The sequence below is a fragment of the Xiphophorus maculatus genome, chromosome 5 (genome assembly GCF_002775205.1).
Source record: "Xiphophorus maculatus strain JP 163 A chromosome 5, X_maculatus-5.0-male, whole genome shotgun sequence".
Lineage (NCBI taxonomy): Eukaryota > Metazoa > Chordata > Actinopteri > Cyprinodontiformes > Poeciliidae > Xiphophorus > Xiphophorus maculatus.
In genome coordinates this window covers 13,730,792-13,857,877 of record NC_036447.1, presented here as the reverse complement: position 1 = coordinate 13,857,877, position 127,086 = coordinate 13,730,792, and the positions used below count along the sequence as shown (strand labels likewise).

Here is a 127,086-nt window from a genome sequence, read left to right as displayed (position 1 = left end):
ACACCACACACTGGCCGTGTCAATTCAACATGCTGAATATCCCCAATTTGAAGTCGGAGAGGCCCTGACATCCTTCTGAGCAGACGAGATCCCTCTTGGCACACTATACCCAGCAGGAATATCTCCTCATATTATCTTTAGAGCCATCATCATAATCCAGTCGTCTTTAAGATTGTCGGAAGGGGAAGATTGGGTCAAAAATCTGTATAAAAATATTACCATGTGAGCCAGGGATTAGCTGACAGGAGTGGCACACACACAGTATATCCTTGTGCTGCTGTAGTTTATCTGCTCCACATGTTGTGCTTTCAGTGATGGCATTCCTCATGCTTTGATTCTAGCAAGTGGCTATTTTAATTACCGTTGCATTTGCAGTATTGCAAACAAGTTTGACCATCCAACTCTGACCTCATTACTGGATGGTGCAAAGTCAGCGATAAATTTACTACTTTTGCTAACAAGTACCTTAAATAGTTTGAAGTTTATACCAGTCTTCACTATTTTGAATCAAGGTATAAATTAAGATTGTGTAATTTTCTCCTTAGTGTTTTAAATCCCTTTCTGATTGCTCCGTCTCACGGTTTTACTGCTAAAACCAACTGAATTGCTCGATAGGTGTTAATGCCAATGATCCCTTAGAGCCATTTTCCCTCCTACAAGGCAGACACGTCCGGGTTGAGTGGGCATGTGTGATCACAAATGCCTCCACCATTTGCTCCAGACTTCCTACAGATATGAACCATCCAGCTCAGTAGCATGGAGTCAGATAGATCAGCGGGTGCAGTCATCTGTGAATGCAGCAGTAGATTTTGCAGAGTGGGTGTGTGTGTACTGATAAGAGTTGTTGTTTGACACTCTTTTCTGCTGATCTGCATGTTGCTTTCCAATCTGTGCATTGCTGATATATACTAATACATATGTGCTGCTGATAACAATTCAAAACGTTCACTGGGAAGGCTCATTTGTCATTTCCAATAAGTTGAAAAAAAGAAATGTGGTGTTTTCTGTGGTCTTCAAGACACGAGGGAGGAATAAAGTTTCCAACTCACGTCTCCGGCAATTCCCATCACCTGTTGTGAAGTGCAGCAAAACATCCAGACCTAATTATCCACAACATCATCTTTTAAGATGGTTTTGGGCACAGCATATTTCTTTAGTGGTTAGCGGATGGATTGGCTGTAGGCAGGGATGCAATTTAAAGGAACCAGCTGCCAAGTGTTAATTATGTCATTGGCCCAAGGTTATATGGGACCCTGGATGGTGTTTAATTTGGGAGCCACTTCTAGATAAGCTCACTGACAACCCCAATGTATTTTATATACTGTGCATGCTGATTCTTTTTTAAATTTTGCATTTACAGTAGCTTTTTTTCAGATAACTCATGAGTCAACAATAAAATAATTGCTTTAAAGGAACAGTTCAGATTTGTTTCAGCAGGGTTTGACAGAGAGAGAGACTGGACAGAAGGGCACGCCGGATAATTAAGCCTCAGATTTAGAGGAAACAGTGTGGTTTTCGTCCTTGCCATGAAACACTGGACAGTTTCTACACTCTCAGCAGGATCCTGGAGAATGCATGGGCGTTCCCACAAACAGCTTACGTGGTTTATGGACTTGGAGAAAGCTCCTCCAGGAGTCTTGCAGGGGGTACTTTAGGAGAATGGGGTACCAGGCCTGTTGAGACAGGTCATTAGGTCTCTGTTTGACTGGTGTATATATGTATATATGATATATAATAATAGCTCAAACACTGAGCTGTTACACTTGAAGCCAAAGGAATGTAAAAGACATTTTATTGCTTGCAAGATGTCATGACACCACTACCACAGGGTTACTTACAGTGCACGCAATTGCCGGTAAGCATCATAGTGTCGAATGTTTACATACAGCATGGCCTTACGGTGGGACTGGATAAAATGTAAAACTTCAGCAGAGTTTCAGCAGTATTGGTCAGACTTATAAAGTGTTGATATCTGTGAATGAATAAGCATCTATAATATGCATTATAATGCATTAGCATGCATTAAACATGTCTAGGCAGCTAGAGTTACATTATACCCCAGACTCATTTAAGGGAAAGCTCATAGGTAACAAAAGTGAATACAGCCCAATACTAATCCTAACTGAACATTGCTGCTTTTAAATACAGAGGGTCATGCCCACACCTCAAGCCTAGGCAATCTTAATTATACAATTATAATCTCAGCATAGCCACAAGTCATGCTTCAAGTCAATTTTGTTGGAAAAACAACTCCTAAGATATGCATTTCCACTCTAATTTCTGATCAGCTTTACTAATATTTCAAGTCTCAGTATTTTTTTTCTCCCAGTGAGAGGAGAAGTCATATTTCACAGGAAAAGCAAAACAAAACATTGCTGTTTGTATGTGAGCAAAACCAAATGGCCTGAGGAACAAAGGCTGTTAGAGGCGTCTTGTGGTTAATGATTTGTTAACTTCTTGGTGACTGATGATGTCACATAGGTAACTAATTGCCTGCACTGCTGCCTCATTAAGCACAGCAAGAAGTCCTGCCGAGGGGCATTGGCATCACACCTCGGAACAATCACTGGTTTCTCTACATGTCCACCACTTTAATCGTTCTCTGATTTGATGTTGTACAATGTTTTCTTTCTTCTTTGGACATGCTTATGAAGTCCTGGAATGAGATCTGAAGAGGAATTGTTCTTTGCTTTGCTGCAGAAACTGTGCCAATGTTCATCAGTCTTGTTCTTCCCCTAGCTACATTTTTCAGATTATGCTTCTTCCTATTTCTTTCCCAATCAATCTTACTGCTATACTCCTTTAGATCACATTCTCTGTTCATCTGTTTATTACTCTTTTCTTTCTTGTCATCTCCATCTTTTTTATTCTAAAGTCACCTTCACACTCCTGATCTGGAGCAGTTGGCTCATTGCTCCCCCTTCGCTCTGTATTCAGTCCTGCCTCTGGGTCATACTTCTCTCCACCACCTCCCTCTCCCCACCTTTTTTATTTATGGGACTCTGCTGATGGGGCAAACCCAGGTAGGAATAGATTTTTTTTTGTTCTTTTGTTGTAGTTTTGCGTAAAGGAGTGGAATGGCAAGAAAGTGAATGCACAATTAATCACTAACTTGTCAATTGCAGGAGAAATCAAAACTGTTTGCCAAAAGGAGAGAGAGAGAGAAAAAAAAGGAAACAAATAAACAGGCTCCAGAGGATCTTCACATCACCTAATTGGGTCAGTAGCAAAGAATATTTTTGTGTTGCCGAGGCTGTACTTCAGAGTTGAAACAGCCGGCTGGTTTGAGATCAGCATCAGCAGGAGAGTAATTCAATCTCACGAGAGACAAAGCAAGAAATGAGGTAACCTGGAGCCTCCTGAGCTGTGTGTCTAGCGCAGCTCTGCGCTGTAACATTGAATTGAGATCAAGATATCACACTAAAGGAAAAGATAAACCACCACAGGGACCCTGGTGCACATTGGCACTAAAAAGAGCAAGCGGGAAAACATAGAATAAACCAAAAATAAAATAACACATTTAACCTGAGGAAATATCATTGTGTCAGTGTATCATTGCTTTTGACAGGGGTCATTCCTTTATTCCCTGCGCTGCCTGGGCCTGTCACACAATGTTAGAAAAATGACAACGTCCTTAAGATCCCACCTTTCTGAAATATAAAGACACACCTTTTTTGCATGACAAAAAAGGTTTTTGCTACTTTTTGGACTTCAGGGCAAGTAGTCAGACAATGTTCCTTATACCCCTTCAGTTTTTACAACGTGTCACACTGCAACAAACTTTAATCAAAATTATTAATTCATATGGCATATCAAAACAATTTAGTAGGCTACATATAAAACACTATCTGAAGTGGAAAACTAATACTGCAACATCACCCTGATGGTTGAGGCTGCATCATGCTAAAGGCATGCTTTTTATTTTAGAAGACACCAAAAAGCTGGTGAGAGCTGATTGTTGCCAGCGAACTACTGTTGCTTTAAAAATGCACAAGTTGCAGCGTGAGTCGTTTCCCAGAGAAGAACAGTCTGAAATTTTATAAAAAATGAAAAGACTCAAGAGGGGTGACTTGGCCTTTTGCAAAGCACTGCACAGGCGTGAAATATTAACAAAAGACCACTGATAATATGAGAAAGGTGAAGCTGTAAAATGCTCTACGTAGGTGACTGCAGCTTTGAAAAGGGAGAGTCCAGAGCAAATGACAGACACAAAGGGTGCAGCTTTTTGTTTTTTTGTTTTACTTTCTGAGAGCAGGAGCCTCTCAGGACCGAAGATGGGGGATGTATCTCACAGCGAAAAGAATAATGCACTTGACAGAACAGCGCTCCCTGCCAACATGAGCCAGTGATCACTCCCCCCCCAACCCCCACGCCCCTTTCCAAGTAGAGTGATGTGGAATTCAAGCTGCACCTGTGACACCAACTGCCACTCCAGGGGAACATCAACAAGCCACCTGTTCAAAAAAATGCACTCTCACTGCCTCTCACTTTCATCCGGTTTCCTGTGACTGACGTTGACTTCGGATGCGATGACTGCCTCCTCTTATAAACTCATGAGGAGAATGTAAAGGCCGCGCAAACAATTGATCAGATAGTCAAAGAAAATAAGCACACGTTTACATCCTGGCCATCTGCAGCAGCTGCTGTGGAACAAAAGGCACACATGTTACTTAGTCTATTCAAAATCTGGAAGCCCTTTTAGAGGAGAAAAAGCACCGTCTGTCTTATATTCATCATTAAAAAAAATAACAACTCACAATGTACTTTAGCTCAGTCTTATTGTATTTTAAAACAGTATTAATACTCATTGAAGTTTTTCCAAGTTTGTCAGAAACGTAAATTAATTTCGATAGGATTTTATGTGACAGGCCAACAAGGCTGTTTGCAGCTTTGGACAAACCACAAGGCTCACATCAAACAAGTGGAACAAGATACTTCTGATCAGATCAGATCAAAACTTAAAACTTTTTGGCCTGAATGCAAAAAGCAACATGTGGTGGAAAACCAACACTGCACTTCACCTTGATCACAGTGCTGTGGGAAGGGTGTTTTTCTAAGCAGGGACCAGGATGCTGGTTGATGGGAAGATGGACGGAGCTGACCATCGGCCAGACCTGGAAGAAAACCAAATAGAGGCTTTAAAAGACTTGAGACTGGGCTTGAGTTTCACCTTTAAGCAGGACAATGACCCTAAACATACAGAGCTAAGATAGAATGGCTTAGATCAAAGTGAATTTATGTGCAAATGACCTAATTAAAGTCCAGAATTAAATCCCATAGATAATCTGACCTACTCCAAATGACCTTCAGTTGCAAACTTAGCAAACTGTGTTTCTTTAAAGTACTGGGTGCACTGTGGAGAATTGTATTTATAAAACATGTTTTAAATATCACATAAAATTCAAGCAAAATGCATCAAGTTTTGTGTTTGTAATGTGATAAAAAGTGAAACGAGGCATAAAGTCCTTTCACGCCCACCGTTGCTAAGCTAGACGAAATGGCCCGGCTCCAGAAAAGCTGGAGAACTTTTTCACTTTCATGGCCAGCGGATCAAACACCTGCCATGTTTAGTGCCTGACACATGTGCCATGACTGCTTCCATCTGCAAAATGGACAAACACAAGCCATGAGTCAATTTCGACTTCCTGCCTCGCACCTCTGCACTCCATTGGCACACAGCAGCCGTGGGATTACAGATGGCAACGAAAAGGCAGAGAAAAGTATGGCAATACAGAACGCTGTGCTTTTCATGGATTGATTCTTTGGTGACTTTTTTTGGCAGTGCCATTGCACTCAACATCTTTTGTGCTTATTGTGTGGGCAAAAACAGAACTACGACAACTTTTTTGACACCATGCTGACATCCAAGTTTTGTTACAGTTCTGTTAAAACAACTTTTTTGACACCATGCCGACATCCAAGTTTTGTTACAGTTCTGTTATGTCTAAAAAGTAACAGCAAAAAACTGGAGTTTGTTGACTTTATGCCTTAAAAACACAGAAACAACATGGTGCATTTTAGTTTTTTATAATACAATTGCAACTTGTTATGATGCTGCAAGCTCCACATTATGTTAATAAGTAAAGGCTATATAGGAGTGGTATTTTTTTCCCCAGAAACATTTCCAACAAATTAAATGAGTTTCCACAGAACCCACTGTTTTGAAAACACAAACAGGAGAAATAAAAGTCAGGCAGTTGTACATTCTTTGGTTAATGATGTTGAGGTAGAAAATTTGAACAAAGGCTGGCTTACATGTAAGTAAAATCTAATTACGGAATATAAAAAAGTAAATAATAATAAAAGTCAGATACAGGAGATCTAAAAGCATACATTCTTTGTGGTAGGTTTTAAATTTATGAATTCAGTCAACCAACATTGTTGTGGCAGGAACAAGAAAAATCTTCTTTTGGATTCCTTGCTGTTATTCAACAGATAGACTCGACCACTAAGAGAACTTATAAGAAGAGTCTGGCAGATAGATGATCAGCTGACTTGCATTTTACTTTCTTAAAATGAATGTGAAAAGTTTTTATAACTTGATAACAACATGAGTAAGGGCAAAGAAGTGAAGGTGAGCTGGCTGAAGTGGCTTTTGACATACAGGCAGTCTTAAAAACTCAAGTTGCATTTTAAGTGTGAGGAGTTCAACTTGTTTGAGTGAGAGTTTGTTTTTAATGACTCTCCACCCACGATGGATGCTGTCGATGGTGAAGCAGAACCAATGCAAAGTTACATGCAGTCATGAAGTCGTGCTTATTTACCCCATGTGGACAACATTTCTCTGACTGCTGAGTGATGAGATTCTTTCCGTGGTTGTTGAGAGTAATGGCAGTAACGGGGAGAATTGCAGCTCACACGTTGAAGTGTAAATCCTACTGACTTCTGAATCGTGAATCGACCAAATATTATGTTTTGAAACCCAGCCAAGTTAACTTTTTGGTTGGCGTAGGACTCATAGAGGTTAAGCGTCATGAATTCTAATCAAAAATGGATTTTAATTCTGCTCTCAGATAGAGGTTGCTGCACCAACTCGCACAGCACTGCAATCTAAAAAAGGAGCTGATAAATAACTCAAGAACCAAAGAAATGTCGGCAATCATTTCCAAGGGCAGTTGTGGGAAACTGTGAGCAACTCCTTTGATATTTTTTGCAGATAGATGATCTGCGAAAAATATCTTTGTATAGATGATTATACATAGATATGTATAATTTCTTTGTCCTGGTCGGTCCTACGTGTCAAAATAATTGAGCATAAACCTGTTCTACGTTATGTAAATAGAGGTTTACCTAATCTCCAAGTTAATAGCTGGCTGAGAGGCAGGAGAGGTAGAAGCTGTACACTTAATGGAAAACCTCCAATGCTTTGTGTTCCAGTAATGGGAGGAGATTATCTTGCCATGCAGGGACTGGATGAATTCTCCTCCACACATTTCTTACAGGCTCGCCATCCTTCTCACACCTCTCTTCCTCGCTCACTGTGGATGTTTATTATTTATGTTACGCCCATAAATTATGTGGCGTCTCGAATTACAATGGCATTAAGGCTGAGGGATGAATATAAAATATTTACTTTACGTATCGGAATTTTAGCTGAATGCCATTTCTTTTTCTGACTTTTCTGACAATTACATTTACCGTTCACTTTTGGCAGCTTAAAGACAATCTCCCACTGTTAAGACATCCATTTGAGAGGCTTCCTAATGTTTGCTCCAGAGAAAGATCGATGCCGCAGTGCCAGTGCCCAGACTTCATTCTTCAAACCCAGTTGATTAGGTTTCTTCCTGAGAACAGGACTGGACACAGCAACCCAGACAAATCCATGACACTGTGGAGAGAGAACAATGTGACTCAGCTTGTTGAATGAGAAGTATTACCTGCACCCGCTCCATTGTGGATCTGTGGATACGACAGCGCTCCCACTCATTCGCACGCCGAGTGCCGGCGCAGAGCTTTCTGGGAGGGAAAAGTTTGAACTTCACTGTTTTTGAATGCTGGAGGGATTTAGTAAAATGAATGGGTATATTTCATAATCAGGCACAGGTATTAAGATATCCATTTAGATCATTTTATCTGAACTATTTTACTTGCAAAAGGCAAGTTGTCTCCAATTCTTAGCAGTCTTATCTTACAGCTAGCAGTTTGCTGTTGAGAGTAAGATTTTGATACTAGTTAAACAGGTTAAAAAGGAAAAATATGTGACTATAAAACAGAAGGAGTAAAAAACTCTGGATAGTGAGAAAAAGACAGGCCAACTAGAAACACAGCAAAATACAGTCTCTACTAAAAAAAAAAAATAAAATAAAATAAATAAGCAATGAGCACTACAGACAGGCTATTCCAAATATTTCTTTGAAGATTGACTGGGAGTGATTAAAAGGATTTTAATGCTGTGGTCTGGACACATGACGAGTGTGTGAGTCACAAAAAGTGAGCTGACCGAACAGCTGAATGAGTGGCCAAACAAACTGATTTTCTGTGGTATCTTCATGGTTGGAAACGTCTTATTTTATTTGACCATTTTCAGAGTCACATGGAGCAACCGCGAAATCTACTCCTAAAATTAGTCTTTTAGGACTACAGATCTAACAGGAATGAGCTGAGAATTATTATTCTTTATAATAATAATAACACTGAGTTAAGCAACTATAAACAGATGTACTGAATAAGATCATTTCGGAGCACAGCACAGATTTTTCTACAGAAGCATCTCTTGCTCTCTTCCTACAGGATGGTTTTCGGGGATGCTTGTAGCATGCTTGTCTGCTTACCATAAATTTGTGGGGCATCACTGAGCTACAACCAGAGTCAACGCTGGAAGCAAAATTGGTGCAGCTTCAGCATCAGGAGATGTGACGAATACTGACCAGTTTGGATATGCTCAAGTTATTCTTTAATGTTCCCACAAAAATGAGCAGCCCAGTGAATTGATTTATTTAAAACAGAACAAAAATGCACGCAGAACATGTTTTTTTGTTTGTTTTGTAGATGCAAAATCTAAATGTGATTAATGTCATTTACTGTATCTAAAGTTGCTGTTCTGTATTGATCCTGCTCATTTATTTTTATTACATAGAGAAAAAGATTGCTGAGATTAGGCCTTTAAAAATAAAACAGAATATGGTAATGTCAGGATCAAACTATGTCGATTTCCAGCAAAATAAGTACAAAAATGTAAACTTATTTGAACAGTTTACATTTGAAATAAATCCCACCCTTAAAAAAAGCTGTTTCTTCCATGTTTCCAACATGAAAAGCATGAATCGTGTACAAAACTTTTTGACAGTTACAATTTGTTGCCCTGTCAACCGGACATGACGCGAGAGGTTTGCTCAAACTTCCGACAAATAAACAGTGCAGAGGTAATAAACCCAATGCCTTACCCATACCTTTTTTGAGTAATTTTTGCCTTACCAGCCAACACTGAGGCAAAGACAACAGGTACAACTAAATTCTCCTACGAGTCCTACATCCGGTCTGTAAGGTTACTTGCGGGAAACAACAGAGAAATTAACCAAAGTCTTTTGCAGCCAGAGGAAGAATGAGAGGCACAAACTCTAGTTGGACTTGAGTGTGAAAGCCGTCGGAAGCATTTTACACGTGCAAAAATGGGTGAGTAATGACTTAAATAATACAGCTTGTGAAAACCTGCCTTCAGGAAGATGCTTAAACATACCCATTAGCATAAAAATGTACTTAAATGTAAATACTGCAATTACTGAAGTACAGTTGTAGCTATGCTGCCACAGAGCAGCTACCTATGGAATTTACACACATAAAGTCGAGTTCACTTATTGAGCTTTGATTTGACTATGATACAGTGTCCTTGCGACAAAAAATGAGATGCTTACAACCTGTTACCTTCATACAAACACGATGGGCTGCAGGCCTTGGTCCATCTCTTGCATTATTCCAGACTCCGTTTGGGTTTGGGACCTGCAGTAAATTGCATTCCGTCCTCTACGTGGTCTGGGCAACGACTATCGGTACTGCATGTTCCCCTGACAATGTCGGACCTTGACTTCCTATTGTTTTTGTCAAAATCTCTTTGACCGTAGCGCGTCAGCAAAGACGAACCCCTGACCAGTTACTCCAGGTAAGGGGCGTGTACGTCGGGACAAATTGCGACCGTCGATTGGTCAGTTCCAACCCACTGGAATAATTGACAGGTGGCATCATGTCGAGATGCAGGGATTTTTCTGTGGGTTTTTGCTGCAACCTCAAGATGTTTGATGTTTTGACAAAAAATAACTTTCATCATCTCAATAGTTTAAAAAATGTTGGATTTTTAGATTTTGCAAATATCTCTTCTCTACAAACTTAATCAAGCAGTTAGGAGAATTGATGCCTAAATGAATTGAAAAATGAAATTCTTTTTCTCTTGTTTACACAACTTAAGTGCAGTATAACTATCTTGCACAGATGGTAACTAGATCTCATTTAAAAATTACTTTTTATTCTGTATGTGTGATCTCAAGTCCACAAAACAATTACAAATAGAAACCCCTGCCTGTTGTTATGAATACATAAGCTGACTATGTTTCTGTCTCGATATCAGCATGGATATTTGATTTGTTTTCTTCTAATTTAATGAGCCCCTTCACAGTACATAAGAAACTTGTAATTTAAAAGAAAATAATAATGCTGAAAACATTATCTCTTAGTATCTCTTAGGTGTTCACCTCCATACATTTTCTTTTTTTAATCATTGATTTGCAGCTGTCTAAGAGCTGCTGGTGTTAGCTGAGCTAACTTCAGCACATATGAAATGAAACATATGGAATGATCCCCTGATCTGACTCTGATTTCACTCATATGAGCAGAAATAAGGTGTGCTCTGCAACTACTTCTGCCTGCATTTCCAATCACTCAGTGTCTGTTCTTCAAGTCTAAAGCACCTTCTTCTAGATGGATGGTTGGAGGTTGGTAGACTGAGAGTTCATCTATCTCTTTTCAAGCCATTTAAGCTCTTGCATTCGCTTTGCAACTGAATGTAATTGTGTAATGGTCTGTTAACACAGTATTGATGAGGTTATGAAGTGGTAATGAGAAGCTCAAAGTAAATGTATGTGTTTACGCAATGGAGCAACAGAGCCCCCCCAAACTGTCTCACCACACCACCATCTCTACTGGAAAGCTATTAATATAATTGACTGGGCTTGCTGTTATTAACTGTAACACACTCATTTGCTCCTCTGATTACAGCTCTGATTGGTGTTTCTTAAATAGTTTTCTGGTGAATCCACCAACCTACTTTTGGGTCAGGAACATGACAGAACGTTGATTAGGGCAGGGATTTTCCAACTTTTCTACACCAGTGCTTCAATAAATAAATTAAATACACCTATTAAGATGACCAGAATCTTCTGCAAGCTTCTCAATTTACCAGCCTTTGATTGGTACACCAATGTGAAAACTTACTAAACCTCATTCCTTACCTTAAAAGCCCTGCCAAAATGAGCTACAAGCTGTAATAATTGGAGTGTTTTTCCTCTTTGACACTTTCTAAATCATCTAATTCCAACATCTCCGATTCATTTCATCAGTGTGGCAGGTGGCACTTGCTACGATGAAAGCTGCTACAGTTGGACACAAGTGCACACAAACAGACAAATATACTCATCTGATATTGGCCGTAGTAACAGCCAACACAAAGCAGCCTGCGTAATTTAATAGCTGGCAGTGTTTCTTTTTTTCTTTTTCTTTTTTTCCAGCTCAGTCAACATGACGAATTTAATTTCCCCTTTCTGTCCTTCACTTTGTGTTTTTCATGTTTCGTTTTATCCTGGAGCAATATTTCCTTTTGTGTGTGCTCAGTGTTCTCCTATCCACTCTCCTCCCCTGGTATGGCACACGTCTGTCTGTCTCTGTGTTTTTTGTCTCAGGCTGGTGTCGCTCTGGATTTTTGTCTGCAAAATTGTTGCTTTTCCTCCTCATCTCTTTTGGGTACACCTGCCTCACACACACTTCATCCACACAAACCCACAGCCCCTCACCCCACCGGACCACCCCTGCTCACCTTCCCGTCCACCCACTTACATGTCCCAGCCTTTTCAACTCCCCACTGCCATCCAGCCCACCCTCCCCATCTCTTGCTCTTACGAATGTCTTTACTGCTGAGAAAGTGAGTGGCCAAGTCGTATGCACAGCCTGAAAGCCACTGATGAGGATTTCAACCAGATACGTCAAAACCACAGGGGAAGGAAAAGAGGGAGGAGAGAAAACGATGAACAGAGACGGGGAGGGAGAAAAGAAAGAGAGAGAGGGAGCGCGTACGGAAGGGTATATTGACTCAGAGCTGGTCTGCATGCTCCACAGAGTGTGAGAGACAGAGGATGTGAAAGCAGGCAAGATGGAGCACTGGCACAGATGAAGACTGTCCCTGGGTAGGTGGACGGCTGTCTCCTTGAGTGGGTGCGTGCGTGTCTGGAAGTGTGAGTACACATGTCTGCATGTCTCTAAATGGAAAGAATGGATCTGAAGAAGTTTGCTAAACAGCATGCAGACGTACAGATGTACCAAGTGGCGGGTCCACTGTTACATAACAGTGAATGAATGAATGGTGAAGATGTGAGCAGACACTTTGGGGTTCTTGTCTTTGATGAGTCTTCACACGTGTGCTCGTGCAACAGAAGTGTTGCTCAGCGTAGTCAAAAAGGTGGGGCATGCTGGTAGACTTTTCACTTGCATCTGTATGGTGGTGTGTATCTAGAGATGATCTCAGTTTGTAGAAACACATGCAGGGGAGATTTTTAACAAACTGAGGGAAGAGTGAAGGAACATGAAGGAGAAAAATGTTGTTGCACTTTCAGTGGTTGTCTGTTTAGTTCTGCTGATTTTTAATGCTTTAAAATGTGATGTGATAACTACAAAAGAAGACACAAATAATATGAGATAGCTGAAACACAGGTGAACAGGTGAAATGAAAAACAAGGTAAACATATCTTTTTCAGTCAAAAAATGGCATTATTCTCAATTCAATTTCGAAATTTATTGTTGTACATAGAAATGGTTTTACCAACAAAATATTGTAGATGTGAGTCCATATCTTTTCATCTGAACTTATGGAATTACACTTTAGTAGTATGGAAAATACATGCTGATCCCACAGATATAAGAATTTACATGGCAGACCACTTAAATTTGTAATAATATAATAATAATAATAATAATAATTGCATTTTTTCAGGGTAAAAGTACATCAAAGTATATCATTAGTGAGTCTTTGAATTGGCAGTTTTTTTGCTAAGAAGGCATGGTTTAGGAAAATACCATGCATTCATATGTGTCATCAGCACTTCTTCAGCCAAAGAACTGGAAGAAGTTTTTAACATGCTGTGTGTTTTCATTGCCAAGATACAGTTCTAATAATGAGACATATCCACTAATCACTATAAGACAAAAAGATGGCATTACTTTCCATCCAAATAGCATGCAAATGTGGATTAAAAGTGAAAAGATGCCCACATAAAGATGTATAAGTTATGAGCAACACAAATATTTTTCACAAATCAGAGATTTTCTGTTGTCTTTACACCTCCTACATGCCAACTGAGTTTTTGGTGACAAAAGCTAAGGTCTTAAAAATGCTTCCCAAAGTGGAAATAAAAAAAATCTCTCTATATATATATTTATGGGATATCAGTGTGGACTGAATCTCATCCATTTGCCAGTTAGTACCTCAGTAGCTTTGGCCATTCCTGCAGCCATTTCATGAGTCGAGTCAATCACGGGTCAAATCCTTCCTACCAAGAGAAAGTTTTTATCTGCTTCGGCAGCAAATGATTTCAGGAAATGTTCTCTGATCTACTCAAAGGCTACTGTAAGAAAATGTGGTTATGTTTCTCCAATAAATGGTATCTGTTAGCAGTTGGTTGTTTAGATTTCTGTTATTTTGATCAGGAGTCCATATTTATTATGTTTCATGGAATCAAATATCAAATGGCCCAAACGAGGACCAGATACAGTGGAAAGTGAATAGAAAGATGCTTACACCTTTTTTCCCTCACTGTCTGAAGTTGAATCAGACCAAACATCTCTTGTTTTAGGTCAGAATTACCTAACTTTTTTCTATTTGCTAAATGAGACATAATGAAAGAAAGAATATGTCAGAGATTAATTCCTTGATGTCTTCACTATCAGAAGTTTCTATTTGTTGACTGTTTTGGCAAAGTCAAATGAAATCAAACAAGATGTGGGTAGGGAATTGTGGAGCTGCATAAGTCTGGTTCATTCTTTGGGAAAAATTTCCAGATACTGAAAGGCACCATGTTTGGTGCTCATGTGAGAATGAGGCGGCAAACAAACCTGACGCAGTCACACCAGTTCTGTCAGGAGGGATGAGCCAGAACTCCAGCAAACTAGTGAGAAGTTTGTGGGAGGAAACCCGAAATGTTTGAGTTGTACTGTACAGTTAAAAAAATAATGCTGCCAAATAAAGAGGAAGGGTACGCAAATTTCTGAAGACATAAATAAATAAATCCCTGATACGTTCTCTCTCTCTCTTATTAGTGTGACGTCTAACCCTCGGCATCAGAGAATCAGAAGGTTGTGAGTTAAATTCAGCTTACCCAGCCACATTTTGAAGTGCCTTGATCAAGAGACTGATCTTTGATTTGATAGAAATGTGTAAATGCAGAGAAGTGATTAAAACCCTTAGAAACACCTTGAGATAAAATGTTTCAATATGTTCAATAAATCAAACTCTTTGAGATGAATAAGTTCAACCATTTATCTCAATAATTCATGAAAATGCTTAACTACAGAGAATAATATACGCAAAAGCTTCAATTTATTGTAACAACAATGGAAGGAATAGATTTAAAAAAAACAATGTTATGGGGCAGTATGAACCCAGTGCCATCTAGATCTTTTAGGACATAGAGGCCTGCTCTATGAATGCCCGCAACAGCTTTCTGTGCTGGAGTCCTTAGCAACAGTGGACCAATTTTCTTTCACATCTGTGCCAGTTTGACCAGAATCTGTTTCCCTTAAACTTCCAATATATGCTCAAGATGACATTTGTCTAAAAGGAAAGTGAAAGGAAATGTCCTGCTTGGTGTGCCTTGTTAACCTAGCCCTTGAGTATCCAGCTGGCTTCATCGTTCAAAGTTCCCATCACTGGCAGGGTCAGATTTACATAAGCAAGGCTGCTATGCGCCGGTGCCACCGACCACCATCAGCAGCCAAGACGACTGAGACAGGCAGTGTTTGAACTGACAGCCCATCAGACACAGACCAGAAGGAGCAGGCAGGAGGACCCATTGAGAACCCTAGCATATGCTCAGGGAGAACATGCAGAAAGACCCATGGTCAGGATTTGAACTCAAAACGTTCTTGCTGCAAGCTTGTAGTGCTACCTGGTGTCTCACCATACAGACCCTTATTGGTTTAATTTAGAGAAGAAACACAGCAGCTAATTCATATAATGGTGTTAGGTCTGTCAAATATTGATTTTAGCTATGGACTTAAAGCAGGGGTTTAAAAACTTTTCAGTGCTGTAAAAAAAAGCATGGCCAACACGTAAAAGACATAATAATGACATCCAAGGACATCTGATGTTTGCAGGAATTACTTAGACAGCATTTTTTCCCACTCTTTCAATTCATATTAAATAAGTTTTTACCAAAATAGCTTCTTGTGTAAGATAAAGAATAAAGTTTCAAATAAGGCCTTTTATTTGAGTGTAAAAAACCCCATAAAAACATCCAGATTAATAAATAAAAAATGTGTAACAAATCCAAGATGAACTCCAAAAGCGCTAAGCACCATCGGTCCCGCGCTGCCACTAATGAACAGTGACGTGATGGACACATGCACCATATTGAAGGAATGACAGACTGCCCACCTCTTAGAGCTGTTGACGTAGTCACTGTTACAGTAAATGACTCTGGTGGTTCATAAAGTGCCTGTTGAATCATTGCGAGGAAAACAGCATTTGGTGTAATGACAGTATAGTCTTGTTAATGTTCTGGTGTTCCATTTAGTGGTAAATCTATAAAAGACTGGTCTTAAATTGTATTATGTAAATACTGCTCTGGGTAGTTTTTTATTTGCAGATGAGAAGGAGATGAGTAAAAGAGAGCGATGGGAGAGGGATTAAAGTGAAGTGCAGAGGCACATGTGACATCATTCGTTCGTACTTCACAGCAATACATTTGAATATTCACTCAGCGCCCAGACGTGGTGTGCTGACACCATGTGTGAGTCACACTTGAAGTGCCAAAGGTTCTGGCGAATTCTATTTTGGCTTTTGAGATTGAATCTGAGAATGAAAACAGATGCATATTTAGAGTTTTTTTTCCCTTTTTTTCCTCTCCAAGATGCTTGATATGAGTGTGAATTTCAGCATATTGCTTTACAGATGAGTTGCTGCAGCTGTAAAAACCAACAGAAAGCTGTGAATTCACAGGAACGTTTTGATCTGGCTACGTTGTCATTCTTTGTTTTGTTTTTATTTTTTTCACATCGTTCATTTCCTCTCCTCCTGATCTTCATTTCTAGTCCCGCTTGACAGTCCAGATGAGTCTCTCAAAGCCCCCGCCACCACCCTCCACCTCCCACCTGGCTATCCCCCCCGCCTCCACGCCCAGCCCTTCCTCGTCTGCCACCTCCCCCTCGTCTACGCCCCACTCGGCAGCTCCTCCTCCGCCCTCGCCCGTCAAGATCTCTATGCAGGAGCATTTTGCCATCAATGTGTGCCCGGGGCCCATCCTCCCCATCCCACAGATCTCAGACTTCTTTCCCCGTTTTCACGACTACCCCTGCACTCCGCCGCCGCCCAGGGAGAAGAAGATCCTAAAGGAGGAGACGTTCAACGGGGAGACGGGTGGAGGGTTCAAGGACGGAGAGAGGAGAGGGGAGAACGACGGAGACAGGGAGGAGGTGATCGACTCGGATGACGATGACAGTGAGTTGTAGAGAGTAATCAGTCTCAAAATCAGTCTGATTCATCCACTGAATCCACAAGAATTCAATGGATGAATTCTTGAGTTTTCCTATAGAAAACAGGAAGGTTTCTGTAAATTTCACAATTACGATTCACTTAGCATCAGTCAAACATAATTAGATTTCAGCTAAACATGATAAAATTAGATCTAGAGATCTAGTACTAGAACCAAGAAGTAAAGTTATTATTGATCTACTATGATATTCTCTTAGCAAAACAAATTTAACAGTACAAAACATATCAAATTATACCCTACAACAACAGAATAAAGAGAATAAATGCTCAAAGAGTTATTGTGCAGCTGTCTGAAGATCTAACTTATCAAGCATTTATCGGTCCATCAGGAGCCTAACCCACTCTGGATTTAGAACCAACTGGATGAAAGGAAGGTTGAAAAATGTGGGGTTTTTTTTAGAAAAGTGGTGCATAAGTGCAATTTTGTAATCCCCATAATCTTGTGAGAACTTTACAATAAAACATTCAACAAAGTATATAATAAAAAACAAAAACATTCATTAGAAACTAATCTCATGATGGATCTGGTACCTTTTAGAAATGCTCCTCTCTCAGCAGTGTGTACTTTTTGGGGAGGAATTGTCATGAGGAGTTGATTAGCCAATCACAAAGGGATATGTGGCAAACATACAACCAAAACAAAACAGTTCTTAAAAATGAAGGATCAAATCAGGAATTACAACAATATTACAGGTTCTGAGGATAAAACTTGTGCTGAATGTTTAAAATTCTTTCATCTGAAAGTTTAAACAAGGCAAATTTTTCAGCAGTGGACTGAATGTCCTGTTCACTCTACTTCAATTTGTGCATTTTTCTTTTGAACGTAAACATGGAGTTTTTTGTGGAGTGAGGCATTTCTTCTGCACTCTTTGTCACTCCCACTTTATGTGACAATGATTTATTACACAAGGTTGCAGTGGAGGGACTCTAGTTTCTGCTCACTCACAAACAGTAATCAAACAAGACAGATCAATTCATATAAGGTAGTGTTATGTTTTTAAGAAGCCATCTGCTGCAAACATGACTCAGAGCTTTTCGAGTTTGTTTCTGTGTGACTGACCGTGTCTGCGCTTCCCACTGACAGTAATTGGAGTGTTTTTGCTGTGTTTTTCAGCATACCTGGGAACGCTGGAGTTCAGCCTGCTCTTTGATCAAGAGAACAACTGCCTTCACTGCACCATTCACAAGGCAAAGGTACACTCGGTGTTCAATACACTCTTTATATAAACAGATTGTCGGAGTGTGTGCGTAATCAACCTTGAAAGCCCGTAGAAAAACAGCTCTTTTGCATTTGAGCGAGACGTCACGCCGCTATCTCACAGCCTTTATGGGGAAACGTTTTCACCACACGCGGCGTCAGCTCGACACAACAGGGAAAGGTTGGGTAATGTGGCTAGGTTGCTCATGCAGAGACACAAGGACACAAGCCGTCCACAAGCTACATGCTTCATACTGTCACATGATGTTAATTATGTAAATCTTGACTGGGGAGTTCCTTTAAGGCGAGTGGAAAACACAAGAGGAGGAAGAAAGAGCCTGGAGGCAAAAGGAGAAACGAGACCACTCGAAGTGGTCGGCCAAATTTGCTGACTTATTCTGACCCTGTCACTTGTGGGAAGAGGTTTTAGGGGCACAGTGATGTCACCTTTGATCTTACATGTGCATGTGTCTTTGTGTGCCTGTGTCCACAGGGTCTGAAAGCAATGGACTCCAACGGGCTGGCAGATCCATACGTCAAGCTCCATCTTCTCCCAGGAGCCAGCAAGGTCACTGCTCCAACCTTACCTCAACAGCAATTAATGTAGCATGATTCCAAACTGGGCCATCCAGTACATCCATTCTCAGAATCACATCTGATGCAAACTGTTCATTGATAAATGAATCATTTGCAATCAACAGTCCATTTGTAAATTAGTTTTTTGTTATTGTTTTAGTATAAGCCCATGCATAATTAAGGACAGTAAATAGAGGGGCTGGTGTAATAAAAAACCCTGAGCTCTTTCAGTCAGTTATTAGAGTCATGTTAAATAATCACACTTCTGTTTGTTTTGCTCACCTGGTTTTCATTTCACAAATGCAAATGCAGTTATCTAATTAACAGATAATCATTGCAGACTGACTTGTCCTTTAAATGTCAGCAATAAACAGTAAATGATAATGAGGATTGGTCAAATGTAGAAATAAAATATGCAAATTACAAAACTTGTTCACTGATCACGTTTGTGCCTTAAAGAATAACGTTAAGTTTTGAAAGTGAGGTTTTGTAAAGTGAGCTTATTGGAAAAGAAATTAAATTATCAAAGAGGGCTTACTAGCAATAGTTTTACAGATATTCACTTCAAAATGTCAGAACAAGTCTTGTATCCTTCCACAAGAGTGGGATGATTAAAGAATACAACACCTTCACTGGGCTGTAACTTCAAGCAGAAGCTAAGAGAGTGGTGGTCATTTCATCTCGTTTTAGTTGTTTTTTACCTGACATTATTAGGTATGAAATGGAATTGGAATTTAATTGGATAAATCATCAACCATGCATCAATGCAGATTAGCCAGTGAGACATTTCATACTATACCAAATTTGAAAACCTATACAGTTTTCTATAACCTTTTTATGGTTTTGTGTCAACAATAAATAATTGTTTAATCTTATTTTGGTTTGATAAGAGTTCATAATCAGTCCTCATGTATGAGCTTTAACTGCCCAAAATGTAAATCAGAACCAAAATTAATGTAAATAAGGCCTAATAGGTGTTCTCAGAAAATAATAGATTATTACATTAAAATAAATTATAGGTTATATTTTACCATTTTAATGAACAGCTCCATAACTTATAACACAAATTTGATACAGTTTAACTTAATTACACTGGTTAAAATAATAATAATAATAATTGGTTTCCTTAATGGCACAAAAAGGAAGCGGTACAAGACAAAGTGGCCAGGCCTCATTTAAAACAGGAATGAATTTGAAAACTGACCTGGAGCCAAAGGAAAACATTGAAGAATTGCAGAAATGCAAACAAAAATGTTCAGTTGTGTCTCCGGAACGCAGTACTTCCAAACCCATTGCTGTGAATGTGTTAGCCTCAAAACTGGTGGGAAAAAGTTTAATATTTTTGTAATGGTGTCATCACTTGCCTGCTGGTTTTGAATATGCTAAATTTGCTCTCAATCCCCTTTTAAAACTCTGCCTTCCCAGGTGTTTACCTGCCATGAAAGGGTTTTCACAAGGGTGTCAAGCATTCACGAAAACATGACACTGAGTTAAATTCAGCCTTTTACTTGCATGCCACTTGGCATGAGTTCACCCAGTCCTCCGCTTTATCGAGCCTAAACACGTTATGGTCGGCTGCCCTGCTCTTGTCTCATTTTCAGCTCAAGCAGCGAGAAAGATAAAGCTTGCCACAACATTGGCAGCAGCAGCAGCAGCACCCCTATTCCCCCCGGTTGCGGCAGGGTACAACCTGTTGTCAGCCATTTCAGCTCTAGGCTGACTCGGACCGGCGGGGGTTATGGTAGGTGCGAGGGACGCCGAGTCACGTTAAGGTAAAGCAAAGAGCATGACTGAACTCTGAGGTGTGAAAAGCAAGAAAGAAACAAACTAAACCTGTAGGTTTGTGACACGCCACGCTTCCTGGTGCGCTGCTATCGGCCCTCTCTCTTTCCAACAAGATATCTCTGCTTCTAAAGTGCCATCTGTTTTTGCCCCTCTCTGACCTTGAAATACCAACAGTGTGCAGAGGAGAAGGGGAGTAGGGGGGCAACTGAGTGGGAGGGGAGGGAGGGGGGGCAGAAGGGGGACAGAGACAGACGAGGGGAGGACAGCAGCAGGTGGTTGTCATGGAAACAGGGAGGATTGTTACACGGCTCACGTCAACAGGCGAGTGTTGATGGAGGAGGGGGTGGTGGTCGGGGTGGAGGGAAAGGTGGTGTTGCTGGTTGGAGGGGCATGAATGAGTCGGCGAAGTGACAACGAACCAGTGTTTGCAAAAAAAAAAAAAATCAGCAGACCAGACTGATGGAGCGCGTCACTTGAGGTGAGCGTGACGGACACTCGCATCCACCTCCCGTCCACTCTGTGTGCGCACTTTGCGATGACTAATGCAAATCCAGCATCCATAAAAAATAAAAATAAAAAAAAAAGCTCAAGAAATTTTTTTGCATCTCCTGTGACCACCCACCGCCTTTCCCCTTCTTCCCATTCGTCTCCCATTTGCGGGCTCCTTCATCAGGGAACGGTCAAGCATGTTGTCTTGTGATGTACGACACTCAGTGCAACACATGCGCTGTGTGACCTTACGTGTGTGCGTGCAAACACATGCTAAGGATTTAGTCACAGCCAAGCAGAGAAGCAAACCCCTCCTTCCTCCATTCTTCTCTACCACCGCCTCTCTCCTTTCTTGCATAAACACTGGCACAGTGATAGTTGGTGCCACCACAGTCTCTGGTATTTTTCATGCTCCCATCCCAGGCGAAAGATGCGCTCTCACAAATTTTGCTCATCACAGCGCTGGGGTGGAAGGACTGAGTAAGGAAGTCTGTGAGATAAATAAGTAAAAAATAAATAAATAAATAAAAAAATCAAGCAGACAGATGGAGAAAAGGGAAGAATTTGTTATGGACAGATGGAAGGTTAGCGATGAAACATTTAGGAACAGATGCAAATCACCAGAACAGAGGGAGAATAGAGGCTGAACAGGACAGGGAACTGGTGTTTCTGGAAGATATTTGTGAAGAAAACCTCAATCAAATGAAGAAGATTTCTGGAGAACGAGCAGATCCTCGTGCTGCTTTCATTAATCACTGAGACAAATAATATGAATGAAAAATGCTTTTCTCCCCAGCGAGGGGCTGGTTTTAACTGATAAGCAAAGAGGTTTTCTGTGGAGAAGAAAAAAAAAAGACTAACAATAAAGAGAGGCACGTTATGTGGAAAGGAGAGAGAAAGGAGGAAAAGGCAGCATTGACAGAACAATGGGATGCAAGAGGACAAAAACAGCAAAAAGATGTCAGGCAGGGTTCAGCATCTGGCCCTGAGGCACTGGAGCAGGAGGCTGACGGTGGCAGAGAGGGAAAAGGAGAAAAGGGGCTGGGGCATTTGTTTTTAGAGATTCTGACATCAGCAGGAGCCACATAAAAAAAGAATGGGTGGCGTCTCTTACGTTATTTGGCACATAAATCTTTTATTTGACCCAATATCTCTGATAAATTGTGTTATGTGAATAAATGCAGACTGTAGACTGTTTAAACCTGTCACCTTGACCATACATGGACATTGTATTTACACTGTCCTGCATGTTTTAGATGCTTCCCTACTCCAGAACAACGGATTGAATTGATTTCATTATCTCTTTAACTTGCCTCCAATTGATGCACAAGCCTGTTAATCACCCATTCATTTAAGCCTTGTGTACAACAGCAGAGAAGCACCTAAAACATACGGGAAAGAGGGTCCACCCATTGCAATGCATTATCTGTACTGGTTTGCAATGAAGAAATTGAATTACTTGCAAGTAGTCAAGTAATTGTATTATTCTATCAACTTTACAGGATACGCAGTTCCACCACCCCATAGAAAGATGTTGCCACCACTGTGCTTGACTGGCGGTACGATAGTCTTTGACTTTAAAGCCTTACTTTGACCCTCACAGATGTATTTCTTCAATTGGAAGAGCTACATTTCAGATCAAGTGGATCTTGTCAGTTTTGGAGCTTCTTTTAGGGTCGGTGTTCTGGGTGATGTAAAGATTGCTTTATTGCGAGAATCACTTTCAACTTGAACCTTGTGATTTCTGGCAATCTTATTCAATTAGGGTTGGGTTTTTTTTTCGGAGGGTGACAATTACGGTCTAATGGTTAAATGTAAGTAGACAAATGGGCTTTCCCGTGGAATAATGATCAATATTTGGAAAAGATAAAACAAGGAATGGCCTTCCCTAAGCTCTGACCTCAATCAACCATATTGAAAATCTTTAGGCTATGCTTAAAAGCCTAGTCATATCCAAAGTGTCAGAATTACCAAAGAAGCTGGAAACTCCAAAAAGTGCGTGACCCCATTGCAATTTTCTAAGGAACACTGTTGGTGGAGATGTATTTACATTTTTATTATTAACTTTGTTTGAAATCCGTGTTTGGATTAATGAAAATACCCAATAAAATCATACCTGTGCACCCAGTTCATGTTTTTTAAATTAACTAGAGTCGTATGTTATATTGTAGTTCCACCCTAAAAAATAACGGTTCAAATGCGTTCATCTTAAGAGTCAAAAATCAATATGATTTTCATGGCCTTTGATGTACATGTAAACCTTTCAGTTTCTTTGCTGTTCTCTTTTTGGATCTCTATTTTCATAACAAAATGCAGCAAATGTTAATTATAGAGAATTTGGAAATTAAGGAAGTTGGTTGTTGCATGAATATGTGAACCCACAGACCCAGTGTTAGATCTTATTTTTTATTTCAGGCTGTGTCACTGAAAATTCATTTAGTAGTCAAAAATTAAATGCTATATCCTAGAAGACAATTTCACAATATCCTCTGGATTTTTTCATGTTTTATTACTGAAACAAGATTTTGTAATCATAGTGTAAAGGTGACCATTTGACCCCAGAGCTTTGAGGCAATTAAATTATGTGAATCAATAAAAGTGCAAATAATAATTCAAATGAAATCAGTGTTGGAAATTGGACGAGAGAGCACAAGCTTTATCAATTGATGAACCCACTTGGTCATGTGAAAAACTTTCATAGTGATTGTGCTGCACTTTTTAATTAGCTGCCACGTTTAGTTTTATTTGAAACAGCGTTTTTGGAGCTTTTAGCTAGAGCTCACTTTTATATCTCATGATAGAAAGGAGACATGAGGGACGCCTTGCATCGTCTCCTTCAGTTTCAGCAGATGTTAGCAATTTCCTCAGGGAATGAGATAAATTATATCCCATTCACTCTTTTTTAACCATTCTTCTTCTTTATTTTTTAAATGTTTTCACACTGTTTGGATGAATATTTACTTCCTTTCCTCTACTGTAATCTGATAAGTCTGATCCATTGACATCAACTACTACTCCTTGCTCTTCTTCTCTTTTTTCCCAAATCTGTCAAATTCTCTGACTCACTCTCTCTCCCTTTTGTTTTTCCTCTGCAGGCAAACAAGCTGCGCACAAAAACTCTGAAAAACACCCTCAACCCAGTGTGGAATGAAACGTTGGTGTATCATGGGATCACAGGAGCTGACATGACCACCAAAACGCTCAGGTGGGTTCTTGACTCTGAATTTCATTCTGGTTAGTGAAGTTCTCCAGAAAGCCGGCAAACCAAACTTCTCATCCTCCAATGAGATTTAAATAGCTCTCCATCCTTCCCACTTGGTAGTGCATGTAATTGTTAGTCAAGCAGAACAAAGGAACTGTTCCACTTCTTATATATTACCTTGCAAAGGTCTTCTCATTCAGTATTTTAATTTCCACATTATGCCACATTATCAGTACAAACTTCAATGTTTCTTAGTTTGTTTTGCTATTGTGAGTGATAAACTAATGCTGAATGTGTCAATGATCCTAGAAGCTAAGTTGACAAGGGTTTCTTTTCCCCATGTAGGGTCAATGAGACTCTCTAAAATAATAGAATCTAGTTGTATTTCATTTAATCTCAGTGTAAAAACAGCAAATCTGCACCTATCTCAAACAATTGGTAAGAGAACATGAGAGAATAACATTGTCATGGATAACAAGAAACACAGTGAACAGGTCTGGCATAAGCTCATGGATAAGGATGGGGGTTTGACTAAACAACAACATAATACATTTCATTGACCAATAATCAATGGAAAACATTGACTATTGTCAATGCAAGATTATGGCAAAATTTAAAATATGCCAAAACATTAGTATCAATTTTATCAGTGTCCCCATAGCAACATTTTCATTGGGGGAGAAACAAATTGAAAACACAGACACGATCACTGTACAATATTGGCTAAACAAAAATAAAATAAAAAGCATGGCTGTCCACCTAAACTGAACAGCTCAGGTGGGAGTCTCTTCTGACAGAAACATTACGAGTTTCACACTCGAGGATCTGTCGGTTTTGGAAGAGTGGCAGGAAGACAAGCCATGCAGGACAAAACAACAACCAAGTAGAAAAGGTACTCCGGTCATTTGAGACTGACTGGCCTGTACGCCAAACTGTGTGTGTGTGCTGAAATTGAATTATTTTGCAAAAAAGAATAGACATAATGTCACGTTAGATGTACAAAGCTGGTGGAGACATTCCCCAAAGGACTTGCAGTTGTCTTTGAAACAAAAGAATGCTCTAAAGAATGTTGACTAATGCATTCTCAATAATTTTTAAAAGTTTGTTGTAGTATTGTTTTAAATAGTTTAAGGTTAATGAATACATTTTTACAGTGCTGAGGTGTTGGCCGCACCACGAGTTTCCGCTGCCTCCTCCCTTCACACAGCACTCTCCATGTGGAGCGATTCAGGTCAAACGTAGCCATCTTGGCCCAAAAAATGTTGCGCCGCTCCGCTCATCATGCATTGGTACGTTGACTCAGAGGCATAGTCACGCATGCATTTTGTTTGTACTGAATGCAATCAGTGTCAGTTTACTAAGCCCATTTATAACAGGGCTGGATGTTTGTCCTGAGGAAAGACGACGCCGACGCTCATGGACACCCACACACACGGACAGATCCCATCCAAATACAAATGTAGGCAGTCAGGTGTGTGACAAGCCTCTTGTGTGCGCGTCAAGGGCAATCACTGGAAGGAAAGAACATACGTGGCCCCTCCTCTTTACGTCCTGAAAGCCCACACGCAAACCACACGTGTCCTTGAGGTGTACACATTAGCAAAATACATTTTCTCTCATCCTCACTCACAGCAAGATATTCCCTTCAGACGAGAGAAACCCACCTAACCCCTGCTCAAGGACACAGCCTGCAGCCACAAACCAGCCTGAGAGGGCTCTGCGTTGCCAAAATGAGCAATAGGAGGAGCAAAAGATGAAGAGACACAGAAATGGTTGGTCAAGATCAACAACAATTCAGAAGATAAAGTGGGATTTGAGTTGACTTACACATAAGACACAACAGAAAAGTAAAGTAGGTACAACAAGAGGAAGGAAGATGACAAAACCACGGGATGATTCAATACACAGGAGTCAGAGGAATAAAGAAGAGAGATGATTCACTGTTCTGGGTTAAAAGAGATGATGTTGAAGTGGAGTTTACTCCAAAAAGACATCAAAAAGCTTAATGAATGAGAACAATGAGAAAGAGCTTGAGCCGGAGTGAATTACGAGCTCGCTGACAGCAGAGAGAAAAAGAGAGAAGAAGCAGCAGACACAGAAAATGATGGAGAAGGAAGCGTGGTCTGCCACAATAGTTTGGCCTGTGAATGGAGGGTGAGCTCACCAAATCATAGGAAACGACCAGGGAAATGAGATACTAATAGGGGTCCCCAGAGTGATGTTTACTCTCTGGGTTTTTGCCCCGGAGGATAAAACTGTGTTGGTCCCAGCAGAGCAGCAGAGGAGAGAGATGCTCTTTGATCTCTGTGTGCACAGCTGAGCAGCAGGACTCGACCCAGTCGCTTTGTAGGCCCACCTGACAGATTTTACAAGCTTAATTTGCTTGTGGTTCTTGGAGCGAATTCTAGTTTAACACAGTGGAATCAGGATTTGGTCAAAGCAAGGTTCTAATAGGTGTATTAGTATTCTGTCGTTACAAAGTTTATGACCTCTTGAAATTCATACATGGTTTGACACAACAAATTGTATCGGCTTAAGTAGCTTCAGCTGCAGCTCTTCACCAAACAGCTGGAAGCCCTGCTAGTCTACTATCTGGTGCTGAACACACTGTACGGCTGGTTATCAGTGTTTTTTATGCAAACATGTCTTCCAATTGCTGCAAGAATTTAGTGAAATATGTAACGAGAGGAAACGAGTGAAGTTGTGTTGCGGTCAGCCTGATGGTGAGCTAAAGCCTGCTCCATTTTGGGAATTAGGAACAGATTTTGATAATGATTACGTGTTTATCATGATGAGCAAGCTAGTATACTGTACGAGCAGGTTTGGGGGCAATTACTTCTTCACATAGAGTCAGGTTGCTTTGTAAAGTTTTATTTTGAAACAAAATCCTCATTTAAAAAAAAACATATCCATATTTGTTTTATGATCTGTAACGTCAAGTATGTAAAATAAAAATGGAGAAAAGAATGACAAAGCAAATCCTTTTTCATACGTGTTTTGAAGGTGTCCTAAATGCATTGTTTTCCTTTATCAGAGACAATGCAGTTAATCACATTGGACATTGAGCCTTTCTTATGTTCTGATCTCTAAACATGTTTGGTCTGTTTCAGCAATAAAGGATCCATATTACTATACCTTTACCATTTGAAAAAAAAAAAGCATTTTTAAATTAGTGTATTTTGAATGTCCCTCAGACACCAAAACCACATATGAAAAGTGAATTAATGGCTCATTAACCACACTACCAGACTGTTAACCAGCAGAGGATTGGTTACTGAAGGTTCATTGAGTTCCTCACTCTGCCTCTAAGATCGAGTCTTGTCAACCTATAGTGGAAGGTAAAATTAATTTCTTGTATTATTGTTCAGTTATGAAGCAGATGCCAGCAGGCTAGCAAATAGAGAGATTCATTCTATTGTTATTCATGATCAAGCAACCTGAACTCTTCAATTAGACTTAATTTCTGTCCCCTGACCTGAAAGAAAATAATCCACTTTTTTTTTCCAAAGGGGAAATTTGACTTTAAATTTAGAGGAGTTGACTCTCACCTTAGGTGCTTTAAACTTTCCTGTAAGCTACTGAAGCAGATACTGAAGGTCATAGCCTGAAGATGCCAACAGAACCAAACAATTTGCTAGAAGTGACCTTGTTATTCCCAAACTCACACACACACATGATCCTTTCGATGTCTGTGCCCTGAGATCCTGTCTGCAAACACTACAAAGTGAAATCCAGGATTTTTCTTTTTTTATCGAAATCTGATGATAGTTTTTTTCTGTTGTTTTGAATCCCAACATGTAGGAAATAGAGATTGACTATCAGCTCGCAGAGGGTCCAAACCCAGATGGACAAAACAAGTTGAAGTTCTAATGGAGACCGAAGTACACGAGGGACTCTGCCTTTTTCTACATTAAATGCATAAAATTTTCAGAGTAATATGTTATATTTGGAAGGCAAAGGTGCTTGAGATTCTCCTACTTTGTATGTCTCAGTGCTGTGAAAACTGCTGAAGAAAAACTTGCAGGAACTGATTGATGCTCCAGACGGTTTTTGCCTCTCCTAAGCAGATTTAACTGTGAAACTCCAACACGGAGAACACACATCAGACCACACTTGTTTGACCACAACAACCACTTTGCAGTAACTGTGTGCATCAGAGTGTGGAAAGTCATTAATGTGGTAACCCATTTGGGTCTGGATTGTGTCAGTCCAAAGGGGATTCTTGCAGCCTGTGTACAACACAGTATCAGCATAAAATATTAATGAGATTAGAATGAAAACATCTTAAATGAATGAAGGTGAAAAGAAGCCATCTTTCACATGACTTTCCTATACTCCTTTTCCATCCTGCTCACTCTCACAGTAAAACAAATCCTCATCCAGTCTTTTTTGTCACAATCTCAGTTTTTTTTTAAACTATATCTTTAATCAGGGGCTGATGCAGAAAGGTATTTGCAGCTGCTAAATGTGTGCATTAAAAGCATGCTTGGAACTAATGCCTGGGCATCTACTGTATGCTCCTGAGTGCTGCATTGAACAAATAGCGTCTCTTTTGCATAGTGTCTGCATTTAGGGGAAGCCCAGCCATCCTTATGTAAATTTATGTAAATCACAGCCAGTGTGGATTCCTTGGCCTTCTTGAAGACCAAAACGATTTGTGAGGGGAAAAATTGCATTGCAGAAAATCTAAAACAAAAAGAGGAAAAATAGACGTGATGGAGAACGAACACATTGCCAGAGCTGTTTTAAATTTATTGTTGAGACGTATTCGTGCACAGGTATTTCTGTATCTTAGTCAGAATTATGCAGGTGATAACATTTGTAGTTTTATTTATACAACTTGCTTGCACAGACTTCTTAATAAACACAATAAATGTAAATACGGGCAATAAGAGTTGGTAGATTTTTTTCCTAGAAGATATGGCATATTGTCTTGTCTTTCTCATTTTGAAGAGTGCCCAAAAGAAACTGTCCACATCATGATTATTGCCATAAAAAAAGTAGGACAAATATTAAACAGTTGTTTTTTTGTTTTTTTTAACAGAATGGTGCCTAATTGTTTTATTTTTATTTATGGAAAAGACAAATCTTAGTTTGCAAGTCATATATGGTTACTCATAAAACAACAGATATAAATAAAAATATTTAAGATGTCTAAGAGGCAGTGTTACCCCCTTATGCTGCAACAACTTCAGCGAGAAGCTTCTTATAACCATCGTCCAGTCGGCTCAGTTTGAAGCTCAGTGAGTCATCGTCACCACATCTACATGTCCAATCAGCTATTGAGCTACGTGGGCAAGAATACGTTTTTATGACAATTACTATACAACTATATTAACATCCTGATGCACAGCTCGTTGTAGTAATTAAAAAAATGTGTGTAAAGCAGAGTGAGAGAGGGAGCTTGAACATTTGTTAATTTATTTTTTTATTAGAATGGAGACTGATTATATAAAGCCATCGTGCCAAGGCACAATACAAAGAGGAAGAGGCTAATAGCAGACAGTCATGAAAAGGTCTGGAGTAGAAGGGGGAAAAAATCAAAGGTCTTACAGAACTCTTTTTTTTATTATCTACACTTAAAGACTTTGGGCCTCTGAGTTTACTTTATCTCTAAGAGCCACTGGAAGTCCATTTTGTTATTAAGAATGAAGCAGCTGAGTAAACCAATAACTAATGTCTTCTATCGCTTATTCACGCTTGGCTTCATAGCGGCTAATCCTTTAATTGGCGCAGCAACGCTGCCTGAGGTGTTCTAGTCTTGAGTGAAAAGTCCTATGAAGTGGAATGCAGTGCATCAACTTGATGAATTATTCATACGGGTAGTCTGCTTTCAAATCATAATTGTTTAAACGCATCTGAGGTAACTCAAAAATCATGTAGACCTCTTGCAAAAGTTGACTTATTTCAACTGATTTTAAAGTTACAGAAAGAATGAGAAGTTCCAAGGTGGATATTTCCTACCTTGCACTTTACAACAAGACGGTTTATTACGGTCAATCCCACAAATCTCTCTCGACTGAGAGAGATTTGTTGTATAGCTCTTTATCAGTTCCTCAGCTTACTGTACTGACTCTGCCTTTTGGCAAACTTGTCATCATTTTAAAATGACTTACACTGATAATCCAAACCTTTCTTTCAGTTTAACGAGCCCACTCTTTTATTCCTAACCTTTTGCACAGAAAAATTGTCGAGTCGAGCATTAATGCATACCTTGGAGAGCAGCCGTGGGGACAAACTCATCTTTAAGAGCTCTTGTGACTCACAGTGTGTCAGCAAAACTATCATCAAGCGGCAAAATAACACCAAACTGTGGAGGTAGTGTGATGCCAAGAGAGCTAAGGTGTCTAACTGTGTGTGGGTTAAGGGAGTACAAATATGATGCCAGTGTGTGACTTCTCAATTTTCCCTGTTCATATCTGTGTCCAATTTTCTCCAGCTACATAATAAATATCACTGTCCATGGCTGTGGGGAGTCAGGAACACATCTAGGAATTGATTTAGTTTGAGATTAAATGGGAGGCTTACAGCATGAGTCAAAGCAAACTTTTTTCACATTTTCCCCATTTACAACCACAAACTATCATAAATATTACCAACATGAAGTAGAGTATAATTGTGCAGTGGAAGGTATTATATTTAGTTCCCCCTTACGATAATACTGTGAAATTAAATCCAGAGCAACAATTGGTTTCAGAATTAGTAATAGAGTCCCCCAGTGCATTATGTGCTCTCAGTGTTAAACCAGTTATTCTGTGAAGGCCTCAGAGAACCCCAGTGAATAAGCAACATCATAAAGATAAAAATGTGGCGGGGATAAAGTTCTGGAGACGTTTAGAGAAGAGTTGGTTAGGTTGTAAAACAATATTCTAAGCTTTTTAAAGTATACATTGCTCTGTTCCATCCATCCTTCAACAACACAATCTGCAAATCTACCAAGACTTGACCGTCCACTTAAATCGAGGTTTGGGGAGGAGAGCATTAATCAGAGAAGCAGTCAGGGGGCAACTCTGAAGGAGCGGCACAGATCTAGCCTGGCCAATTCCTTGCACTCGTTTCTCATCTCTCTTCAGAGCTCCGCCTGGGATTTGTTCAACGGAGCTCGATATCTTGGGATCCGTTTAATCTTTGTCCATCAGTGAACAGATGGAGGAGTTGTGAATAATGACAGAAGTTTCTGGACTGTTTTTGAACAGAGCCATTCAGTCCATGTTGGTCCACGCTTCCAGATAATCAGCAATTAAAGTTGGAGCAAGAGGAATAGGACATGTTATTGTTGGAAAACCTAATAAAGACATACATTATATCCTAACAGAGTTGTAGCTGTTATATCAACAAAAGGTGGCTCTATTGTATTGCTAAATACAAATGGGCTCCACACTTTTCAGATTTTGTTTTTACATATAAAGATTATGGTTTCCTTCCTTTCTTCCTCAACCAAAAGGACACTGAAATATTTGTATTTCATTTGAAAAAGTAGACTCATCTTAGTAAATGTGAGGACTGATTGAATCCCATTATCCTGCTTCCTTACTCCCACTGCTAGTAAAAGCAGCAAAAGTAAGAGAATTGTTAACAAACAAAAAAGAAGAAATGAAAAGAGATCTTATTTTAGACTTATTAGTCCAAAGGTGGTGGTATTAAATTCTAGTTATCATGCCCTTGTGCTTTGATGAAAGTGGAGAACAGATGGCTTACACCCGTGTGAGTCCCTTTGGGAGGCGTGACGGATGATCCTGTGGAGGTGTTGTGCTGCTGTTGGTAAATTCAATCATTCAGGATTTAGAGTTTCCCCTGGCCATTATGTCTCCCACAATACTCTGACACATCCAGCTGCTGTCCAGGGGTAGAAAGAGGTTCAGGAAATGTACAAAACTGATCTCTGGGTGGCATGAGGACTGGACTATGTGACCAAATAAACAGCAATGGAGTTCTTTAGTAATGAACAGAAGAAGGACCGGCCAACTAGGCTCAGCAAATGTAAAAATGTAGTGGGTATCGATATTGTCAGGTAGAGTTTGGAACATGAAAATGTGCTCATGAATGCAAAATTGTTGTTTTCAAGAGTCTGAGGATCACATTTTTTCAAGCAAGCATTGTAATTAGACCACAACTTTTTCTATATTTCTACTTGAAAATGATCTTTCTCTGTCAAGGTACTTGGAGTTTGTGGTGGGGCATGAATTGGCAATGAAGCATCTTTTATTGCCTCATTGAAATGCTTGGATTATGCTAGTCTATATGAAAGAGCTTTGAACTTAATTTACTTTAAGAAGCGTTGGGGGAGGAAATACAAACATTTAACAAGACACAACAGATAGCCATATGACTTTGTGTTATGCTTTTAAAGAGAGACTAGGATGCATAAAAAAATCAACATTACATATCTCTATCCAAAGATGACAAACTCTGCTATCTTTAAGCTACATTTACAGTTACATCTGCAGTAACAAAGCTAGTAGTTTAGTTTTTTTTTCTTTTTTACATTAGCAATTGGGTTTTTTCCCCCTGGGACAGATAAAACTGAAAATGATTTTATTTGTGTTGTATTTTTTTATTTGATGCACCATAAATTTAATTAAAACAACAGTTGGATCAGCTGTTCTACCTTTGTGAAATGAACTGACCGCATCCTCTGCCATCCCTCCTTCTCTCTCCTCCTATCCCAGGCAAACATTTGGACATTTGATTTGCTGGTTCCAGGCTTTTAGTCATAACTGATGAGTTTCTCTAACAAGAGCTGGGGAATGGCTTTGACTCATGACCAGGGCTGTTTATTTATTTCCCTTTACGCTGTCATACATGCAGGGTGTCTGTGATGGGATCAAGGTTGATGTGATATAAGACACAATTTCTCCCAAAAGTTTGGATTTCTTTTCTAAAAAAAAAAAAAAAAGCCTCCTTCTGTTTCCCTGGCAAGCATTTCCTGTTTTGTTTTATTTTCCTGATTAGATTTTGCATAAATACCAAACAGATGCTCCATTCTCAAAGTTAAGCCATTGCCTAAGTTCTCTACATCAATGGCATTTCTATTATAGTAGAATCTGAGAAAAATGTGAATCTGTGCTTCTGTACATCTGCACACAGCAGGTATGCAGTTAAATGACAGCCATGGATCTGAGAGCACTCACAAGTTCATAGATCCATAATAATACTTTTAGGGCTACCATGTTAACTGTTAAGAGTCTGTCTCATAGACGGAGAGAAATGCTGCTTTTTTATATTTTTACAAAGTGTGGATATGCTGATATGTTACAACCAATAATTCATTAAACTTTTATGGTTTCAAGCAAAAAGACAGAAACATCAACCGAATAGCAAATGAGAACCAAAATGAAGAACAAACAACATCTTAAAAGGCAAACTAGACACCAGTATGAAACCAGTTTAATCTCCATACACCATTTTACTTTTCTGCCTTTGGAATCTGACTTTTATAGTTTACACCATTGGGATTTTGTAAAATAATATTCATGAACAAAGAGGTGATTAAAGCTGTTTTGGTTTAGTCAAGAAAAAAATAATATTTCAAAAATAGTCAAATGGCCCAATAGGGGATCAGATCCAGGCAGCTCAGACCAACAGAACATCAGACTGCTTATTATGAGTGATATATTACTACAGTAAAAATGTAAAATAAACCTTTTAATACAGATGACTTTCAGGCTGCAGTAGTGCCAGGCCTAACCTTGCACATTGGTCATTATTCAGTTTTTATTTTACTCTTTAATTTTAAAGACATAAACATTTTCTTCTTATGTGCTTAACTTGGATTAATTCCCCATATTTTGTAATTTTTGACAGCTTTAAAAACACAGTAGCACACATTCTGTGTGCTCAATGTTTTTCAATGACAGTATGGAAAATCCAGTTTTTAACATTTCTTTTTTCATCATGAGTTGTTTTTTGTTTTGTTTCTTGCGAATGTTGCATTTATTCTTTATTTCAATCTTTTTTTTCTTTCTTCACATTGATGCATGAAGCCTTCGCTTTGACTTCCAGGAAAATGTTCCTGGTGGAATAAAATAAAGTGTATATTATAAAAATGTGTTGTTTAGGTGAGCAAAGTGAAAGTGGGTGAGGATAAAATGGCAGAAAGTGGGTGTGATTTTGCTATGCTTTGTTTTTTTTAGCAACACAAACACCAGCCAAGTTTCCTAACCATCGACTTTAAACATTATTTTGTTCTGTGTTATCAGCCTCTTCCACAGCTCGCTTTACTGCAGAAACTAAAAGTCTGATTGCATGATTTAATTTTTTTTTGTCCTTTAATATCCTTCAGTTTTAGTGAGGAAATCATAGATTTTTGGGTTGTTTTTGGAAGCACTCATGCTCCTCAGCAATCACACAGCTTGTGATGATTTCTAAGAAGAGCGCTCACCTGCTCGGCTACTCTTGGAAGCTTTTTGTGCTGCAGATGCTTGCTTCAGAATGCTGAATGCACTGGCAGGCCTTAATGTAGAGCTTTCTTTTGTTCACCCCCTCTTATTCTCTTGTATTCATCTGGGTGTGTGTGTTTTGTATGAAGGCTGTGTGTGTGTGACATGGACAGACTCGGACGAAATGAGTTCATTGGGGAGGTGAGAGTGGCTCTGAAGAAACTGAAAGAGGGTGAAAACAAACGCTACAATATGGGCCTGGAGAGAATCGCACAGGTATGAATAACATCAAAAATGTATCAAATAAAAAATCTAAATAAAATTCATTATGTACAAGAGACCAATTTCTGATTGTTTTGTTTTTGTAAATCTTTGACCAGCTGGTGCCAAGTTTTTCTAATTCAGATTTATCTTTAAGAATTAGAACATAGAAAGATGTTGGATTGTAATTGATGACACACATAGTAGGTTACAAAGAGGTTATTTCTAAGCCAATTCAGCAGATTTTTTATTAAAACCTTGTTGTTGAGATAGAAACAATGAGATTTATTTTTACCAGTATCTGTGTAGACTACTCATTATTGGGGATTTGTTTACAGTTAACCCAAAGCAGAAACACATTGACAGTTTTTAAGTATTTATTTATCCTACATTGTATGGTTGTTGTAACATTCACCGTTATTATCTCATGTCACATTTTCCTAATATCATGCAGCCCTTGTTAAAAAAACCAAAATGTCCAAACAGAAGAATTTTGTCTCTTTTCAGAATAAGGAAACTAACAATCAGCTGGTGGAGCAGGGAGCAGTCGTGGCAGAGGAAGAGGTAATCAAAACATCACCTTCTTCACCATCATTATGTAATATATCATGTTTAGGAAAAAAAAAAGATCTTAAAAAGTGTAATTGCACACCTTTAATCTGAATCTGAAGCATGAACTTTATTAGTCTAGGAGAGCAGTGGAACCACTCTGATGGTCACCGCATATCAGCAGTGTGAAAATGACACCAGTCTGGTGTTTTACTCCTTTCATGGCCTCCATCTAATTTCTCTTCATGATTTCAAGACAGAAGCTAATAGCCTCCGGTCTCTGATTAGATTCGGATTCTGGTTCACCCCGAAGATTAAAGCAGGAAGAGAGTAGTGCCTTTTAGCCAGACTCCGATAAGGCATGTAATTACAAGGTTTAATTTGAAACCTCCAGGCATACACAATGGACGAAATGTAAAAGCATCAAATAAATTCCTAATGCTCCTTTTAATTACTTTGGGTAAATTATTTTTGAAGAAACTTGGTATAGTTGTGGGACATTTGCAGTCCTCCAAGCGGGAGAGATCGGGGTGTGTCTGAAGACTATTTGTGTTTTTGTTGCCCCCAGCGTGGACGCATCCTGGTGTCACTGTGCTATAACACAGAGAAGGGCTGCCTGCTGGTTGGGATCATACGCTGTGCCCATCTGGCCGCCATGGACTCCAACGGCTACTCTGACCCATTTGTCAAAATGTAAGTCAAGATCCACAAAAATATTGCGTGCAGATATTCATGAGTTTAAAAAAAGTTTGAGTTTGTTGAATTTGATGTTCAAATAAGCTTTTTTTTTTTAAACTAACAGATTGTTTGGCTAAGTTGAGAGATAATGAGTAAATAGTTTTTTTTCCTCTAATTTTTAATTTCCTTGATAGAGAAGTAGTAGTTTTGAAACAAATGAAGAAATTACAAGATTAATGCATCAAAGCATTCGTAACTTTGGCTCATTTACATTAAGCTCTGAAAAGATCATCAAAGTAAATACTGTTGCATCAGATGCTTCGCTTTAACCAGCCACTTCTGGCTGGTTAAAGCGAAGTGAATTAAAGGAAAATTGAAAAAAAAAAATTCCCAAATCAAGTTTTTCTCTAATGTAATTATTATTATTATTATTATTATCTTATTTTTTATTTCTTTTACTGAAGGTTAAGTTAATGTTCTTGTGAAAAGTGTCAACCTGCTAATCAGAATGGATTCATCTTGACGAGTTAAATCACTGAGGGGGAAATAGAGCTTTAATCTAACATTTGGAGTTCTTCATTTGATTCCGATGTCTGAAGTTAAATGCTTCCATATAATAGTTTCCGGAACCTGTTCACCAAAAGATTTGGTGATTCTCTCGACTGTGGTGTTAAGCTTATATGTCTGCAGCATATAAGCCACCAGCACTGTGAGCTCTACTGCTGTGTGTTTTCCTGGATCTTCAGACATTTGAAATCCTACATGCAACTTTCTGTAATCTTTCAGTGACATCTGCAAAATAATAATTCTCTCCTCAATAATTATTGTAGCAGTCCGACACAACTTTAACTATTCTAGTTCCCCAAATTGATCATGCAGATGTTTTGTTCTTTTCTGTTGCTCTAATAAGAAAAAAAAAGTAAGCTATATTGAGAAGATCAGTCTCTCCAACTGCCACAATCTATCTACTAGTTGTTAAGGAAAATGTCTAATTGTCTTTTTTTTCTGAATTAGTTTGTTGGCGTCTCATTTGTTTTCATTTTGGGTACAAATTTTAAGTTTTCAACACTGAAAGCTGATACAAAGAGAATTTTAGGGTAACTAGGATTTCTAGTTTTTTGTTTGAATGAATCACAAATAATCTATGTAATACAATCTGTAATCAGTCTAGAATATTTTATTTCAGGTATCTATTATACAAAGTTGGTCCAACCTTTTGAGGATACTTTTAAGAGGTCTTAAAAGAGAAATCATTCTCTGTTTTTGTATAACAGTCACTTCTGCTGAGATGCCTCTCAAATATATTTTGGATGTAGTTTTGTAACTCTTGACATTTTAAAAGGAAAAAGTGAATAAGAAAAGGTAGTGTATGCAGCACACTACCTTTTATATTCATCTATTTTCACTTTCTCAGGGCAACGATTGGTTGAGAGGCAGTACATTCATGGTCACGCTATCTAGTCTGGAAAGCTAACCTTCTCTGGACCAGCCAGGAAATATTGTGACATTTTGTTATCACAAGATCTCATTTCATCGCATTAGGTGCCTCAGGTTTCTGCTCTTCTTACAGGTGTTTTTCATCTGCGTAGTATCTCACCTGTCTACCCCCCAGTAATCACTCTCCCCAGTATCTTGTGACCTTAGTTTTTTTTTTTTTTCTCTGCCATTTTCAGTTCGGTTAATTTAATTCAATTGTTTATTTAATTCAATTTCCATTTAAATGTTATCTCAAGGCACTTTAGAAAAAAGTTAATTCAATCATCCAGATACATTCAAATTCAAACTCTGACAGAAATTTTTATTGGATTCTAATTATCAAACAATGCAGTCAAGTTCAGTTTATTAAATAAATTGATTTTAAAAATAGTTTTCAATCTAAGAAAACACTGAGTCAAAGGTTGTTCTGTTGCTGGTCATGTCTCTTGGTTTTGTTAATTAATCCAAGCAGAAAGTTTGGTTAAATTATTATTATTATTTTTTGCACCCATTATTTTGGGTATCACTCCTCTATGGGGTAATTATTTTACCATAAGATTAAACAAAAACTACCTATAAGTGCTTTTTTTAAGCAATGACCAGTCTTCAACTCTGATGGAAATATATGTTCTGGTTCCCTATACTGTGATTCCTCACCAGCTGTCTCTCATGCTGCAGATTTAATCAGATTTGGCTGTGCTCTCGTGTGTTCAAAAAAGTTGAACACATGAGACCCTTCTGGTTTCCATCATTTAAAAAAGCTAAATTTTTGTTTTTTGTTTTTTTTTGTATATTGTGCTGGACTGGACACAGGGGAGATTTTAGGGTTTTGAAACTGTTGAGTGAATCTGAAATGAAACTTGAAATGAACCACTAAAGCAACTTAGACTTCAGGGTGTTGCACCAGTATGCTTGAGTACAATCAGACCCAGCTTCTGTGATCTCAAACAGCATTATCAGGCAGAGCAGAATGATACAGCAGCTTGCAAAAGTGTTCATGCCTCCAGAATTTCACATTTTGTTACACAACCATATTTAGATCTTGTGTAGACCAACACAGAGGTCATGGTTTCTAAGGGAACAGAAAATGGCACATGGTTCTTAAAATTGTAGCATGTAGCATTTGTATTTTGACACTGCACTAAATAAAATTTAGTGTTTCTAGTTGCTTTCAGAGTCCACCTGTGTGTGTTTCAATCTTCCTATAAATGCAGCTCTTCTGTGAAGGTGTCAGATGTTTGTTAAAGAACAAACAGCATCATGAAACCCAAGCAACACAGCAGATAGTAGTCATAAAACTACTCCCCAAACCTGTGACAGAGTGAAATCCTGTTCATCTGAGCAGGCGTAATTCTCCTCAAAACACTAAAATATACAAAAGAGAAGAGGTAATACCTTAAGCTCTGCAAACCTGAGCCACTCTAACTGCGAGGCGTGAATGGTGACAGAAAAAAACCCACACAGCTCAATCTCTGATCAGTTTACTGTCCTGGAAAACCAACAGTTCCCACACAAGACAAATTCCTCTGTAACCAACAGCACCTCCAGGAGTGGGAGGCTTCCTGGGAATAGCAGTGATAGGTATTTTGTTTACCTAAATACAAAGAAAGAACCACAGACAACGTTTATGAGTTTTCAACCAAGCTTCTGCAGAAGGAGAAGACAAAGCAAACTCTGAACAGTATCACCATGTGTTCAGAAACTCTGCAGTAGAACTTGCCTTTTATTAACACTAAACAAAAGAAAAGGGGAAGGTGGTGATAAGATTAGGAGCCCCCAGGAACTAACAAAACAAACAAAAGCAGTTTTACGACTAAGGAAACTTTCAGAAGACCATCTACAAAGAACATGTTTTAAGGGTTAAAGAAAGGTTAGCTCTGTCTCACACACTTTAACAAATTTCTCCTCTCTCGGGTGTTAATACTAAATCTTTAAATGAAAAGCAAACTGGTAACTACTTATGTAAGAATGATAACAAAACATAATTATTCTAACAAGCAGTTTATTAAAGCTCAACTACAGAAGAAGTTTTATGTTTTGTGTTTAATTAATGTTTAATCTGTTGTGTTTAATTAATGGGATTTTTTTTATTCAAAAAAAAAAAAAAGTAGTAAAAGAACATGTTTTAAAAGACTTGTCTGTGTTCACCCGATTTTATTCTGCTTTTATGTTTAACCTAGATATGGTTTATTTTTAGCCAAGAGATGATTTGTGCTTAATGGGTTTAAATCTGGAACAGGCTTCTGCTGAGTAAATCTGCAATGCTGTCAGTTAAAGACATTAACGTGTCTGGTTTTCTTTGATTCGCTACACTTTTATCTCTAGATGCAAATGTTTTCCTGTTGTGATCCAGAGGCTTGATAAGAGTTTGAAAGAAGCAGTCAGCTAGCGGGAGACACAATGCTTCAAGACACTTTTAATGGAAATTTCTGTGTTATGTCTATTCTGTGATCTGCTGCGCCCATAGCATCCATCCCTACATAAATCTGTGGAGGACTGTGCATGTCAGTCTTCAAATAAAGATCTGCAGAGAGAGTTTGATGTTAACTCTTGTGGCTGAGACAGTGCTGTTAAAAAGTGTGTCCTTGCAGACTTTCTATCCCTTTTTCTGTTAAGTTTGCTTAAGATGTTTTAATCCATTTCTTGTTGTCAGGCTGGTAATACGCAATTGACTTCTTGCTTCTGTGGGCCTGACAAAGTTTAGGTCTGGGTCTGGCCAGTGTTGTTTAGTTTGTAAACAATACTTTTTTTTTCTCAGATTGCTGCTGTTCTTTGTTTGATCATTTGAAGCATCTAAGTGTGAAAATGCTGCATAAATGTAATGTCAAGGTGAAGAGCAGGATCCAAATGCAAGGAGGCAGACAGGAAAAAAATTAACATTTTTACTCCACAAAATGTAAAAACATTTACAAAAAGCTAAAGTTAAGGAGGGAATTCAAAATAATACATCACAAGAGGAACTAGGAAACATGTCAGAGGCAAAACAGGAGGAGCCAACCAAGTAAGAGATATTTAAGATAGAGAGGTGATGAGAAACTGGGTGCAGCTGTGAGGGAAGGCAAGTCACTGGGAGAAATGGCTGATTGAACACACTAGCTGTGTTTCCATTGACCATAAAATTGTGCAGTTTGACATCATGGAAATAAATTTGCTTAATGGAAAAGCTAAAAAAAAACCCTCTAATTTTTCAATAAAACATTTTGCAGCTTGGTGGAGGTGTGGTTTTTTTTTGGCCATATTAAAATTGGTTTATTTTGCAAAACTGCAATGGAAACAAAATCAACAACCAGATTTTGGATGTTGGTGCGGCATGTTTTTAAATGACTTATCACGTGAACAAAGTTATTCACGTGTGATTTTAATTGCGTTTCTTATTACATTAGCTGAATATAAAGTTTTTTGAACGCATTTGTAACGGAAACGCAGCTGCTGGGAGGAAAATATTAAAATAAATATTGAAACAAAGCAAAACCCAAAACCAAAGTCCCTTCAGGTCATAACATGCTGCATTTGAAAACATTTTATCTGTGAAGTGTGCAGGTAATAAATATTTGGCAAACCTTTCAATGCCTTTTCAAAGTCCTTTAAAACCGATTAAGTTTTTTTCTCCTTTTATTCAATGATTTTCTGCTGGATGCCACTTTTAAGCTTAACTTATTTCTTTAAAACCATGTTTGTCAGCAGTGGCAAAAGACAAGCAAATAATCATAAAAACAGGAATGGAACTGCTTACCAGTGTCACACTTCACTGGTTTAGTTAATGGGCCAATAACAGAATACTGAAAGGAACCTGCCAGAGATAATAAGGTCGTTCAGAACACACTGTGAGAGGAGCTGAGAAACTTTTCCGAAAGCCACTAACAGTGAGATGAATTTCTTTTGTGGTGGGGTGCAAAATGCTAAAATGCAAAAACAGTTACATAATTGAGGAAGTACCTGAACTGCAGGCGCTTTCAACTTAGCAAAGGTCCTCCAAGTAGGACATGAAAAACTACAAAAGAGGCTAGAAGGAGGCCTCCTGACTCCACAACTCACTCAACTAATAACTAGTTGTCAATTCAGAGAAGCAGTACCTCTACCTTCAAGCTCCCCTAGGGAACTTTTTACCCTATCTCTAAAGCTGAGTCCACCCACCCTAAAGAGGAAGCTCATTTCAGCCGCCTTTTTCCAGGATCTTGTTCTTCCCGACTTGCAGCTTCCAGCACATGTTACTATGGCGACACTTCTGAAAGATAAACCCGCACTGAGAACCTGAAACTCAGAGTTGAGTCTTAACTTAGTACTTTAACACGGGTGTCTGAGTGTGTGACTTTGAGATGTCTATCCTGACATCTCATCCATGACCTCAGGATAGAGAATTGAGCATAGAGGGAACATTTAGCTTTGCAAAAGGAATTGGCTTGAGAAGGTTAAATGAGCTGGGCAGAGAGAGGACAGGCAAGCCACAGTGCAGAACAAATCTAGGCTTGGAGGCAGGATTGTATTTTACCTGGGAAAAATCAGGAGTTACTAAAAGTCTTAGAGCGCCAAATGAAAAAGCCCCCCTCACTTATCAACCTACGCCCACAGAACGCTCAGAAGACGGCTGGAAGGCAGAGCAGACAGATATACGGCAGCACTGATAAGGAAAGAGAAAGCAGGTAGATCACTGCCACTGTCACAGTAGGAAGCCTTGTCAATGTTAAATACTGAGACCAAAATAAGATGCAGAAGATAGCTGTACTTTGAAGCCAAATTAATTGTTTTGCGTGGGTTTTCAATAATTAAGCTGTGTCACAAAGATGACTGTCTGTTAACCGGCTCACTACGATAACACATCTTCAACTCACAGCTTGAACTGGAGCTGTTCACGCTGGGATTTTTCTGATAGAATTATCTCTTAAAAGCGCAATTAATTCATAAATCTGTCTTTCATAAGTAAAATCACGTTAAACAAAAGTACTGACAGGGTGTTTAAATCTGGCAAATAGTAAAATCAAAGACAAGTGCTTGTCTTAGTTTTAGGTTTAAAATGTTTTTTATTACTATTTGTATGAGATCTCATGTAGAAAATATTTTTGCTTGGCAAAGTCATAAATTACACTTCCTTCTAATAACTTCAGCACATTTTCTGAAACACAGTGGACTAGGTGTTCCCAGGCATTCTGGGAATTGTAGTTGTTGTCCTTCTGCACCCTATACTATAAAAGTGATTCTAAAATATATATATATTTTTAAAAAAGTCTGTTACCGTAAAACTGTGATCTGGGCAGAGTGATACCTACGAGTTCTCAGTATGACATCTGGATTTAATTCCTGCCCCACGGCAAAAATCAAATCAATATTTCTTTAAGTCCAGGACTTTTCTAGGCTTAGATTTCAGTAGATTTCCAGCTTCAGTTTGAAAAAAGGTCAATACAAATGCAGTAAGCAACATTTCAGACTTTAGTTGTTGATATAGCTCGCTGTACGTTGAGCCAACACTGCGCTCACTGCAGTAAACCCAAAAGGAGAGGAGCATAAAACAACTATTCTACAATCGTTGCGTAAGCCATGACAGTTTTCTCTTCTTTCTGACTGGCATTCAGCCTATAGGCGCTTTAACAAAGGTCAGAATTATCTAAGTGCATCGTGAATGTGCTTGTGCACATTCACGATGCATAAACACAAAGTTATTCTTTCAAAATTACGAGGCATGTCAGTTACTTCCTGCTGACCAAGCGTACTGCCATACTTTGCAGCTTTATTTTTTTTCCTTTCTCTGGACTTATGTCAGGTAGAAATCCCAGTTTCCCCCCAGCTGCAGGAATATATTTAGCTCCCACCTTCAAAATGTTGTTCACTCACTTTCTTTTATCTGTTGTTGAGTTTGTGTTTTAAATTATTTCGACTTTAACACCAGCTCCCTCTCCCCTGTCTCTTCCTGTCACTTCTCAGTGTTCTTTGTGCTGCTTTTATTCATTTGTTTTGTTTCTTCTTCTCCATTTTAACATGCTGTCAGGACAGCTTCAGCTTCAAAATTCTCATGACTCCAACAGTTATGCTGCCAAGTTGTGACTTTGACATGTGGCTTATATGGCGAAAAGGCAAACCGCAGAGAGCAATGCGCTTTTCGACAGATATTTTTTGCTTTTGTTGCTCTTTTAAGTTGTCCTTCACATTTCGTTTGATTCTACTTAAAAATGAACAAACACAAGATTAGTTAAAGGTTTATATATTGTTTCCTTTGTGTGAGCTTGATGATTACATTTTTAATTCTGTTCCTAAAATGTTGCTTTTAAGTACGTGCTGGCATGAATTTGACCTTTTCCTTTATTATGCTTTATCTGTTTTGGAACATTTGTTTAATAAAATTTTAAATGTGAGTTATTTTTAATTTAAAAATAAATTGAGTGGTTGTAATAACACAACCAACTCAAAAGGTTGATTCAATGTCATTGACTAGGAGACATGACATTTTAGAATAATTTTGGTTAAATCAGGTAAATCCCATTGTTTTAAGATTATTTTTTTAATATCTGTAATTAGTTTTAAGTGTTATTTCAGGTTAATATATTTGAAAAGAGCTGTTCACATCCAATTTTCTTCACTAAGTTTTTGCTAAAAGAAAACGTAGGGTGAGGTACAATCTGTCCAGGTTCATTACTTACTACATTACAGTACTAACCGTCTTCACTTAGATGAATGGATTGATAACTGATTTCAACACATTAATGTGCAACACCTTTCATTGAAATATGTAAAGTCTTTTGCTGTTAAAGTTGATACATGCGTCTTTCCATTAGTTCGGACTTGTCTAGACGGAGGGTTGGTCTGAGAAACCCACCATAGCTTTCAATTATTCAATCTCTCCATCTTTGTCTCCAGCCTCTGCTTTGAACGTCTATTTTTGGAGGTCCACTACTCAAATAAAAAAAAGCACGGCCTACAAAGCATGAAAGTAAAGGGAGGGAGGGAACGACAGTGTGGAGTTAACAGAGGCTATCTCTGAACACTAAACCTGGCTGTTTCAAATAACATTGTCTTTTTGACAGGTCAAGGAAGAAGCTGCTGTTCTTACAGTGACAGTCACGTTTTTTTTTTTGAGTAAGAGGGATGTAAAAAAGCCTTAAAATAAACTAATTGTTTACCCCCAGATGCCCTTTCTGTCAGTCACTTGTATTGTTTACTCCATCTATTCCCCATTGACTGATAGAGAAAGGCAACAGCCTCTGGGTATGGTGGAAACACTTCTGTGTTTAATTTATCTGTATATTTTAGATCATTATCCTGCTAAAATACTAAATTATGGTTGGTTTCTATCCAACTTAAAGAAGAATCAGTCTCACATCATCCCAGAATCTCCAATATAGAGATTATAATATGGTCAGATGTGCATTGTTTATTTGTAGAAAAGCTTAATATTAAACCCTTTTCATTCAGCTGGTTTGTGGTTTTGCCCAACCACAAACCACCCATCATGGATTATTGTGGCCTTTCCCATCAAACAAGACTGTATTGCGAATCTTGTTCGCTTTCAGATCATGCACCCGGTTGTTGTGGGACCAAAAGGACATTACTTTTAATTTGCAGCACAACAACAATTCACTAGTGTGGGATTTCCCCTGGATGAAACCCAGCAGCATGCAGCACAAAGCTCCATTTAAGTTGTCTGAGGGGTTTAGTCAGCTCTATATGTTTCCATTTGTAAACATACAGGAAACACTTTTCTGACATCACTCCCAGAACACTGCTTGACATGTAGGTAGCGTGGGACTGCTGCTATGGAGACTTGGTGACCTCTAAATGCCGCTCTTAGCTGTAGGTCTAGCTGTAGGTCTCATAAATGTATTTTTGGAGGTCGTTTTGACCTCCGAACCGTTCTTCTTACTGTGTGTGGTAGCAGCCTAGTGGTCAGTGGCTAACAAATGGACGTCTGTATTGTGTCATATTTAAACAGAAAGTTATGGACATTCCTCTAAGCTTTGATCACTGGAAGAAACTAAGATATGAATTACATAATTCTTAAGTTACATTTATTTTAAAGAACTTATTATAGATGCCAATAGTTATGCCATCCAGTGTTTTTTTAAGACAATTATTTCTTAATGTACAGTGTTTTGTTTTACAACTGAATGCATGTACTCTATTCATAAGCTGGATTTTTCAACAGTTTTATAATATGAGATTATGCCACTGCAGTAACAGATACATGTATTTAGAGGCTTCAGCTGGGTTGAGAATAAACTTGTGAACATGGCTTCTCCTTTACACCTAACATGCCCACATAACAAATAAACAGGAAGCTCCACCATCGAATATTCATTATGATACTTTTATATTTGTAGCAGCCATGTGTTTGTGTTTTAGGCTGAAGTGATTCAGTTCTATTAGATTTTATTATAATGTGTGCAGAACAGAGTTCTCCTCACTTGCTCATGAGAAAAACACTTCTCTTTAACCATTGTTCCCTGTTCTCCTTATCAGCCTGTGCAAGCTGGTGAAATATAATGATGGAGGTTTTAGAGTGCATTAATATTTTGTTGGTTAGTGTACCAGTAGTTTTGTAGTGAGCATCCCATTTTCTAAGAAAACCATGAGGACAAAAAAATCTGCTGGATAATCCTTGCTTATCTCTACGGACCAGCCTCCTCCTGTAATAAATTACTCTATGAATTTCCTGTGGTTATTTAGACAGACTTTGGTTGATGCCATGCAGCCTCTATTTTTATTTATGCAGCCATAACAATGAATGCCACTGTAAGAGAATGTTTTGTTACTCCAGGAATGGGAATGGGGTGTCTGGGGCATGTACAGTGATTTACTACAGTCCAGACTTCCCCATGATTTAACCTGAGCTTTGTCTTTTATGTACCAAATAGAAGTTTAGCTTGGTTGACTCTCTTATTTATTCTCTTGTTGCAAATAAGAAAAAAATACTTAGTTGTGCCAGATATTATGATTTAAAGGAGCGGACTGCTTCTGCTCTTCTCAGGTTTTCAGAAACTTTGTTCCAGATCCGCCGAGGAGCCAAGAAAGTTTTTTCATTTGCTTCTGTAAACTTAGACGAACTGAGGGTTCTACGTGGTTCACACTTGACAAGCAACTCAGAGACCATTTAAATAACTCTTTGAAGTATTTAGACGAACTCTTCCATCTTCTTCTCTTTCCAGTGCGTAAATATACCAGTACGCCTCTCAGAAAAAGAGATACTAATGTGTGCATGGTGATGCTGCCATCACCATGCACACATTAGTATCTCTAGTATTAATAATTCCTCCAACCACACTTTTAGTCTGTTTGGCCAAAAACCGTAATCTTTGTCTATTCTGACCACAAAGAAATTCTCCAGAATATATTTGAGTTGTACAGAGGCAGCTGCAAATTTTAGTCACGCTTCAATATGGCAATTTCTTTCTCAGCTGTGTATTTTTCTTGCTTGGTACTATCTCAGTCCAAGTTTATGTTGGACCTATTTTACTGTGAATTGTGCCTAATGTGCATTTTTGTTGAGATACATCTAAACCTGCCTTACACGAGATTGACAAGCGTGAGGAAATGATGAGGATGACTTGGGCTCAAACTCAGAATCTCTTGAACGTCTGTGTACTGTCATAAACGTCATCATTATGCACAAATGATGTTCATAAGAAGCTAAGGACTTCTTATTTGTACCAGTTATGGTTTTACTGAGGTGTAAAAGGTGTATTTTAGGTGTAAAATGCACTTTTCCTTGTCTACCTCTGAGAAATATGCTGTCTTCACTGTGTTTTGGAAACTCTCGCAGGGTTGCTGCCGCTGTATGAGAGCGCAAAGGTTCTGGTTGGAAATGTTGATTCCTGGTGAAATACTGACAGTTTTCTTTTACTGAAGCAAATTAAACTTTGTCTCTGGCAACATCCAGAATGCATCTTTTCAGCACTCAGCCTGAAAAGCTTGAATGTGTAATGACACTGGATGGTAGAGTGTAGGTTGTTTCTGTCCACTAGTAGAGTACAATTATGTTCATATGACATCACGCTTAAGACAGTTCTTCCAATATTTCTGAAAACGACTATGTTCTTCCAACATGTTATCTTTTGTCTGAGGGCTATAGCTTGGGTCAGGTTAAAGCTTGGATGCAGTTTAGTGCTCAAACAAAACACATATAAGAGCTTTGGATCTGGTATGACAGTTTGTGGACTGTGTGTAAAAACCAGTCCATGTCTGAAAATCAACAAAGTGTCTGGTTTCACTGCAACCTGTTGGAGGACATTTCACCAACTATTTGAATTCATGCACATGAGCTGGCATGTTTAATTGAAACGATGTGAAGATTAGGAAACCAACACAATAAATAGAAAGTTGAAAACTTCCAGCCTTCTTGTTTCACCTAACATCTCCCTGAAAATCACTGTGCTGGTACTGGTCTTAAACATTATTCAATGGTTTAAATGTAAAGGATTTTTTTTTTACTTATGATGAATCTGAAGTGGCTTAAAAAACAAACAAAAAATGAAATAAAACACTTGTAGGACAATTAATATGTTTTAAACTAAATAAAATAAAATAATTAACCAAAATCTTAAAGAAATCTTTCAAAGACCTTCAGAAAGTCAGAAGACCTGCTTATGAAGAGCCCTTCAAGAAGCTCCATTTAGCTGTAAAAACATTTTTCACAAAGTAAACTTGTCATTGTACAACATATGGCCTCAGTCTTTATTTGGCAATGTTTCTCTCCGTTAAGTCCTCTGTCCTCCTTCCTTTTCTGCCCCACCTTAATCCCACCAGCCTTTACTCTCTCTGACTGTGACAGCCTCCGAGCCCATCTCATGCTTCAACTGTCAGGCTGGGATTCATCGCTTGTGGGGGCGGTGGAGTAGTTGTGGCTGAATGAGTGAGATATTTCAATACCTGAACATCCTGATGCTGAATTTATGCTGATGAAGTCTCCTCTTGCCCTCCAGCAAACCTTCTGCCGCCTCTTCCGCCGGAGCGTGCACTCCTGCCTCCTGTGCCTGATTATGATCTTCGCTGTGGCTCACAGTCTCTCTGATCCCCTCCTGCACTGTCCCTGCCTTTGTTAAGAGGACTTTTGGGTCACAATTATCTCATGAAAAGCGATTTGCGAGCATTCTCACTCATTAGTCTCTGGTATTCAGCAGAGATGTTATATAAAAAGACATCAGAAGTAGTGAAACTTTGTTTCAACATGAAAGGCTGCAGGAGGTTTAACTGTTTTTTTATTTTTTATTTTAATCTTTTTACAAACCTGCAACTGGTGCCAAACACACAAGCATTCGCTACAGCAGTCATAGTAAAAATTAGTTCAACTCAAATGTTAAAGTGATTGCAGGTTACTGGGACCACTTGGTCCCCCTTTTTTCACACCCCCTTTTTTCAGCTGATGATCTGGGATTAGAGTCTTAAACTTCCTTCTCTCCTAGAACATCTCAGTCCCCCGCACCCATCACTAAACCTGCCAGCATGTTGGTGGTTCTTGGTTACCAGAGCTGCATGCTCAGGTGTGGGCTGGCTCACTCCTTCTGGCTGCTTGGTGGGGTCTGAGCCCCTTCACTCAAATATCTTCTTTACGTATTTGTCGTGACAGCTTTGTACAAGACAGATAATCTGTGAAAAGAGGGTGACTCACAGTGCTGAGACCCTCCTCCTGGCTCTGATTGGCTGTTTATGCTGTCATGACATATTGACAGTTTTAACAAATATGTACGAGATATGTTTTTCATAGACGTTACTGCAGCTTTAAGACAGGCAACAGCTATTCTATTCGGAGAAGTTAGCAACATTGCACTTCAGCTAACGGTTCTCTAAGGTTTGTTTAATAAAACCAACACCTCCAGATGCATGGTTGTTAATGCTCTCCTTAGTTGGTATGGCAAGGAGAATTAAAAAGAATACTGGTTGCCGAAATCTTTTTGAAGTATAAACTTTGGTCTGTGGAGTATAGGCTAAATTTATACTAATTTCTAACATGTAAAGGAGGCAGAAGAACAAAATTTAACATTTCTAATTAAGACATGCTTTTCTGGGAATAAATTAGTGGAAGACTGAATGAAAAATAGGCTCTTGTAAACAATGTATGCAGTTTTCAGATCTAAAATTCTACTTTTTTTTTATCTGAGTGTGGCTGAGAGTTTGCACTCTGCAAACCTGATATCCTAATGTCTCGGCTTGTTGTTTTTCTTTTTCTCAGCATCTTGCAGCCAGACATGGGGAAAAAGTCCAAGTACAAGACAACAGTGAAGAAAAAGACTCTCAATCCTGAATTTAATGAGGTAATGTTTCCCTCTTGATCTAAAATGCACACCTGTCAACTCGCCTGATTTCCCCTCTGAGCTGTGAACGATCTGCAGCTTGCAGCAAAAGCATCACTCTTAAAACCACTTCAGATTCTTTTCTTACCTCCGAAACTTGCTCTCAGCACCAATCTAACACGTTTTCAATGAAAATTTACCAAATGAAGCCACTTTCATTGCCATGTTTGCGAATAACTGATGTGAATTTTCTTTTATGTACGCCACCTGCACAGGAATTTTCATATGAAGTAACCTTGGACCAGCTGGCAAAGAAAACCCTGGAGATCTCCGTGTGGGACTATGACTTGGGAATGAGTAACGACTTCATAGGTAAGCTCCGAGACTGTTCAAAGAGGAAATCAGCAGCGGCAGCAAAGAATATGACTATGTTTAGATGAAAGCATAGCATCTGCAAAAGAAAACCCTTTAAAAACCAGGCCAAGAGTGGTTATAGAGAAGGATTAAAAATGGAGGAGATATGAGGAGTAATTATGAGGCTTGAGGGAGCGTCTGAATGGGAGAGAGGAATCCGAGTGGAATAGGAAATGAAGACGGGAAATCGAAAAGCTCAAAAAGCTTGATGCGTGTCTCTGGATCCTTATTCACCATAAATTTAGCCCATCAGATGGTTGAAGCTTAATCAGACTGCTAAACAGCTTTCCCTATAATGGCGATGAGGCACCATGGGAGCTGCATGAGATGCTGGAGAATGTGGTGACAATGGGTTACGAGCATTTTTACCTCAAAGGGCTTCAAAGCATCACAGCATCTTACTTTAACTAATGTGTGTGAGACGGTTCGGCGAGAGGTGTTCAGGTGTGTGGGTTGTTGTTCAGATGAGGTCGGAGAGCTACAGCCCTGCGGGGCGGAAAGGCCGTCAATACAACATCCATCTATTCCCATAACCATCATCATTACAGGTTCAGCTACAGCAGCCTGCCAGTTCTGTTAATTAGGGCCAAGAGAAAAATAACAGTGAGACAAAGGAGGGAAGAGAGAGAGGAAAAAAAACAGGTTGTTAAAGAGAACTGCATTAATCCCAAAGCATCAGAGTACAGCGAGTCTGAGATGCTCTTTGATAGGGACGGGTCATCAGGAAATAATATGTAGGAGGCGAGATTCTATAGGTAAATGGAAGGGAAACAATGCATCAATGTTGACACTAATCTGAGGGTTATTAGCACACAGATGAACATGTGATCTACTTCATGAGTCATATTGTAAACAGAGAGCTTTGTGACAAAAATATCAAACCAACATGGATTGTTCTAGAACTATCTTATATTCATTGTGAAATTTATCATGTATGATAAATGCTAAAGAACAAACAAACCTGTTTATTGTGAACACCCTTAAATTAATACTTTGTTGAAATATGTTTCTATTTATATCCAGCATTTAGGTCTTTTTTTTTTGGTTCACAACTTTCATCAGTTAATAAGAATCTGATTAACCTTAAGTAAAATTTATATGTCATAATCGGGTTTTATTGACATTTTGTCATTTTTGTACTTTAGCTTGCCGAGAGGCTGAAAAGGATCAAAATGATCTCATTTTCAGGAAAAATGAACTAAAAAGTGAATGAAGATACACCATCCTGTCATCCGTATTTGGAAAAATTAAGAACAGAAACATTGTTGAAACTAAACCTTTCTCCACAATTTATAAAAAAGAAAGCTGCACTGCATTCCTGCTGCCAGACCTGGCTCTAAGGCTGTGTTCAGACTAGATCAGCACATATAAACCCCACAGTGGGTTTTAAAGCAGACTGCAGCACCCACTCCTTCCTATGAGAAAGCTCTCAGGCCCTAAAGCAGCCACAGGAATTTCTGAAAACTGGATACATGTGAGAATGACAGATGCCTTTTCCTCCAAAGAAAACATCAACCACACGTCCAGGCCAAGATATTAAAAAGTATGTTTGGCACAGACAACACTGAGCACAGCTAAATAAACATTATGCACACCACATGACAGTCATGTTCATTTGTAGAGGTGGATGAAATTCTGAACAATTCTAAATGCAAACAGACTTAACCCAAAACCTTCAGGTGTCTCCTAGAAAACTGTAGATGAAGAGAAATCTATTTGTTTCACGGTCACTATGACCTCAAGTATACATCCAAATCAGCACATTTAGCTTCACCTGAACAAAATAAAAGTTTTAGAAGGCTTGGAGCAAAGATCAGAACTGCTTAAATCTGACAGAAAATCTGCAGAATGACCTGAAGAAGATCAAATATTATCAGGTCAAGGTGTGGGATACTGACTGACTTCCACTGAAGAAAAGCTAAAGCTGAAATTTAACTAAAGATTGGTTCAGCAAAGTAGCTTTAGTTTAAAGACTTGTATACTTACACAATCAGGTTGTTGCAACTTTTTGATATATACCATATATAAAAGGGGAGAAAAAGTCTGAAAATGATTTATCATAGTTTTGTTTTTTGGGATTTCAAAACTTATTGTTTTAAAATGGCTGTGTGAACCATAGTTTAATTGGTCAGTTATTTAAAAACTTGATCTTGAATGCTTCTGAGGGTTAAACTTTCAAAAATAAAACTTTGTTTCAACACAATCGAGTAGCGTTGGCCAACTCTGAGCAATTTCTGTTGGGGTTTTTTTCACCATTCACTTTGTTCTACTCAGATGCTGCTGCTCAGCCGTGCTTCAGGGAAACCAGTTATATGAATGATTAATGAGTTCAAAGGAAGCGTTTCTATGTTTTCATCAATGCAAACTTGAATAGCATTTGCATAATCACAGAATATAGATTATAGCAAAGAAGACATTCTTTCTTTTTTTTTTTACCCCTCCAGGGGGTCTTTTGTCCCTTATATGAAAGTAGGCTGACAGGAAAGGGGGAAGCCTTGCGGCAAATATCGTTGGGTCCGGGAGTCGAACCCGCGACGACCGCGTCGAGGACTCAAGGCCTCCAAACATGGGTCACGCTATCCCCTAAGCCACCACGGCACGCCCAGACATTCATATTTTACATGACTTTGCACAAGCATTGTCTATCACCGTGGTTTCCTGTAAGATCTATGGATTTAACACCTAAATTACATGCGGGATGAAACCTAAAGTTAAAAAATGTGCAGCAAAACATAATTTTGTGTAAAATATGTCAGGACATCAAGATTTAATGAGCTTTTAAAGGCTGTGCTTTATCCTTAGCTGTATCTGCATCAGCTCGCCTTCCTTGGATGCTCATCTTTCCTGTCCTGCAAGCAGCATCTGAATGGCTACCCATTTATTTGGCTGTAGCACCTTGCCGGATGAAAAAACACCTAATCGATCCTCTGGAGTTGGAATTATGTGGGCGCAGCAAGTGTTGTTATTCCACCGGAAACTGGCTCTGGACGATGAGCTATAATGCTTAAAGGCGGCTCTTCTCCCGCCAGCAGCAGCATCCCAGGCAGAAATAAGATAAGTCGCAGATCAGCAATCCTGCCTTGTTTGCTTGGGGTTGTCATTTTCCAAGGCGTTGTTAGAAGTCGATGTAACCAAAAAGTTTGTTTACTTCTATGCCCCATTAACTGTGCAGTCACAGGCATGGGAAGAGCTTTGTAATAACCTCTGTGTAACAACTGCCTCCATCTCCCTGTCTCATACTCATCAGGAACGTGTTTTATCTCTGTTTCACTTTCATCTAATTCTCCAACAACCCTTCAGTTTTTCTCTGTCTTTTGCTTTTCATCCCGAATCTTGGCTTACGTCTATTTCTGCTTCAATAAGTGAGTCTCACTGTCAGTTCATTACCATGAATGCTGACAAGCAGTACACATATACTGTGTAAATTATGAATGGAGCCTCAATAACTTCACCCGTTGGATTTGAAGTGCCGTTTTGTCGCCTTCAGCTCGGCTTTCAGCTGATGCCGTGTTTCCGGAGCCAAATGTGCGACCATATCTGAGCAAGAAGGCAGACAGACAGTCTTTAAAAGCTCATTAAGCAAAAGTGGCTGTCTTTAAAACTTTCCTTCTATTGAGGTTAAAATGAGCAACAACGATAGCAGTACACTAATCAGAATCTAGATAATGACAGCATAATGACTCATGAAAAAAAGAGGAGCAGACTTAGTATTTCATTAGAGAAGTTGCTGTTTTTGGATGATCTGTTGGAGCCAGAGAAAGAAACCTTAACCTCATTAATCATGTAACACAACAAGGTCCATATTGGTTTCGGATTTGACAGCAAAGGATTCATCCATCATTTCAAAAGTCTGCGATTCTAAACAACTGTTAGATTTTCACAAGGAAAGACAATGTGTTCGCTTGTTGCCTTACTTTTTTCCCCAATACCACCTGGGAGGTGATTGTTAAACTCAAGTTCAGCAGCCTCCACAGTTATGCATAAAATGTTCATGTTAGACTCTATATTCATTCTCGTCTAACATCTAACTTGGTTTTAATTGTTTATTTGAAGCCTGAATGCTTTAATTAGGGCTGATAGGAATTTAAAAGAGTGAAATGAGTTAAGCTTCAGTTGAAATATTGCTGTAATAATATCAATTTGCACACAAAAATTGTGTTTTTTCCTTGAGATTTGAGAGAATGGGGTAAATATGACATTTGTCAGTGCTGGTACATAGAAATGACACACATTATTTTCACATTCTTTACACATCAACACTGCAGGACAGGCTATGCACCATCGGCAAGACATTTTCTGGATATAATGAGAGATGGTGTTCACTTTATTGTCATAGAAGAAAATTAAGTTGCTAATAAAATTGTGAACCATAATTTCCATCCATAACTCTACGCTGGCGTACATTACAGGCTCCTCTGTGACTGAGTTGCTTGTAACAATGACATTATCGAGACAACATGTCTCCAAGATAAATATGGAATGGAGTGTAATTTATATTAAAAATTCTCATTATTCTTTCAACAAAGACAATACAATTATCACTAATGCACATGGAAAGTATGGAACTGGTATATTGCTGTATTTGTGGTCTGAGAAGAGTGAGAACATACGGCTTACCTTGCAAAGACACGGCATTAATAACCAAGACGTTTCAGCTTATTAAAAATGATTTTTTAATTGGTCCATTGAGTAATATCGCTTAGACATGTTTTCAACTATAAATGCTAACTGCCCACCAAGAAATGGAATACCCTTTCTTAGCTGTCATTTTTCAGTTTTGCTAAAAATGTTTTATACTTTTGCTTGTTTAACCATAAATTGTGATAAAATTGGTAATGACAAGATATTAACATACAGCATTTAGACTTCTATCAAACCTCTAAAGCCAAGGTTAGGCATAGAAAAAGTGTGCAATTTTTATGTTTGACGTGTAAATTGAGGCATTTGGAAATGTTGTCATGTTGGGTGGGCCCTTCATGAAAAATGTGTATCCACCATAAAAACTATAAACTAACTCAATGCTAATGGTTCTTTTTTTGTTGTTTGTTTGTTTTTTTGCTTTTTGGTTGGCAGGCGGAGTGGAGCTGGGCATCAATGCAAGCGGACAGAGACTTAAACACTGGTTCGAGTGTCTCAAAAACAAAGGGAAGAAAGTTGAATACTGGCACACGCTCACGCAGCAAGGTGCCCCGAGCAGCGACAAGCCGGACTAGATTACCCAAGACATTCTCGCAGACAAAGGCACACCCACAAGCACAGATGCGTTTGTCTCACTTGAACAACGGTTGACAAGAGTCCAACAACAACAGCAGCAGCAGTGACCTAATCAAAGAATAAAAGATGCAATAATAATAATATCATTACAAATCTAAATTGTCATGTGTTGCCGCTAACTGAGGCACAACGTATTAGAATATATTCATACTAATCTCAGTGATGGTGACAAGGTGTAATATGAATCTATTTATTTTTCAAGGTAAACTAAATTGTGATGATGTCCTCATTGAAGTGTTGCCATACCAAAACATTACACTGAAAGTTGTGCGTAGACCTCGCCGCATTGTGGAAGTCGAACATTTTCATCCAAATTTACACCTAACAGACCCATCCGAGGCTCATTCGGTTAAAGTGCCCAGCTATTTGTACACCCTTGTGACTTCTAATGTGGTACATAGTTACAGGAGTTTCAGGATGTTGTTGAAACGTCTCTAACTTAAAGTAGTTGTCGCGATCTGATGCAAAATAAGACACCGTATTATTATACTGTAAAGCACAAGATGATCCATTCGGTGGATTCGTACCTTTACCTTTTCTGTGTTATGTCTTTTCGTTATTTGTCTGTGGCAGTGGTGTTTTATCACCTATGTGTCAGGCAGTAATGTGTCAGCATTATATGTGTGTGTTTGCGTGTGTATGTATATATGTGTGTGTGGGAGTTTTGACAATACGAGTGCCTACATTTTCTGTATGTGCAACATGTGTCTGTCTGTATTCTCCTCACGCCACATTCAGAATGCTTCAGTTCAGGCGCACCGAGGTGTGAAGAAATATTGACGAAAAGGCAAGAATGGTTTATTCAGCGGAGAAATTATCTGTAACCACCTCAGGCCACAGTGTTGTGGCTGCAGGATAGTGACAAAAAACTGTCAGCGGTGCGAGCCTGAGAAAGAAAACGTGAAATCTTAATGTTCTTTTTTCCACTTTTGTTAATGAGAAGCAGACATCTCATTTTGCTTTTGGATGTATTGCTTGTTACAGAACTACTGAAGCAAATTTCAGCCAGATTAAAGTTAATTCACCATATTGCAGTGATTCTGGTTCTGCTCTAATAAAACACAATGGTGACGCAACATTTTCTTTCAGCGGGGAAATGTTGCCATTTTTCATTGATAAAAACAGTTATCAGACTGTGCAGTTTCTTTTGACCAAGTCTTTTAATCCACTGCTGCATGCTTTCTTGCTATAGACATTTGCCTGAATCTTAGAATCTTAGATGCATTGATCCTGTGTATAAGATCAATAGTGATATCCTTTTCTGTCAAACTTCATTATTTACAGAGAATCTCTGTGCAGTTTACAGGCTAACAGAACAGAGTTCCCTCTTATGATTTAATCTCAATTAGAAATGGGTCGGTTATTTCTATCAATGCGTACCAATCTTTTAAACCCTTTATAAACACAAAGTTTTCTGTGATACCACTACCAAGGTTTAAAATCTACTCAGCTGGCTTATAGAAGGCTGCTAGAACACAAAGTCCTGTTCAGCTAGAGACACAGATAGTCAAGTCAAGGTGGCACTGCTGAAAAGACAGCTAGCAAGCTATTAGCTGATTGGCTAGAGTTTTAAAACTTGTTTTCCAACAATACAATTTTTTTTTTTTTTTAAATCTTTGCATCACAACTTTTATACAGTGAAATTAGAACAAACTTAGACCTTGTCACACTAACCTGTATATTAGCAAAAGGTTAACATTTTTTTTTTTCAAAAGGAAAGAGATTTTTGTCAGAAACTAATTTTTAGAAACACTTTTAAAAAACTATGCTTTTAGGACATAAGAAAGACATTTTCATCCTGGTGCATAACTAAACAGAGGCTGCAATTGCTTATGGAGAATCTTTTACCCTTACACTGATTTAGTAATCCTCGGGATCCGTATTTTTATTTATATTTTAATGATGTCTGCATTATCTGAACTCGCTGATGTGGCACGTGTAACACAACACTCCTTAATTAGAATGACATGTCAATTTTTACATTTTTTTTTTTACAAAATAACTAAAACGGTGTTGCTGAAGCCTCACATCCAGATTTCTGACAAGTTACAAAGCTTTTCACATGACCATCTCTACATGCATGGTCTACAGCTGTCTAAAAATAAATCTACATTTGTTTCTGTATAACATTGTCCCTTGATTGTCTTAATACTTAGCAGGATATCGACTGCCCACCTTCACTGGCATGTAATCTTTGGTCATACAAAAGAACACAGTCGGTCGGTTGCCTCGGGGAGATTGCTAACTGATAATCAATCCAGCTGCTCATATCCCGTCATGTCCTTCAACAACCTTGGGGTCCTTCAGTGTTTTTGTTGTGTTCAATCTAAACAAAAAAAGGGCTTGGGTATTATGAAGATTTAGGAGGCTTAACCAAATATTCAATTACATCTTTTAATAACTTTAGGAACTGGATTAGGCAAATCTGGGCGGGTTTGTTGTGTATTTTCTCTATGCACATTTAACGTCTCAGCACGTCAGCAGTGAGATAATCAACCCAAACAGCAAGCTCATGTAATTTCTGGGAATACTCTGCACTTTGTTTACTCTGAGGCTGGGTAAAGGAGATCAAATGGAGTTCACGTTTCTGGCCGGATGGTTGCTTATTTTTGTGCATCTCTGGCTCTGTTGTTTACAGTCGCAGTATTTTCAGGCTCTTGTCTATTGACCTCTGCTTTGCTTGCGTAATCATTTATCTGCAATACAGCTGCATGTTTAGCAATTGCCATCAGCTTGCATAATAGAGTGCGACTCCAACTGATCTTTCTGCATACTGATGTGTTTACAGTCTGTGCCATTCATGCGGTGTGTGTTTGTGAATAAAATTATTCAGGGTAATTTTTGCTCAGTTGCTGTGCTCAACAAAGCAAGCTTTTGCTTTTAAGAAATCCTTTACTGTCACAGACTTTAACACTTGTCTTCCTTGAATTGAAAACAGTGGTGATTATGCAGGAGGGCTGACGCGGGAATGCGATGTGGAGTCCCTGTGTATTTATTGTCATTGTCAATCCCACAGTATGGCTGCCATCCTGTGTTGGGTTTGTGTAACTACTTCTCAAAATAAACTGAAACTGTTTCAGTGGTCTTCTGTCCTGCTTTGAGTGTCACATTGGCCTTTTTTTCAACCGGCTAAGGGGACACTTAAAATTTCTAAGTGATTCCTTCAGTAGATTCCTTCCTGTCTTAGATTAGTATAATTGTTCCAAGATGGTGAGTTAGTACAAGAGTGGTGAAAACCAAAGCGGGTATGTTGTGACTCTTTTACGACTGGTTAAACCATCATTTCGAAATTACTTCATATTTTATTTTACTAAAAGTTTAGTCGATTAGAAGACTGAAAAAATGTGCTTGTCAAAACTCGACTAAAAGTAAAATAACAGAGTAGCTAAATTGTAACTTAAGCTACATTACAATATGCTGTCCAGATTACCCTGATCTCTAGAAATCTCTGAGTGTTTTTAGTTAGCATAACTCTGGATTAACTGAGCTAGGCCAACGGGTGTTTCATCGTATCCCTAGTCCCAAAAACATTGTGTTGATATGCTCTTGTATGAACCTTCGAGGGAAACAATGGTGGTTGACAAAAACCATGACTAAAATTGTCTAGTGTGAATTATCCCTACAACAATATAAGTCAGGCAGTAATTATGTGTATTTTTCATTTATTTGTCATAAGTGTACCACATAAACATTAACTGTACTTCTTAAAAGGTACTGCTTACTGCATCAAGTTTCAGAAATATACTGATGCTATCTTGCATGGTTTACTCTTTGATGAGCAGACTCCATTAATCATTTGTTTTCTGCTCCTTTGCCTCTCTCCATTTTTGCTTCTTATGGTTCCAACACTCGGCCAATAAAGAGTGGCACATCGGCCTGGTCACTCCACAGCAGCAAGATGAATGGCCGGAGAGCACTGAAGGTAGGGAAGGAGCGAGAGAACGACAAGCTGGTGACAGCGCCAGCCTCAACTCCTTGTTCAGTCAGGGCGAGGAAGGCTTTGTGCTTGGCATCATCCAAAACCAGACTGACGTTTGAGGATAGGCCACACAGGCTGGGCTTCTCAAAAAGTAATGACAAGCCTGGTTAGAGGGATGAAAGATATATCAAAGAGCAGATGAAGCAACATATTTCATAAGAAATGTGTCATCATGGCACTGATTAAGGAAGGCTAAAAGCGATGGTGCCTGAATAACATCTGAATATGAAGAGTAGCAAACCTAATTTCTTGATGAGCGTTTTCATGTTTGGCTCCACATCCAGCTTGACTTGGGGTAGAGTGACCTCCATGTTCTGGGGAGAGACTGCGTTTACTAGACCTATCATTCGACGCACATTTGCGTCCGTCATCTTGTCCTCCGTCTGCTGCAGGTCAGACAGTTTGTTGGCATATGGCAAGAGGATGTAGAGACTGTTGTCACCTGTGAGAGCAAACCTCACAACCTATGGACAAACAAGATGTGTCAAGTCCTCTCTAGAATTACAACAACAAAGTCAGAAAAGACAATAAAAGTTCAGCTACACACCACAAATAACAGTTGACTTAATCAGGAGGTGACCATCATCAGCCACATGACATAATCCAAGTCCAGCATAATCCAAATACACATTAAATGTCTTACTTACTTAGCCCATTTAAACAATTCCAACCACATTGAGATCACTAGATATCTCTATGCGGACGTCTTTTAAAACCAGGAAGATAGAGCACATAACACCAGTTTTAAAGTCCCTCCACTGGCTTCCTGTAGCTCAAAGAATAGACTTTAAAATACTGTTGTTAGTTTATAAATCACTGAACGGCTTAGCACCACAATACATTAAAGATATGCTTTTATTGTATCAACCTTCCAGACCTCTTAGGTCTTCCGGTTCTGGTCTGCTCTGCATCCCCAGAACCAGAACCAAACGAGGAGAAGCAGCTTTCAGCAATCTATGCACCACAAATTTGGAACAAACTTCCAGAAAACTGTAAAACAGCTGAAACACTGACTTCTTTTAAATCTCAACTGAAAACCCACCTGTTTAGAATTGTATTTGAAATGTAATCAATTACAAATTTATTGATGTAACTTGACTTAATGATTGATTCTATATTGCATTGTGATTCTGTGTTTGTAATGATGTAAAGCACTTTGAAATGCCTTGCTGCTGAAATGTGCTATACAAATAAAATTTGATTGATTGATTGATTGATTTTAACTTTTTCCTTTCAAACACATCCCATGTTTTTCAGTGAAAGACAGAATCATCTTTTTTTGTTGCCATTTCTTGGAATGGCTACAAGAGGACTTCTAAAATTTGCCAAGACAGTGAGAAAGTGTTAACCCTGTTTTTTTTCTTCTGTATTTCTTTCTCCTTTTTGTCAAAGGTTTCACATCATAAGTCAAATTTGAACATCAGGCAAGGTTGATCTAAATAAAACTGTTTTGAAATGATAATTTAATTTATTAAAGGAGCAAGCTATCTGAAGCCAACCTGATCCAATATCAAAACTTGAGGGCTCTCTAATAACTGCATATGCAACCCCTGGCAGCAACAAATGCAAATAGTATTTACAAAAACTGACAATCAGTTGTTTTACACAGAGTAGAGATACTCCAGCCCACTCATCTTTGCAATTGCTTTTATTCGGCCACTTTGGAGGATTTAAATTGGACTTTGATCAGGCCACTCCAAAACGTCTTAAGATTTTTTTCAGGTTTTAAGCCATTCAGAAGTAGTCCTCTTAGTGCTCTTTTGAAAAATCATTCTGCTGCATGATCCAAAAGCTCCTAAGCTTAAGATCTCACATTTATCAGTGGAAATTCTTCAGCATGATTTTCTCATCATTGGCAGGACGTATGGTTCCATTGAGTCGTACAATTTGTCCAGAAGCAAAACAGTGCTACACTACCACTACCATGTTTGACTATAGTTATGATGTTTTTTTTCCCGAAAGTCTATGTCAGAACAAGACCCACACATTTCAAAATGTTTCACTTTTGGTAAGCAGTAAGTTCACCACTGTTCATGTTTTCTCCATTTGTGGATAATTGCTCTCACTGTGGATTGTGGAGTCACATAGAATTGGGTTGGCTTAGATAGTTTATTTCTCATATTAAATACAGTCATAATTTGGAAACTGCATTTTAAATTTTACTCTGGTAATCTTTGTCTGATATTTAATTCATTTATGTATCTCAGCCAACTAAGTATGACAAACGTCAATGCCTTCATTGACCTTTATCAATTTTGTGACAATAAAGCAAAGAAACCTGCAAATAGCTAATCATTTATTATTGTCTATTTTACAATGATCTATTGTAGAAATAAAGATAATAGTGGAAACTAGAACATTTCTGAAGAAATTTAAACGGGGCCTACCAAAATGTGCTCATCTGTTGGAACCCAGAGTTCTGATGCTAAAAATTAGCATCAATGCTAAAGTAAGCTACAATGTACTCAATGTGAAGAGTCACAAGCATGTTGAGTAACATGAACCTACTCCATTTAGTATATTAAAATCAGCTAAAATTAGCCAAAATGCTAACGTTAGCCAAAATGCTGTCAGTGGCATGTGGGGTATAACTAGCATGTTGTCTTACATTGACATTCTCCATTCAGTGTGCTAAACATAAATAATAAATAAACAAAATAGCTAAAAAGCTTATTTTAGAGAAAAAGCTGCTGCTAATGTGGGCAGTAACTACATTAGCAATATTTGTGTTAATGTTTATGCACTGCCTTCTGGTTTTTACCTTAGAAAAGTAATGTTTACTTCGTGGCACTTGGTTACCAGAAAATACGCTCATCTCTTAGCAACAGATTAATAACAAATATTGTTATTGTTCAAAAAACATAAGATGTCTTCTGCTCTTTTGAAATACTACTTATCTTACATAACTACTTAACAAGAATTATGCAGTTGGTGAATTTTTCAGAAAAGTGAAAATGTTTTTTTTTTCTGTCATTGGTGGCAAATATACTGTAAAACAGACTTTCAACACAAAAGTAAAAATCTTATTTATACTTTGTGGCAGTTTGTTACCAGAAAAAAAACAACGCTCATCTCTAAACACCAAATTAATTATTGTTTATAAAACATAAACTCTTTTGAAATACTGCTTATCTGCTTAGACACAAGAAATTTACAGTTGGTAAATATTGCAAAAGTAAAAATCAGATGTTTACTTTGTGGTACTTGGTTACCAGAAAATGCGTTCATCTCTTAGCAACAGATTAACAACAAATATTGTTATTGTTCAAAAAAAACATTTCCTCTGCTCTTCTGAAGTACTACTTATCTTATACTACTTAATAAGAATTGTGCAGTTGGTGAATTTTGCAGAAAAGCAAAAATATATAAATATATATTTTTTTGTGATTGGTGATAAATATATTATAAAACATATATACTTGTCTGTGGTAAGTTTTCCGCCAAGATGGTTTCTCTGTAGTTCTAACTGGAAGCTCTGCCCTCCTCTGTAGGAACGAAGTGTTCTGCCATTTCTGTAGTTCTCTACATCTCTGCCCGCCTCAGCGCTCAGTGCTATATAATTAATCCTCTCTGAAAACTGTCATGTGTGAGTGAGACACAAAGGAGGAGACAGAATTCTATCTCTGTTTTGAGTTTAACTGACACGAAACAGTGTAGGTTGGAATTAGTTTTAATTGAATTTAGCTCGTTTCTTTCCGCTAATTACGTCGCCATGGTTACTTGAAATGCCAACAGAAGTAATAGCCCACATGCTGAGATTCAGTCGCATGTCTTGATATTGTGGGGGTGCAGTGGAACGAGCCACATTAACGGCATTGCATGGAGACATTGAAATGCCTTGCTTTGCATTTGCTTTGCTTTGCAAGGTATTTCAATGTTCTCCTATGGTTTGCTATGGCAGGCTCCAAATATGTGACACTGTGGACAGTAATGAAAAGAGGATAATCAGCACTAGATGAAAAGCTTTAGAATGACCTAGATCTTTTTTTTTTTGTCTCAGAAAAAATGTTATATAGTCCAAGACGGAAAGATAGCAGCTAGAGCCAGCAGCTTCAAGATCTGAGAAAACAGCTCTACATTGGAGGGTCAAACCACGAGTAGCAGCAGTCATCAGGTACACAACTGAAAGTAAATTGGCCAACAGATGGCATTAATGTCAAGACTTAAACTTCTGCCGCAAAGTCTATTTTTTCTTTTTCTCCCAGTGTTTTATTTTTAGTGTAGGTGTTTTCCTAATTTTGACTGTGGAACAGGAATATTTTAAAAGTCATACAAATATATTCATTGTATTTCCCTTATTCAACATTAAAAAGCAGGGTTAACAGGTCCACATTCTTTCACTAGTGGCACTTCCTAGCTCATTCTGGGCATCCAAAAGTGAATCAAATACTAAACTAAATACAGCTATTGTTAATAGATTGACTAAAATAACAGCTGCCAGACAAGAAAAAGTGGCAGCTGCAGTAGTAGTAATGTGTTGTCACTGCACAGCTGGAAAAAATCCACAAGAGCTTCAATTTTGGAGAGGCTCTGACTTAGTCATCTTTCAAGAACCGCAGCATATATTATGCTTTACACTGAAGGAAATGTTACGCATGCCAAGTTTTAATGTTTTCGCTGTGGCTGAGTGTGTTTTCTCTGGTTATTCCAAACTACTCCACTTATACAAAATCATACAACTGGTTATTCTAAAGTTATGGTTCTGTATATACTTTGTGCTCCAACCTCAGTTGTTGGGACCAGCTCCTAACCCTGCAACCAAGAATCAGATCAAGCAAGTACAGAAATAAAGTGAGTGGTTAAAGTTGGCCGGTTCTTACCTGTGCCTGTAGTTCAGAAACATACGTCATAGATACCATGTATTTCGAATGATGGATGAGTGGCACCCTTATCATATCCCCACTGAATTTCACGAAAAATCCTTTCTTTGGCTTCTCACTAAATTTAAACTTCCACTGACCTGCAACACATGAACACACAGACGATAAGCAAGCGTTCAAATCTGCAGTCTTTGGTACACAGAGATGGATATTTACTGACCACTGAATGACACGGCATTGAGGAGGATCAGCTGAGTGTTTGGTGATAAATCATCAATTATACTTGTAATCTTGTTGTTGGTCTTGTTTGCCACCCAGCCGTTAATCATCCTCATGTTTTCCTCACTGGACGCCAGCAGTTTTGTAGGTTCTGCCCCGTAGTGCTCAACAGACTGTCTACGAAAGGACTCACTCAGATTCATTTCTGAGAAAAGGAAATAAAAAAACCCCACAATGATCTGTAAAGTGTTTTCTGTGATGGACCAACGCAAATGAGTGGGGAAAAAAAATTCTGTTTTTGCATTGAATTCTGCTGATACAGTACTTGAGTTATAGTAAATCTGGGAAGCCATCTGCAAGGACTGCCCCATCTTCTCTTTCTGCTTCTTCATTTGGAAATGAACGCAGTTGAAGTCGTGAGGCACACAGATAGCTCTCTCCAGAGCTTTGCGGGTGTTGCCTCTTGCACCTGTGGGTAAAAAAAAATAATCCTTGTAAAAGTAACATGGAGAGTTACATAAAATATCTGACAATTAAATTCAAAAAGTTGAAAGTACCATGACAGTTAAGGGTTAGGAGTGATTTTGTAGAAGTGATTTGGCTACTAATGTTTTGGAAGGATTTTATAGTTAATTATCATTTATTTGCTTTACCTTTATTTTATAATATCATCCATTTTATTTATCTTTGCATTTACATTTTAATGATGTGCTTTGAGTGTTTTGAAGTGTTTGCAGAAACTCTGGAAGCGGTCTGCTGAGGAGTGAAACAGGAGGATACCATGAACGAGACATTCCGGCGTTGATTGCCCAGAGGAACTGCAAACCTATAGTCTTATCTTATGAAATATGCTTTTGAAGATTGTATGAATGAGTTGTGTTCATGTGAGTGTGCAGCTGTTTTCTGCTCCCCCTCCCTTAAGGGCTGCACACTGTCATGTAACTAGGGTGTTCCTAATTCTAATAAAAGCAGGGTAAGACTCAGTTGAAGCTTCAGAGCATAGGCAGAAATCTGTAACTGGGTTTCAACTGTGCTCTCCCTGCAGGTAAAACTAAATTCTGACTCTTGTCTCTTCTTTGTGTCTGTGTTTAGGTAATTTAGACCTAACATAATGTTTGTAAGAATAGAAAGTTTGTATTATGTATGTATGTATGTATGGATGTATGTATGGATGGATGGATGGATGGATGGATGGATGGATGGATGGATGGATGGATGGATGGATGGATGGATGGATGGATGGATGGATGGATGGAACTTTCAGATAATGTAATAGGAAAGGATGAATCAGCAAATTTACAACATCTGAGAAAGGCCGCTGACTATTTCTAACTGAACTAAAAAAGCAATCTGAATAAAAAAGTTGCCAAACATTACATCTGAGACTTTTTTAAAGTGTTACAATCAAAAAAGGTTCTTGATGTATTTGTACCTAGCAACAGGTGAGAGAGTATGGCGCTGATGCTGACTGGAGAGAAGAGTATGTTGCTCAAAGGCTCATCTTGTTTCAGGTAGGAATAGAGCTTCATTGAAAATTCTGTCAGAGATTCTCGTAGTATGGGTTCGGCTGTTCGGCTGTTTTCCTCCTGGCAGGGCTCCAGCTCTTCGATTAGGTCTTTGCACGAATATTTGGGAAGAGCTGAAACAAAGTTTAAACATGCACTATGGATAATGAAATATCAATTCAGATGCTATTAGATAAAACATTTTTATATGAACAAAAATGCTCTTGTCATGCAGGGAAAGTTTAACAGAGATATTTATCAAAAATACCTTCAACTTCAAGTCGTAACGAGTTTAGCCTTTCCCCTTCAGCAGATTCACAGATGTAAACCCCAGCATCCCCCATGTCAATTTTTTTGATAATGATGGTCTGATCTTGTTCATTTGGTAAAAGCAGTTCAATTTTTGCATCTCTGGAGTCATCCTCCTCTGTGTTTAGTCTCGTTTTTTTACCCACACCGCTTTCTTTGAACCACTGTGCATTAGAGATGTTACCATTTTCGCTGGAAGATGGTAAGTAACATGGGAGGTACGCATTCAAGTCCTCAGTCACCTTAACAGTGGTGTGAAAAGACTCTGAAGATGAAAGACAAAAAGACACAAACTAATAAGCTTTTTTAGGTTCCATATATTCATCACCTGTGCATTTTGTTTTGCCTTTTTAAATGGGTCAAATCATCAGGCAAATTTTTAAATAAGATAATCTGAGTAAATGTAAAAGGCGGTTCTCAAATGACAATTTAATATGCAAAAAAAAAAAAAAAAATTCAACTCAAACCAACCGGGCCCTGCAAGAAAAAGGATTTGTTCCCGTTGTTAAATTATGAGCTAACTGTGATCAACCACAGGCTTTTAGAATGGTAAATTAATTTTCACTAGCCACACACAGATCTGATCACTGGGATTCCACCAAAGCTCAATGAACGAGAGCTTTTATTAATAAACAGAGAAAACATGGAATGTTGTGGTAGGTCCAAACTTTTCTCTCAAAATGGCAAATGGTCTGTACTTGTATAATGCTTTATCAAAGTGCTTCACACTACTTTCAGTTCACCCCCATTCACACACTGATGGTGGTAAACCACAGCTGTCCTGGAGCAATTTGCCGGTGGCACCAGTGCCATCTGTATAACCTCATTTGTTAGACTGTTTGTCTTTAAAGCAAACAACAGGGGGCTTAGAATCTATCTAATGCAGTCCCACTTTTACCTTGATCTCCTCTGTCACTCCTACAGCACTGCTGTCCAACAGCTCTAACATGCCTTAATCGATGGACTGTGTTCAGTGACACCATTGCTCCACATACCGTAACATTGTCCTTTGAACCTAAAACTAAAGATGGCCCAGGACTGGTGCTGTACCAGTTGGTTGTATGCTCTACTTTTACAATTGGAACAGACAAAATAACACACCAAACAGGTGTGCCGTACCGCTCAGAGGAAACAAGACATAATGGCTATTCTGAGGAATTGGTAACCCCAAAATGTTGCTTTTTGCTACTAGTGAGTTTTGGAGATATTGTTTTTTTACTTCTGTTTCAAGAGGCAGTTAAGTATGTGTAGTGTCCAGTCTACGAGGTTGTGGCTTAACTGGGCTTCTGCATCATCATATTTTTAACCCATGGGAAAAGAAAGGCATGTAACTCTTAGGAACTCTAAACGTCTTTGAAAATACAGCATAGCTAAAATGGTTCTCGTTTTAAAGGATTTGTACGTTATACAATTACTTGTGCAACCAACAACCTTGTTAAAAACGAGTATTATACTCAAATTGGATTTTTTTTTAAATGTTCAGTGTGAGATCATACTGCAGTCTGAAGAGATAAATCCTCCCTTTTTATCTTTGGTAAAATATTTCTCACCAACTGTGAGGCTGTACGTAGTCGTCACCTCTCCTTGTTCCCACACTGCCACACACACATACTCGCCCTCGCTGGCAGTAGATACAGCAGATATAGAGATGTAAAAACCATTCTTCACATGTTTTGCTGAGCCAGGTGACAGGGCAGTGTCACTAATGTTTTGTCCTGTAATTACACACACACACGCCCACAGATAAAACATAGAGCAGATAGTTTGAGTGTTAAGTAATGAATATTTCAGTGATACTGGAAATCAGAAATAATAACAGCACCATTAAATGTCCAGGTAATTTTTGCGCCAGGTATGTCACTTTCTGATGAGTAACAGGGCAGTTCCACCATGGAGCCTTGAGGAGTCCGGATACGCATGCATGAAGCAGGCTGAAGAAAAAGAACAAAAGATCAAATTGTGCAAATAAAAGAAAAAACATTTAGGATTTCCAGGACTGACTCCAACTCCATTGCCTTGTTGAAGTATTCAGACCCCATTAGAAATCTGAAATATAATATTGACTTATAATGTAATACCCTTAAAAAAATACAAATTAAAACTGGAAAATAATGTAATGTTACATTATTAGCATGGCATTTCAAAAAATCCCAGTAATTATTCATTGATAACAATATTATGGAAAATAATTATTGCTGATTTTTTTTGCAGTCCTATGTGGGTCTTTTTGCTTTTCTTTTTTTTTTCTGTTTAGACTGGCACAGTGGATGGCATAATTCTCATATTTGTTCATCAAGAATGTGTACTGTGCACTGACTCTCATTAAGTATGCTAGTTAATGAGGTGAGACCTGAATAATTTTTTTTAAATTTGTTGTCCCATATGCAACACCCTGTGTTGTGTTGTAGTAATGACGCTGCTCACTATTTTGTAATTTAGCAAATTACTGTCATATCCACAGTAACAGGTTCAAATGTCTTTAGTTTTACCTCAAACGTGAGCCACAACAAGAGGCAAACTATGGCCTGCTGCTTCATCTGCAAAGAGAATTAGATTAGAAGTCAGTGATTTCAACATTACTATGGCACTACGCCTGGAAAAAGATCAATATGTGTTGCAACCAGCAAAGCACTGAGAACCTTCACATATAAAATGTTTTTTAAAATTATCTTGCCCAAACATTGTTTTGTAATTATAACAGAGTCTAATCAACACTGAAGTTTAATTAACAAAAACATTTAAATGCCCAAGTAATTTTTGCAGCAGGCATGGCACTTTTGGACATCATCTATAGAAACCTATGGTTTTAATTGCATAATTTTTATTCATTATTCAGAGAAAAAAGTAGAAAAAAGGGCGAAAACTCACAGCTTCTGTTTCTCCAAATGTCCAAATGCAGGAATAACACAAACTTTTATCAGCACTGCCTTTTTGTGAGCTCGCTGTTCGTTTCCTTCTCCACCTCTGATTTTTCTGCCCCTCTGAACTGCAGTTGACAATAGTTTGTCTTTGTTGGTTTAGAGATGTTTGTTTGCATACCGCCATCTGACTTTCTGGAAATCACATGATTTCACTTGATGGCAACAGATATTAAGGAGATTTGTTTAAATACCTGCCTGTATTTTACTTTTCTTATAGTTAGTTTAGTCTTAAAGAGATACAGTGGATTATATGAGAATGGAATGTGTCAACATGTTATTTTCATTAAATATATTTGTATCATCATTGAATTGGAACTCATTCCAGATGTTGGCAACAACATTCTCATACACACACACACACGCCCACGCACCCACGCACACACAAAACAAATGTTTAAAAAATTAAGATTTGTGTAATGGAGTGTAATGTTAAAGAAAATAAATATTGAGTAGACAAAGAGGATAATGTGCAAAAAGTCATAGGAAGCTTAAAAGTTAGAAAAAGTTTGTCAGTATTTAGGAGATATTTGAGCTGCTATGTACAAATCAATATCAACTGGTTTAATATTAAATGATGGCCTATGAAATCCTTTCTCATTAGGAAAGTATTACACAGAGTTTTCAGAGATATCAGAGCAGAGAGAAAAGAATAAAAATGTAATCTATATTTTTATTTGTTGGCTTCTGTTGGTCTGAGATCTGTGTCAAACTCCTTTCAGGCCTAAAAAATGGCCAAGGCAGCAAAACAATGCCCAACAAAAATGCAAGAACCAGACAGGATCCAACAATTGCAAGGCTCTGAATCGTTATATATATATACAGTATATACTGTATACTGTATATGCACTTCTTCAAAAACACTTTGTTACAGTTTCACAGCAAGACATGAGTCCCACCTTTCTCAGCCATCAGCAGGAGAGAGAGTCTCCTCCTGATCCGAGCCACCCAGCTTTTAAATCTTTAGCTCATACCAGCTCTAATTAAGGGGTGGAGACAGCATTTACATTTCCAGATTGAAAATGCACATGTGTACTAAACTATATTTCTAGAAAAATATTTACATAATTACAATTAACTTGAACAACTTCAAAACTAAAACTGAAACACAATCTGGGCCCAAACAAAATCTAAAAACATCTCCTCTCCCCCTCAAAAGTCTACCTTCTTAATCCACTAAGATTCATGCCGTTCACTAGGCTCCATGCTGATACTTTATGTAAGACAGTGGGCGGAAAAAGTAATCAGAAATGCAGCAGACAAGCTGCAATTAGACAGTATTGGCAGTGATTACTGATTGCTGTAAATCATGCATAAACCTAATTTTCACCTTTTCACTTACCTTGAAAAACCTCCAATCTGAAATTCTTCCTGCCTATCCCCAATTATGAGCAACACACTTTAAAGGTTTTGCAGACTTTGTAATAACATTACATTATAACAAGTTGAAATATGTAGCTGTTGTTTTGTTCACAGTATGAACCCCAACAGGTCAAATAAATAAAGGTTCAGGTACACACACACCATTATTTGCTGGGTTTTTTTTCTTTTTACAGTCTTGATATGTGACCAAAGATATTCAAATTTTTCAAACTCTCAGTGAGCTCCAGTTGATGACAGATGATAACATTTTCCCATGTCTTTGTTTTTATTTTAAAGGTGGCTTTAAATGTGAGTATAATTTTACTTTTTCTGAAACGCTGGGTAAGTTGCAGGATGCACACTTTCTAAGTTCCAGATTTTTCTTATTAGTGAATAATTAGAATAATTTCCCAATGTTTTGGGAATAACTGGCATATGGGAAAGATAAATAATTTGTCAGTTTGTAAATAATGGCTCTCAAGTTTGCACAAATACCAAAACTTTAGAAATTACTTTGTACCCTTTCCCAGATGTCCACCGTTCCCATCTGTTCTCAGTTTTATGTAGATATCATCGCTGTGTGATGTTATTTTTTTTTTATTTTTCTTACTACTTGACTGATTTTCAGTCAGTCAGTTCAGTCTATAATCAGGAAATGGTGAAGCAGAATTAAACTTGGTTTGGATATATTTAGCTGTTTTAATGAACACATGCGTTGTTTGAAGGCTGCTTTTTCTAACTCCTCGTGCTTGATATTAAAAATGTTTGATGATCTCAAACAAATAAGTGTGACAACAAAAGCAAAAATGAAAAATGAACATTTTTTTCACGGTAGAGCTTTCGATGACATTGATTCTGATGTCCGAGTGGCGGTAACAGATCTTTTCATTGTCCATCTATTAATTTCGTAGTTCTGTTATTTTTATTTGTTTAACTTCTCGTCGTTCACAATGACATACATCCGTGGTATATTTTGTTTTTACGTTTACAACGTAAAAACGAAACAGCTTACGGCTCGAACAACAATAATCAGTTAAAATTATTAGGTGGAAAACATCTGGTTATCGACGTTTCGGGTGTGTATGGGTGGATAAATCGACAGATGATTAAGCGGCCTGACGGTTTTGCTGCTTGGGCGGAATCAGTCGTGTCCAATCGAGGGCCGAGCGTTAAAAAAAAACGAGTTCCAAAACTTTTGAAGAAGCTCCTTTGTTGTCTAAGACAACTGAGCAAAGATTCCTTTGAAATACACCCAAAGCAAAGTTTCATTCGGGTTCTCATTAGATTGCAACAGTATGCAACGCTTCTTCAAACGACTTTGAGTGAAGTTTTTTCCTCCTTGGAGAGAAGATTTTCCAAAGACAGTAAGTTTTGCTGTGGTCATCTGATCGGCGAGCGGAAAGAGGACAAACAATGGCAGAAACAGACCTCCCAGAGTTAGCGTTGGACGAGGGAAACGTAGGACATGTCTGCTCAGATATATTGACAAAACGAGTCTGGCGTCCTTTTTTTTTTAGGTTGTATTTATTGTTTTCATAACGTAGAAGGTGGATGTGTTTATATAATGAAGCTAAACTTGTTACTGTTGCGCTAAGGAGTTTGTATTACAGGGTTAACGCGAAGAAAAGCAGAAGTTCAGGCACTCGTGTGTTAGAAAACCGGTGGTATGAGAGTGATTTCTGCCCCTGATTCTGCAGTGAGCATCGGATCCCAGCAGCTCAGGGACTGAGAGCATGGCAGCGCAGTTCACCATTGATGATGCCTTCGTGTTGGATGGAGATGAGGAGGAGGCTGTGAGTGATGGAGACCCGGAGGGCTGGAAGAGCAGGGACAGGGACAGAGACGGAGAGATGACGTTTGGGCCCCTGTCTTTCTCCAAACCGCAGACCCACCCTTCAGCTGCAGGCACAAGCTCACCTGATCACAGCAATATGAAGTATCAGGTACAAAAACAAAACTCACCGTCCATCTTCATCCTTTTTTTTTTATGTAGCCTGGCTTATTCCCTTATATCTGCTGATTCCCATAGAATCTGGAAAATGAAGACGCAATGGGCAACAATGGCAATTCTACCTTCAATAACTTCTTCAAAATCAGGTAGGGCCGAGGTTGGGGGAGTTTCTGTAATATCTTATAAAGTTTTCTACAAATCAGTTCCTTAAAGTACTTTCACAGAGCTTTTATCATTTTCCAGTTTTGGAAATAAAGGACACTTTGGAAAGAATGATTGAGCTTTAAGATTTTATTGTTAACAATCAAATATACTCACTTCTAAAGGTTAAGTACTTCTTAAATTTATTTATGTTTAACTTGCACCAATTTTCTCTCAATTGGCACACCTGAACTTGAATTTTTGGCTTGTTTTTTCAGGGTTCTATGGAATCCACTGAAATCATTAAGATATTCCTTTTTGCCCCAAAATATACATTAGGGCTGAGGTAGTGCCTATTCCCAGCACTCATTGGGCAACCGGTGGGGTACTGTACACCCTGGACTGGCTGTCAGTCTGTCAGCAGATAAGTCATTCACACATTTTAAAACAAATACCTAATTGGCTACTTTTTGGACATCTAAACGCTCTTACATCAGATTTTTATTGAGTATTAAAGGCTAGGTCAGGCATAGGAATCAAATAAAGCACTGAAACATTTAATTTTTTACTTTTACAGGAAGTAGTAAAATTCTGCTTATCTGTATTTACCGTGTAATAAATCAGTCTATAGTTGACAAACCTAAGCGCTGGAGATTTTAAAGTAAAACTGACTTAACTAGACAATAACTAACAATGAATATGTGTTGATTAGAATACTGCTGGATCAGAATATATTGACATTTGAGTCTTAAGCAGTATAAAATTTTGAAACATATGTAGGATCACTGTCTACATTTATGACTTGACTACTTAAATATATGTTTGTAGAAATCCTCTTTAAGAAGTATGAATTGCTTGAAGATTTTTTTTTAAATTTCTGAATGAATTGAAGATGAAATAGTCTTAAATGTTAAATATTTATAGCAAAATATAACAGCCATCACTGTAAAAACAGTGTACAGTGAAATCCTACAAGATAGTTAAAACCCCAATTAAAAAGAATTGACAGCATACTCCTTTACTCTGTTTCAAGACAAATTATAACTTGTCAGCCTGTTCTTTTACACAACAAAAAAATCAATGTGCATCAGTTTACAGCATATTTATTTTTTCGGCAGTCTCTGTTCAAAATCTCGGTTCTGTCCAACTTAATTTGTCAGAGAAAAAAGCTTTGAATTTTCTGTGTTCTGAACTTATACATCCTTCCTCTCCAAAGTGATCCGGCAACTCTGTCGTACTGCAGCTCTCAGTGGTCCTTCAGCACCCTGAGCTCGGTCACGCAGCTCTCGGCACACTGCTGCGGGTAAGTTCGGTCCTCAACCGCCTGCCTTCACACAGAGAAACACAAACAAACAGAAATAATAGAGAGAGGCATGTTTCTCAGGTGGGTCTCCCATCCGCTGGTGAAGAAAAACAGAAGAGTTGTCCTTGCTTCATTCCTCCTCCTCATTACTGGAGTTGGTAAGTTTTAAGCAAATAAGGTGTTGGTTTTACTCATTACAGTTAAAATACGCAAATACAGTATTAGTTTGTGCAGGACTTTGTAAACCTTAAAATGTCTTCAATTTGCCAAAACCTTTTAGCACCTTCTGTCCCTTCAATTTTCTTACATGTTTCCTTAAAATAGTAACACATTTTAAAAGCTTTCTTTAGCAAATATTTAAAATGCATGTGAATAGTCAGTGTTTACAACATTGACCCTTTTTCCTACTTAATACAGTTTTGTTCATAAATCCTGAACTCTCACATGCTGGATATAAAGACAGGGCACATCCAATCGAATTGGATGTGCAGAGTCATACGGTCACAGATCCAAGATTTCAGTGCCCTGAGCTTTTAGCTGCTTTGTTACGACTGTAGCCTTGTGACATGACTCTCTATCATGCTGGAAAATACTCACATCACCAAACAAAAAAGTATGTTGTTGTTTTTTTTCACTGTAGTTCTGACTGGAGGATTAGCCTCATTAGCCTGCTAGACAGGAAACCTCTGCCTTGGTCTAAAGTGATCTCTTGTAGCTTTTCTTCTTGCGTTTTCCTGTATTAGCTTCATTCATCTTCCCATCGGCTCTAACCAGGCTCCCTGTCTCTGCTGAAGAAAAGCATTCCCACAGCCTGATGCTGCCACCACCAAATTTTAGCTGAGACATCAGAGAGATGTTTACTGCAAAGTTTGCACAACGTCAGTGGCGCTTTAGAAGGCTTTAAATGTGTTATTATTTTAACAGGAACAGCTCCACCGCACAGTTTGCATAGTGTTGTGTCAGTGACATCTCCACGCATTGGACTTTGTCCGTACTGATCAGCTAAATATCAGCCTTCTCTGTTTTTCACTTCACCTTTAAGATAAATTAGAAATTGTAAATTTGAGTTATTGATAGTATTGATCTGTCTTTCCTTCTCACTCTTCTTTCATTTTTATGCTTCTTTTCAGCTCTCATTTTCACAGGGATTGTTATACAGCTAAATCCAAATGCAGGTAAGAAACCTCTGAGCTGCAGCAGTTTATAATTTTTGTTTCCTGAAGTTGCGTAATCAATCTGTTAATCATTGTGTATTTAGTGGAAAATCCCAGATAGATAAACTGATTATACACATTTCATGACCAACTGACTGAATTGCAAATAAATACATGTTTTACTGCATCATACAAGGTACAAAAAATACCTGAAATCTGTTCTTTTACAAGATATTTTTGAAATTGACTAATAATAACGTTTTTATTGAAGATCAGTAGTTGAAAATTGGCCTACATTGGCGCTGGCTGTCTGATAATGTATCTCTAGCAAATACATGTACGGTCTTGTCTTTATGAGGCCATGACATGCTCTGCTTGGTTGGTGGTAAAGGGGTTTCAAGAGTTCAAAGCCCAAGTTCAGATGTTGCTATAGAGATGTTTCTTAACCTCTTTATGAAGGCTAACATCCCCTGCTGCTCTGCTTTTATAACTGCACTGAAGTCACAGGGCTGGAGGAGAAACCAAAGGTCAGGGGCTTGTGGGGTTTGTGTGAAATGGAGGCTATGAGTTTCCAGAATGGATTTTCACATGTTGTTTCTGATGGTACAGAGCAGCAGTAGAGTGCTAGCCTCACTGCACTATTTATGTTTTTGTAAAAAGCCTTGGAATAAAGTTGTTTTGTTTTTTTTTCTTTTACTGCATCAGTTGACATTTCTAACAATGACAGTCAGTTGACTGAGTTTTGTCATTTTATACTTTTAGTGTTCCATGATGTTCCGTATTGTCCTGAGAATTAGATATTACAGGACAAAGTCGCTCTTCAATATGGGAAAAACAGGAAAACATATTTGCCCAGGCGGAAAATATGTGCATTGATTATCAGAAGTTTGTCTGCAATAAAACAGCAGCTCACCCAACCCGGCCCATATCTACAGTCAGAGGATTGGTTCAAAGTTTTACGCAACCGAAACTTTGACAAACAAGGCAGGAGGAACACCTGGTTTATCTTACCAATAAATACATTGAGCAAAATGATGGGCTGGCCGGGGAGAGAAGGCTTTTTTTCTGTACTACTGTTATGGAGGACAGTAGGACCTCCTGATACGATCAACTGGGACTTCAACTGGCAATGTGTGCTTTGATCAGTGATCTAAATAGTGATCTAAAACTTCTATCCAAATAACAACAGAAAATGTTCATCGGACGGAGTCGATGTTCTCCCAGGGCTGTCAGTCCTCAGACCTGAAATCACATAGAAAAGCTGTGGGAAGAGAAGAAGAGCATCTCGGTTTGCTTCAGTTCTGTGAACTGCAGCTTAAATCACCTGTAAGACGTTCTCTTTGCCTTAGATTGTATCAGATCTCTGCGCCACATTTACGTATTGCTCTTATCACAGAGCAAGTCTGAATTGTCTGGTCGCATTAACAGATGGGAAGACATTATTTAACATTCAGATCTTCTTATCAGAATCAACCGATTGAACCCCAGAGGAAAGGAGTTACTTTCAGAAACTTTTTTTAGTGTAAAATAACAACTTAACATAAACCTTCGATAATATCAATGAATTAAATTAATGTTTGGTTGCACAGATAAGCAGATCTGTCACTAATCAAAGTGTCCCTACAGGTGTTTCAAGTGCTATTTTCTTTGTTCCTGGATTTCTTCTTTTTATCCCTGGAGGTGAGTAGATTTTCCCTTTCATCAAATGTGCATTTTAATTTTAACATTTTTTTTTTTTTTTAAGATATTCTGGTACCTTTTGTTTTAGACGTTTTGTGACACTCTTTTTCCAGATTTAGAATATATATATCTACCAGCAGGGGGCGATGAGAGTTATTTTGTAAATCAGGATTTCTCAGGACTTTTAAAAAGTTGTATATTTTCTTATATCTGAATATAAGAAAATATACAACTTATATTCAGATATAAGAAATATAAGTATATATAAAATAACTCTCAATAAATAATGAGAGTTATTTTGTAAATCAGGATTTCTCAGGACTTTTAAAAAGTTGTATATTTTCTTATATCTGAATTTTTTCATTAGTCTTAAAGCCTTTAGTTTCATCCTAAATTTATACATGTGCTTTTGCTTTATTTTATGCCATTTTTAAAAACATTTTTATTTCTATTTTTTCAGTTATCCATTCCATGTTTTGTACTTCTGGCTCAGCACCTTGAGTGTTTTTATGCTGTGATAATACTTGTCATGTGGAACTGCATAGAGGCCTGTTGGGAAGCATCCATTGCTTGACACTGAGCCATTTCCACAAATCTGGCGGGGGGAATCAGTTCACTGGTGTTTGTTCAAAGATTTAGAATAAATATATTATCATTATTTGATCCACTTACTACTCTGCTGGGAGATAAAATCAATGTTTTTCAAGCCAGATCTTGTTCAATATTTAAACAGCTGGTTAAAACCAGGCTACTTTGAAAAAGTTTGAGTGAAAGGATAAAAAAGCAGCTACTTCAAATGGCTGGAATAAATTACACCAAGATATGTGAAAAAATATTTTTTTCTGAATTTGCAAAGTATCTTACTGAGTAAGTTAACCCGGTAATGAGTCATAATTCAGCTAAGTCTTATTTTCATAATTGTCTTAAGGAGTAAATTGATCTACCAAATGGAAAGAGGGTGTGATAAAAAGATCCCCCAAAATAAAGTACATTTAAATTTTTCTATGAATGATATTTGAACATTTTACGATTATTTTTCTGTATAATTCACACACAAAAAAAGAGATTTATACCCGTGTTTTTAGCACAGGGGTTCATTGTGGCTTATTTACATGTAGCTACTGGAATATAGAAGGGAGAAAATGGTAACATGTGGGAGTGAAATGAGGATAAAAACTGACAGAGGGGTGAATTGATCCAGAGTCCTGTGAAACCCTCTCTTTTTCTTTCAATAACTGTCATTTCCATTTTTTTCCTGCAGCGTATCACGTGATCTACATCACCTGTGCTGTCCAGGGTCGAAGAGGCTTCAAATTTTTCTACTTGCCTTACTTTGAAAAATGAGATTTCACTACGCATTACATTTCACTCCATTCCTGGTGTTCTATTTCATTGAACTGTTGTTTTCATTGTAACTTCTGTAGCATAATATACTGTCCCATTGTTGTTGTTTTTTTTATCATTGTAATGACCACTGCTACTTGAACCACTCTGTGCCTTGACTACATTTCCCCTACATGAACTAACGTTGCTCTGTGTACACACTAAAAGGAGATTGGTCTTGCCTGTGGTTTTTAGTGTTGTGTGAATAATGTCTGTGAATAAAAAATAAAAAAGTGTATATATTTTAATTTGTTGCAGAGGAATTTGGTTTTCAATGAGACTCATAATGAGCATTCCTTAATCTTTTTTTTTTATGTTTAGATGATGAATGCATTATTTCTATTGATATTAAATTCACACCAGCTGCTGATAACGGCCCTTGTAATGCTAAACAAATTAGTCCATACATTATTTGTAATTAAGTGCAATGGCACAGGGATTAGGTGTTTTAAAACAAAGAAAATATTGGTTTCTTGGCTTATTTTGCCTTTTTATTAAATAGGCAAAGAAAACAGCTTTCTGATGACTACGGAAGATGTTTTGGAGCCAGCTTACTATGGATCTTTTAACCAAATATTAGTGGGTGTGTGTGAATTTTTGAGCCGGTATATAGATGATTAAATTTAAAATGGTTTGAAAACCCTAAATCAATTCTCGCTTTGAATTCATTCACTTATAAGATGATTTCATTGTGGAATAAAATAACATTTCTAATTTATGATTGAAATCTCAAAACTGATCATGAAGATAAGGGAATGTAAACTTTATAAGCTTCTCACCAGAACTGTGTGCTTTATTTGGTGCATATTTTATGGGTAAAGATTTTTTTTTTTTTTAGCCCACAAGCAAGATGACCTCAGATGTTTATTTGGTCCTTTGACATTTCTGTGGGAGGCTGTCTTTGTCATTTACATGAAAGTCCAGACTTATATTTCTCTGCAAAATAGTTTTAAAGCAATTTTATGTCCAAGTCTTAAGTGAACAGGTTCGATTGTTAGAAATATTAATTTCTTTCCTGAATCCTGTGTGGGATTCAATTAAGATAGACAGCAGCAACGAAATGCTTTTCATTGTCAGTGTGTAAAGTAAAATTAGCTATCACTGCTGATAACTCGCTGCATTTCTAGTTTATTTCGGCACCAATCATGGGCTAGTTACTCAAGAACAAAATGAGCCTAAAACTTCCATAAAGTGTTGCCAGATTTATGCTTTAGCAAGCTGAAAAACACTGTATGTATTTAATTTTTTATCAAGTAATTAAAAAAATGTGAAAATCAAATTGTAAATCTATAGTAATTCTAACGTAGTTCTTCTTTTGATAGACTTATACATGTTGCTTGTGACAGCATCAGACTCACACAAGATGAGCATATTTGAATATTAATTGCACAGCGCTGACAATTCCCCAAACAAGGATTCAAACTGCCACAGTTTCATAAATTGCAGTAAAAAGTACCTTCAATTCTCAAACAGATTTCCAGTCGACAACAAAGCTTGTTTTTCTTTTTTATGCCAAAAGACATTTATGAAAACATTCACAATAGTTGCCACACTTCTGAGTGTCACAAGGAAATATTACATATGAATTTAATGTTCTTCTATAAGCCTGCCTTTCTTCTTTCTTCTAAAAACAGAGTGGACAGATCTGTCATATAAAACTTGTGCATAACTAGTAAATATCATTACATTATATAATATTATTTGTAGTGCTAATATAAAAAAATATTTTATATTTCTGATTAGTCATGTATTTAGGTAGTAAGCACGGAAAATAAATTGCTTCTATTTCTTTAGATACAACTAAAAATAATAGTGAATGCTATAAAAACAACTGAAGACTAAACTTGTATTAGACCTTTTGTGGGAATAAGCATTTGTAATAATAACATGGGCATAAGTACCTTAGGAGTACATCTTGTCTATTACAAACATTCAATTACATCAAAACATCCCACTGCTAGTTATGGGTTGGAGTTTTTGTAGACCTGTCCTCAACATAGCTGAGGGAATGACACATTGCTTAACAAAGAAAAAAAAACTCATCCAAATGCCCTTAAATACTAATTTAAGGGCATTTAAATTAAATTGAATTAAACCTCATTAAATGCCCTCATTTTGCCAAAATCCACCACAAAAAGTCATTTCTGCCTGTTGCCTTCAAGTTTTACAATGTACAAGTCTGTGGTAATTGATTTTTTTTTTCTGTTCTTATTTCTAGGTTATTTATTGATTAACATATTGCATGTTATTTATTTATTTGTTTATATGTAGTCATTTTGAACTCTTAGGTATATATATTTTACAAACGTTGTATTTATTACCTAAGATGGAGTAGCTTTCAACAAATAAGCAATTTCCCCTTGGGGAGCAATAGAGTATATTCTATTCTATTCTATTCTATTCTATTCTATTCTATTCTATTCTATTCTATTCTATTCTATTCTATTCTATTCTATTCTAATAAATGAGCACTGTGCAACTATATGACTATTGCAGAGAAAATAACAAAATATCTTAATAAAAACAGCTCACTAGATCATTACATTTTTTTTCCTTTATAGGAAAATGTGTGTACAAGTTTGCACATTTTCCAAATGTAATTAGTATTTAAAGTGGTAAAATTGTATGGATGTATGAAGTGCCTTGCAGTACATATTCCCTTACTTTTTCACATTCTGACAACTTAAGTGATGGAAGGATAAGAATACATATTTCTTTTTACATTTTTTTAAATAAATCATTTATTATTTTAATAATAATATGAAATATTAAATAACATATTATTTATGTTTAAAATAAATAAAAATCGGATCAACCCCACTGAGTCCGTATGTCGTAAAACCATCTTTGTGTCTCAGTTCTACACAGAATAATGTTGTTTCATAACAGTTTGCCAAACTTCAATTCAAACACAAACCTGTAAAGATATTACAAAATGTAACTTGATGTTATACATCGATGACATGTCATTGCATGAACCAATTATCTGCTCGATAATTTTAGAAAATGCTGTTAGTGACGCTAAACAACGGGAAGGACGTAACACGTTACGAAACAAGCAGTTTCGGTAAACATCGTCATTTTCCGTGAACGGTTAAGGATGGAGGAAGAGGGACGCAGGCTTCTCGAAGAGGGAATAAGAAAGAAAGTGATAAGTCCCGGAAAAGGAGACCTGTCGACCTTCCCTAATGGAACCAAGGTAAAAAGTACACTCTCGGAGCAGGAACGGGTTGTGTTTTGGGTCTAGACGTTTGTAACCGACTCCGACGAAGCACGCTAGCAACCAAAATGCTACCAGCGATCACATCTCTGCCAAATATTCCGAAATATTTGCTTCGGCGAACATTATACAAAACATGCCAGACATATACTCATAACCTGTAGACTTTTCCGGGGAATAATGTGTTTGAAATAAATAACTGTTTAATAAATATATGTTAAAAGCCTGATTGATTTTCATCTGTATGTTTTTTTTTTTCTACCATGATAAGCTAGTGGGAAAGACAGACGTAATTATGGACGCTGATTCGTTGGCACGCCATGTCAATTACTTTCCCCACATTGTGATTGGTCAGAATGCGATGACGTCAGGACCCTGTCTAGACCTGTCAGAGAGGGGCACATTTTTGTCTTGTTTGTAGCAAAACTAAGCGGTCAGCTGCCCTGATGTCTCAGAGGTTTTAACCAACCTGCCTGTTCGTGTTTGTTTTTGTGTCAGGTCGTCTTCCATTATCGCACCAGCCTCTGCGACGGCACAGTACTGGATGACTCCAGATCTATGGGCGGCCGCAGCAAACCCTTGGAGCTCATCATGGGCAAGAAGTTCAAACTGGCTGTGTGGGAAAGAATAGTAATCACCATGAGGAAAGGCGAGGTCGCAGAATTTACCTGCGACACCAAGGTAAGAGTTCTAGTCATGTTGGTGATGCTGCAACGCGATGCATCACTCTTCATAGCCTTAAACTTTTTCACATTCATTTGTGACTGACGGACGCACACGAATGTGAAGCATTAGGAAAATGACACAGAATATTCCACAATTACCTAACATCTGAACTGATTTGTATGCTCCAGATTTTATGTGGCGGTATCAGAGTAAAGGAGGCTGAATACAAATGCATGACTCCATTTTTAGGTTTTATGTAAAAGAAAAATAAATAACAAAAAACATGCATCTCTTCCAGTTCACAGTTGTTCACTGCTTTGTGTTGGTTTATCACATAAATTCCTAACAAAATATATTGACATTTGTGGTTGTGAGGTGCCAGAATGAGGTGGGGATATTTTTTCTGTAGCTGTGCTGAGATGTTGACCTTTTTCAGTGCGGATTTGCTTATTTTTGTCTTGTCTGTTTTCAGCACACGGCGCTATACCCACTCGTGTCCCAGTCCTTGAGAAACATAAGTGTTGGTAAAGACCCTCTGGAGGGCCAGAGGCACTGCTGTGGTATCGCTCAGATCCACTCCCACCACTCCTTAGGGCACAAAGATCTGGATCACCTCCAGGCTAACCCACAGCCTCTACTGTTTGCCATCGAGCTGCTGGAGGTGAGTCAGCAGTGGACAGTATCTAGTCCTCACACCTTTTATTAGTTAGTATGGGATGCACATCATATGCAAATGTGTGCATATCTAGTTTCCTAGATTTTCCAGTAGATCCATGTTTTATTTTGACCTAAGGGCATTTATTGAAAGCTGCTTACTTCGCCTTTTCCATGTTTTTATTTTTTTTATTTTTACTAATGTCTGTTTCCAAAACCCCCATGTTTGTATGTTTTTTCATAAAATAAAAAATATATATAAATTAATTTGGGGAATAATTTTTAAGTAATTTTTTAGAATACTGATTTGATGTGTATTGTGTCAGAATATTTATATTTTTTGTATCGAACCGATGTTTATTTGTTTGAAATTGCGTAAGGCCACTTTAAAGCACAAACCAAAGTGCTTAATGCAAAGAAGAAAAAAAAAAAAGAATGAAAACCTTAAACATGAGACGTAAAATATTTAAAACTGAATGACAAAAATATTAGTAAGAAAACCTGATATGGATGCAAGATAGTAAAATAAAACTTCTAATTCTAGATTAAAAGCTAAGCAGGGAAGACAAATTTTAAAATGGCTGAGGCGTTTCTGAGAAATGCCCTGGATGCAGCTGTAATCAAATCAAAGTAACATGTAGAAGAGATGAACTTCATGAGAATCCAGTCGTGCTCCTGCTGACGTCTCTGTCTCTGTCCCAGGTCCTCCCTCCCGGCTCCTTCCAGCTGGACATGTGGGCCATGACTGACAAAGAGAAGCTGGACTCTGTGCCTCATATCCATGAAGAGGGAAACTCACTGTTTAAACAGGGCAAAATTAAGGAGGCTACAGAGAAATACTACAATGCCATTGCCTGCCTCAAAAACCTGCAGATGAAGGTTTGGGAACAGTTTAGTTGGAACCTGCTGAGTTTGCTGAAACTAGAGTGAAGTTTGTGACATGTGTGTGTGTGTGTGTGTGTGTGTGTGTATTCTGAATCAATCTGCAGGAGCATCCTGGAGATGAAAACTGGGTGCAGCTGGACCAAATGATCACACCGCTGCTGCTCAACTACTGTCAGTGCCTGCTGCTTCAGGGCCAGTACTACGAAGTCATCGAGCACTGCTCCTCCCTGGTCTTTAAATATGAAGGTAAAGTTCTGACAAAGTTCAGACCATTTGCAAAAACACTTTTTTCCAAGATGAATAGTAGCTGATTCTGGGTAAGAAATCTTCTTTTTCTTGGATATGTTTTTATAGATGTGAAATTGTACTAGATGTTTCTTTAAAACAAAAATTCTTTGGAGGTTTCATATATGTCCTTGGGACATGTAATGTTAATATACTGTAGTTCATATTAACATTTTTACCAAAACTTTGTCCAGGTGGACATTGCAAGTACTGAAATTATGAAATGAAAATATGTAGGAACCCTGGTACGTCTCATTCAGTATAAAAGTATGTTAATTTATTATTTTTAATCGTCAGATAAATATGTTGGATTTATTTACTTAATATATTGATATCTACAGCTAATTGTCTCCATTAGTTCAGGTATGTTGTAGGTGTTAATATTAAATAAATTGGATCATATGTTCCAATAAGGCTTGTTTGTCAGAATTGGTTTAATTTAGTGATTCTTCTTCGCCCGCCATTTTTAACCAGATGTTTCTCTCAAGTGGCCTTCAATTAGTTGAAATTAGCAAAAAAGTTTTGTTTTAAGTAATTGACTGCTGAGAACAAAAGCTGTATCACCAGTGAACCGTAACATTATGTCGAAGAATTCACTCACTGAAATGGTCAAACAAACTTCACACCAGAGAATAAGTAAAACATTTGTTTTGACTGAATAGCTCAGGTAGTTTTGACAGCTCGCCTCACGTGCACTTATATTTTTAACGCCCTTCCTCCCAGATAACGTGAAGGCCTTCTACAAGCGGGGAAAGGCTCACGCTGCAGTGTGGAACGAGAAGGAGGCTCGGGCAGACTTCGCTAAAGTCTTGGAATTGGACCCATCTCTGGAAGCGTCGGTCAACAAGGAGGTGAAAGCCATGGAGGAGAAACTGCGCTCCAAGCAGGCGGAGGAGAAGGGTCGCTACAAAGGCCTGTTTGACTTCAAAGCGATGCCAGCTGCAGCCACTACAGTCAGTCCGAACTGAGTTTGGCTTCTGCATTCGCTTTTCATCAGCTAGTATGAATCTGAAGAACTCCTCTTCTTTCTTTCTGCAGGGCTGAACCCTGACACTGATCGAGAAGAGGATGCCAGTGGATTGAGATGGAGCAGCAGGAGAGCGGTCCTGCTGTTTTAGTTTTGTCTGTGCACTTCAGCCAAACATGTCGCCAATTTGCTCCTCTTCAGGTTCACACACAGGCACCAGAAGCATTTTTAGCCGTACTCCTCTGAATTCACGCTGCGTAAATGTGAAGCCGTGGCTCTGTTTGGAGTGTCTGTAATTTCCTGCGGAGTGGCTAATTCAGTGCTGCATATCTTTCATTTTAAGGGAACACCTTATTTATTTATTAGAAAGCCATTAACTGATTCAGAAATGTTTTAGTTAAGGATTTGCTCCAGGTGATGAGCATTCAGATTGTAAACCTTTTTTCCCCCGTTTCTCCAGAAACTAATATTTTTTATAGAATAAAACATCTTCCCCAGCATTTTCACCAAGTATGTCAAGCAGAGACCCTTTTATGTCATTGTCAGGTTCTCCAATCCTGTTAGATACACTTTGTAATAATTGCTCACAATTAGTAAATTGTAACTTCATACAGATGCTCCTTTTCAGTTTTGCTTATATGCACACACCTTAAAGTCTAACTACTCAAGCACTAAGTTCTTGTAGAAGAGACTGGACCTTAAGCCTCACTGGTTTGTGACAATCACTAAATTGAAATTATCTCCTATATACTTATTTCATGTATTGAATTAAAATATTTACATTTAGTTGTGCTCTTGATGTATTCAGCAGACACTCAGCATCTTTGCTTTGTCAGCTGCTTTGGAGAAGATGTGCTTTTCTGAACTGTTAACAAGGTGGTGATAATGTAACTGTAAATAAATTTGCATTTAATCCCCAATCTTGGATTTGTTTTTGTCTTTTTAAATATTACTTAATCAGATTGCTTCTCTTAAAACTGGGAACGGGATGGGATTAAACTATGCAAAGGTTTTTAGAAAAGTTTCAGGTTCAAAACCAGACAAATGGTCCATCTCTCAAAGTCCCTTCAATTAGATGCCAGAAAACATACAAAACAAAAGAAATAGTTTTTCCTCTTATTTAATTAAGATATACATACTGAATTGCAAAAATCTGGTTTACAAAATTTCCTTGCTAACAAAATGACTCGATGTAAAAGGTTTGTGAGAATGAGGGAATTCTAAAGTGAGCTTACTTGACAGTGAAGATTTTCAAATAAACAAAAGACTGGTGCAGTTTTAACATTGATTGTATCATTAAAAAAGCCAACTTTCCAAGTCAACTTACATTATTAAACAAATGCATTTTACTAGAGGTTTACCAAAATGACGAGCTTAAATTTCACATTCTTACAGTAGGTACAAAATTGGTTTTGCATACGCCCCACATGTTGTAGAAAGTGTAACAGTAACATAATTTAATGAAATGTATCAAATATTGGAAAGGGGAACACAATGCTCCTAGAAACGCTCACAAATAAAGCTCGGGGTGGGAGGATGAGCTCTGGTTGTAAAACATCCAACCAGGATCATGATGAGGACAACGGGTCAGGAGGGGATTCTTTTCCAAAAGGGTTATGTGCGGGCACTTCTCTCGGTTTCTGCGAGACACTCTCTGACCAGTGCACGGGCGTGGATTATACCTGAAAGAGAAAACACAGAGCATCCAATTAAACGAGAGGAATACAAGGAAGCTAAGAACGATTGTTTGTGATGCAAGATTTGCATAAAACAAGAAACCTAAAAAAGTGTTTGTTTGTTTTTTTACAACGTGCCACAATTCCTATAATTAAGAATGCTACAGAGTTCCTTCTTCAAAGCAGAAAGCAGTACTCCTGTGGTTGCAAGATTAAGTCATTTTGCAAAGAAAAAAAGTCAAGCTCCAGATACGCAGGGCTGGAAATGTATAGAATTGATCCACGAGCCCCAAATACAGAAAGAAAGTGCAATGCGTCCAAATCGATTGCAAGACATTCTGGTGTCAGATCTTCTTTCATAGTGCAGATTGAAAACACAGTCAAACTGCAGCTGCGGGCATTGACCAACTCTTCATGACACTCATCCACATTGACAGAGCTGACAGCATCAAATACCTCTCTTTAGCCTCTCCATTGCGCTCTTGCTGCCAGCGTATGTAGGCCTGATCTCACGACTCATCTCCTCGATGACAGACAGAAGCTCGCTGTAGGTGGATCCCTGGGACACTTTGACAGGCTGGTGGAGGAAAAGGAAGAGGGGGGAAAAGGAAAACCCATCAATATTTGTCGCTGTTGTGAAATCATACCACCAATCTGCAATAGTGAAGCAACTAAAGTGGCTCTGTGAGGCTCTTCAACAGGACGGGTAGTAATTTATAGTCATGTTTTGTTTTGACCAGACGATTAAGAGTTGATTCAGAATTCAGTTTAAAAATAAAATAAAAAATAAAATTTAACTCTAGGTAAAATAAATAACAGAAGCTAACTGTAATCACAACTCACATTAGTAATCATAGGAAAGTTTTGCCTGTTGCATAGATTTAGTCCAGTGCAAGTGAGTAAAAAGTCAAAACAGAAAAGAGGTAGAGTTGTTGTTTTGTTTTTTTTTTGAGTGGAGATGAAGACGGACCTGAACAAAGCCCATAGAGGGGGGACCGAAGTCACTGAAAGCTGGTCTAAAGTTGGATGACGACGGGAGTGATGGAGAGGGAACTGAAGACCCTGTGTGGAGGAGAGCGACACAGACTGTTTATATCAAGCTTTGCCATCACCTACGAGAAGGAACATCCTTCTCCAACCCTAATAAGATTACCTTTAATTATGAAAACATAACAGTAGCCAATTGAAATCACAATCAAGCCGTCTTGTACCTGGCGGTGTATGGTTGGAGCCAGACGGAGCGGGAGCGATAGGTTTATAACTCATGGCGATTTCACCAGGCAGCTCCAGGTATGATGTGCTGCTTCCTTCAGTCCCGTCAACCCAATGCTTATACAGCTTTCCTGGTGGCAATGAGCTCCTAAGAGCTGCTGCAAAAACAATTACACACAGTGGGAATAAACTTTACAATCCATCTCTATTTTTTTCTTTAGCAAATTTTCAGGTTTTACAGATCAAGATTGTAAATTTAACTTTTAAACATTCTAGTAACTTACAGATGCTGCAATTTTAACATTAACACTTAGTCATGCAGGTCACAAACTAAATGATTCACAGCCAAGCGCAGTCTGACTCTGACTTAACAAGTTCATTTGTTTCTTGCTGTTAAGATAAGCTGCTGATCAACAATAAATTTCAATCTGTTAAATCAGCATTAGTTTACCTTAATTTAAATTGTGGTATTTGTTAAACTGTGGTAAATTGTGATATTCCACTAGTGGAATGTTAAAATGTGGTTTCTTTTTTAAAAAGCTCCTTAGTGCTTCTGCAAATGGCAAATAACTATTTTAATATAAGAAAAAGCATATCTGATAAAAGCAACCACAGTTCATTGCTCCCACTGCTTCATGATTTTTTTCATCTCAACTCCACATGTATGTTCACACAATCAGCCAATATCAACAGCTGACATAAATATAAATATTGCTGCTATGGACATTTCACTGACCTTTCGATACCTTGGAGAAAACAACCACACCTTTGACTTCACCACTGATTTTCTGTTTCCGTTAAACTCCCCACAATCCTACAATCCTATCACTCTATCAGATACCATATGACCAACCCATTCCAATCCAGAAACATACGGCAACAAGATGGAAGGAAATATCGATTTTAATTTTGGTCCAGTTTTATTACCGAATGTAAAAAAAAAAGAAAAAAGACTAATATCAGTTGATATCAATGTTGGTACCAAGATACCATGCATCACTAATATGGAGTATAGATATTCATAAAATTTTAATGCCTATATAGATAGAGGTTCATCAAGCATCATCAGGAAACATTACAGGCTCAGCAGTAAACTGTTCATAATGCATCTACTGATGCATTATGAACTGAAAAAACTCAACTGAAAAAACTCAAAGAGCATTTTCAGTATCTCAGGCAGAGGATTACCTGCTGTGTAATGCGGTTATGAGACGACAGAGAACATTCTGAATCCATTTCACTGCTAAACTGTGTGAAAGTACTTAGAGAAATGGCTAATTTTGTTTTAAAAACAAAACAAAACACAGGGACTGTTGGGGTTTGGATAATTTTGTCTGCCCTCACAACAACGTTGAAATCTGTAGGGCTATGAAGACGGGACTATTATTATGAAAAGCGCTTTCTAGGAAGTGTATGGTAGGTTGTGTTAGGCTAAAGAATTTTTCTTTACCGTAAATCATAATTAGTATCAGTATTTATATTTGATATATATTACTGACATCATAAGTGCCATTCACTCCCACCTAACACTGCTTTTACCGTCTCTATATCTTTATTCCAGACCCGTTTGGTCTTTGTCTAGGTCTTTGTGACCTTTATTCACAAGTACTCTAAAAACTCTGCTGGGAGCTTCACAGATTAACTAAATCTTTTATGATAATAAATTAGACAAAGCTCAACTTTATTTACTAGTTCTGTGACTTCAGGAGTAAAGGGATCTTGATATACATTTATATATTTCACACTCTGCCACTTTCGAATTATTAAAGGTTTTGAAAACCATGAGTCACAAATATGTGATACTTTTCTTGGTCAGTAAAATAAAAAGAGGTTTCTGTTTGTAAGGTGATAAATTGTAATAATGTGTAAGGGAAATACGTTTTTTTACATATCAATGTATTAAAATGCAACTAAATTGAGAGATAATCGATATTTAATCGTTACAAATTTCATAACTTTAAAGTTACTGCAAATAATTTAAAAACAAAGGATTATTTTTACTTTAAAAAGATGAAAAGAAATAAAAATACGCCTATCTTTTATAACTTTAAACTCTTATGATCTGTCAACACTTTACGCAGCCTTTATATGTCACTATAAAGAAACAATTACAGCCATGACTGTACATGTGTGACAAGTTTAAGTTTTTCAGTCGTTTTGCTCCCTTTAAATCTGGCTCTTTGTGTGTCATATCTCGGATTTCACGCAGTCTTTCTCAGTTCTGAATGTGACAGCTCTCGGGTGACCAGCACCCGCGGAGGAAAATTACTGAATGAAACAAAAGCTGACGTTAGCTTTAAGACGAAGGTAACGTTAGCAGGATTAGCATTAACCGGTTAGCAAAACAACACAGGGGAAACAAAGGAGAAATAAGGGCTATAAGTACAAAGTATCACCTTACACGACCGGCACGTTTATAACAGTTAGCTATCCACACACGTAAACTCCAAAACGGTCTAAAAAAGATTCAAAACAAAACTATTTCTTTACCTTTCTATGAAGAGCTGAAATCTTTAGTTGGATGTGAACCTCTTCCGCTATGTGTGAGCATGCGCACAAGCGAAGTATAGTGTAGTGTTTTTTCTTGTTTAGCGCGATTTGATTGGTTGCTAGCGACACCTATTACGTTTGTTGGTAACGGCGTCAGTTTAAGGCGTAAAACCAAAAACAAATTTATTTCAAGCAGTTTGAAGACAGTTATAACTATTTTGTTAACAGTGAAACAATAATACAATAAAAACTGAATCTAAAGACTGTTACCCGTTCCCCAAATTTGATTTCCTGTCACTTTGTTGCTGTTATACAGCAATTTTCATCATTTTCATCATTTAAATAATTAAAATTATTTAATACACTAAGACATTACTAATACTACTATTATGACTACTACTACTACTATTGTTATTGTACCAACAACGACAACAACAACAAGAATACTGCTTATATGGCGACCACAAAAGTGTGACATTTGTGTTTATGACTTGAAATTGTTAATACAAGTTCTGTACTCTATTTTGGAGAAGAGTTTTTCTATATTTTTTTTAATGTACTCTGTAACATTTACTCCACGCCAGCAGGGGGCGGGTGGCGGTTTTGGTGTCCTGCTTGTATTTTCCCTCATTGCTGCATGACACTTGAGGTTAACAAGCCGTTTCCTCGTCTTTCTCCTGTTCTTCAGGTGGGTAAATATGCGAATAGGTTTTTAATCCAGTAATTAGACATGCTGGAACGTATTTGGAATATTTGTGAACGTATTTGGAATAGTTATGTACTGTATTAGTTATTCAGTTTTTGACTTTGTGTCGTTGTGTTCGAAGAAAGTAACTACGCACGGTGTACATGCTAATATTAGCCATTAGCCAAGTCTGTTTAATACATGCGCTTCACCCACTTCAGGTTATGCTGGAATAACCGTTAGAAACTGAAGAACTCTATGTCTATTTTTCTGTTTTGGCTTTTGTAAGGTCCCCACCACCAGTGTTAAAATAGTTCTTTTACCATTAGGATTCAGGGTGGAAAAAAAGCGACTTTAAAAATTTTGTTTGGTTCTATTAAGGACTTTAGTTTATTGAAGGTCAAATGCAGTACTGTCTTAAGTTAAAAAGTAGCTGGTTAATGTAACCACTGTCTAATGCGTTTCATTTGGGATAAACAGCTAGAAAGCTAAGAAGAAGAATGAGTGGATATGTGTTTAGGAAAGAGATGTTTGTTTTGTCGCTAAAAGATGCTTGTTTTTGTCACTTATGGACACTGAAATGTATTAAAAAGGTTGAACTTTGAATATATAAACTGTAAAGAAAGAAACTCAATACAACAAGTATGTTTGGATGTAAAACTTGAATAAATTGCTGCATGACACTTGAGGTTAACAAGCCGTTTCCTCGTCTTTCTCCTGTTCTTCAGGAGTATATCTGTCAACAGCGGTGCTGTCGCTACGGTACCCGTTACACTTATATCTTATTCTTACTGTCAAAGAGGGGCTGGTTCCTATATATAGTAATTTTCAAAATAGATCTGATACACTCAGGATAGGTCAGAAACAAGAAACAAACAACCAGGCACTCATTCACTATACCCAAGGGCAATTTAGATACGGGAACCAACTATCGTGTTTTTGGAGTGCGGGAGGAAGCCGTAGTACACCTGGAGCCTATTAAATAAGAAGAAAGGCTGTAAATGACTTAATGGATGAGCATTGTTGTGATAATGTGCTGAAGGCGTAGTGTCAGAAAGAGCAGGAGCCAATTTCAAGGCTTCGAATTGCAAATTTCATTTGTGTTTGATATAGCATTTTAATAACAACTAAAGGTAATTACTCATGGGGGGATTGTGGCAAAGGTGTTAGAAGTTTGTTCTGTAATCAGAGGGTTGCCAGTTCACATCCCTGCTCTGTCTGTCTTAGTGGTACAAGTAGGTTGCCACCATCAGCATGTGAATGTGTGGTGAATTACTGAATGTATAGTGAAGTGCTTTTGCGATCCTCTGGACTTAATAAAGTGCTATGCAAGTACCATTGCCATTTGCTTGTGAGTGCACTTTTCATAAAAAGCAGTTCTGCACATACTCTCTTATATTAATTCTAATAATATTCATTAATTAATCCTACCTGTCCGCTTCGGCCTTGTGGGCTCATGGCTGGTGCTTGGTACTATATACAGTATTTCTTCTGACCTATAGTTACTTAGTTATGTGGCTCATATACAAATTTGAATTTTGCAACATTATATGCCAAGTTGCCACACAATTCATTGACTTGATTGAACAATAATTTACAAAGCCCTTTTTATCATCATTATTTGACGTCACTCATCATGAGCTAGTTTTTGTGAAGAAGTTGTACATTTTTATACATTTAGCTATGTTTGGTTCCATAGATTTCCTCTTTTTAAATTTCATCCTTCTCTGAGCTAGCCTCTCTCTTTCTGCTTTCCCTCTTTTAAACATCGCTGACCGCATCTCCAAAAAAAGAAAATAAAAAACAAACAGGGAGAGCAGCATGCATGGTCAATCCTTTGTCATGACTGCACATTGGCCTGAACCCCCCCCCCCCCCCCCCCCCCCCCAAAAAAAAAAAAAGTAAAAAAAAAGAAAAAGAAAGTCGGCTGTTGCGGTCCAAACATCAGATTGGCCCACCAGTTATTGTCCAGGTTTTCCCAAATAACCTGTCTTGGAGTGTTTACTGTACAGCCTCAGACACCTTGTAAGTTTTTGTTTGTTAAATTAGTAGCGGTATCACTTTAGGAAAGGAAAACAACTGAAATCATAGAAGAAACTCTATTTTTAAAGGTTGTCAGTCACTATGTCTTATGTTACTGTCAAAGTTAGAAGCCAAAGATATGTTAATATTTAAATACTACCTTAAGACAAAATGGCAGCACTTAAAAGCAATTCTCAAACCCACATTTTTGTTGTTTTTTTAATTTGGGTACTTATCATGGATCCCAGGTCAGCTTCTATCTGCATGCCTCAATAACTTCCAGAGTGCATTTTGTCTCGTAATACTACCAACCAAACAGTGCCAAAGTGGAGCAAAGACTGACCTTTATGGAGAAGCAGGCAGAGATTTATGCACATTTAAAACACTGAAAGCTTCTGTTACCTAAGTGCGATTAACCATTAGACCTGCTGAGAACACTGAGCTGTGAAGACTTTGAATAAAATTTAACAATTAACAAATTCACAGGCTGCTTTCAAAATAAATAGCATGAGTCATATTTTATCTTAAAATGACAGACTAAATTCAATGCAGCTATTCATGTGAATTTCATGTGTGTTGAATTAGCGAAAGTAGTTAAGTTAGTTGTTTAGATATTTTGAAATAATGTTCTATGTCCAAATATTCTAGCATTTACTAAATAAAAATGTTGGTGATCTTAACTGACCTACAACAGCAGCATTTTAGCCTGATATAATTACAGAAAGTGAGTAAAACAAGGTCATGTACCATAATACACAGTGTATATAAATATCTACTCTATTTACGCTGTGAAAAACTTTGAGTTTATAAATATCTATTCTATTTACGCTATGTGAAAAACTTTGAGTACGTATATCGAGGAATTGCCTTCTGACACCGTCCTACTTCAGTTTCTTACCCAGTTATGAATGACTTATTTATGCAGACATGAATAATAGCCAACATTTTGAATTCAACAACAATTACAAATACATTTTTCCCCCAAGTCACTGAAACTTTTTCTTGGATCTCTTAAATGTTCAGTCATAAAAATACTTGATGAATATGATGGCAGTCATTCATAACAATGATAACGATAACGATGGCAGTCAATCAAATACAAATTTAACAAATAACCTGTCTGATTTTGTGTCTTGCAAAAACATTTTGATCCTTTTTTTTATATCACATTCCATATAGCTGCATGACAGGTTAAAGAAATTGTGTTTTTATGGAGATATACTGGAAAAAGAAACATGAAAAATTCCTGTCTACTTTCATAATTCTCAACCACTGGGAATTAAAATGACATATCGATCTCCTTTCCGTCTGTGTATTTCATCGCTTTTTGCACAGGAAAAAAGCTTTAGCTGTAAAATCAGAAACTGACTCCTGATTCCCTCCTGATGCTGTCTCTTAAAAACCTCAGGGGCTGACCAGGCTTTGCTTGTTATCTGTGCAGCCACTGTAGCGACCTTTAATAATGCATAGAACTGTTTCCCTTCAACAAAAACTATCTGACAGTTTAAACAAGTTTAGTGCTAGAAGAAGACTCCCCCCTTTAAATGAGTGTTTCTTGCCGTGCCCACCAAACAGTGGCGGTGCAGACATGCCTCAGTGGTGTCACACAGATGTTCACAACCTTGAGCACAGCAGTTCTGTTTGCACGCTCCATTATATTTGAATTTGTTTTGCAACTGTCCCCAGTTGGTGGCTCGGAAACACAAGATGAATATAACTCCCTGCTCTGAAAAAGATGCAAACTCAATGAAACATTAAATAAGTAGTCTATTGGGGCTTGAGATTGTTTCCCCCCCTCTTCAAACCTCTGCAAGATTTCATCCTGCTGGGTCTTTACCAGTGATTATAATTCGTGTTTGAAAATGGGGCATCATTCAACTGATAAGAACAATGATGCTTACAATATTTCTGGGTTCGATTCCCGGCCCGGTGTCTTTCTGCATGGAGTTTGCATGTTCTCCCTGTGCATGCGTGGGTTCTCTCCGGATACTCCAGCTTCCCCTCACAGCCCAAAAGCAAGAAAACAAGACTGTCAGGTAAATTGGTCTCTCTAAATTCTCCCTAGGTGTGAGTGTGTGTGTCACCCTGCGACAGACTGGCGACCTGTCCAGGGTGACCCCGCCTCTCGCCAGGAACGTTAGCTGGAGATGGGCACCAGCATCACTCCCGACCCCACTAGGGGTAATGGATACTTTGTAACCACTGTGCTTAACCAAAATGGGATGAATTGGATAGTACACACCATCAAGAATAAGCTGTTGGGATGTTCAGTATAATGTTTGTGAATTCATAATAATTATCTCTGTTTCCAATCTGTGGCTTCCATGAATTCTCTTCATAAAACTCCTTGTTCTTCTAATACATATAGAATTTTAGGCTTTTTTTTTATTGCTCTATGTTTGGACCCGACTTTGAACTGAAATCACAGGGAGGGCAATCAGTGCACACAGCATCAATCCCCAAGTGGATTTTTCCAGGTTTTTACTGACATATTGGCTTGTTTGTGCTTCAAATTTAAGACTGCTGTTTGACTCAAACTTTTGGTGCAGGCAATTTCAAACTAATCTTCAACTCAGGATGATTCAGACATGGCATGACATATCAGTGTGCTCTGAAGCCAAACAAAAGGAGCAAGAGGACACACACAGAGAGTGGATACCAGATAAAGCCTAATGTCTAATCATTACAGGTATTTACCGGTGTATCTTGTGTAAGAGATGAAAGAGTAATAATTGTAGCTGTAATGTTTGTAATTTCTAAGATTAGGCCAAAAGGATTTGTTAATGTCACTAGAAGGATGTTTCCAACCTTAATCACATGCAGGATTACTGTATATCTTGTAATAACATAAAATTGTGAACATTGCTAAAGACAAACTAACTGGAATATCCAAGCGTAATAGTTCCACTTAGTGATGCTAATAACTTTTTTCCTTTGTTTTTTCTCAAGGCATTAACAAAGCTACCAAATGTTTGCAATGATTTCTTAAAAAGTACCCTTTGGCAATGTTTTAAAATCACACCAGTACGAAGGCTGAGCTTGTGCAATAGATTCATGTATATGGAGCATTATTATCCAGACTCAGTCTGCAGAAAAAACAAGCCAAATCCCTGAGAGGTGACAGGATATATGACGTTTCAAAATGATGTTTTTGTCAGAAAACCAAACTAAAATTGCCAAACAATTCTTCTGACCAAAAATACCGGCAGACAGCAGAGAGGGGCTGTGTTTGAGGGGAGAATTAGGATAAGCTGAACATTTATGCGCAATGGCGGAGCTTTTACCAGAAGAAGAAAACATTTGGTGATTATGATAGCATTGTAGGCAGAGCAGGATTACTTTACAGCCTGGAGTGTTTGTTTAACCTTTTGTCTTGCAAACAAATAGTTCATATTTATACAAAGTTTTTACTCTGTGAATACACAACTATTAGTTTCTAACTACCAGAGAAGTCTGTGGGTGGATATGCTACTGTGAGAGAGCTTTACTGGTTTGCTTTATGAGCTCCAGTTGGTTGTCAATAAAAACCTTACTCAAAAAAGCTGGACTAATTGCTCCCTTACTTTAACCTCTATTCAGCAGCCTTAATACATTTGCCACATGCTGGATCAGAATATAAAACCATTTTGCCTAGAAAATGCATAGCAACTACTTTAGTGCACAAACAATTTATTTCAATAATTCTCTCATAATTTGTAAAAAAAAAAAAAAAAAAACTTGCTCCAAAAAACTAAGCCTTTGATATTGTACCCTCTATATCTCAAATCATGTAAAATCTTATTAAATAATGAAAATCCAAAGTGTACAAGACAACCTTTTTATAGATCTTCAGTTACATTTTCATTTGATGTTATGATTTTTGAACTATAGGCTGTACAGCTGTGATTGAAATGGAAAACTGATTCTGTTTCTCGCTACGAAGAGAAAAAAAAAATAAAGGGAAAAAAACAAAGAGGCATTGAGGAGCCAATAGAAAACGACTTCTGCACAAGAATTTAATAATCAAGTAAGTCAGTGATTCTTACAAAAAATAAAATAAAAACAGGACCAGACATCAACTGGCAGATATTTTTTAAATATTGGTACACGTTTTTTTTGTTTGTCTTGTTTTATTTTAGGGAGAGCTGAAATGGAAAGCAATGTTTGGATTATTTATGCAACACAGGAGAAGTTAATTGCAAGCTTGACCCCTCAAATTTACTGATGGGCCACACTCAATTGTTCATCTGTTACAGACGGATGTACATAACAACATTGTGGGTTGTTATGTAATTTTTTATAAATAAAGTGAAGCATTTTGTCAACGGGTGTATGCCCATTCTTCCAGAATAACCAAGAATTTTAAATACTCAGCTAATCTCCTCGGGTTTAGAGGCTAATTACTATTTTTAGAACGCAACATTATAGTCATTTTTTCCCATTAAAATATAGTAAATGTTCCAAATTCATGAATCACTTTATCTGCGGTTTGGATGTTAATGATTCTGAGTCAGCAAAATGGAAGACTCAACATAGGAAAATTGCCTCAATGTCCTCTTTGAAGCGCTTGAAGAGGTACAAGCTGAAAGTTTCAACACGATCCTCTCAGTCCCCTGACCTTAACATCATCTACAACGTGTGACTAGCCTTTGTTCAAGTTGACCTACTCTAAAAGTCCTATTACAAAAGGTAATTCATGAAATAATTAATTTTTTTTTCCAATAGCTTGCTTTGAAAAGAAGAGATATTTGTCAACGAAGCACAAACACACACCGCCGAGCCAATGCACAAGCAAACTTTGTAAATGCTTACAGATCTCTTCTGGCCTGAGAGTTTATAACGTTGAATTGACCTTTCTCAAAATACACCAGTTAATCATCTCTATTGCCCGTGTAAGAGCTTGGGACTCATTTGAAGCACACTGTACTTGCATGAGAATAAATCAACATGTAACATACTTCTTAAACAAAAACCCCACCCATCCACACCCACCTTAAATACTCTCTTACATCCAACAATTGGGATGGTCCTACCCAGACCTGGGCTCCTGATCAAAATTCTGCATTTACAATGTTAAGCTTTATTTTGCTTCTTTGACACAAAAGCATTTAAATCTGATAGTTCCACGCAAATAAAATTTGCAGAACGTTTAGCTTTAAACTATTTTTTCCAATTGCAAAAAACGTGGAACTTATCCAGTAAGACAACATTAGAATGAATGCACAAAAGAAAAGAAAATTGGCATCAAAAGCACAGAATACTTTGGTAAGGAGGAGTGTTTATTGACATTACGTAACTAAGAGAAAAAGTATTCTGTGCTTTTAAAGATCCTTTTTTTCTTGCCTTATACTGACCAAAAGTCCCTCACTATTAAAGCATTACAGAAATGTTCACATGTTGTGATTAAAATAAAGTCTGAAGAACAGAGTTCAGATAAATAAATTCATAGTTATTTAAGTATCAGTCCCCATTTCATAGGATTTGACCACCTCAGTTGGTGGGGTTAATTCCACTGAGGTGATTGGTCAGTTATAAAAATGCTGTTTAAGCATAAAAATGTAAACTACATAATTCTACCACAAATAAACCTACGATAGTGAGCGAAGCAAAGCTGCAAAAGTAATGTTTAAATGAAAAACAAACAATGCAATACTGGTGGCTGATTACGACTAACTATAGAAAGGTTAAATTAATCAAAAATAAGAATAAGGGAGGCAGCACAGTGGCGCAGTTGGTAGCACTGTAGCCTTGCAGCAAGAAGGTCGACAGATTTGATAAATGTTCCTTAACGTTTCTTTCCCACTTTAGAATGGATTTATCAACAAAGACTGCAGATCTTTATTTCTAAGACATTGAAACATCTTAAGTACAAAGATAAAGTTCTGAATAAAAAAGACTGAAACATTATTGTTCTGTGTTCAGAATTACTATTTTTGAAGTACAATGTCTTTCGCTTACTTCAACACACAATTTACATGCTGCCGTAGAAAAGAATAGGAGCAAATAGGTACAAATGATTTTAATTATAGTGCTCCTTTCTTTGAGTTTGTAGTGAAAGTGAGTCAGCATCAACAACTCAGGGATCTTTACTCCGAAGCTCAACAGAGACCTTCCACCATGAATAGTTCTATTGTAATCTAATGTGTAGTTTTTTTTCCAAGTCACGAGATGTCAAACAGCCTTTTGAAAAAAATTAACATACCTTGTAGTAATTTTTTTTTTTTTAGCCTTAGCAACCTACGGAGCCCCTAAGGGGACATGGAGAGAAAAAAAAAGGAAAGAAATCCCGACTTATTATCTCGAGATCCCGACTTATTATCTCGAGATCCCGACTTATTATCTCGAGATCCCGACTTATTATCTCGAGATCCCGACTTATTATCTCGAGATCCCGACTTATTATCTCAAGATACCGACTTATTATCCCGACTTATTATCTCGAGATCCCGACTTATTATCTCGAGATCCCGCGACATTTCTGAAAAATCGCGAGTTACTTTTTTGGGGGGGAAAGGCATGTTTTTATGCGGTAAACGTGGGGGAGTGTGTCTACATTGATTATGGAATGACGACTTATATCATTTTCTGCGGTCCAGAGATGTCCCAGAGGAGGATATCATGCACATGCAATTTAGCGTACATCCATCGGTAACCGTGAAGCTGTCCAGAGGACTGTAGCTGGTTATTAATGAATTCTACCAAAACTGCCAAGTCGGAAAAGGACTTGCGCCGAATGAGTCCCCGCGCTCTGAAAACTCTCTTCAGATGTCTCTCACTAATACTAAATCCATGTCTGCTGTCAAGCACTGATTTAATGTGTTTATACTCAAGCCCAAGCTCGAAATAAAAATCTATATATCTACCCCCACAGTGATGGAGGACACCCACATGGGTGGGTGTCCTCCATCACTGTGATTAGGTCGTTATGTACTGATGTCGGGATCTCGAGATAATAAGTCGGGATTTCTTTCCTTTTTTTTTCTCTCCATGTCCCCTTAGGGGCTCCGTAGCAACCTGTTCATGATCCAAATGCTCACAGAAAATCATTTCAGTTGTTTTTAACTTAAATAAGACCCCCTGGAATCTATATTTGTTTCTCAAAATGCCTCATACCATAAATGCTAACATGGATGCTGATGATGAAAAGCTTTGCACACATTGTTCCCTTACATGCCTCCTGTAGTTCCAGCTGACCAGCCTCCTTCCTTTGTAAGCTCAACAGGCTAATAGGACCTTCACTAGAAAAATCCACTACGATTCAAAACATTGTTGGTCTCAAAGGGAAAAGTTCAAATTATTCATAGAATTGATCCCATTGTTTATTTGCACACCTTGTTAGGAAGCTGTGAAACTACCATGACTACAGGGAAACAAGACCAACATTTATGAACACTTACACGCTGTCCTCCCCTCCACATCCTGTCTCCTACTTTCTCTTACTTCCGTCACATCAGTACAGATCAACACTTCACCTATTAGTGGCTTGTACTCGTTATTTCTGTCTAGGTGAATGCTGGCTTGCAAAGAAAATGCAATAGTGTAAGCTCTTTCTTGACAGCGTGGCCACTCACTTATGCCAGTCAAGCTACTGGGACCTGTGGAACAGGAAGAGCAGCAAGGTAGAGTCTGAAAGTCTGTTATTTCCTCACCAGCATATCCACAGTTTGTTATAAACACAAAGGGAATTATTTCTAAATGTTTGATATACCGTACTTGTAAAAATGACTGCAAGGTTACACTTATACACCAAGCTTTACAGTTACAGTTGTGAATTACCTTTGGACTTTCCATCTGCTAGCAGCTGTTAAATAAAGACAAACAATGTCTATATTATAAATGTGCCTGAGCAACCCAGCTCCTCTATGACTGATTATGGAATAAAACATAAGACGTAGCGGCAAAGTGACAAACTTGCTTTTTAGGAAACACGCATAGTCCAGAAAACAAAAATCTTTATTATGAACCCAAAAGAATTCAAGACCAAATAACATGATAAATAATAAAGTTCAGAGCAATGCAGTAGAGAAAAACTCTGACTGATGCAAGTTGTTGAAAAGAACTGCCAGGTAAATGGGCTCTCCATGTTTTGGATTGGACATAAGTGGAAATATATTGAACTAGTTTTGTTTTGTAAAATTACTTGAGTTGAATATCGAACTAGCATTATAAATACGATGAATATAATAGACTTGTAGTAGCATCTTAAGCTTCAAACAGATGCTCTGAAGTGAAAACCGACTGGTAACAGAGTTCTCTGACAGGTGAGAACAACAGTGAGTTATTTGACCACAATACACCAAACTATGTTTGTTGAAAAATCAACCCTGTGAAAATACAAACACTCCAATCAACGCCAAGGCACAGCAGTGAAGTGCTTTCTGGGCACTTTGCTTTCATCAAGATCACTTTGGGGAGGTGGGAGGATGGTTGTTGTATAATAAACCAGCACAAAGAAGTCCACAATTGTGATTTTCAAATAAAAAAAATCTAAAATATGTTTCATTTTTGTAGCTGTTTTTTGCTGTTTTCAGTACAGCACCAAAGAGGCACAGTTTCTAAATAACAAGCAGTTAATGGCAACGTTTTACTTTAAAAACATTTATTTTTCTCATGCTAAAACAAATCTAAGTTTAGAATTGTAAGACAGGAAAGCAAAAAAACATTAGGAGAAAAATTTGATTCAGGAAACGAATGAATGAACTTTGTTTTCACAGATCGGTTGCTTTCTTCTCGGGTAGGAAAAGTTTGACGATCATGTTCCTGTCCTTACTGGCTGCACGAATGTCTGCTGTTCTTAAAGTTCAACAGATTTCATCCAGACCCAAGCAGAGCACAAGCTGCTTTTAGCTGTATACACCTCCACACAGAGGTGGGAGTTCGGACAAACCTTTCATGCGAAGAGCAAGTAGTACAAACAAGTGGACATTAGATGCAGTGGAGCTGGTATCACATTTGGTGTGCAAAACCCTCTATTCTGATTCCCCAAAATAAAATTAAACACAAGCCAACATTCTTCAGAATCACCCACTTTATTGATAGAATCTACCTGTGTGTGACTTAATCCTACCAATATTTTTAAAAAACAGCCAAGAAGGACATAGTAATTTTGGTAATAGTATTACCATTAGTTGCCCGCAAATTAGTGAAAATAGCAAGAAGACAGTTGTTGAAAGAAAGTAATAAGATGTCCTGTTTAAGCAGGATCAGAGTTCATAGGAAATCCTGGAGGAAAACCTGTTGGTTGCAAAAGAAGTTTATCTTCCAGGGCAAAGACCAAGAATTTGCAGCCAGAGGTATCATGGAATTGTTTAGATCAAAACAGATTTTTTCTATACACAGATCCAGTGAATGTCGAGATAAAAAACTTTCACGTTCAGCTACTTATGCTATTACCTGGTAGGAAGTACCATCTCAGTCACACTTTTGAGTCAGGTGTCAAAGATTTAGAAATTACATTTCAAGTCTCGATAAATTACATTGAACTTTCTGACTTAAATGTGACAATATGTTCCAGGTTTCTAATTGGTTTTTTACAGGAATTGTTTCCAAAAAATGCCACTTTTTTTTATTTATTTATTTTTTTCTAAATAGCCAAAATAATTTAGAAGAAAAATGTCCTTCATCTTTCTGCAGCTTCGGTTTATTAGAATTCTTGATTTTTGTAACTATCTATACATTTAGAGAACACAGTTGTAGCTAAGGGTTTCAATGTGTCTTCAAATGAATTCAAGCCAAGGTTGAGCTTCAATGATTTTCAAGTTAAGAAGAATCACATAAAAGATGTAACTATTATAATGTAGCAATGAAAGCACTGTGCAGATATTATCCAAGTGTCCATTCTGGATATTCATGGGTAGCTGGAGCTCATGTGGTTCACACCGAGGTTTCAAGCTATTTAATCCAACTCAAATCTGCCAAATAGAGAGATGTGCATAAAGAACAACTGAGCCTGAAGCTGCAGCAACTAGTTTTCATTTGTGTGCATAGTGTGAGCTAATGGATGAATGAGAAATACTGTGTATCACCTTCAATGCTTTGAAGGCAGTATGGTCTTAGTGCCGACTGTCAATTAGAGAACGCTTTCATAAAAGCAGAAGGAACAGCTGATTTTTATCCAGCTGACCTCTTTGCAAATGAATCAAGACAAATGTATGGGTCGCTTGGAAAAGAGATTTTTAATATTATGAGTTGTAGAGTTTTTGTTATGGCCCCTGGCCTCTTGAGGCTGTGCAGGCTCCTTGTTTTTTTCTGTTATGCAGGATCAGCTGTGCGGGCACACCTTCCTGATTGGCTGCCTAGAGGCAGCAGGAGAGCAGCCACCCCATTGAATGAGCAAAGCCAATCAGACGTTGATGAGGCCCACCTGCACCATATAAAAGACACCTGTAATCATTCCTCCAGTGGGGCAGCTAGCAGGAAGAGGTTGTGTAAAGCTGACCCCCACCTTCTGTGTTTGGTAACTGTTTTTGGACAGTTTTATAAAGAGAATTTAAGCCATGTCATAAAGTCCAATGCAAAGCTGGAAAGAAACCTTTAGAATTCTGAAATTCAATAAAAAAATGACAGACTTTTGTTTTCTTAAGCCAAAAATATTGAGTCAACATATTCTCAAAGGTAATGGATTTTTTTGTGCCCAACATGTACGTTTTATAAGTAGGAAAATAATAATAGTGAATTTAATTTAAGGATGTGCAGATTTTCTGTCAAGAGCATCATGTAAACTGGTATTTAAATCACAAAAGACAGAAAATTATTAATCAAATTAGGTAAGTATGACTTTTTTTCCTCCAGCACATAAACAACTTGTGGGTTAAAAACTACTAACTTTTTCTATACACATGAAAAGTGCTTCAAAAGAAAATAGCAGTTTCACCATTCCACCTGTTAAGATTTATTTTTACTTCATTCTCAATATTTAAACTATAATAATAAAACAGGATTTCTTCTTTTTATTTCCCTAAGCATTTTGACTCTTCATTCTTGAAATCAAATTTCAATTTTGTATTTGCAATGTTATCTTTACTATAACTGAAGGAAAAAAACTTAAAGTTTCCCTACTCCTCCATCCATCATTCCACCTGACCCAAATACTCCTTTGTACCTTGGAGTTGTGCACAGATGAGTTTTTGTCACTTTCTTTTATTCAGTAACTGAACCTCATATATAAATACTGACTTGCCTCTTAAAAACCCTGATTTTCACACAATTACCCATCAAACTGCATACAGCAAACCAGCACAAATGAAGGGTATGAAACAGAAAAGATGGGACAATGTGACTTGTTACTTCATTTTCTCCTCTTTGGTTAAAATATCCCGTGACAAAGTTCACATTTGGGATATCCATTAGTTGAGCAAGTAATTCTTTAATCAAGGAAGTGATTGATCCCCGACATCTTTGGTTGGTTGAAAATATAAATCACCTCTGAATCTGTTAAGCATCTAAGCACATGCATGTGGGAATAGGTAAATCAGAGCTGTCTTGCAAGGTTCTTATATGCTCTCTTCGACAGAAATACCTTACATGAAAGCAGAAATTAGAATGCATTAATCTGTGAGTCAGGTGACCTCTCAGCACATTGACATTTCATGGCTCCCTAAAAGCAGCGAGTTCTTTCAGCTTCTTCAGTGTTTAGAGCAACCTTTAAGAAATACTGGTGAATATGTGTTGACATTTGAATACATTTGAACATTTAAATTTTTGACCAAAGTTAAGTCTGTAAAGTGCAAATGTAAAACCTGAAGTGTATTGAAGGATTATTGGTTGTATGTCTGTATATATACATACATATGTGCTTCCATTAGATGTTGATGTGAAGACTCGGGTAGACAGGCTTAGATTAGTAAAAAGAGGATTTTTATCACATAAAGGCCCATGTCAGACTGGTTCACATGATCTGGGAAATAAAAAACAATAGAAATTTTCCAGGAGTTTCCTTAAAGAGAGCTAGTTTCTCCACTTCTACTTCCCAAAAAGACACAGTGCCTGTGTCTCTTCATAGCTTACAGACAACACGCAAACAGTTTTGCATGCCATATTTTGTATCATTATAATTAAAAATCACTTATGATTAATAAACTTCCAAGCAGTGATCTTTACCGACACACATCTTTATACGTGGCAGCCTGTAGCTCTGTGAGTAAATTCTGCATTCATAGCTTTCCTTCTGTATCATTCCAGGCACAAAAGCTATTAGCTTAGATCTGCTGCTGAGACATTGATATATATAACCTGTGTTCAGACACTAAAAACCAAATACAAAATGTATCCAGCAACTACATGTAGTCTTCTATTTCCAGCTACATGTGCTTTAATTATTGGCTCCAATGAAATGTGACAAACGTATCTGTGCTTATAAATATGGCTGCATTGCAAATTAATTAAGCCTCACTACAAATTAGACTTGATGATAAAATTAAAAATTGTTCAGTTTTCAAAACACATTAGAACATTGAATAGTTATGCATTCACCTGTTTTATGTCACATGTTTTAAAATATTTATTTTGTAAAAAGAAGACATTCATTTCTTTTTGTGTGGAAAAGAAAAACAAATTTTGCTCGTCATGATTGATTTGCAAAAGCAATAAACAACATCAAACATCCAAAGGAGTGAATACCTTTTGTACGTACTGTGAAATTAAATCACAGTAATAATTAATTGATTGGCTTATTGGAAATAGATAAATCAATTCACATATAAAGGCAGGCCTTTTCAACGATTCAACATTTCTGATTGAAATACAGGCGCCCATAAATCTAGCCTTTCCAAATTCGGAGAATATTTTTTACTACCACCACCTAGTGGTTTGTTTCCTCAAACTGTTTTTCTTGCAAGAGTTTCCACCAGAGTTTGATGTGCTCCGTTGGCTTTAATTTGCCTAAAAAGCGCTGCAGTCTGTAATCAATCAGCAGCTGCAGTTGAGTTTTTGCTGATCCATTTTTCAGATGGGAAATAAAACCCAGACTGTTTGTATGAACACAAAGTCTTTTCAGAGTCTGATGTGACTGTCATGCATTGTGTCCCCAGCTTAAGAGATGAGATTAGCCTCTTTTTTAAACTCACAGGCTTTGAAGGTTGTTTTGTTCATAGCTGATGAGTTTTAAAGACTTTCATTGATTTACACAGATATTCTTTTTCTCAGAGCCTGAACAGCCTGTTTGTCATTTCACTCTTCCAGCTTCTTAATGATCATTAAAAACAACCAAATATCCCATTTTACTGAGGATAGCAACTTGATTTTTACCACTTTAAAAGAAAAACTAATCATATAAGATCAGGTGGAAGCAAACAATAAATTCTTTTATATCAGTTTATTGTTACCTTTTTATTAGTATGCAATCATTTACTAATTTATTTATTGTTCTATATGTTCAATAGTATAACATCATTCTATCTGCAAGATTGAGAAGGAAAACTGAAGAAGAAAAAGAATGATCATAAAAATATTTTGTACCTTCTTTTTTTTTCACCAGCAAAACCAAGCATCAAATCCTTTTCCATTAGCTCTCACCTGGACACTGTGCATGACTTGTGAATCAAAGCCATTCCATGGTTTCACATGTTTCTACTGTCGGTGTGGCTCTGTTTGAATTTTGTGCTTCTCTGACTTTTAGGACTCAGAGGAGTCTGTGCATTTTCCCAGCTCCTGCTGGCAAACAAAATTACTCTGAAGCACTGGATTATTTCTCAGAATGCCACAAAACACATTGCGCTATTCACACTGGCTCGAGAAAAGCTTTATTTTCAGAAACAGAAAAAAATACACTCTGGTCTGTAGACGAACAAATGAAAGAAAAGAGAACAGCAAAAAGAAAGACACCAGCTTAGATTCTAACCTTGATGAGAAATGACAGTAAACATTGAAAAATTATTTTCTACCAAATATAGTGTTTAAGAAACAATATCTGGCACTAGCAAAATCCTATAAGGCAAAAACCAGCTTTTCAAACAATATTATAAAAGATTTTCTATATCTAATCTAAACGATGGTTTTTGGACAGAAGATAAACCAGTTGCAATAAAAGCCCTAAGCTTTATTACTTTGAAGAAAGCAAAGTCATATTCTTCAAAGTTATCTCATTCTAAACACCATTATGCAAACTCTGCAAGAAAGGGCTCTTTCAATTTTTCCTTCCATAATCATGCTAACAGTTCATTCATAAATAAAATGCTATAATTTGATTGTGTTAATTACCAAATTTTCACAATAAAGTAGCAAGCTGCAAAATCTAAGCAAACACTTTATTAACTGTGTGGCAGAGATTATGGGGGGATCAGATTCAGACAATTAAAAAAATATTCACAGCTCACGTCTTTTAAAACAACAACTACCGCTACATTCATATGTACAAACATTTCACTGTTCACAGTTATGTACAACAAAAACATCAATATTAACAATACATTTCCAAAATGTCACAGTTTAACAGGCATAAATGTAAAGAGGTACATGAGGTTTTATCGTGACAAGCTGCCCTTTCAGTCAGTCACACAATTAAACGCAACAATGCTGGAGCAAAAGCAATATGAAAACATTCGTTGGTAGTTTTAAGCGTAAGAAGGAGTAAGAACAGAACTGTTCAATCTGTGGTCCCAAACTACCAAGAAGAGAATCAAAACTGCTGGCCACATTTGCATCATTTGTCTTCCTAATGTACTTTCCTCATTTAGATCTCTGATTTTTATTTATTTATTTACTTTTTTTTAAAGGTACATAGATCTGCTAAAAACATTTATTTAATTTTTCAGGCATTTTTGAGATTGCAATGAAAACATTGTCTAATTGGGTTAAATTGGGTGTGATGTAATTCCCAGATTTTATACTAGCCCTCCAATGCTGGAAGGTGTTGTTGTGCTTGGTGACATCTACCAGGCTAATGATAATTAACACAACAAGCTAAAAGATTCTGCCGGATTAATGACTTTAGCAACTTGTAGACTAATAGAGGTTAAAATGGTTTGACAATTATGGCAAAACAAACAGAGCTAAAAACAGATAACTTTTTTGCAGAAGCCAACAGCAGGGATAACGTTGAAGCCATGCAGCTGCACACAGTTGATCCATGGTTTTACAAGTTAGAGTCTAGGATGTTTTTCTGAACTGAGAGCCAGCAAGTTCTGCTTTTGAGCTTAAATGAAATGCCTCAATACAAAGAAGGACCTGTAGTCATTAGTGCATTAGCATGTAGCATTATATGCAGTAACAGCTATATATACTAAAAGCAGACAGGATGGACCAAAGGTCTGAGCTCACAATGCCAAAAAAAGACTAGTTTATGCAGAATCAGAAGAGAACTGAAAGCATACAGGCTGTCATGGGTTTTTTTTTTTTTTTTTTCATAAAAATGGATAATGGCTATTTATCACTTCCTATTAAACAGGATTGTTGAATTCACACATTCATCCATTATAATCTGAATCAAAGCTACACCCATTAAAACTGAGCTTTCTGAACTTTACAATAAAGCATGAATTTACATGGAAATGTAACAAAGGAATATCAATTCTAAACTTTGAAACTTTAAACTCTTAGATAAAGAAATGGAAAAATGTGTGGGGGGAAAAAAGGTTTAAATCAAATAAAATGAGCTCTCCTTTGATATTGTTTGAAAAAAATGAGATTTTAAAAGCCATAGAGAAATAAATAAAAGGAAAATAAATTATATTTAAAGTAAAAAAGATTTGCATATTCATAAATCTACTGAGTGATCATTCATATTTATGATTGGTAAACATTTTCTTCCTTCCAACAGTGCTTCTTGGCAGTGAGTTTGAAATCGCTAGGAAGCTTGTTTATTTCCCTTTAGATTGTGTCGCATTTGAAAGGAAAATGCATTTGTGATTTGAGCAGCAGAGTTGAGTATGTGAAGAAACTCGCCAATCCTTTCTGTCAATACAAAAGAGGTTTTGGTGAAAAGCAGTGTGAAGGTATGAGATGGCATCTCTGTCTCTGGAAAATCAAGGCTTGTCATCATGAGAGACATTCTTGATATTCTGCAACCAGCGCAACTCATATCTTCTCATTCAGAGACCAACCTCTGTCCTCCAAGCTGCCAGTTTTTACCCCTGAAAAGCACGGCTTGTCAGAAACTATGCCTCCACACTGAAGAGGGAGAGATTATAGAGTAATCTGCCAGCAGACCTGCGAAATCTGGTTGACAACAGGATGTAATCCCACAGCAGTGATTGTCCAAACTGGTCACCAGTTTGGTGATGTTGGCATTTTGGAGGTATTTATGAAAGGCTAAGCACTGCTGAGCCCCCTGGGTTTTAAGTAGACTGTTACACTGTCTTGTTTCTTCATTCTGAAATTATCTAATCAAGAAATGGAAACAAACCAATAGAGAATTACAGAATACGTTGTCTGGTTATAACAAAAATGATTTAGCTATTTTTCATCTGCTCAACCCATAATTTATTCTCTGCTGCTCAACCCACCACTGCATTTTGTGACACCGTTTAAAGGGAAGTAGAGGTTTTCAAATCCAAGAGGCATTGTTAAAGCAAAAAAAGCAATCAAACAAACACAATTTGCTTTCCTTTTGTGCCAAGTGTATATGTGCTTCTATGTGATTCAGCTGCTTTAGTCCTTTATATCATTTGACTGACTGATTTGCCAAAAGGCTGACACTAGGCTGTTTCCAGAAAGAGTTTATCTCACCTTTGTCTGAATGTCAAAGTGAAAGCCTTACTATCACAGTAAGGAATCCAGATACAGTTTTTCCATACCTTATATACAGGGTATGCTAGTAGTTGCATATTTTTATGTCCTATTGCTCACAATGTAATCTACATTCCTACCTATTGACACAAGATTTAGCTGTGACACCTAACCTATACTAATAGAAGCTGTAACATCATACGTAATGGTGAGGAAGTGTTAAAGCAAAGTAGCAAAGCAGTTGATGAAGGAGTGTTATATAAACAAAGTGCCGACATTGTGGAATAAATGTACAAAACATCAAAGTGGTGCTTAATTCTAAAATAGAAGGAAAAAGGAGAATGGTTTTCATATTCTTAGTAAATACAAATAAGTGTGCAATGCATTTTTGTTCGGCACACCTTATTTACACTCTTGAGTTCAATGCATGAATGTGAAGAAGAAAAAGGACAATTCAATATTTTTAACAATAAATATCGGGAAAGTGCTATATGCAGTTTCATTCATTTTACTTTTACTTCAGATATTCCTAGATGAGATCCAGTGTTACTGTTTGCCTTCTGAAGTCACTTAATTTGTAAATTGGAGTCCATCTGTGCATATTTCCAACTCAGTAGAAATCCAGATGTTCTTCGAAGGCCTCAGAGGGTTTTTAGAGAACATTACTGAACAAACAACCTAATAAAGACCAATGAACACAACAGACATGTTAAGAAGAAACTTGTGGAGAAGTTTAAAGCTGAGCTAGAGAGCAACTGTCTCTAGTTATCGTACAGCCACAATTGGCTCCACTGAGAAGATGTCTGTTTTCCCAGTGAGGGGATGCCTGGCCGTGAAGAGCACATGTGCGTCTTTCAGGTTGTGGCTCTGACTGGAGGAGGCATGGCTCTGCTGCAAGGAGTCCTGGCCTGGGCGTGACAAAGCATGGCTCGGCCTGGAGGACTCGTGGTTGTCAGGCCAGGCGGCTCGGTGACATGGAGCACAGGCAACCGGGGGACCTCGCTGGGGCTCTAACCCGACCGCCGCTCTCTGCCTCAGTCGGCACCTGTCGAGGAGCAGCCGCAGCTCCTGGCGGAAGGTGGGATTCAGGCAGCAGTAAATGAAAGGGTTGTAGCAGGTGGAGCTCATTGCGAGCCAGTGAAAGCAGAAGAAGAGGGCGTTTGAGGAGCGGATGGCCTGACTGGACAGCAGCACCACGTAGCAGTTGAGTGGAAACCAGCAGATAGCAAACACCCCGACCACCAGGAGCAGCATGGCCAAGGTTCTCCGCCGCTTCCTCCTCTGGGTGGCGTGCTGAGCTGTCGTCGTGTCGCCAATGGCGTTGTGGCGCCACAGCCTGCGAGCCACCGTGGTGTAGGATGCAGTGATGATGAGGAGCGGCAGCATGTACAGCAGAATGAAGGTCAGGAGATCAATGTACTGCCAGTAGACATCTGATGGCTCAGGGAAATCTGGGACACAAAGGCTGCGCTCCATTTCTGGGCTGGTTAGGGGAAATCAGGAGAGTTGAGAGAAAGGAAAATAATTTAGGTCAGAACTTGGTACATTTCTTAAACTTGAAGAAGCCTTAGAAAAAAAATGCTCATGCTGTTTGACGAGCACTGAAAGTAAAACCAGTTTTGGTGGATTGCCTTGGTGAATTTTTTTTATCAACAAAAGATCACCAGGTCTGGAACAGATTTTCAAATCTGTTCCAAAATTGTGAAATTATTAGAATCCCTCATTTTCTGTGCTACCAACCTAAAGCTAACAGGCTTTCACCAGCTGATCCTCAGATTTATGTTGAGCACTTTGACTAGTCTACTCAAAACCTTTGAGTTAAGTTGGACTTGCTGTCGGGCATCAAAGTCCCATTGCATAACCTAACCGCTTGTGGTTTAGGTCACAATCTGATGGCCGGACAAATAGTCTCCAAAATGGACTATTGGCAAAGCTTTCAAAATCACAAAAAAAAAAGATTTTACTTACTCTGCTGGTCTTTGTTTTACATTAAATCTGCTTAATGATCTGAAACATGTAAGTGTGACAACATACAAAGGCAGAAGAAATCTGTTACAAATTACATCTTCGAGTCGTTACCAGCTTTGAATAATTTTTTCTTTCTTATTCTGGTTGGCAAAATAACTCAAGCTCAGACAGAATAAATGGAGAGCAGGTGATAACATTACATTTAAATTACTACAACAGATTCTCAAATGAATTTCAACCTAAGCTTTGACTTGGCCATTATAACACATAAATATACTTTGATTTTAACCATTTCCTTGTAGTTCTGGTCGTACTTTTAAGGTTATTATCCTGCTGGAAATTGGACCCCTGTCCTCATGCGACCTTTACCAGGTTTTATTATCTCTGCGGATAAATAAATCCCCGGTTGGGAGCTGCAATGTAACAAAACAAAGGAGGCAGAAACCTTTTCGTAAGGTTCTCTAATTGTCTTAAGGACACTTTTGTCATATCTGACTCTGTCTTTTGATTGTTCACTTTTTAATTCTCTCTTATCAACTGTTTCATTTGAGGAGCAAAGTTTATTTTTTTACACATCTTCCCTTTTACTATTTTAACAAGATCAAAGAAAACACCACTCTTCAGAAGAATGAACAAGATTGCTTATTTGCTTTGAAGTTATGAAGTCAAATGTGACTCTTGTCTCTCAGGTGCAAAATAGAAAGTGTGCGTTTGTTTCTGAACTAATTAAGTGTGAACAAGTCTGAGGGTCAAGAATCGTACCTATAGGTGAAAGTCAGAAGTTTTTGGTAGATTGCATGTGGTAGGGAAAAGCAGCTGGCCATTATCCAGATTACAGCCACCCAAACACCACCCTGTGCTGGGGTCATCCGAGGTCTGAGGGGATGCAGTATCACCTGAGGAAACAGAGCAAACAACACTGATGAACCTCTCCACAAACACACACAAACACACGGCAAATCGATATGAAACACATCTGCCCAGGGGGTAAAATCAGCTAGTTCAGTTTTGAAGAAGAGAAGAATATCATCTAGGATTAATTCCCCACATGTATTGTGTCTATTTTTTGCCTTTATTGTGTTTAAAAAAAATCTAGCCTTGGTTTAAGACAATGATTAATTGTCACTTTGTTTACTGGAAGCTTTATTGACCAGAGGCTACAAAGAGGAGACGTCGGCTTTTGTTGTCAAGTAGCTACGAAATAAGGGAAAAAAAAGAAGCTTTTTCTTTGTAGGTGGTTAGTAAGATAAGAAACTGACTCTATCTACAAAGAATTCAGAGGAGCTAAAGGAAAGAGATCTATTGAATTTTCCTGATGCTTTCACGGAACCTCTGTAATTTTTAAAACCTAAAAATAGGTGCACAACCTTGGATATAATGTTGTTTTTCTCCAGTCTGTGTAGTTCAATGTTTTGGTATTGATGAGACCCTAGAAGACAGACAAGTGACAGGAGGAGAATGGTGGATAAACATAAAGAGACTCACGACAGCAACAGCAAAGAACCTAGAGGAACTAGGCAACAGACTCAGGACAGCAGAGGATCTGACCATGAGAAAAATGACCAAGTGACTGATATTACTGCTATGAGGTGAGATAATCACCAGATGGAAAAAGGCTGAAGGTGTGTGAGGAGCGGAGAGAATTACAGAAGTATGGAGAGAACAATGGAGCAGAAAATACCAACATAAGAAACACTGAACAGAAATACAATCTTAACAACACACAGGCTCTAACAAACAGAGTCAAAATGACATATAAAAGCTAAAATCTATACAGACACCCAGAATAACATTTGGATAAATTGTGAAGAAACAATCCTGGCTTAATTCCAGAAAGATATGGTGTAGCTCATTAAAATTGGTATGTTTTAAGGTGAAAACCAGCATATTTTGAAAATGTTCAGTATTGTCAATGTTAATTGTTCCAGAAGCTTATTATTACTCTAATTTATTAACGAAAATAGTTTTACGGTATGTTTGGTGTCAGTGTTTTGCTGAAACACCCAACGGAGTCAAATCAGAACGGGGTCTGGATAAAGCAGGCTAACTTCAATGCCACTGAAAATTCATGAAGCATGTTTAAAAGACAGTGGGTTGTCTTTTCTGGCAGAAGACCAGTCCATCTTAATGACATCTATCACTTCTGATAAAAGTAGCCGGCCAAATAAAAAATCCACTCGGAATTATGCCAGGAGCTTGTTGACAGCTACACAAAAGTGTGTTTTCTCTGCAATTTGCCAAATAATAAACAAATAGCAATAGTGACAGTCATACAGGTGTCTATGTTTGAGCCTGTGGATAAAAGAAAATGTACATTTTATTTAAGCTCATGTATCTAGTTCTAGCTTAAAAACAAAATAGCAAAACTTGTTTTTATAATCACTCCCAAAAAAGAACAATGGACAAAAAGTAAAGAGTGTTTGTCCCAACCAGAGGCACATCCTGTCCTGTTCTGTGATTTGGCTGTTTTCTGGGATCAGGACCTGCCTGACCTCAAAGCCTTTCTTCTCAGAAAATCTCAATTCCCCCCGCCCTCCCCCCCCCAAACATGACATGCCACTGAAATAGGAATTTTGAAAAAAATTCCAATAATTGTGAAAACTTTGATTTAGCTTTTCATAGAAAGAGACCATAAAATAAAGTAGAAAAGAAGTAGTAAAAAAACATCTGAATTTGCTTTCTAAATTCTCTTGAGAATTGGACTAGAGCCAGTATAATAATCCACTTTCCACTTGAAGTGCTAAATATTGTAATTCTGAGAATACATTTTCATAATATGTTCCTTTCCTAAATAGTGCAATTTATGCTCTCTGGCATAGAGAATTTTTTCCTTGAGACAAATACATTTTTTATAGATTTCAATATGAATAAAAATATTCAATTTAATGGTGCTGATATTTTTTGATACATAATATAATAAACAAGTTCAATACCTTTTTTTTAAAAAAAAAAAAAAGAAGAAAATACATAGAAGATTCTGTGCAAAAATAAGATAAAGGTACGCTTGGAACCCTGTATGTAAAAGTCAAGCCGGGAAAGGTTAAACATATTTAATTGATATAATTATGCATGTGCATGCTGTTCAGTAATGGCTTCTTGGGAGCGACTTTCTAGTCAGACTCTGAAGGAGACAGAATGCTGAGTGGCTGTCAAATCAAATCTAGGTGTGCAGGCAAAATGGAAACATGTTTCTCCATACAAACCGCTAAAAAAATGCACATCTCTAAACACCCACCAGCTCCAATCCTCCAGCTGGTCCCCAACACACACACTTTATTATGTGACCATGATAGCAGCCTGCGATGTAACAAGACTAATGCACTGGGATGGATGGTTAGATCAGCAACTCTTTAGATCATTAAGATAATTTAATAAGTTAGATTGAACATGCATTATTGGGTGTCAAGGCAGGTAAATCTGGCACTCATCTGCGTAGTAGTGGAAGATGACACATTTTTGAGGGGAATAAAATACCACAAAGTGGTTAATCTAATGGCTACAGTTAACCATACAGACTCACTAGAATGAATGCAAATCATTTTCTTGTAGTGAGGAGGAAGAATCACAAACTGATATTGACCAAAAGATATAAAGGTGTGTCAAGGGGATCTGGGCACAACCTACCACTTTTCACAAAATAATTAAAAAGTAGAATGCTGAGAAATGACCCTTTATTACAACATCTTCATCATGCTTGGTACAAATCAATATTCAGTGTTTCAATCACTTGCTGTTTCTTTCTGAGGCAATAAAAGTGGCATCAGAGAAATTTCATGACTGTAATAGGTGGAGAATTCAGTCCTTGTTAAAGACATTTTCATTTTGATAAATATCTGAACGTGATCTAATACAAATCTATCTACACAGAGATTATTCTACAGCTCACTTCCTAAAGTGCTGCAACTTAACATCAGCTTGAAGTTCCATTATGGGTAACTTTCATGCTCCTAGTCAGGTGCAAGTCCATCCATCCTTCTATTTTCTAACACCCTTGTCCCTAGTAGGGTTGGGAGGGGTGCTGGTGCCAATCTCCAGCTAATGTTCCGGGTGAGAGGCGGGGTCAAACCCTGGACAGGTCTCCAGTCTGTCTCAGGGCAACACAGAGACAGACAGGACAGACAACCATGCACACACACACTCAGGGAGAATTTAGAGAGACCAATTTACCTAACAGTCATGTTTCTGGACTGTGGGAGGAAGCAGGAGTACCCGAAGAGAACCCATGCATGCACAGGGAGAACATGCAAACTCCATGCAGAAAGACCCCGGGCCGGGAATCAAACTGCAAGGCAACAGTGCTACCAACTGCGCCACTGTGCAGCCCTCAGGTGCAAGTCATCTAACTGAAAGGAGAATAAGCTGTTTGGCTTTGGTGGAGGGCGATTTGGCAGAGTTTCATGAACCTGAAGCCACAGATTCAACAGTCTAACCCATAATTGTTTTTGATTTTTTTCCAACATAATGTGCCACTTTTTGTTGAACTATTGCAAAAGTCACTGTTACATCAGAGAAAAAATAATTTCCTTACTTTCTTCTTGCTGAGTTTAATCAGTTCATATAAAAAGGATAGACAATTATGGATGAAAAGCAGAAATTATCTTGGCAAGTAACCATGACCTGCCACATCCAACCCCCATCCCATGTCAGCCACTTCAAGCACTCAGCATGCAAAGGTAAAGTAAGATTAAATAATATTGTTACATGGCACTTGAGAAATACTTATGTACGGTAATTAATTCAGAAAAAGAAAATGGTGCATAATTGTCATTAACTTTCAATGCAGTGCGCTTCGTTTGGTTGTGATTATTTCAAACATCCTAGTTACTCATTAAGTCTAGATAGATTATAGTCAATAGATTCCCACGTTTCTGTGGAATCAGAGTAGTACTCAAGTTTGATCACTCAAGGGATGGAATAAATAAAATAAAAAAAAACATGGGTGACAAAGAAGGCTTTATTTTGTTGATTGCTCCAAGTAAAATATTTTGGTGTCATGATGAGTCATTCATGCTGTATTTCACTCAGAAGCATGGCTTCCTTTAGTCATCAGATTTGTTGAATTGTCCTGAGTTTGTTTTTATGTTTCTGTAATCTATGACATGAAGTGAGAACATAAAGCAGGAATACTACACTGCTGCTCTTGTGAAATGTTTTGACAAATTAGTTCACAAACGTGCAGATATCAAAATGCAATTTTTTGTTTAAAAAAAACAACTATCATACATAACCCATATACTTTCATTAATCCGTTCTGTCATCATCTGCTCATTGTGCACAGGTTCATCAAGTGCATCTTTCATCTCCTGCTTGCACAGCGTCTCAGCCTCTGAAGAGATTAAATTTATTTGGTTTCCTAAAAGCAGGACTTATGTGTATTTTGGTACATTTGAACCCTGTCTGACTACCTACTTTAAGGCTTTGTTCTCAAACAAATTGTCCCATTGTTTGAATGATCATCACCTCTTTATTTATCCATGTGTTGGCTATACATAAACTGGCCTTTTGTAAGACAGTGCATTTTAATGCAGCACAAGTTGGTGTATTCTACACATAACCAACCATTAGTTCAGTAACACATGTAAAAATGAACTAATGGTGTAATAGCTAAAACATGTAGAACCATGTAGAGCTGAATTCATTTCAAGTTAGGAAAAAAATAAATAAAAATCCACTCGAAGTACCGAGTGTTTTTGATGTAAAGATGATGGATCAAAAGAGACCACTCTTCATTTTGTTCAATGAGGAATAAATGGATCCTGAAGATGTGATCCATGCTTGAGGTCTATTGAAGATCCATTAAGAACTTGAATTAGGCTGTAAAGCATCAACATTAGCCAAACACTTGTTAAGGAGAAAAGTTATTATGTTAGCTTAAATTTTGGAAAAAGCATGGCTCTCCTTTTCCTCCTGTTAGCCGGGTCGCGAGCGGATGTCATCACGGCTGCAAAAGTACGGCGAAACAGAATGACGTCACAGATCACAGAGTTTAATTCATACAGAGCAATCGACAACAAAGCTGCAGAGGAACAGAGATATGCATTTTCTCATGAAAATAAAAACACACAAGGGAAGACAAACGAACACAGAGACAGACAAAGGCGCCCACGTGGAGAAAAGATGAAAAAACTCTCTCCTCTCCTGTGCTGACCTGAAACTATAAACCAAAAGGGTGTTTCCCTATTTAATATATGCAAAGAAGGCGTTCTGCTCTTCGACCAATTAGAACTCCCTCAGGCCCCCAAAGAAAGTTGGGACTTCCTGATTTATAGCAAAGGTGTCTGTTTTTTATCTAAGTAAAGGCGGACCACTTCGTGCCCATCTCCATCCGACCCGGGCCGAGAGGCGCCAAGAAGTCTCTGACCCCTTTCGGACTGTAAATTTTATTGCTCTGTGTGTCAGCGGGGGAGGAAAAGGGCCCTGCTTTGTTTGAATGTCTGCTATTGTGAGCTCCCCCATGCTCCACAGAAAACTGTTCCAAATAAAGTGTTGGCTATCCCTTTACACATGTCGTAAGATTAAGTGTATTTTTAGCATTAACCCTCTATGGCATGGCGTTGCCCTCAGGCAACAAACCACATAGCTGTACCTCACATTGCTCCTTTATTTTATTTTTTGGGGGGCATGATTTTTGACATATTTTTGTCCAAAAAAAAGTTTTTTTATGAATATAGTTTTTGTTTGATTTGTATTTCATTTCTCATAATCAGTGTAGACAATCTTGGTGTTCTAGACCAATGTTACCCTGAGGCAACAAACCCAAATCTGGTTCCAGGAGGTGTCAGAGTCCGATTTTATGATTGACATGTAATTAGGGACCACCAAGCTCCCAAAGAATGCAGGAAAATATTTCTTCCCCACAAAAATAAAAAGTCATGCCATAGAGGGTTAAATAATCATTTTCCTTAGCAATCCCCCTTTTGAGGTCTTTTTCAAAAGACCTCAATAAAAATTGAGTAAGCCTTCTAATACCGAACCAAAACTATGTATGAAAAAACGAAAAAACCAAAAAATAAAAAGACAAAAGAGTGACGTACCCTAATTACATACAATCCACCTTTAAAACAAAACCCAAGGTGTAGAAAGACTTATCCTTAAAAGTGTAAAATCATAAAACAAAATTATCACAATACAACCAAAACACAAAGTATAAAATGAAAAAAAAACAAAACAGGGACATACATATAAAAACTAGTAAGAAATGCTCTGCAACTTCAAAGACAACATTCATCACAAAATTACAAACCGTCGAAACAAGAAACACACAAAATTACAATCTGCTGCACGTCTTTTCTGTTTTTTTTTTTTTTTTTTTTTTTAAATGTCCATCGACAGTCTCTCAAAAAATATGAAGTCTTCGTCAGGAATTGTTCAAAAAATGCGCGCAAAAAACAAAACGACAGTCCTTTTCAGAGTTCACAACGAACGAAAAAACACGCAATAAAAATTAATGTCGATCCTCTTGCAGCCTGAACTCCTCGGTTGGAAACCTCAAGTTTCCACCTTAGCGTCCGTTGCTCACTGAAAATTGGATTATTATGCCAATATAACCGTGAGTTTCAAAAAGAAAGTGAAATCTCCTCGTGAGGAAATTAGATCTTAGGAAACGACCTGTCCTTTTTAACACAGAGGATGTTCGTAAAAACTGGAAATTTTGCACCATAAAACAACACTAAAAATTTCTCTGTATTTATAAGACAAGAAATACCCAGTGATATTTTATCTCCAATCACACACACTTTCACACCAAAATGAATTGCAACACAACACAAAAACACAAAACATGTTACAGAAAACACAAAACACACATCTCTGGCCAGGTTTTATAGTCAGTCAGAATTTCATCAGTCCCCAAGTGTCAGTCTGTGGTCATTATTCTATCAAATTTTACTGTAATTTATATCAATTTTACTGAAGTTTATATGAAATTTACTGAAGCTTCAGGAATTGTCCAATGTTTTATTAACATATTTTCATGTGTCAATTTAATTAATTTTAAACTCCAATCGTCAGGAACCTTTTAATTCCCCGTGCACGTTTAAAAAGAGATCTCAAAGTTATGTTAAAATCAAACCACAACCAATAATTTTGTTTTCTGGTACCAGTTTTATGTACTTAACTCCTATTTTTATTTATTTATTTATTTATTTATTTTTTAAACCAAACGACCACGTTTTCGCCATCGTTCTACTTTCCCCGTTAAGACGAACCCCGACCATAAAATAGCGTATAGCACGTGTCGCAACTCAGTGTCCATAATAACTTTACAATAAAACGCAGCAAAAGCAACTCACGTTCACGCAAACAGCGCTTTGCAAACAACTTAACACTCTGCTCAAACACACAGCCAGCCCGAACTCGCGCACGCGCACACACACGGCCACACAGATACACACGCAGATACACACATGCACACATACACACACCCAGAGCTCTGGAGTTCAAACAGCCTCGTGTCGCGACAACAAGCACAGATCGCCACACAGAGAAACACAAAGAAACACAGAGACACAAAACACAGTTTCGGACAGACGTACAAGACAGAGGGGAAAAAATAAATATAAAAATAAAATGCCGGCTAAAAACTGCAGTAATTTCCAAACTTATAAACTTAGTCCTCCGAGTGATCCAACTCTATCTTAGTCCTCCGAGTGATCCAACTCTATCTTAGTCCTCCGAGTGATACAACTCTATCTTAGTCCTCCGAGTGATACAACTCTATCTTAGTCCTCCGAGTGATACAACTCAAATCTCAGTCCTTAATCCTGCCACAGAAAGGTGATTCAACCTGCTTTCAGTCCTTAATCGGTGATTCAACCTAGACACAAACTTTCCCAATTTTTTCGAAGGGACAGAATTAAGCCTTCAGGAAAAATTCACTTAAAACCTAGCCTTATAACAGCGGTAATGTTAAGCCGACTGCTTGGACCTGCCACGATCCTCTGTACCCGTGTCTATTCAAAGCTATTAACAACAAAGTCCTTTAGAAGCATCTTCATACATCTGCAGCTTTCCATCCCTGTAGTCACACTCCAAAACAGCCAGCACCGATCGCCCACGTGTCGCAGACACGGAAACAAATCAAAGAGTCTTACCCGACTGTAGCGTCCGAGCCGAACCGGGCCAGCGCGTGACAGAGCCGTCCGCTCAGAATCCGCAACCGAACGAGCCCCCAAATTGTTAAGGAGAAAAGTTATTATGTTAGCTTAAATTTTGGAAAAAGCATGGCTCTCCTTTTCCTCCTGTTAGCCGGGTCGCGAGCGGATGTCATCACGGCTGCAAAAGTACGGCGAAACAGAATGACGTCACAGATCACAGAGTTTAATTCATACAGAGCAATCGACAACAAAGCTGCAGAGATACAGAGATATGCATTTTCTCATGAAAATAAAAACACACAAGGGAAGACAAACGAACACAGAGACAGACAAAGGCGCCCACGTGGAGAAAAGATGAAAAAACTCTCTCCTCTCCTGTGCTGACCTGAAACTATAAACCAAAAGGGTGTTTCCCTATTTAATATATGCAAAGAAGGCGTTCTGCTCTTCGACCAATTAGAACTCCCTCAGGCCCCCAAAGAAAGTTGGGACTTCCTGATTTATAGCAAAGGTGTCTGTTTTTTATCTAAGTAAAGGCGGACCACTTCGTGCCCATCTCCATCCGACCCGGGCCGAGAGGCGCCAAGAAGTCTCTGACCCCTTTCGGACTGTAAATTTTATTGCTCTGTGTGTCAGCGGGGGAGGAAAAGGGCCCTGCTTTGTTTGAATGTCTGCTATTGTGAGCTCCCCCATGCGCCACAGAAAACTGTTCCAAATAAAGTGTTGGCTATCCCTTTACACATGTCGTAAGATTAAGTGTATTTTTAGCATTAAATAATCATTTTCCTTAGCACACTGTAGAGAGAACATTGCACTTGCCAACTACTAAAACATTCATAAAAGGAGTATCATTTTGCAAACAAACCTATATCCGTCTTTTTATACATATTTATATATATTCCACAAACCATAATGTATCTTAGAATTTTATGAGACACAAATAAGCGCACAACTGAAAGCAAAATTCCCCCGAGTAAATAGTTTGCACAAAAATCTTTTGGGAATAAAAGTTGTAGAGGTAAGTTTCATCCAGAGACTGAAATTCTTGTCCGTTGTTCTTAGTAAAAGACTCAAATTTAGTCAATAATATTTCAAATTCATTGAATGGATCTGTATATCGAAGTAAATAAATAATTCCATGCTCCTGAAAAATACAATTAATGCTATAAATCTGGCCATCTAACATTTCAAACTTTATATTTATCATATTCAGAATATCATTAAGCAGGGAGCATTGTGAAGATCATATTTATTTTAATTTCTCCAGTGCATTTAACAAATTTAGCCTAATTTATTATGTCAGAAACACCAGAAGACAGGAGGCCTTTAAAATCGACTGGCTCCATGACTACCCAAAACAGACCACAGTTTCTCAGACTGAAGGCTTGTGTGTTTAAACATTTGACCAGCAGCATAAGGGATTCTCATGATTCCTTTTATTTTTGTACACCTCAGACTTCTAGTAAAACTCAGAGTCCTGTCATCTACGAAATTGCCCAGATGGCTCTTAGTGCTTCTTGACCACTCACTTTGTGACATGGTGTGGAGACAATCATCTCATTTTCAGTGGGAAAAGAACAAATGGCATGATTGTAACTTTCAGGAGTAGCAAGAAGAGCTCAAACACTATTTGCATCATTTGGGTGGGGAAAAAAAAAGTTGAGGTGGTGGATTATTAAAAATACCTCCAGTCCAACAGACTGGACTAGAGGCACAACAATGAAGCTGTCTACAAAAGGGACGGAGCAGGCTGTACTTTTAGAGGAAGCTCAGATCCTTATCCAAGGTTTGCAGCATTGAAGGATACAATAATAATAATAATAATAATAATAATAATAATAATAATAATAAATCATGACAACAATAAGAATGATAATAAAAAAAATTCATAGATCTCTATGACGACTTTGTAGTTGTCAGTTCTTTTGTGTGTGTGTTTTTTTGTTGTTGTTATTTAACAATGCTTCACAATAAAGTCCCATTTTGTTCCAATACACAATAAAATCAGTGCATCACTGATGAAGTTGTATGTCCTAAAAGCATTAAAAACTACAGTGCTGTGATTCCAAAGCAGCAGTGGGGCAAAATATAATTTACTGTATTCAGATAGACTTTATGCAAAATATAATTTACTGTATTCAGACAGACTTTATTTTTCCAATTGTCTGCTGAATACTTGGTCTGTGTTGTATTTGGTGTTAATGTGAGTGTTGTTGCTGCATGAACTCATCATTTTCTTCATTCATTCATTCAGCCAGACAAAAAAAGACAGAAGACTGAGGCACAGCTTTAGAAAACATGGCTATAGTTCATAAAACAATTGGATATCTCCAGATACAATGTGCTTTCAGTCTGTGTTTTTCAATCACATCTTAGCTGAAAGGGACCCTGGCCCGACGTGTTTCATTGTTACCTCTGGTCACAGAAGCAGAATCTAAAATGAAGTTGAAGAAAATAACATTTCATTTGTATTTCATTTGCAGTAATAACTAAAAAGGCAATTACTGGCTGTTTTTTATTGCTTTTTTTTTTTACCTATTCTTACATTTTCTAGCATTCCATTTTCCCTGTAGTTAATTTAGATATGTTTCACTTAAATTACAACTAAACTTCTTTTGTGCTTTTAAGATTAAATTAAGGGACGTAGTGAATCAAAATGACTACAAGGCGACTGAAAAAGCAGACTAAACTTTAAACGTTTAGAAAACCTCAAAAACTATTGCTTCATACACCACTGAGAAATCACAATCTGACTCACTGGGAACAAACAGATAAAGAAATAAAGAATGACTCAATCTTTTTGTACGGATCTGAAAGCTGATAGCACAGTGAATCCGCCTGAAATTCTGTTTTAAAAGCATCTTTGAAGATGGAACATGTTCACATTTATTGAATCTCACATTCAATATTAATTTCAAGAAGAGTATTCATATTGCACCTGTTAAAACAAAGACAAAGCAGATTTCAAATAATTACAGCTCCGCTAAGGTGTCATGAAGTTCCCTGAATGGGATCCTTTCAGGTTGCTGGTTTTATGTCACTTCATCTCCTCCTGTAATATGGAAATCAATCAAAGACCCCCATTATGAGGAAAGTCTTATTCTGAAGAAAGAAAGACGAGAGGAGGCGTGTTTATAGAGTTACATGAGAAAATGCATACCTATAAAAGATTGGATGCTGTATTGATTCATATTGTCAGTAGACATTCTTCTCGAACTTTGCAAAAATCAAATCTAAGGGTGAAATTAAATTCGAAAAGTGTTCATGTGCTTAAAAATGTGCTGTGTTCATTATTTTCTCTCTTTTCACTCCTCACTTGAAAACAGACTTAGATGCAAAGTAAGGAGGTGAACAGGGGATAGATAGCACAGGAGAGAAGACCGTCTTTCGATTTGACTATAAAGCCCTGCAGTTCAGCAAAGACAGAGGGGAAACCCTGTAGTGCAAGCACAAGCTGACCTGTCTCCTGTCCAGAGCGATGGCGGTGAGAGTCAGAGTGGACACGTGCAGAGAGCAATACTGTACAAAGCGACTGATGTGACACATTGTCCTCCCAAACACCCAGGTCCTGTGCACAAAGCGGACCTGAGGGAACACAAACACCCAGGAGCTCAGATTACAGCTACAAATTTAACAATCTAAAAGTTATTAAGCTTTGGAGAATATACTAATACAGCGCTGCCCCTCCCCCACTTGTGTCTGTAACATATTGAGAGAAAGATCACTTAATTTTTCACACCAACAAAATTACTGGAAATAATTCAGACTCCTAAAGACGTGGACGGCGACAGAGTGGATAAACAAGCTCCTAGTAATTCTGATTTTAAACTACAGCTGAAAAGCTGCAAGGTAAAGCAAGCTTATTAAAGCAAAGCTAGCTAAGATCTTATTTAAAATTTTTGGTTATTTAACTCAAGGTTATAATACAGCGTCTCATACAAGTTTATGCCTCACTGATGAATACATTTATTTTAATCATACAAGAACGAAAGGTATTATACAGTGACTCCAAATTAATCTCGTTAAAATAATTGATAATTTATTATTTCAAATTATTGATAGCTATCATTATTGCTTATAAATATTGACTGAAATCTACCAAAAATAAAACGTGTTCACTCTGTTACATTTTACTAGTATTTAACGTATTTTTAGTGCTGTAGTGACATTACACACGAGTGCGTTAAATGCTCAACAAAGCAAGAACAGCTATTATTGGTGAACGTCACTGAAAGTGGGACCCTTTCAAACTAGTCGACAAAATATTTGGCGAGCGGGACAGTTCCGGTAAAGTTGTCTTACCAGAGTGAACGGCGTGTTAAGCACCGTGATGAAGATATCGGCCACAGCCAGGTTCAGGATGAATAAGCTGGTGGAGGACTGAGTGCGCTTGTTTTTGGCCACCACATGGCACACCAGCGTGTTTCCGAACAGAGACACCACGATGATGAGAGAGTAGGCGGCCACCAGCAGCACCTTCACCCAGCACTCCTGCGCCTCCTTCCCCCTGCTCCTCCTATTGGCCAGGGCGCGCCAGTCCTCCAGCATCCCGTCGTCAAAGTCCAGGAGGAAAACACCCGAAGTCCGGTTCCCCGACTTGGCCGAAACATTCAGTAAACTCTCCGTGTGTGAGAACATCTCCTCTCCGAGGAGTGAGGAGTCGTTAAGCGTTTGTTCCGCAGCTGCCCGGTGAGAGCAGAACGTCCAGGCAACAAATGGCCAAACACACGCAGCTCGCATTTTTCTGCCCTCCGATAAGAAACAAGGTGTGATCTGAAGGTGCGGTCTCTCCCTGCTCTAGCTGTGCCTCTGAGGTGCTGTTGGTGCTGAAGCTGCAGCAACAAGTAGTGATGCAGCTCTGCAGCGCTGATGTCTTTAAACACGCGGGGCATCCTCTGACTGCGGTCCAGGTGGGCTGCAGCTTACTCTGCCAGGACCCCTGGCCGCGCAGTCCTCCCATTAAACACACACACACACCCTCACTCACATACCTTGCCTCTTCCATCGATGTTTTTAAGCCAGTCTGACTCATAAATACAGACACTTTGAAGTTCCAGATCAGTTTTAAAAAAAAGGCTTTTGCTTTCTGCGATTATTGATTTGCACTCGGAAAGCTGTTTGTCTTTTCAACGTGGCTGTTTTAAAAGTCAAACGCTGCTGTGTTTATCCCCAGAGACTTTCCAGGCGCTCTAAACCTAAATCCTTGTAATGAGAAAAATGGTTGAAATGCATGTAAATGAAGTGATGTTTGCCCTTCACTGCCATCCTTTATTTCCCATTTGCTTTCACTTGCTCAGAGAATATTGTTATCTTGTGTAACCTAAAAACATTTACTGCAGAGGGATGAACTCCTGTGTGAGCCCTTCGTTTTGTCACACAAAACTTAGAGATTTCTAGTTTGATATTTTATGGTGACACTCAAACGCTTTAGATACAAAGCATACTTCATTTTTAAAGGAAAGAGGCTGTTCATATCAACTGGCCTAAACACTAAGAATTGGTTGTGACATCCTTGACAGCAGCAACAACAACTGGCATCAAGCACTACCAAAAGCTGGCAAGGGCTTGTACAGGAATTCTCTTTCAGGATATTTGGTAAAGAGGAGAATTAATTATTATTTCAATTCTGTTAAATCATCCAGGTCCTTAAAAACTCCACTTTGATTTCCTAATTCTATAGATATATCAGCAAATAGGAAAAATCTGTAATAGGCTACTGTGCAGCACTGTGGAAGAAAACAATGAAAGAGAACAATGGTTGTATAGGATGAGACCCAAAGACTAATCAGGAGAAATTGCATTAAAATGCTATGCCAAGAATTCTTTATCTTCTAATTGACTGGAGTTTCTGCTTGTAAAAATGCTGTGTATTTATCAAAGTTATATTTTTTGAATATTTTGTTTATCTTCCTAAATTATGAATCATATGTACTTTTTTATTTTCATTCATGTCATTTTGCTGAATATAAAAAAAAACATGTTGGAATTAGTCAGAAGACTAATGCACTTTAGCTCTCAGGGTAAAAAAGGTTTTGAAGAAATTTCTCTTAAAATAGCCATGAGGTTTGGTGTTATGTAAGAAATATACCAAAGATTATTGTCTGGATTTAGTGACACCTGGAGAAGACGCTTTACTTTTTTTACTCCAGGCTATTCAAACTACTCATAAAATTAGTAATATTTTTACAAAGTACTTTTCAAAACCATCCTAAATGTTACTTTGGAAACTTGCAATATTTTAAAAGATGTTGCAACATCTCAACCTTTTTGCTCAATCTTTTTCAACAGTTCATGAAGGCCAAAGCATTTTAAGGCTGCTGCTGACTTTTATACATTTGTCTGATGATGGCAAAAATATTCTGCAAGGTGTGCTTAAAAACATTTATATTGGACAAAATGCAAAGAAAGTGTCAGGCCATTGAAGCTCGCTATTCTTAATT

At 37.9% G+C, this 127,086-nt stretch overlaps 6 protein-coding genes across 10 annotated transcripts; 3 read left to right on the top strand and 3 right to left on the bottom strand.

Annotated features, from left to right (window-relative positions):
* The first annotated feature begins 9,530 nt into the window (after window positions 1-9,530).
* LOC102217791 (double C2-like domain-containing protein beta) lies at window positions 9,531-58,540 on the top strand. 4 transcript variants are annotated; one of them, XM_023333566.1, is made up of 11 exons: window positions 9,531-9,612; window positions 16,504-16,909; window positions 18,078-18,157; window positions 18,655-18,729; window positions 24,107-24,216; window positions 34,742-34,868; window positions 35,361-35,417; window positions 35,971-36,095; window positions 49,708-49,789; window positions 50,044-50,140; window positions 52,985-55,348. In XM_023333566.1, exons 2-11 carry the CDS (start codon window positions 16,522-16,524, stop codon window positions 53,188-53,190), a joined length of 1,347 nt encoding a protein of 448 aa, XP_023189334.1. In that variant the 5' UTR covers window positions 9,531-9,612; window positions 16,504-16,521; the 3' UTR covers window positions 53,191-55,348. The 4 variants fall into 4 exon arrangements, with proteins under 4 accessions (XP_023189334.1, XP_023189335.1, XP_023189332.1 ...); XM_023333567.1 differs by lacking the exon at window positions 9,531-9,612 and adding an exon at window positions 12,210-12,414; XM_023333564.1 differs by lacking the exon at window positions 9,531-9,612 and adding an exon at window positions 12,212-12,386.
* Window positions 58,541-59,101: 561 nt separating this feature from the next.
* LOC102217540 (factor XIIa inhibitor-like) lies at window positions 59,102-69,281 on the bottom strand. The gene is made up of 11 exons (XM_014472004.2): window positions 69,157-69,281; window positions 68,778-68,825; window positions 68,111-68,219; window positions 67,839-68,003; window positions 66,248-66,553; window positions 65,907-66,113; window positions 64,800-64,943; window positions 64,476-64,679; window positions 64,256-64,395; window positions 59,677-59,899; window positions 59,102-59,538 (listed from the first exon to the last, which is right to left on the bottom strand). The coding sequence occupies exons 2-11, from the start codon at window positions 68,823-68,825 to the stop codon at window positions 59,291-59,293; spliced, it is 1,794 nt and encodes a 597-aa protein (XP_014327490.1). The 5' UTR covers window positions 69,157-69,281; the 3' UTR covers window positions 59,102-59,290.
* Window positions 69,282-71,716: 2,435 nt separating this feature from the next.
* Window positions 71,717-78,428, top strand: tmem134 (transmembrane protein 134). Its single transcript, XM_014472013.2, has 8 exons — window positions 71,717-71,932; window positions 72,266-72,511; window positions 72,598-72,665; window positions 73,877-73,963; window positions 74,045-74,121; window positions 75,094-75,138; window positions 76,744-76,797; window positions 78,059-78,428. The coding sequence occupies exons 2-8, from the start codon at window positions 72,302-72,304 to the stop codon at window positions 78,139-78,141; spliced, it is 624 nt and encodes a 207-aa protein (XP_014327499.1). The 5' UTR covers window positions 71,717-71,932; window positions 72,266-72,301; the 3' UTR covers window positions 78,142-78,428.
* Window positions 78,429-81,249: 2,821 nt separating this feature from the next.
* On the top strand, window positions 81,250-85,777 carry aip (aryl hydrocarbon receptor interacting protein). Its single transcript, XM_005807762.3, has 7 exons — window positions 81,250-81,379; window positions 81,899-82,081; window positions 82,539-82,727; window positions 83,423-83,599; window positions 83,710-83,851; window positions 84,614-84,843; window positions 84,929-85,777. The coding sequence occupies exons 1-7, from the start codon at window positions 81,281-81,283 to the stop codon at window positions 84,932-84,934; spliced, it is 1,026 nt and encodes a 341-aa protein (XP_005807819.1). The 5' UTR covers window positions 81,250-81,280; the 3' UTR covers window positions 84,935-85,777.
* Window positions 85,778-85,961: 184 nt separating this feature from the next.
* Window positions 85,962-90,325, bottom strand: cdk2ap2 (cyclin dependent kinase 2 associated protein 2). Of its 2 annotated transcripts, none has more exons than XM_023334460.1 (5): window positions 90,236-90,325; window positions 87,745-87,903; window positions 87,504-87,595; window positions 86,990-87,110; window positions 85,962-86,539 (listed from the first exon to the last, which is right to left on the bottom strand). In XM_023334460.1, the coding sequence occupies exons 2-5, from the start codon at window positions 87,797-87,799 to the stop codon at window positions 86,472-86,474; spliced, it is 336 nt and encodes a 111-aa protein (XP_023190228.1). In that variant the 5' UTR covers window positions 87,800-87,903; window positions 90,236-90,325; the 3' UTR covers window positions 85,962-86,471. The 2 variants fall into 2 exon arrangements, with proteins under 2 accessions (XP_023190228.1, XP_014327489.1); XM_014472003.2 differs by having other exon boundaries at window positions 87,745-87,900; window positions 90,236-90,283.
* An 18,242-nt stretch (window positions 90,326-108,567) lies between these two features.
* gpr83 (G protein-coupled receptor 83) lies at window positions 108,568-125,483 on the bottom strand. The gene is made up of 4 exons (XM_005807785.2): window positions 124,949-125,483; window positions 124,106-124,231; window positions 112,314-112,447; window positions 108,568-111,066 (listed from the first exon to the last, which is right to left on the bottom strand). Exons 1-4 carry the CDS (start codon window positions 125,384-125,386, stop codon window positions 110,349-110,351), a joined length of 1,416 nt encoding a protein of 471 aa, XP_005807842.1. The 5' UTR covers window positions 125,387-125,483; the 3' UTR covers window positions 108,568-110,348.
* Between the last annotated feature and the right edge of the window lie 1,603 nt (window positions 125,484-127,086).

Excerpts from the sequence above, each read along its gene's own strand:
- tmem134 (XM_014472013.2), top strand. The coding sequence starts at position 72,302 with ATGGCAGCGCAGTTCACCATTGATGATGCCTTCGTGTTGGATGGAGAT. Across the intron at positions 72,666-73,876 it reads AATAACTTCTTCAAAATCAG|TGATCCGGCAACTCTGTCGT; the intron begins GTAGGGCCGAGG and ends TCCTCTCCAAAG. Across the intron at positions 74,122-75,093 it reads CCTCCTCATTACTGGAGTTG|CTCTCATTTTCACAGGGATT; the intron begins GTAAGTTTTAAG and ends GCTTCTTTTCAG.
- aip (XM_005807762.3), top strand. The coding sequence starts at position 81,281 with ATGGAGGAAGAGGGACGCAGGCTTCTCGAAGAGGGAATAAGAAAGAAA. Across the intron at positions 82,082-82,538 it reads AATTTACCTGCGACACCAAG|CACACGGCGCTATACCCACT; the intron begins GTAAGAGTTCTA and ends GTCTGTTTTCAG. Across the intron at positions 83,600-83,709 it reads TCAAAAACCTGCAGATGAAG|GAGCATCCTGGAGATGAAAA; the intron begins GTTTGGGAACAG and ends ATCAATCTGCAG.
- gpr83 (XM_005807785.2), bottom strand. The coding sequence starts at position 125,386 with ATGCGAGCTGCGTGTGTTTGGCCATTTGTTGCCTGGACGTTCTGCTCT. Across the intron at positions 112,448-124,105 it reads TCGCTCTGGACAGGAGACAG|GTGATACTGCATCCCCTCAG; the intron begins GTCAGCTTGTGC and ends CTGTTTCCTCAG. Across the intron at positions 111,067-112,313 it reads CTTCTGACTTTCACCTATAG|CCCAGAAATGGAGCGCAGCC; the intron begins GTACGATTCTTG and ends TCCCCTAACCAG.
- cdk2ap2 (XM_023334460.1), bottom strand. The coding sequence starts at position 87,799 with ATGAGTTATAAACCTATCGCTCCCGCTCCGTCTGGCTCCAACCATACA. Across the intron at positions 87,111-87,503 it reads CCTCTATGGGCTTTGTTCAG|CCTGTCAAAGTGTCCCAGGG; the intron begins GTCCGTCTTCAT and ends TTCCTCCACCAG. Across the intron at positions 86,540-86,989 it reads AATGGAGAGGCTAAAGAGAG|GTATAATCCACGCCCGTGCA; the intron begins GTATTTGATGCT and ends TTTCTCTTTCAG.
- LOC102217791 (XM_023333566.1), top strand. The coding sequence starts at position 16,522 with ATGAGTCTCTCAAAGCCCCCGCCACCACCCTCCACCTCCCACCTGGCT. Across the intron at positions 24,217-34,741 it reads ATGACCACCAAAACGCTCAG|GCTGTGTGTGTGTGACATGG; the intron begins GTGGGTTCTTGA and ends TTTTGTATGAAG. Across the intron at positions 34,869-35,360 it reads GCCTGGAGAGAATCGCACAG|AATAAGGAAACTAACAATCA; the intron begins GTATGAATAACA and ends GTCTCTTTTCAG.
- LOC102217540 (XM_014472004.2), bottom strand. The coding sequence starts at position 68,825 with ATGAAGCAGCAGGCCATAGTTTGCCTCTTGTTGTGGCTCACGTTTGAG. Across the intron at positions 66,554-67,838 it reads TACGTACAGCCTCACAGTTG|AGTCTTTTCACACCACTGTT; the intron begins GTGAGAAATATT and ends TTTCATCTTCAG. Across the intron at positions 64,944-65,906 it reads ACTCTCTCACCTGTTGCTAG|GTGCAAGAGGCAACACCCGC; the intron begins GTACAAATACAT and ends TTTTACCCACAG.